The sequence below is a fragment of the Lissotriton vulgaris genome, chromosome 3_1, assembly GCF_964263255.1.
Source record: "Lissotriton vulgaris chromosome 3_1, aLisVul1.2, whole genome shotgun sequence".
Classification (NCBI taxonomy): domain Eukaryota; kingdom Metazoa; phylum Chordata; class Amphibia; order Caudata; family Salamandridae; genus Lissotriton; species Lissotriton vulgaris.
This window is the reverse complement of record NC_141689.1, coordinates 1213525000-1213669178: the sequence shown is the minus strand read 5'-3', so window position 1 is coordinate 1213669178 and position 144179 is coordinate 1213525000. Positions and strand designations below refer to the sequence as shown.

General features: G+C 44.1%; 1 protein-coding gene across 1 annotated transcript; it reads right to left on the bottom strand.

Moving 5' to 3' along the window:
- Positions 1-42528: 42528 nt before the first annotated feature.
- Positions 42529-43434, bottom strand: LOC147727665 (uncharacterized). The gene has a single exon (XM_086963670.1). It carries the CDS (start codon positions 43432-43434, stop codon positions 42529-42531), a length of 906 nt encoding a protein of 301 aa, XP_086819796.1.
- Positions 43435-144179: the final 100745 nt, after the last annotated feature.

Genomic DNA, 144179 nt, shown 5'->3' with positions numbered 1-144179 from the left:
TGTTTCATCACTCGATGTAAAATACAGAGTATCATATTTGAATCCATTGTCACAGCAATACAAGTATCTAAAAACCCACTCAGTGATTCATAGATGTATGCACACATCTAATCACTTACCTGTAGATTCACTCGTACATGCTGTCAATGAACAATAGAACACTATTAAAAATACTTATACACCGATATCAACATTACACAGCAGCACACATCTTATTCACATATGAAGTCATCCTACTCACTTAGGCAAACAATGGATCATACTTACATATTTACTTAGCTACACCCTTATACAAACACCACTTCATCTATTCCTTTAGATAGTAAGTCATTCTTAGTGAATTATAAAATCATTATTACAAGTATATAGTTATCCTTACAGTCACTCACACAATCATTAAGTCTTATGGATATTTATTTATATACAACAACTGACACATACACTGCCTTTTATTTTTCTAGTTTGTTGGACATGTACTATTGAGAAATATATATGCTCAACAACAGACCCTTAAAGAGATTCACTCACCCAAACTGTTACAACACGTATTTTTTACTTCATATATCTACTGAATCAACTTTTCACACATCTTTGGACAGTCACACCCCCCCAACAAACCACACACACTTTCAGTCTTACATACAAATACTCAGTTATCTAATCAATAACTAATATAGACTTTCACATAGCTAGTAAGCAACTGGAGAACCAGTTTACACAAGAACTGACAAAGTGATACAGATATTCGCACAGTTTAGTCCCTATCCACTATATTTATTGAGACACCATATTGAGACACCATAAATTGGTCAAGTAAACAGTCAATTGCACTGCTACTAAATCCTCCATTAATAATATTTATTTATATATATCCACTCATTCTTCAATGCAAATTGCTATATATATAATGCATATTTAAATAAAGAAGCAAACCAAATTCACTGGATGATGTCATCAGTGATGTCATCAGTGATGTCATTTGAGATGTCATCAGTGATGTCACTGACCATGTCATGAATGATCTAATATGTGACATCATCAGCAGTGCATTACGGGTGCGCGAAATATAGTTAGTCCAACTAACTATATAGGAGCAATTTCAATGGTTTTGTATGATTAAATGTCCAGCAAACTATAACACCCCTAAAACTTTTTTTGAGTGAATTTCAAAGGTTTTTTTAAAGCTAATTCCTAACTATATAAGGCCTGAAACCTTTGGTTTTTTCAGTGAATATATATCTATATATATATATATATATATATATATATATATATATATATATATATATATATATATATATATATATATATATATATATATATATATATATATATATATATATATATATATATATATATACATATATATATATATTCAATGAAAAAACCATTGGTTTTAGGCCATATATAGTTAGGGATTTGCATTTACAAAACCTTATTTTACTCGCATAAAACCATTGAAATTCGATATATAGTTATAAGCGCTAACTATATATCGCGCACCCGCAATCCACTGCTGATGATGTCACATATTACATCATTCATGACATGGTTAGTGACATCACTGATGACATCTCAAATGACATCATCCAGTAACTGTATGTTTCTGTAAAGTTAAAATATCTCTTACATATTGAAGAATGAGTGGATATATAAGTGTCTGGATGAAAGATTTAGTAGGTGCATGACTGACTATATGAGTGAGTGATTAAATGTGTCTCACTGAGTAACTATATGGGTTATTGATTGGTTGCCCAAGTATTTGTATGGGATACTGAGTGAGTGTGTGTGGGTAGCTGGGAGGTGTGTGACTCTGTGCATAGATGTGTGAGCAGTTGATTCACTAGATGTATGGTTTCAAAAGTGCATGTGGAAACAGCTGTATGGGCGGTTGACTGTGTGCATGAGTGTATTGGTGAGTGAATGGATATCTCAGTGCTACATGTCAAAGTAAGTACATATGTAAAACACAGTACATGTGAGAGTTGACATATATAAATAACTGTGCATAAGAGCCAGTGAATGTGTGAGTGGCTGTATGGATCATTGTGAACTTGTATCAGGGATTGTATAAGAGAGTAAATATGTGTTAGTATATGTTTGAATAAGTAAAGTTTGTATAACTGTATATTTGAGGAAATGGAGGTGTGATTGATTCTTTGCATGACTGACTAGGTGTGTGAGTAACTCCATGGATGAGTGACAGTCTGTGAGTGTCTGTTTACACTGATTGTATCTAAGGTTATATTAGAGTCTGAAGAGGTTCATCGTATTATCACATGAATGATATCATCAGTGATGTTATCAGTCATGTCAAATGAGATGTTTTCAGTGATGTCATCAGTGATGTCATTTGAGATGTCATCAGTGATGTCATCAGTGATGTCACTAACCATGTCATGAATGATGTAATATGTGACATCATCAGCAGTGGATTGCGGGTGCGCGATATATAGTTAGCGCTTATAACTATATATGGAATTTCAATGGTTTTATGCGAGTAAAATAAGGTTTTGTAAATGCAAATCCCTAACTATATATGGCCTAAAACCAATGGTTTTTTCATTGAATTTTCAAGGTTTTGTAAATGCAAATTCCTAACTATATATCCACTATAACCTATGGTTTTTTCTGTGAATTTCATTGGTTTTTTAATAGCAAATATGAAAAGCTTAAAAATGTCAAGTACGTGATAAATAAAAACATTTTCGTATTTATGCACGCTGATGTGCTTTGAACGCTGCACCCCCCGACCCCCTCCCCTCTTTTGTCTTAGTAGTACTCTCTCTTTGCAGATACTGAAGGGTAGTTAACGCAGGCCTTTACCCCCGTTGTAATCCGTCGTGGCTGCTTGTCTCTCCATTTGATTGATTGTTGTCCAAGCATTTACTGTTTTAGAATTGGTTCTCTTTGGATCATTCTCTATTTACAAACAAGCACAAAGTCGCAATACTCTGTTTAGTCTTTGCAGATAGTGAAAAATCGTGTAAAAAAAATAAAAGTAATCGAGCAAAATCAGTAGGCCACTAATTGGATCTCTTTTTGATCTCGCTAAAATAGAAATATTAGGAACAACCCTTCATGAGAAATACGAAAATAGTGAGATGAACTGAGCTCCACACCATGAGGGCTGCAAGACAGCTCGGCTCCATCACCCATCCCGCACAAAATAACGACAAACCCTATGCAAATATTAAAAATATAGACAACACACCAGCAAAGAAACAGGGTAAAACATTTTATTAAAAAACTATTTACATAACGTTGGTTTATAAGATGATGTCAGTAGTGGACTGATGTGTGAATAGATCGAAAGCAGCACAAGGCTCCAAGATCCGGATGGCAAGCTCCTGGATGTTGGGTGCCATAGTTTAGAGTTCAGAATTTGAGCCTTTTTCAATGTCTGTGCTTTGTTGAATCAAATTTGCGGCTTGACACAAAGCTGACTCAAGCGTTGCTACTGATGCTATGCAGACCAAAACTGGTTTTCAGTTTGTACATTTTTCTAGATTTTTAATCCAAGTTTGGTTGACTTTGTAGAACGATGGCTTCAAATTTTCAACATACGGTGTGGTGGCGCTGACTGGGAGGGGGCGCTTCGCTCCTGCCCCCTCCCCAAGTAAGATTTTCATACGTGAAAGTACGTTAATGGTTTTGGTCCCTGAGATGCTTCGATGTCACTGCCATTCTCAAATAGCATAAGTTCTGGATGTTGGGTGCCATAGTTAAGAGTTCTGAGCAGCGCTTGTAACACTGTCTGAAGCTTATTTCCACCTACTGCAGCTTCACTATTCTCAAAGTAAGTGAGTGTCATTTGTGGACCTGACAGCATTAGAAAACAATGTGATATGTTACCTTCCTAAACAGCTTGACGGAGGCCCCTGAGGGGCGGTGTGATGGCCATGGACTCGGAGAAGACGCTTGGCTCCGACACCCTCCCCAAGTCTTATAGCACTGGTGTAGCCTGAGATCGCCCCCGACATAGGCGGCCGGCTCCCGGGATCCGGCGGAACTTTTTGCCTTTTGATGACTCTTCAATTCTGAACCTTGTCCCATCTAGCTGAGTTGCGCCTACTCTTGCGGCTACAGCGTCTTGCCCACCATCCAGCTGAATTACGCCCACTCTTGCGGTGCAGCGATAGGCGGCTGCCACAGGACTCTCAAAATGGCGTCCGGCTCTTCGGTTTTGGGCCTGGTCCACTAAAATGGCCCTGGGACACCTTTGAACTCGGACGCTTCCCTGATAGGGCTTGGGTCCCATTCTCGAAAAGCCTCTCCTCAGCCGTGAAGATTCTACAAAAGTCTTGGGGGCCTCCGACTCCCGCAGGCTTCTGGTGGGGAGCGGCTGCCATGATTGCTCGTGGAATGGCCACGACGGAGCTACGAGATGGTAGTGGTCTCATGCTGACGCCAGCTTTAGTCTGAAACATCCAGAAACACTGTAGACTACCAATTCGATCAGTTTCGGTAGCGCCCCAACATGACCCGGAAGAGAAGAACTTGCCCTCCCCTCTTTGACTGATGGTTCTTGTTGCCTGTCCCCTCTGTTGTCATTTAACAGAACTTTTTGGACTGCTGAAAGGAGTTGTGTTCCGAACGCTGGTTGGTGGAGACATTTTGACTATATTCTTGACCTACGTTGTCGCGTAATGCGTTATATGACACGCCGCGTTACCGCACCCGGAAGTGATCCGAGGCGCGGCGCGCAGCGCGTAACGTCAGCATAACAGGACATGTGACTTGTTAATAAAACTTTTCATTGATTCATTTTACTTTTGTTAATTTAATGATGAAAAGCTTGGTCATATGACCTAAAAATTACGCTTTTTATTGTTTTCGAACAATATTTTTTTTTCAAACATATGTTATAATATTCCAGGCTAATGTACTTTCCCGGAAAATTTACAACTATCTTGTAAGTAAAATATATTCCTTTTTCGAGAAAAAGGGCGTTTCTTCCTTCCATGACGGAGCCGTTGAGTAAAAGAGATTCGGCCTGCTATCTTAGTCGCCGATACGCCTGATTATCAGATTCTTATCGATCACTTTATATTGCAGACATGAAAAACACAACTGCCCTTAAGCATTTATCTTTACTGCGTTCCTACATATTATACCTTTTATCCATCATGTAATTGGACTGCTTTATTTCACTTGCCTTTACTGATTCGAAAACAGTGACTAAAAGTAAAAACTTTACCAATGTAAATACTACTACCGTGTTTTGTTTTAAAAACCTTTATTGTGAAAATGTCAGTATACAAATACGGGCCTATAACCACGTGGGCCGGCCACGGAGCAAACTGTATTCGTATATGATGAGGAGACATTTACACTGTAGAGGAACGTAACGAGCGGGCCATTAGGTTGCAAGAACAAAGGTGTCTAACAGTTGCGGAATCGGTGGACGTACATTTTGTAATTAAAATACGACACGGCCACTTACAATAACATTTTCTATATGGCTGAGATACCCGCCACCCCCTCTCAACACAATCCCCAAAAGGAAGGGAAACCGGAAACTGTTCTTAAAGTTTTTGGATGTGGGATGGAGTGACCATCCCGGCCGTATTTATTAAAACAAAAAATTTAAAACATTAAACGTTTCATGTTATGTACAATTTCATTATCACATTACGATGTTTGGCTAACCTTAACATAATCTCTAATACAGAGGTTCTCCTAGCCGAACTAGCATCCTACAAAACATTCTCTAAGAACACTGAAATTGTACATCCTAACGTTTAAGGGCCAACGGCAAGGTCATAACCGGTGTCAAGATCCCTAACCAGACTTACCCCTCCCACTTAGGAGGGGCGATGGCACAGGGGCTTACCACAAGTGCAACTACTAACAATTTCCCTTGACTTGACGGGGGCACTTAAGACTCGACGCCATTTAAAGGTCGTTCGAACACTTGTGTGTGGTATCTAGAAGGTATCGTTGACCTCTCCCCACCCCACACAACTTACCGCATCTGCCGTCGCAGATGACACTAGCCCCGGGAAATTCCCCAGGAGGGGGCTGTAACCCCTCCTACAAAGGAAGGGGCCTTGACCGCCTTTCCTTTACTTCCGGCGACCCGCCCTTAGACGGGACCGCCTCCCCACTGAGGGGCCAATGGCCACCTCTCCCGAGCGCTCCCATCCGTGTTGGGTGACGCCCACTCATAGGGATCTACCAATTAGTGCTCACCGATCATGACCTTACCGCCTACCAAAAATAAATACGACAGTTCTTCAACCTATGAAAACATTGGTCGCTACGACCGAAGGAACATGCTAAAAAAAAAAAAAAAAAATGCAACCTCACATCAAATCACTTTAATCGTAACAACCTAAACGATATTCACCCTCTTTATTAACCACAAACTGATACTGTTATAGCCTGTAAACGAAACGGAAAAAACAAACTTATCAATTCACTTTATTGCACAACAACTTTGCTGTCCTCAGGGGCTGGTGGGTGGGTCAAAATTGGCTCTTCGTTCCGTCCCGAGCTCACGTGTAGCGAGGAGGTGCAGCTTCGGAGCACAAGAACAAGAGGACGTCTTCTGGTCTTGCGCCTTCTTTTATCCATCTTCAGGGCGGGCGAAAACCCGCCCCTGCCCGCCCCGGGGGCGTGGCTGGCTGCGTCGGTGTCTAGGCCAGCCCACTCTAGGGCGGGAAAAGGCGCGCCCCGGCTACGCCGCTTCGGGCATACCAGCCGAGACGCGCCTCCCGCCCAAAAATGGCTTCCCGGGGGGATCGAGGCACTCATCCATACGTTCGGGGGGACCGAGTGGTCGCCCCTTTCCATATGGCTGAGATACCCGCCACCCCCTCTCAACACAATCCCCAAAAGGAAGGGAAACCGGAAACTGTTCTTAAAGTTTTTGGATGTGGGATGGAGTGACCATCCCGGCCGTATTTATTAAAACAAAAAATTTAAAACATTAAACGTTTCATGTTATGTACAATTTCATTATCACATTACGATGTTTGGCTAACCTTAACATAATCTCTAATACAGAGGTTCTCCTAGCCGAACTAGCATCCTACAAAACATTCTCTAAGAACACTGAAATTGTACATCCTAACGTTTAAGGGCCAACGGCAAGGTCATAACCGGTGTCAAGATCCCTAACCAGACTTACCCCTCCCACTTAGGAGGGGCGATGGCACAGGGGCTTACCACAAGTGCAACTACTAACAATTTCCCTTGACTTGACGGGGGCACTTAAGACTCGACGCCATTTAAAGGTCGTTCGAACACTTGTGTGTGGTATCTAGAAGGTATCGTTGACCTCTCCCCACCCCACACAACTTACCGCATCTGCCGTCGCAGATGACACTAGCCCCGGGAAATTCCCCAGGAGGGGGCTGTAACCCCTCCTACAAAGGAAGGGGCCTTGACCGCCTTTCCTTTACTTCCGGCGACCCGCCCTTAGACGGGACCGCCTCCCCACTGAGGGGCCAATGGCCACCTCTCCCGAGCGCTCCCATCCGTGTTGGGTGACGCCCACTCATAGGGATCTACCAATTAGTGCTCACCGATCATGACCTTACCGCCACAGGTCCGGATAGTTGACCGGCTATCCGGACCCCCCACAAAACTCCTACCTATAGGTCATGCTTTAAAGATTTTAACCAGGCTAGGAAGTCTCCTATGAGTAACTCGTTCCCCGCCCTCGACAGATGCACACCATCCCCCAGATACATACTATCATCATTAATACAATTATGCGAGATTGAATGCAATGTCTTGGACCGGAACAACCTACTTACTTTGTTATTCAACTTTTTAACAGAATGATTCAAAGCAGGGATCGAGATAGCCCCCCGCCACACTTTTCGTGGAATCATATGAGACCACGCAATTAGGCACCCCGGAACTCTCCTCGCTAACCAACTTACAGTGGAAAGCATAGCCTCCAGGAGCAGTCGTCTACCGGTGGTGACCAAATCATTGCCCCCCAAATGTACTATGACTATGGACGGCGGTGACCTCATCCGCCCTAACAGGCCCTCAAAAAATTCCTGAAACTGGTCAATACAGAGACCGCCCCTTCCGTAGAAGGACACTCTGTACCCGTATTCCCCAGCTATGTGAATCATGTCACCTGCTTTGAATACGTCTGCGGCCCGTCTCACGTATGAGTGGCCCACGACCCACACCTCCTTCTTCACAGCCGGTGACGTGCGACCGCTGGCCTGGTGTTGGGTCGACTGCTCAGTTTGCCCTGCCGCGTAAGCTTGCACAACTGAAAATAAACAAAAGACAAGAGGCGTGAGTACATGAATACAGCTTCACAACATGTGCAATCGCACGTACCTCTTATAACAATTGGAGGACCAACGCCCCACACGTTTCACTTGTTCTACATTAAGACCCCTGGCTGTAGCTTCAGTGGCAGCCCCTATACGAAAGGAGTGGGTCCCAAATTCGCCCGGGTCCAAGCCCGCTGCGGCAATGGCCATTGCAAGCACCCGTTGAAACTGAAACCTCGTCAGCGGGGTGGCGTCTGCATGCCTCAACAATGTCCCCCCCCATGCTGCCACTCTCTGTGCTAGGTAATCCTCTAAGCACTGTACCGGACACATGGATGACTCGGGGTTCCTGCGAATGATCGTACAGTCCCCTCTCCCATCTTGGTCAGTCTTAGACCGGGGAAAGGAGACAATCATCGCGTCCCCCCTGATCTGAACATGCTCCCTGCACAAGCCCCCCGTCACATCCTGTTTGTTCCTTGCAACCAGCTCACTAACTCTCATAGCCCCGTGAAACGCCAGCGTAAATGCAGTCCGGAACAAACAGGTCTCAAAAGGGGACGAGCATGTATTCGGGAGTGTGGCCAGTAACAGGGACAACCTGTCTAGACCTATCGGTCGCCTCACGTCTACTCTGCGACCCTCTAGGCGTTGCCACCCACGCAGCGCTTTCTGTACTGTGAAAGACGCTGTTGGGTCCAGGATGCCATGGGCCCTGGCAACAAAGGAAATGGCGGCACGATGCCTTTGGGCCGTAGCCACCGATTTCCCAGCCCTGTGTAAAGACATAAGAAAGAGTACTACCCACTCTTCCTGACCCCAAAGACCCCCTCTCTCTGCCCCCAAAAAGGCTAAATAGGCCTGGAACGCCCCTTCATATGCCTTCCTTGTCCTGGGTGCTAGACTCTCTCCCACGAGGTGACGAAGTTCGGGGCACCGAGAGACCAGAGAGCTTCGGGGAAGGGTGCCGGCTCCGGGTCCGCTGAAGGAAGGAAACCCGAGAAAGCCTGCATGTGAAAACGAGACAGTGCATCAGCAGCCTGATTCATCACCCCTGGGACATGTTTTGCTCTGAAAACCACGTTCAGTTGCATACATAGTAAGACAATTTCTTTGAGCAGCCTCAAAATCAATTTACAATGGGCTGACTGACTGTTGATGCACTCTACTACGGTCATATTGTCGGACCAAAAGACTACAGAATGATCCCTGAAACCTTCTGGCCAGGTTCTCAGGGCAACGAGAATGGGAAATAATTCAAGGAAAGCGATATTACTCGTTAGCCCCTTCTCGTGCCACCATAGGGGCCATCTTTGAGCAGACCAGCTCGTGCCGAAGATGGCGCCAAACCCTATGCTTCCTGCTGAATCCGTCCATAGCCCAAGCTCTTCCGAGGACACGGCTGGCTTGTTCCAGACGACTCGGCCATTGAAGTCCGCCAGGAATGCTAACCATATCCGCATGTCCTGGCGGACCTCAGCCGATAACCTCGTGCGATGATGACCCTCCTTCAGGCCGATCATCGCTTGGGCAATGGAGCGGGAAAAAAAGGGGGAGCCATTGGGATTACTCTCAAGGCAAAATTCAACTTCCCCACTAATTGTTGCAACTGATGCAGTGTAACCTTGGGTGTGTTCAAACATACTCGGAGGGCTGACCCGAATTGTAACACTTTGCTAGCCGGTAAACGGAAACACCCCTCCCTTGAGTCCAACTCGATCCCCAAAAACTCGAGGCAAGTCGTGGGACCCATAGTTTTACCCGGTGCCAACGGCACACCAAAATGACCCATCAACCCACAGAATTCGTTTAAGGCCTGGGCACATTCGGGATTTCCGGCGGGGCCAAGGAACAAAAAGTCGTCAAGGTAGTGCATCACATTTCGAAAACCCGTCTTTTTAGTAAACACCCATTGCAGGAAAGTACTGAATTGCTCAAAATATGCACATGATATAGAGCATCCCATTGGCATACACTTATCCATGTAAAATGATCCCTGGAACCCGAATCCCAAAAGACGCTGGTCGTCTGGGTGTACCGGGAGCAACCGGAACGCTGACTCGATATCGGATTTCGCCATCAACGTCCCGGGCCCCAGGCGATTCAAGATGGCCACTGCCTCATCAAACGATGCGTATCGCACCGAACAAACTTCAGGATCAATTGCGTCGTTCACCGAAAGGCCGTGTGGCGCAGACAGATTATGGATCAGACGAAACTCACCTGGGTCCTTCTTGGGGACCACCCCTAACGGAGAACAAACAAAATCCGGTACCGGGGGTACACTAAACGGGCCAGCGACCCGTCCCCGGCTAACCTCTTTCTGAATTTTTTCCTGCACCACAGATGAATGTTGTAAAACAGAAAGCTGATTCTTGCAAATCCCTACACCCTGAAAGTCCCCTACCGGGATGCGGAAACCATGTGTAAAACCGTTCCGCAGCACCCCGGCAGACGCACGATCGGGGTAATCACTGAGCCAGGGGATCATTGCCAAGGTATCAATCGGGGTCGGTAGAGGCGCCCCTCGGACTAAATTAGACCTGTTTGGCGCCTCCCTTGCCCCCATTCTCACCCGTTCTGGCTCTGCACGCTGACTCAGGATGGGATGACCCACACGTACTACATTCGTGTTTAAATTTACAGGACCCCGGAGGCCTGGTACATTTCCCTTTGTTGAAGTTATAACAGAAACCCTTTCTCCCGTTATTACCTGCGGGCCTCGACTGGTCGTCGGTGCTCGTACTTGGTCGAAAGGGCGACCCCACATTTTGGCGGGAGTAGTCAACAACATTACTCCCGACCAATGGCATTCGTAACATTCCCGATTCTTTCATTTTATCCCACGTTAAAGAATCGTAACAATCCCAGGTCAAACTCTTGTTATGTTCTTTTTCCTTCCTGAACAGATTATCATAACAAAACCAATGGTTACCTTGATACGCCGTCGAGTAACCCATAATTCGTGATTGGTAAACGGGAAACTCAGGAAGCAACTCAGGCCTACGTTCCCCCAAAATCGACGTAAAAATACCCCAGGCATTGCCCCAGTTCCCAATGTTCTCATTTACCTTAAAGGCGGCCATTTTTGCGCGCCAAACACTCGGATGCATTAGGTCCTTCTGACTTTTTACATGCTCCACATCGTAATGATCAACAAGCAAGGAAAAAATATTCACGTATTCCCCTGCCCAGATCTTTTCCTTTATGGCTAAAGGCACATGCTGTCCCAATCTCTCTCTACGAGAGGGTGCTGACTCGTCCCGTGCAATCGGCAATGGCCGCTTACCTGAACCGGACGCAGCTTCTGCCGCTTGCGGCTTGTCTATCCCTGCCAACGGTGCGGCCACTCTAGCTGCCACCTTCTTCTCGCGAAGTTTTTTGATCAGCGCCTGTGCCTCAGCAGCCGTGGCGCCATCACTGCTATCCCCCAACCATGCCGCTAGCTGTGCTGCCAGCTCGGGGGGCATGTCTTCCTTAGGTGTCGGGGTGACGACAACGGGGATTGGATTCCCCTCGATCGGTACTGGGGTCGGCGCCTCGAGCGGGGCAGAGGGAGCCGGGGCGTCCCCCCCAGCTGGAACCCTTTTCGATCTCTTAGGTCTCCCTCCAGCCGGTGGTTGGCCCGATCCCTCCTCCCCATCTCGCTCCGCCAGCCGCTTCTTTATGTCGGACATATCCTTAAAAAGGGCCCGAACCATCTGCTCGGTCGTCATTCTCTTTGGGCCTTTCTTGGGCATCTCTCCGACGAAGTCTCTGAAAGACAAAGAAAAAGATCAAAACGCTCAAAATTGGCTCTTCGTTCCGTCCCGAGCTCACGTGTAGCGAGGAGGTGCAGCTTCGGAGCACAAGAACAAGAGGACGTCTTCTGGTCTTGCGCCTTCTTTTATCCGTCTTCAGGGCGGGCGAAAACCCGCCCCTGCCCGCCCCGGGGGCGTGGCTGGCTGCGTCGGTGTCTAGGCCAGCCCACTCTAGGGCGGGAAAAGGCGCGCCCCGGCTACGCCGCTTCGGGCATACCAGCCGAGACGCGCCTCCCGCCCAAAAATGGCTTCCCGGGGGGATCGAGGCACTCACCCATACGTTCGGGGGGACCGAGTGGTCGCCCCTTTCCAGATATACATTTGCGGGCAAGGAGTTACGAGTCCCATTTATACCGGCGCCATTTTGGGCGAGGCCGGGCAGGTCCAAGATATAGTCAAAATGTCTCCACCAACCATCGGCCAGACCAGAACCCCTTTCGTCCCTTTATGCTACAAGATGGTGTCTTCCATTCAGAAAATATTGTTGGCAGCATTTTGAAAGGAAACAGAAACAGCCATTGTCCTAGTGAGTTTCACATTGTTACATTTAGGAAGAATGTTGAAGAGTAGTATGTGGAAAATCTGAAGCCATTTTTCTACAAACTCTCAATCAGACTTGGATGGAAAAAAAAATCCTGAAGAATGTACAAACTGAAAACCAATTTTTGTCTGTATAGCATCAACAGTAACGCTTGAGTCAGCTTTGTGTCAAGCCGCCATTTTCATTCAATCAATAGCGTCCCCCTGCACACATTCAGGGACCTGGTCGTGTCTTCAGATGAAACGGATTGTAGGAAAAGAAGCAGAAAGGAAAAGGCAAAAAGTTCCGCCGGACCTCGGGAGCCGGCCGCCTATGTCATGTGCCACCTTTGGCCACACCAGGGCAATAGTGAAGCTGCAGCAGGTGCAAATAAGCTTCAGACAGTCTTACAAGCACTGCTCAGAAATCTCAACTGAGGCACTCAACATCCAGGACTTGCCATTCGGATCTTGGCGCCTTGTGCTGGTTCCGACCTATTCACACATCAGTCCACTACTGACATCACCTCATAAGCCAACGGGGCACCCCACGCCGACTTTCGGCGCAGCATTGTAGGATGGCCACACCAGTGCGGCCACTTGCTGGACACCACCTCGGTGCCATCCGGATCTCGGCGCGTTCGAGTCACTGTGCCGGAAGAGTGACCGGAACTCAGCTGAACACGCTGTCTTTCGGCGCAGCATTGTAGGATGGCCACACCAGTACGGCAATTTGCTGGACACCACCTCGGTGCCATCCGGATCTCGGCGCGTTCGAGTCACTGTACCGCAAGAGTGACCGCAACTCAGCTGGACACGCCATCTTTCGGCGCAGCATTGTAGGATGGCCACACCAGTGCGGCAATTTGCTGGACACCACCTCGGTGCCATCCGGATCTCGGCGCGTTCGAGTCACTGTACCGCAACAGTGACCGCAACTCAGCTGGACACGCCGTCTTTCGGCGCAGCATTGTAGGATGGCCACACCAGTGCGGCAATTTGCTGGACACCACCTCGGTGCCATCCGGATCTCGGCGCGTTGTGCTGCCTTCGGCCTATTCGCACATCGGTCCGCTACTGATGCCGCCTCACGTGCCAACGGATTTTCTACGCTTTTTGTAGCCCTATGCCGCATAACAGGTCATGTGACTTGTTTATAAAACTTTTCATTGGTTCATTTTACTTTTGGTTTCCTAAAGATGGAAGGCTTGGTCATATGACCTAAAAATAACACTTTTCATTGGTTTAGAACATTTTTTTTCCCAAACGATGAAAGCCCCACCTTGTTTCTGGATCATTCAGACTGAAGCTGGCGTCAGCATGAGAGCACCACCATCTCGTGGCTCCGTCGTGGTCATTCCGCGAGCAATCATGGCAGCCGCTCCCCACCGGAAGCCTGCGGGAGTCGGGGGCCCCCAAGACTTTTGTAGAATCTTCACGGCTGAGGGGACGCTTTTCGAGAATGGAGCCCAAGCCCTAGCAGGCAAGCGTCCGAGTTCCAAGGTGTCCCAGGGCCATTTCAGTGGACCAGGCCCAAAACCGAGGAGCCGTCCGCCATTTTAAGAGCCATGTGGCAGCCGCCTATCGCTGCACTGCAAGAGTGGGAGCAACTCAACAACATGGTGAGCGAGACACTGTAGCCGCAAGAGCGGGCGCAACTCAGCTAGATGGCCGCCACCTGGGGAGGCCCGTTCACGCCGCCTCCCCCACCCCCGGGCCGCCGCACGCCAATTTTCGGAGCAGCATTATAGGATACCAAAACCAGTGCGGCAGTTTACTGGACATCACCTGGGTGCCTGTCGTACATGTTGTGTCAGCCATGTGACACTGGACACAGTCCCATCAATATCTCAACGCGTTCTGCTGCCTTGGGACTATTCGCACAACAGACCGCTACTGACGAGGCCTCCCCCCGCACCACCCGGGACGCCCCACGCTGTTTTTCTGTGCTGCATTGTAGGATCCCAAAACCAGTGCGGCACCCAGGCGACATCACCTGGGTGCCGTCCAGAACTCTGCACGTTGTGCTGCCTTGGGACTATTCGCACAAAAGACAGCTTCTAACCATTGTTGCTTTTTGTGTTGAAAAATGTTTAAATGTTTTTAGTTTTTGTTCCGTTCGTTATAGTTAATAGTTAATAAAGTTTTATAATCTTACTTTGTTGGAGTGTTATCTATTTTTTTAAAAACGGGTGAATGGGGCCTTGAATCGGGTTATTGTCATGTGTGGGCTTTGGAAGTGTGCTGCTGCAGGATCGGACATTTCAAACTCAAATGCACGTTCTTTTTCTTACCTTTCCGAAGCATGGAGCGCAATAGCAGGCAGAGAAAGGGTGATGCACGTGTTGAACACTACCTGACCTGGCAAGTTGCTGGCAGTGCCTCCCCGCCCGCTCCTAAAAGAGGGCACACACACACCGCCGCCCCGAGTACTTCACAAATCTTTAAAAGACCATGCGCTTGTTCATGAGGCTTAAATGGTTTATCACCTCTTCTAGAACCCCTGCATCGACCCTCTGACGTTTCCTGGAAAAATTACCATGTAACACAATACCAAGCCCTGTCAGCTGAAACCCCCAAGGAATCGTGGGGCATATTATCAAGGGGGTTTATCTCCGCTTTTTTGGCTTTAAAAGCCATGAAAGCGGAGATAAAATTATCTCCCTATTACCAAGCTGTCGCTAACACCAGTTAGTGACAGCTAAAAGGAGATAGCGACCATCTTGGGCCCCGCTTTGCATGTCAGTGATACTTATCACTAATGACATGCAAAGTGGCGTACCAAGATGTTAGCGACTGGAAACAGTCCCTAACATCGCTATCTTCTATTACCAACTTTTGGAGATATTCGCGCTAAGCGCTAATATCTCCAAAATCTAACACCTGCCCTGAGCAGTTCTTAGCCATGTTATCCAATGGGAGGTGGATAACATGGCTAAGAGCATTTGCTCGATAATACATGAATATCGCTGACTTTTCTGCGATAATAGCAAGGTTTATCTGCGATACAAATCGCCGATGTGCGGCGATAATTTTTGTCTCTAAACAAGTTAGAGACAAAAATTATCGCTAGTTGTTCGTAATATGCCCCCGGGTTTTTGCTTGCAGAAATCGGGAGGCGGGAGACTAGCACTGAAATCAGTAGTCACACGCCTGAATCAGGAGGGTTGGCATGTCTGAATTCTCTACAGCTGGGGCCATAAACTACATCCGCAGGGGTAGGTGATAGCCTGGGACCAGCCTGGCATCTAAAATGGCTGCCGTGCACGACAAAATTGTGGCATTGGAAAAAAGGCAAGATGGCGCAGCCGCTGGAAGAGATGTATCAACATATATGAGCCTCCTCAGCCACCCTCAGGAAACATAGGGGATTAGGATACGTCTCCCGCACCCCCTTATACCTAGTAATTTAATTAACGAAGCACAAAATGGCGAATTCCCGTTTCGCTACCAGTTTGCGGCCCAGTTCGCGGCCCGTGAAGCGCTTCTACCGTGAAAAATCATTTTTTTTTTCTTTTCCCCACGGGACCCTTTAATAACCCCAACAACATTCCTAGGGGGTCAAGAGGGGGATACCTTGCCCCCTTTCATTAAATTCCCCCTTAGTTTTTCACCTCTTCTTCTCTCTCGATCCTACCGAGAGACAAGATGGCGGCCGCTCCGGACTGTCACGCAGCAAAATAAAAAAAAGCTCACGCACAGCCGCTGGAAGAGATGTATCAACATATATCAGCCTCCTCAGCCACCCTCAGGAAACATAGGGGATTAGGATACGTCTCCCGCACCCCCTTATACCTAGTAATTTAATTAACGAAGCACAAAATGGCGAATTCCCGTTTCGCTACCAGTTTGCGGCCCAGTTCGCGGCCCGTGAAGCGCTTCTACCGTGAAAAATCATTTTTTTTTCCTTTTCCCCACGGGACCCTTTAATAACCCCAACAACATTCCTAGGGGGTCAGGAGGGGGATACCTTGCCCCCTTTCATTAAATTCCCCTTTCGTTTTTCACCTCTTCTTCTCTCTCGATCCTACCGAGAGACAAGATGGCGGCCGCTCCGGACTGTTTAGAATGTTGACAGACACCGGAGAGCCAATCAGCTTTCTGCGCGCAAAGTTCCGATAAGCGAAAAGTAAGCGGACCGGATCGCTGCCCGGAGCGCTGTTACAGATATATATCTTGATTTAAACGTTAATTTCTCAAAATCCACTGAAGCACATATATTGAGACCTAGCAAAGGCACATCGGGCTACCAGTCCCTACAATTTTGCCAAGTTTCGTGCAAATCCATTCAGCCGTTCGAGCTAAAAATGAGGCCAAAGGCCCTATGGAAAAATGAATGGGAAAAACACGTTTTGGGACCCCCCTTTTTTCTCGGCCCCCCCTTGACGAAACCCCACCAACTTTTCAGGGGCTGCTCAGAAACAAAATGTGCCATTTTCCTGAAAATTTCAGCCGATTCCGTCCACAAACGCCAAAGTTATTAGACATAGAATTTTCAAAAATCCCATAGGGAATTAATCCTAACTATATATACCTACTGGCGATAGCCAGTAGGTAATATATATATATATATATATATATATATATATATATATATATATATATATATATATATATATATTCACTGAAAAAACCATTGGTTATAGACCATATATAGTTAGGGATTAGCCTTTTCAAAACCTTATTTCACTCACACAAAACCATTGAAATTTCATATATAGTTAGTTCCACTAACTATATATCGCGCACCCGCAATCCACTGCTGATGATGTCACATATTACATGGTTAGTGACATCACTGATGACATCACTGATGACATCTCAAATGACATCACTGATGACATCACTGATGACAACATCCAGTGACTGTATGTTTCTGTAAAGTTAAAATATGTCTTACATATTGAAGAATGAGTGGATGTATAAGTGTCTGGATGAAGGATTTAGTAGGTGCATGACTGACTGTATGAGTGAGTGATTAAATGTGTCTCACTGAGTGCATGGGTTAGTGACTAAACTGTTTTAATTTGTGCATCATTATATCTGTTGTTCTACAAACTGCTGCATATGTTGATCAGTAGCTATATGAGTAACTGTATGGGTTATTCATTGGTTGTCCAAGTATTTGTATGGGAAACTGAGTGTGTGTGTATGGGTGGCTGGGAGGTGTGTGACTCTGTACATAGATGTGTGAGTAGGTAATTCACTATATGTATGGGTTCAAAAGTGCATGTGGAAACAGCTGTATGGGCGGTTGACTGTGCATGAGTGTATTAGTGAGTGAATGGATATCTCAGTGCTACATGTCAAAGTAAGTACATATGTAAAACACAGTACATGTGAGAGTTGACATATATAAATAACTGTGTATAAGAACCAGTGAATGTGTGAGTGGCTGTATGGATCATTGTGAACATGTATCAGGGATTGTATAAGAGAGTAAAGTAAATATGTGTTAGTATATGTTTGAATAAGTAAGGTGTGTATAACTGTATAGTTGAGAAAATGGAGGTGTGATTGATTTTTTGCATAACTGACTAGGTGTGTGAGTAACTCCATGGATGAGTGACAGTCTGTGACTGTCTGTTTACACTGATTGTATCTAAGGTTATATTAGAGTCTGAAGAGGTTCATGGTATTATCACATGAATGATATCATCAGTGATGTGATCAGTCATGTCAAATGAGATGTTATCAGTGATTTTATCAGTGATGTCATTTGAGATGTCATCAGTGATGTCATTTGAGATGTCATCAGTGATGTCATTTGAGATGTCATCAGTGATGTAAATGTAAATGTAGAGTATTTATATAGCGCACTTCTACCCGGAGGCCTTGTAGCGCTGTATTCATACCGCTGTGGAACCCATCCTGGTTTTCCTGTGAAATGTCTACTCCTGGGCACCCCCAAGGAGAAGCCAGGCATCCACAGCGCTGCTGGGGCCGTTGTGGAGATTAAGCAAGCTATTGCCCAGAGTCACAGAGTGGGACCCATGATTAGACTAGGCACCGAGGCGAGAATTATCAGGTCCGGGGAAATTGAGTCCAAGAGCCGCCGAGGCGGGAATTGAACCCTGGTCCCGGGCCTGACCTCTGCATCAGGGTCTGCCGCTCTAACCATTGAGCCACACTTCTCCACCATATATAGTTAGGGATTAGCCTTTTCAAAACCTTATTTTACTCACACAAACCCATTGAAATTTCATATATAGTTAGTTCCACTAACTATATATCGCGCACCCGCAATCCACTGCTGATGATGTCACATATTACATCATTCATGACATGGTTAGTGACATCACTGATGACATCACTGATGTCATCAGTGATGTCACTAACCATGTCATGAATGATGTAATATGTGACATCATCAGCAGTGGATTGCGGGTGCGCGATATATAGTTAGTGGAACTAACTATATATGAAATTTCAATGGTTTTGTGTGAGTAAAATAAGATTTTGAAAAGGCTAATCCCTAACTATATATGGTCTATAACCAATGGTTTTTTCAGTGAATTTTCAAGGTTTTGTAAATGCAAATTCCTAACTATATATGGCCTATAACCTATGGTTTTTTCAGTGAATTTCATTGTTTTTTTAATAGCAAATATCAAAAGCTGTAAAATGTCAAGTACGTGATAGGTAAAAACTTTTTCGTGTTTATGCACGCTGATGTGCTTTGAACGCTGCCCCCCTCCCCTCTTTTCTCTTAGTAGTACTCTCTCTTTGCAGATAGTGAAGAGTAGTTAACGCAGGCCTTTACCCCCGTTGTAATCCGTCGTGCCTGCTTGTCTCTCCATTTGATTGATTGTTATCCAAGCATTTACTGTTTTACAATTGATTCTCTTTGGTTCATTCTCTATTTACAAACAAGCACAAAGTCGCAATACTCTGTTTAGTCTTTGCAGATAGTGAAAAATCGTGAAAAATCGTGTAAAAAAATAAAAGTAATAGAGCAAAATCAGTAGGCCACTAATTGGATCTCTTTTTGACCTCGCTAAAATAGAAATATTAGGAACAACCCTTCATGAGAAATACGAAAATAGTGAGATGAACTGAGCTCCACACCATGAGGGCTGCAAGACAGCTCGGCTCCGTCACCCACCCCGCCCAAAATAACGACAAACCCTATGCAAATATTAAAAATATAGACAACACACCAGCAAAGTAACAGGGTAAAACATTTTATTAAATAACTATTTACATTACGTTGGTTTATGAGATGATGTCAGTAGTGGACCGATGTGTGAATAGGTCGGAAGCAGCACAAGGCGCCAAGATCCGGATGGCAAGTCCTGGATGTTGGGTGCCATAGTTCAGAGTTCTGAGCAGCGCTTGTAACACTGTCTGAAGCTTATTTCCACCTACTGCAGCTTCACTATTCTCAAAGTAAGTGAGGGTCGTTTGTGGACCTGACTGCATTTGAAAACAATGTTATATGGTACCTCCCTAAACCGCTTGACGGAGGCCCCCGAGGGGCGGTGTGATGGCACGGACTCGGAGAAGACGCTTGGCTCCGACCCCCTCCCCAAGTCTTATAGCACTGGTTTAGCCTGAGATTGCCCCCGACATAGGCGGCCGGCTCCCGGGGTCCGGCGGAACTTTTTGCCTTTTGATGACTCTTCTATTCTGGACTTTGTCCCACAATCCGTTTGACCTGAAGACACGCTGTAGTGGGGCGCCCCTTTACCGTTTTAGTTGCCATTCCGCCCGCTTTTGCTACACTGTGCCTCTTCCGCCATTCAGCTGTTTACCGCCCGCTCTTGCGACTACAGCATGTCGCTCACCATGTAGTTGAGTTGCGCCCACTCTTGCGGTGCAGCGATAGGCGACTGCCACAGAATAGCGGCCGGCTCTTCAGATTTGGGCGTGGTCCACTAAAATGGCCCTGGGACACCTTGGAACTCGGACGCTTGCCTGATAGGGCTTGGGTCCCATTCTCGAAAGCGTCCCCTCAGCCGTGAAGATTCTACAAAAGTCTTGGGGGCCCCCGACTCCCGCAGGCTTCTGGTGGGGAGCGGCTGCCATGTCTGCTCATAGAATGGCCACGACGGAGCTACGAGATGGTAGTGCTCTCATGCTGACGCCAGCTTTAGTCTGAAACATCCAGAAACACTGTAGACTACCAATTCGATCAGTTCCGGTAGCGCCCCAACATGACCCGGTAGAGAAGAACTTGCCCTCCCCTCTTTGACTGATGGTTCTTGTTGCCTGTCCCCTCTGTTGTCATTTAACAGAACTTTTTGGACTGCTGAAAGGGGTTGTGTTCCAAACGCTGGTTGGTGGAGACATTTTGACTATATTCTTGACCTACGTTGTCGCGTAATGCGTTATATGACACGCCGCGTTAGTGCACCCGGAAGTGATCCGGGGCGCGGCGCGCAGCGCGTAACGTAAGCATAACAGGTCATGTGACTTGTTAATAAAACTTTTTATTGGTTCATTTTACTTTTGTTATTTTAATAATGAAAAGCTTGGTCATATGACCTAAAAAATACGCTTTTTATTGATTTCGAACTTTTTTTTAAAAAACATATATGTTATAATATTCCAGGCTAATGTACTTTCCCGGAAAATTTACAACTGTCCTGCAAGTAAAATATATTCCTTTTTCGAGAAAAAGGGCGTTTCTTCGTTCCATGACGGAGCCGTTGAGTAAAAGAGACTCGGCCTGCTGTCTTAGTCGCCGATACGCCTGATTATCAGATTCTTATCGATCACTTTATGTTGCAGGAGTGGAAAACACAACTGCCCTTGACCATTTATCTTTACTGCGTTCCTACACATTATACCTTTTATCCGTCATGTAATTGGACTGCTTTATTTCACTTGCCTTTTACTGATTCGAAAACAGTGACTAAAAGTAAAAACTTTACCAATGTAAATACTACTACCATGTTTTGTTTTAAAAACCTTTATTGTGAAAATGTCAGTATACAAATACGGGCCTATAACCACGTGGGCCGGCCACGGAGCAAACTGAAATCGTATATGATGAGGAGACATTTACATTATAGAGGAACGTAACGAGCGAGCCATTAGGTTGCAAGAACTAAGGTGTCTAACAGTTGCGGAATCGGTGGACGTACATTTTGTAATTAAAATACGACAGGGCCACTTACAAAAAAGTTATCTAGATATACATTTGCATCCAAGTACCATGGGTGACGTTAATTCGAACTTTCAATAGTACAGTAATAAATAACACATCAGAACTTAATATCAATAGGGATGTTGAAATATTCAATCAATTCTCGTCCCCGCCCGCCATGAGCATCAAAACTGCATTCATATCTCGTGATATCAAGGTTGTTCAACCAGTACACAACAAGGAGTTACGAGTCCCATTTATACCGGTGCCATTTTGGGCGAGGCCGGGCAGGTCCAAGATATAGTCAAAATGTCTCCACCAACCATCGGCCAGACCAGAACCCCTTTCGGCCCTTTATGCTATAAGATGGTGTCTTCCATTCAGAAAATATTGTTGGCAGCATTTTGAAAGGAAAGATAAACAGCCGTTCTCCTACTGAGTCTCACATTGTTACATTTAGGAAGAATGTTGAAGAGTAATATGTGGAAAATCTGAAGCCATTTTTCTACAAACTCTCAATCAGCCTTGGATGGAAAAAAAAATCCTGAAGAATGTACAAACTGAAAACCAATTTTTGTCTGTATAGCATCAACAGCAACGCTTGAGTCAGCTTTGTGTCAAGCCGCCATTTTCATTCAATCAATAGCGTCCCCCTGCACACATTCAGGGACCTGGTCGTGTCTTCAGGTGAAACGGATTGTGGGACAAGAAGCAGAAAGGAAAAGGAAAAAAGTTCCGCCGGACCTCGGGAGCCGGCCGCCTATGTCATGGGCGATCTTTGGCCACACCAGGGCAATAGTGAAGCTGCAGCAGGTGCAAATAAGCTTCAGACAGTCTTACAAGCACTGCTTTTCTAAAAATGTTTTGATTTTTTTGTATTTTTGCACATTTTTATATATTTTTTTTGTTTTTGATGGAGGGGAAACAACAAAAAACAGGCATTGAAAAAGGCTCAACAGTGCAGGGCGCCTTGTGCTGGTTCCGACCTATTCACACATCGGTCCACTACTGACATCACCTCATAAGCCAACGGGACACCCCATGCCGACTTTCGGCGCAGCATTGTAGGATGGCCACACCAGTGCAGCAACTTGCTGGACACCACCTCGGTGCCATCCGGATCTCGGCGCGTTCGAGTCACTGTACCGCAAGAGTGACCGGAACTCAGCTGGACACGCCGTCTTTCGCCGCAGCATTGTAGGATAGCCACACCAGTGCAGCAACTTGCTGGACACTAACTCGGTGCCATCCGGATCTCGGCGCGTTGTGCTGCCTTCGGCCTTTTTGCACATCGGTCCGCTACTGACGCCGCCTCACGTGCCAACGGATTTTCTACGCTTTTTGTAGCCCTATGCCGCATAACAGGTCATGTGACTTGTTTATAAAACTTTTCATTGGTTCATTTTACTTTTGGTTTCCTAAAGATGGAAGGCTTGGTCATATGACCTAAAAATAACACTTTTCATTGGTTTAGAACATTTTTTTTTCCCAAACGATGAAAGCCCCACCTTGTTTCTGGATGATTCAGACTGAAGCTGGCGTCAGCATGAGAGCACCACCATCTCGTGGCTCCGTCGTGGTCATTCCACGAGCAATCGTGGCAGCCGCTCCCCACCGGAAGCCTGCAGGAGTCGAGGGCCCCCAAGACTTTTGTAGAATCTTCACGGCTGAGGGGACGCTTTCGAGAATGTAGCCCAAGCCCTAGCAGGCAAGCGTCCGAGTTCCAAGGTGTCCCAGGGCCATTTTAGTGGACCAGGCCCAAAACCGAAGAGCCGTCCGCCATTTTAAGAGTCCTGTGGCAGCCGCCTATCGCTGCACTGCAAGAGTGGGAGCAACTCAACTACATGGTGAGCGAGACGCTGTAGCCGCAAGAGCGGGCGCAACTCAGCTGGATGGCCGCCACCTGGGGAGGCCCGTTCACGCCGCCTCCCCCACGCCCCCCCCCCGGGCCGCCCCACGCCAATTTTCGGAGCAGCATTGTAGGATACCAAAACCAGTGCGGCAGTTTACTGGACATCACCTGGGTGCCATCCACATCTCAGCGCGTTCTGCTGCCTTGGGACTATTCGCACAACAGACCGCTACTGACGAGGCCTCCCCCCGCACCACCCGGGACACCCCACGCTGTTTTTCTGAGCTGCATTGTAGGATCCCAAAAACCAGTGCGGCACCCAGGTGACATCACCTGGGTGCCGTCCAGAACTCAGCACGTTGTGCTGCCTTGGGACTATTCGCACAAAAGACAGCTTCTGACCATTGTTGCTTTTTTTTGTCAAAAATGTTTAAATGTTTTTACAGTTTTTGTTCCGTTTGTTATATTTAAAAGTTAATAAAGTTTTATAATCCTACTTTGTTGGAGTGCTATATATTTTTAAAAAATCGGGTGAATGGGGCCTTGAATCGGGTTATTGTCATGTGTGGGCTTTGCAAGTGTACTGCTACAGGATCGGACATTTCAAACTCAAATGCACGTTCTTTTTCTTACCTTTCCGAAGCATGGAGCGCAATAGCAGGCAGAGAAAGGGTGATGCAAGTGTTGACCTGCCTGGCCTGGCAAGTTGCTGGCAGTGCCCCCCCCCCGCCCGCTCCTGAAAGAGGACACACACACACCGCCGCCCCGAGTACTTCACAGATCTTTAAAAGACCATGTGCTTGTTCATGAGGCTTAAATGGTTTATCACCCCTTCTAGAACCCCTGCATCGACCCTCTGACGTTTCCTGGAAGAATTACCACGTAACACAATACCAAGCCTTGTCAGCTGAAACCCCCGAGGAATCGTGGGGCATATTATCAAGGGGGTTTATCTCCGCTTTTTTGGCTTTAAAAGCCAAGAAAGCGGAGATAAAATTATCTCCCTATTACCAAGCTGTCGCTAACACCAGTTAGTGACAGCTAAAAGGAGATAGCGACCATCTTGGGCCCCGCTTTGCATGTCAGTGATATTTATCACTAATGACATGCAAAGTGGGCGTGCCAAGATGTTAGCGACTGGAAACAGTCCCTAACATCGCTATCTCCTATTACCAACTTTTGGAGATATTCGCGCTAAGCGCGAATATCTCCAAAAGCTAACACCTGCCCTGAGCAGTTCTTAGCCATGTTATCCAATGGGAGGTGGATAACATGGCTAAGAGCATTTGCTCGATAATGCATGAATATCGCTGACTTTTCAGCGATATTCATGCATTGCGGCCGTTTTTTATCGCATTTGCGATAAACCTTGCTAACAGCAAGGTTTATCTGCGATAAAAATCGCCGATGTGCGGCGATAATTTTTGTCTCTAAACAAGTTAGAGACAAAAATTATTGCTAGTTGTTGGTAATATGCCCCCGGGTTTTTGGTTGCAGAAATCGGGAGGCGGGAGACTAGCACTGAAATCAGTAGTCTCACGCCTGAATCGGGAGGGTTGGCATGTCTGTATTCTCTACAGCTGGGGCCATAAACTACATCCGCAGGGCTAGGTGATAGCCTGGGACCGGCCTGGCATCTAAAATGGCTGCCGTGCACAACAAAATTGTGGCATTGGAAAAAAGGCAAGATGGCGCAGACAATGTTTATCAATAAGGATTCATTTATAACAAAATATTTTATCGCACTGACAAATTGGCGGTCAACACTTCCTGATTTCCATCGAATCGAACGTTAACAGACGTCACGCAGCAAAAAAAAAAAAGCTCACGCACAGCCGCTGGAAGACATGTATCAACATATATGAGCCTCCTCAGCCACCCTCAGAAAACATAAGGGATTAGGATACGTCTCCCGCACCCCCATATACCTAGTAATTTAATTAAAACGAAGCACAAAATGGCGAATTCCCGTTTCGCTACCAGTTTGCGGCCCAGTTCGCGGCCCGGGAAGCGCTTCTACCGTGAAAAATAATTTTTTTTTTATTTTCCCCACGGGACCCTTTAATAACCCCAACAACATTCCTAGGGGGTCAAGAGGGGTATACCTTGCCCCCTTTCATTAAATTCCCCCTTCGTTTTTCACCTCTTCTTCTCTCTCGATCCTACCGAGAGATAAGATGGCGGCCGCTCCGGACTGTTTAGAATGTTGACAGACACCGGGGAGCCAATCAGCTTCGCATCGCAAAGTTCCGTTTCGCGAAAAGTAAGCGGACCGGAGCGCAGCCCGGAGCGCTGTTACAGATATATATCTTGTTTTGAACGTTAATTTCTCAAAATCCACTGGAGCACATATATTGAGACCTAGCAAAGGCACATCGGGCTAACAGTCCCTACAATTTTGCCAAGTTTCGTGCAAATCCATTCAGCCGTTCGAGCTAAAAGTGAGGCCAAAGGCCCTATGGAAATTAACATTGGAAAAACGTGTTTTGGGACCCCCCTTTTTTCTCGGCCCCCCCTTGACGAAACCCCCCCCAAATTTTCAGGGGCTGCTCAGAAACAAAATGTGCCATTTTCCTGAAAATTTCAGCCGATTCCGTCCACAAACGCCAAAGTTATTAGACATAGAATTTTCTAAAGTCCCATAGGAAAAAAATCCTAACTATATATACCTACTGGCGACACGCCAGTAGGTAATATATATATATATATATATATATATATATATATATATATATATTTTAATAAAGTACTTCTACAAAAAATATGACTTCACCACACATGCATTTGCGTTGTAATGAATGCGTAATAAAGTCATATGAGTTGTAAAAGTTTGAGGAATTATGCTTGCGGAGTAATGATATTTTTTGAGTAAAAAATGTGGAGTGATGGTATGCGGGATGAAAGAATGCGGGTTATCATCATATATAATCGGCAGGGTAAAACACCTTCATTCCGCAAATTTTATTCCGCATACCTTTAATCCTCATACCATTATAACGCAAGTACCTTTAGTCCGCATAATATTACAACACATGCCATTACATCATATATGCTTTTACCACGCATGCTTTTACAACGAAATTCATTGTAAAAGCATGAATGGTAAAAGCATATGTTTTTAATATTTAAGTGTAAGTCAAGTCAAGTCAAAAATACTTTATTCGATTAATTAAAATCATAAAAGTATACTACATAGACACATATAAGTGCATATATAAAACAATACGGAAACATGTACAGAAATATAACGTTGGGGATGACATTTCATTCATATTTCAATGACACGGTTCAGTGATGTAGTGTACATTTTAAAAAAAGTGTTTAAAAAGCAATAGAAAACATTAAATGAGCAATTAGCAATAACGGGGGGAAAAGCGGGGGCGGATGTTACATTTAGATTTTCCTATTTACTTTTTACTTGTGCTTTTTGAGGTAAATCTAACGCCTCGATACATTCTCACAATATATTCTATAAATAAATAATTCATTGGCAATTTCAAGAAATATTAAAAGCTATATGGTGCAAAATATTTATACAAATCTACAAACATAGGCTATATAATACTTCACCTATATTTACGTGATTCAGTCAATATTTGAGGGATTTATTGATCTGAGACGTTTGGCTCTCATAGCTGCCACCAAAAAACTTGCGACCCCATACATTACAATAGGAGTATCCATAGTTTGCAAAAACAGTAAAGCAGGTTTTACTTGCATGAATCCCCTATTTCTCAGCAGCGGTAATATATATTTTTTTCTCCCTTCCGCAAAAAAGGGACAAAAGAACATAAAATGGGTCAGGTCTTGATCGGAGAAGGAGTCACATTCACATGGGATGTTATCCCTTGGTTTATTCCATTTCTGGTATTCCCCCAGAAGAAGGTGCATCTGGTTGAAACGGAATTTGGTGAGGAGCCACCGGTGATACGGCCTATTCACTACCCTTAAATATGGCTGAATGGACATAGTAGATACAACAATATAATGAGCCCTCACAGTAATTTTCTCTAATTCTAGTGCTTCTCGCCGCGTATTCTTGCACTCTAAAAATTGTGTTTTGATCCAGTTAATATCTTCCTTGCACAGCCTCTCGGGGTTACTATACAGGTTAACTCGACCCAGGTGGGTAGCAGCAGACTTAATATAGCTCAGCCATTTAATATCATTAACTCTGTCTCTACCCATGCAGTCAGTGATAATTTGACGGTTTAGCTTCAAATTTGGATTCACCCACATTTTCACCCAAAGCAGTAATGGGGCAAGGTTAAGGGTATCTTCGATGTACCCTTGCCCCAATTCTGTTAAGACAGAAAAAATGGGTGTGGACTGTGGTAAGCCCAATAATGACCGCATAGCCCTATTCTCCTCCTTCTGTATCAGGGCCAGATCCCTGAAACCCCAGATCCCAGCCCCGTATCTTGCCAGGGCCAATGTTTTGGCTTTGTACAGCTTAAGGATGGCTTCCGTTGGTTTACCCCCCAATCTTTTAGCGAAACTCTGTATCGCTCCAAACGACCGCCTGATCGCCATTGCTTTATTGACCACCTGTGGAGTCCAAGTGCCCGTGTCGTCAAAAATGACTCCTAGGTATGTAAATGTTTTAACCTTGGTTAAAGTCACTCCGTTACATCGCAGGGTTTTGGTGTTGTTCTTTCCTTTCCCTATGGACATAACGTGTGATTTTTCCATATTTACAACCAGGTCTAGTTTTTTCATGAAAGCTCCGAATGAATCAAGGAGCTGCTGTAGACCATTAGGGGTTCTGGCGATGAGGACCGTGTCGTCGGCGTACATCAGTACTGGCAACGGTGATCCTCCCATCATGGGTAGGTCTGGGGTAGCAGTTTTTAAAACGGAGTACAAGGAATTAATATACAGTGAAAATAACATGGGTGCCAAAATGCACCCCTGTCTCACCCCTCTAACTGACCTAAATCCCTTAGTGCACTTGCCACCTGTAGTCATCCGAATCGATGCCGTCAGGTCGCGGTGCAAAAAAGCTAAGAAATTTATCAGGGCAGGGTCTAAACCCAACTCAGATAAAATTGTCCACAGTTTCGATCTGTTTACTAGGTCGAACGCTGTGGACAGGTCCATAAAAGCAAGATGGATTGACCCGCTGGCGGCCTCAGTATATTTAGACACAGTCATGTACAAGTTAAGACACTGCTCTTCAGTGCCCCTCCCTGTTCTAAATCCATATTGCGTATCACAAAGAATTGCATTTTCCTGTTCCCATAAATTGATTTTGTTTAAAATAACTTTGCCAAGAATCTTAAATGAGGAATCGAGTAACGATATGGGTCTATAACATCTGGGGTCACCCCTTTGCCCCTTTTTAAAAATTGGTATAATAACCGAGTGTGACCAAGTGGTGGGAGTATCGGACATATTCATGCATGCTAAATTAAAAACATTCGCGAGTATTATTGCCCATATGTGGGGGTGTGCTTTATACATATCTGCGGGTACCCCATCTGGGCCTGGGGCTTTCCCGCCGGCAGTATTTTCAATCGCATTTAATACTTCTTTTACCGAGACCCTTAGCGGCATATCTGTAGGTACAGAATCTATAGGACTAAAAGGAGTAGTAAGGGACTTGCTTCCATAGATGTTTTCAAAGTGATCTAGCCATTGTTTCTCGGTAATGTTAGCCTCTAGTATCTCGTTCTCCTTACCGCTAAACAAAGGAGAGTTCACTATTTTCCAGAATTTTGCACTGTCCCTTAGCGTGAGGTTGTCGTAAAGTGCTTCCCAGGCCTTATGTTTTAATTCTTTTTTACGAGCCTCAATCGTACTCTTATAATCTTTCCTCAGTTTGGCTACTTCAATTATATTACGAGGCTCTCGTTTAAGGGCTTCTAGGAGATTTTTATGTGCCTTAGAGCAGCCCGCATTGAACCATCCCTGTGCCTTACGTGGTTTATCAGATGATTTGATTGTGAGTGCCTCGGCTACACTTTTGCATATGGTACCAAAAGCATTAATAACATTTCCTCCCGTTGACAACGGGTCCCTACATATGTTAAATTCCACACGTAATTCGTCACACAGTTTAGTAAAAAACTCATCAATGTTAATCTTAGACCATTTAACCCGCCTACCTTGGTCATGGGCCCTGATTACTGTAGGGTATGTTGACTGTAGGTTGTAGTTTACTACAGTAGGGTTTATGTTAAATACTTCCATAACAACCGGGTTATGGTCACTAAATGCTGTTATAATGGCATTATAGGAAATGACATTCATGAGGATGCTAGGTGACATAAAGATATAGTCAATGATAGTGTTACTACCTCTCGCACTATATGTTGGCACTCTGTCTTTCGGGTTCGCAAAAGCGGGTTCAGACATATCCATCTCAATCAACAATTCCTCTAAAGCGCCCCCCTTAGCAGAATGTTCAAAGTGCGGGTGAGTCAAATAGTCATCATCATAGAAATTTCCACTATAGCAGTTAGACTGACAAAGATGTATATTAAAATCACCAAAAACGATATAATAAACCAAAGTAGTTTGACTCTTCTTATAATTGTTTAAAAAATAAGTCAACATTAGGACATTTTCATCTCCTTGAGACCCTTCTGTTGAATTATAAAAATTGACATATAGGAGTTTTTCCCCCGTACTCAACGAGACCTCTAAAATTAGACAGTTAGGGGAGTTAATGTCAATAGTTTTCATCGTACCCATATGTTTTACTGAGGTTAAAAGTACAAGACCACCCTTGCTTCTGCCTCTAATAGACTTTTGTGCAGCTTTAAAGTGGGATACATATCCTTCAACCCAGAAGTTACATTCAGTATCCCATGTTTCTTGGAGTGCAATCACTTCATGTTGTTTAATGATGTCAAGCCATTCTTTGTCTTCTCTTTTAGATTGTAGGCCAGAGATATTCCAAGTCATAAACTTCATAGTTTTTTCCGCCCCTTTAAACCCTGGATGATCCTGTTGCCCCATCCTGGAGGACAGTCAGATGTTTGTATCCAGGTTAGTTAGAGCATCAAAGCGGTTGCTTAACTCCAAGCCTGGTGTCAGAGCTGCTTGATGATTACTGGCTCGGGAAAGATGTGAGCTTAAGGGTACAGTGGCCCAGCTAGCTAGATGCACTTTTTGCCTTGGGATATTTTTCCTATGAACTGGATCCCAGGTGGTTTGTTGTGTTGGGCGAGGGTAAAAAAAGCCCAGTGGGACTGCACGTATTTGCCCTTGGTTAATGTCTGTTGCATCCCAAAAAAGTCTTGAGCAGACGTGAGGGTTCCTAAAGTTAATGATGACACAATCGTCTGGGAAACGTTTGGCAGTTGGGCCCAGCCAGGTAACTCTTCTCGCCAAGCTAACATGTGCAGAGACATCACTATTGCCTGTGCAGTTTTTATTGCACCAACTCTTAACGTTTTCCATTAGAGTTGATTGGGTTTCTGATTCTCCCGGGGAAAGTTTTGGGACATTCACCAGGACCGCCACGAAAGGGGTTGCCTCAGGGGGTAGATTCACCATAGGTTTGGGATACAATCCATACCCTGTTCTTTTGTCAGAAGTGTTGTCTGGGCCTCCATCAATTCCCTCACAAGTAATAGAGTCCGTGTTGTTCTGTCTGCTTGGATTCAGAGTATTTCCAACAGCTATGGGTTTAATTACAGTGCTCATAGATGGAATGGGCGGCAGGTGTACTGTTTTGAGCAATGTATTTCCAGTATTGGTTACCTCCATAGGTTGGCTGGTATGCCCTGAGGGGTGCAGTGGGTCCTTTACTAGATGCTCTGCCACTTTTTCAAGTAGCATAGAGTTCATCCTCTCACATCGGGTTATAATACCTGCAACACAGTCCTTCAGGGTTTCCACTATATCACTTGAGATCTTGATGAGTGTGGATTCTAAAGTATCAGTTAACACTCTTTCTATCATTTCCTTAATAGAGCCTTCAAGTTTAGTTGGGGCTTGCCGTGATTTAATAGTGGCCCTATATTGCATGGGTAAGGTTTTATAGGATCTCACTCTTTTCCTAGTTTTGCATAGCTTGGCGTCCCTCGTTGGTGTTTGGGCGCACACAGGGTGGTCAGGTACCCCTATGGAGTGCTCCTGGTGCACTCGTGATTGAGCATTGGGTGGATTGTCACAGGCATTATTGATAACAATGTTAGGTTCTATGGGAATCCTTAACTCTTTATGGCCGGTAGGCGCCCCCTCCAAACCAAGTTCCCGTTCAGTCTCAGCAATTTCCTTGTTGAGTTTCCCAACAGCGGATGTGAGGTATGTCAGAATGCTTTCAGGGGCATTAGTTTTACGTGCAACTTTAACTTTGCTGTCTCCCCCTGCGAGCGATGTCTGGAGTTTTCTCTTACCCATGTTTGGAGTGTAGATGTTAGAGGACCGGCCTGTCCTGTCCTCTGTCGTCCCCTGACGGCCACAGACGGCCCGCCCTCTGCCCGGGCTCCGCCCGGCGCTGCCCGCGCGCGTCCCGCGACGCGGAGGAAGCCTCCCTCTCAAATACCGGCAAAACCGGATGTCGCCGCTAGGCCCCCTGGGAGCTGTAGTCTCAAGCCGCTAGCCGCGTGATGGAGCAAAGCGGCGAGACAGCAGCGTTGTTGACCCAGGAGCCTCCGTTTGCCAGAAGTGGTAGGTATCGTGCGTTTTCTCCTTGGCAATGTCACCACGTAGTAGGACTCTCCCCCGCTCCGCCGAGGAAGCCTCCCTCTCAAATACCGGCAAAACCGGATGTCGCCGCTAGGCCCCCTGGGAGCTGTAGTCTCAAGCCGCTAGCCGCGTGATGGAGCAAAGCGGCGCGGCGAGACAGCAGCGTTGTTGACCCAGGAGCCTCCGTTTGCCAGAAGTGGTAGGTATCGTGCGTTTTCTCCTTGGCAATGTCACCACGTAGTAGGACTCTCCCCCGCTCCGCCGAGGAAGCCTCCCTCTCAAATACCGGCAAAACCGGATGTCGCCGCTAGGCCCCCTGGGAGCTGTAGTCTCAAGCCGCTAGCCGCGTGATGGAGCAAAGCGGCGCGGTGAGACAGCAGCGTTGTTGACCCAGGAGCCTCCGTTTGCCAGAAGTGGTAGGTATCGTGCGTTTTCTCCTTGGCAATGTCACCACGTAGTAGGACTCTCCCCCGCTCCGCCGAGGAAGCCTCCCTCTCAAATACCGGCAAAACCGGATGTCGCCGCTAGGCCCCCTGGGAGCTGTAGTCTCAAGCCGCTAGCCGCGTGATGGAGCAAAGCGGCGCGGCGAGACAGCAGCGTTGTTGACCCAGGAGCCTCCGTTTGCCAGAAGTGGTAGGTATCGTGCGTTTTCTCCTTGGCAATGTCACCACGTAGTAGGACTCTCCCCCGCTCCGCCGAGGAAGCCTCCCTCTCAAATACCGGCAAAACCGGATGTCGCCGCTAGGCCCCCTGGGAGCTGTAGTCTCAAGCCGCTAGCCGCGTGATGGAGCAAAGCGGCGCGGTGAGACAGCAGCGTTGTTGACCCAGGAGCCTCCGTTTGCCAGAAGTGGTAGGTATCGTGCGTTTTCTCCTTGGCAATGTCACCACGTAGTAGGACTCTCCCCCGCTCCGCCGAGGAAGCCTCCCTCTCAAATACCGGCAAAACCGGATGTCGCCGCTAGGCCCCCTGGGAGCTGTAGTCTCAAGCCGCTAGCCGCGTGATGGAGCAAAGCGGCGCGGCGAGACAGCAGCGTTGTTGACCCAGGAGCCTCCGTTTGCCAGAAGTGGTAGGTATCGTGCGTTTTCTCCTTGGCAATGTCACCACGTAGTAGGACTCTCCCCCCTGTAAGTGTAAGGTAAGTATATAGTTTTAGTTTGGGGGTGTTGGGGTATATGTTTTAGGGCTAGGTTTGGGTTTTGGGGTACAGGGGTATTTTTTAGGGTTCAGGGATAGGTTTCGGTTTTGGGGTACAGTGGTATTTTTAGGGTTGAGGGGTAGGTTTATGTTTTGGGGTACAGGGGTAATTTTAGGATTCTGGGCTAGGTTTGGGTTTTGGGGTACAGGGGTATTTTTAAGGGTTCAGGGCTAGGTTTGGCTTTTGGGGTACAGGGTTATTTTTAGGGTGCCGGGCTAGGTTTGGGTTTTGGGGTACAGGGGTAATTTTAGGGTTTAGGGGTAGGTTTGGGTTTTGGGGTACAGGGGTAATTTTAGGGTTCAGGGCTAGGTTTGGGTTTTGGGGTACAGGGGTAATTTTAGGGTTCAGGGCTAGGTTTGGATTTTGGGGTACAGGGGTATTTTTAGGGTTCCGGGGTAGGTTTGGGTTTTGGGGTACAGGGGTCATTTTAGGGTTCAGGGCTAGGTTTAAGTTTTGGGGTACAGGGGTAATTTTAGGGTTCAGGGCTAGGTTTGGATTTTGGGGTACAGGGGTATTTTTAGGGTTACAGGGGTAGGTTTGGGTATTGGGATACAGGGATATTAATAGGGAACAGGGCTAGGTTTGGGTTTTTGGGTATAGGGGTATTTTTAGGGTCAGGATAGGTTAGTGTTTAAGGGTGCTGGGGTATTAAAAGGGACTAGGGTGGGATTCGTTTTTAGGGTGTAAAGGGTAAATATTAATTTAGAAAAAATTAAATATATATGAATATATATACATGTATTCATATGTAATATTAATATAGATACAATACAATGTAAAAGAAATAGTGTTTCATTTTAATAAAAAGTATATATATATATATATATATATATATATATATATATATATATATATATATATATATATATATATATATATATATATATATATATATATTAATAAAGTACTTTTACAAAGAATATGACTTCACCAAACATGCATTTGCGTGTAATAAAGTCATATGCGTTGTAAAAGTTTGCGGAATTATGGCTTGCGGAGTAATGGTACTTTCTGAGTAAAAATGCGGGGTGATGGTATGCGGGATGAAAGAATGTGGAATATCATCATATATTCCTTGTACATTAGATTGGAGAGCCGTAGAATGAAATACTCTACAGTGTAGTGGCGCAGAGTGGAGTGACGTACAGTGGAATACCATAGAGTAGAGTGCTATACAGTGGAGTGCTGTACAGTGGAATAGCATTCAGTAGAGTGGCGTACAGTGGAGTGGCATAGAGTGGAGTGGCATTAAAGGGAATAGCATACATTGGAGTGGCATACAGAGGAATGGCGGAAAGCAGGGGAGCATAGAGTGGAGCAACATAAAGTGGGGTGGTGTAGAGTGGAGTTGCTCACAGTGGAATAGTATAAAGTGGAGTGGGTACAGTGCAATGGCACAGAGTGGAGTTGCATAGAGTGAAATAGCAGATGGATCATCAGTGATGTCATCAGTGATGTCATTTGAGATGTCATCAGTGATGTCACTGACCATGTCATGAATCATCTAATATGTGACATCATCAGCAGTGCATTGCGGGTGCGCGAAATATAGTTAGTCCAACTAACTATATAGGAGCAATTTCAATAGTTTTGTATGAGTGAAATGTCCAGCAAACTATAACACCCCTAAAACTTTTTTTGAGTGAATTTCAAAGGTTTTTTTAAAGCTAATTCCTAACTATATAAGGCCTGAAACCTATGTTTTTTTCAGTGATTATATATATATAAGTACTTTTACAAAGTATATGACTTCACCACACATGCATTTGTGTTGTAATGGCATGCGTAATAAAGTCATATGCGTTGTAAAAGCTTGAGGAATTATGGCTTGCGGAGTAATGGTATTTTCGGAGTAAAAAATGTGGAGTGATGGTATGCGGGATGAAAGAATGCGGGTTATCATCATATATTCGGCAGGGTAAAACACCTTCATTCCGCAAATTTTATTCCGCATACCTTTACTCCTCATACCATTATAACGCAAGTACCTTTAGTCCGCATAATATTACAACGCATGCCATTACATCTTATATGCTTTTACCACGCATGCTTTTACAACGAAATTCATTGTAAAAGCATGAATGGTAAAAGCATATGTTTTTAATATTTAAGTGTAAGGTAAGTATATAGTTTTAGTTTGGGGGTGTTGGGGTATATGTTTTAGGGCTAGGTTTGGGTTTTGGGGTACAGGGGTATTTTTAGGGTTCAGGGCTAGGTTTCGGTTTTGGGGTACAGTGGTATTTTTAGGGTTGAGGGGTAGGTTTATGTTTTGGGGTACAGGGGTAATTTTAGGATTCTGGGCTAGGTTTGGGTTTTGGGGTACAGGGGTATTTTTAAGGGTTCAGGGCTAGGTTTGGCTTTTGGGGTACAGGGTTATTTTAAGGGTTCCGGGCCAGGTTTGGATTTTGGGGTACAGGGGTATTTTTAGGGTTTAGGGGTAGGTTTGGGTTTTGGGGTACAGGGGTAATTTTAGGGTTCAGGGCTAGGTTTGGGTTTTGGGGTACAGGGGTAATTTTAGGGTTCAGGGCTAGGTTTGGATTTTGGGGTACAGGGGTATTTTTAGGGTTCCGGGGTAGGTTTGGGTTTTGGGGTACAGGGGTCATTTTAGGGTTCAGGGCTAGGTTTAAGTTTTGGGGTACAGGGGTAATTTTAGGGTTCAGGGCTAGGTTTGGATTTTGGGGTACAGGGGTATTTTTAGGGTTACAGGGGTAGGTTTGGGTTTTGGGATACAGGGATATTAATAGGGAACAGGGCTAGGTTTGGATTTTTGGGTATAGGGGTATTTTTAGGGTCAGGATAGGTTAGTGTTTAAGGGTGCTGGGGTATTAAAAGGGACTAGGGTGGGATTAGTTTTTAGGGTGTAAAGGGTAATTATTAATTTAGAAAAAATTAAATATATATGAATATATATATATGTATTCATATGTAATATTAATATAGATACAATACAATGTAAAAGAAATAGTGTTTCATTTTAATAAAAAGTATATATATATATATATATATATTAATAAAGTACTTTTACAAAGAATATGACTTCACAAAACATGCATTTGCGTTGTAATCGCATGCGTAATAAAGTCATATGCGTTGCAAAAGTTTGAGGAATTATGGCTTGCGGAGTAATGGTACTTTTGGAGTAAAAATGCGGGGTGATGGTATGCGGGATGAAAGAATGTGGAATATCATCATATATTCCTTGTACATTAGATTGGAGAGCCGTAGAATGAAATACTCTACAGTGTAGTGGCGCAGAGTGGAGTGACGTACTGTGGAATACCATAGAGTAGAGTGCTATACAGTGGAGTGCTGTACAGTGGAATAGCATTCAGTAGAGTGGCGTACAGTGGAGTGGCATAGAGTGGAGTGGCATTAAAGGGAATAGCATACATTGGAGTGGCATACAGAGGAATGGCGGAAAGCAGGGGAGCATAGAGTGGAGTAAGCATGGGCGGAAAATCCGTTCCGCTCGCGGATTTTGCGGATTTTCGGGAAATTCGCAATCCACGAGATTTGCGAATCTCCCGCAAAATCCGCAAATCCGCGAGCAGCGGATTTTGCTCGCACTGCTCGCACTGTTCGCGTGAGTTCGCGCCCCGCGAATAAGTGCAAAATTGCAGAAATACGATCTTAGCAAAACTGAAAGTAACTACTTACCAGGTTCAAAAGTTCAGGCTCATCATTAGTAGCCATTTCCTGTAGTGCTTCCTGAGGGGCCCCTCCAGAGTTCAGTTGCCAGTTGAAACTATTATGTGACCCTGCTCTGAACCTCAGAATAGTTACACATATGCCACAAAGGTCCTGAATTACAGCTAAGGGAGACAAGCAGGAGCCAGGCTGGAAGTTAAAATCCATTAATCAGCCCCTAATTCATTATTGTCAGTTGGGGCAGGGCAGGTGTTGTAACTAATTTTGCAACAATGCAAGCACTTAGCAAGTGCAAAAGATCACTAATCAGGGCGCACTAAGGAAGCAGGTGCCAGCTAAAAAAATATTCTGTGACACATTAATCAGCCCCAAATTAATTCAGGTCACTTGAGGCAGGGAAGGTGTGCTTTGCCGAAAATAATGTACACTGGACAACCAGAGGGTGTGGTGATGAAACAGAGGGTGGCATGGGTGGGCCAGAGGGTGGCATGAGTAGTCAGAGAGTGGCAGTGATGAAGAAGAGTGTCCCAAACAGGCTGGACACGTAGAAACAACAAGTTCGCAAAACTTGCGACCCGACAGGTAAGTTCGCAAATTGCGAAATTGTAAAAACCCTCGCGAACTGGCAGAAACACGGGCGAACACAAAAAAAAAAAATCCGCAAATTCGCGGGAATTCGCGGATTTTGCGGATTGCGAATCCGCAAATCCGCAGAATTCGCGAACGCGAGATCCGCAAAATTCGCCCATGCTTAGAGTGGAGCAACATAAAGTGGGGTGGTGTAGAGTGGAGTTGCTCACAGTGGAATAGTATAAAGTGGAGTGGGTACAGTGCAATGGCACGGAGTGGAGTTGCATAGAGTGAAATAGCAGATGGATCATCAGTGATGTCATCACTGATGTCATTTGAGATGTCATCAGTGATGTCACTGACCATGTCATGAATCATCTAATATGTGACATCATCAGCAGTGCATTGCGGGTGCGCGAAATATAGTTAGTCCAACTAACTATATAGGAGCAATTTCAATGGTTTTGTATGAGTGAAATGTCCAGCAAACTATAACACCCCTAAAACTTTTTTTGAGTGAATTTCAAAGGTTTTTTTAAAGCTAATTCCTAACTATATAAGGCCTGAAACCTATGTTTTTTTCAGTGATTATATATATATAAGTACTTTTACAAAGTATATGACTTCACCACACATGCATTTGTGTTGTAATGGCATGCGTAATAAAGTCATATGCGTTGTAAAAGCTTGAGGAATTATGGCTTGCGGAGTAAAGGTATTTTCGGAGTAAAAAATGTGGAGTGATGGTATGCGGGGTGAAAGAATGCGGGTTATCATCATATATTCGGCAGGGTAAAACACCTTCATTCCGCAAATTTTATTCCGCATACCTTTACTCCTCATACCATTATAACGCAAGTACCTTTAGTCCACATAATATTACAACGCATGCCATTACATCTTATATGCTTTTACCAGGCATGCTTTTACAACGAAATTCGTTGTAAAAGCATGAATGGTAAAAGCATATGTTTTTAATATTTAAGTGTAAGGTAAGTATATGGTTTTAGTTTGGGGGTGTTGGGGTATATGTTTTAGGGCTAGGTTTGGGTTTTGGGGTACAGGGGTATTTTTAGGGTTCAGGGCTAGGTTTGGGTTTTGGGGTACAGTGGTATTTTTAGGTTTGAGGGGTAGGTTTACGTTTTGGGGTACAGGGGTAATTTTAGGGTTCAGGGCTAGGTTTGGGTTTTAGGGTACAGGGGTATTTTTAGGGTTCAAGGCTAGGTTTGGGTTTTGGGGTACAGGGGTATTTTTAGGGTTCCGGGCTAGGTTTGGGTTTTGGGGTACAGGGGTATTTTTAGGGTTCAGGGGTAGGTTTGGGTTTTGAGGTACAGGGGTAATTGTAGGGTTCAGGGCTAGGTTTGGGTTTTGGGGTACAGGGGTAATTTTAGGGTTCAGGGCTAGGTTTGGATTTTGGGGTACAGGTGTATTTTTAGGGTTCAGGGGTAGGTTTGGGTTTTGGGGTACAGGGGTAATTTTAGGGTTCAGGGCTAGGTTTGGATTTTGGGGTACAGGGGTATTTTTAGGGTTACAAAGGGTAGGTTTGGGTATTGGGGTACAGGGTATTAATAGGGAACAGGGCTAGGTTTGGGTTTTGGGGTATAGGGTTTTTTTAGGGTCAGGATGGGATAGTGTTTAAGGGTGCTGGGGTATTAAAAGGGACTAGGGTGGGATTCGTTTTTAGGGTGTAAAGGGTAATTATTAATTTTAAAAACTTTAATATATATGAATATATATATGTATTTATATGTAATATTAATATAGATATAATGCAATGTAAAATAAATAGTTTTTCATTTTAATAAAAAGTATATATATATATATATATATATATATATATATATATATATATATATATATATATATATTTTTTTTTTTAAACACACTCCTGGTCATAAATTCATCCGTGAAAGAACCAGAGTCGGAGCCCAAATATAGTACGATGCTGTCAATTTATTCAGCAGAGAAAACCCAACGCGTTTCGAGATCAGCCGATCTCTTGCTCACGGGTAGAGCTTGTCAGTACTAACATTCATTTAAAGCAACACACTATTTTTTTCAATTGTATCACGTGATCATAGACATAAAGAAAGTGAGCAAATTAAGGCTATGTCTGCAAAATGGAAACAGTGTTTTGCGTAAACAATTCTGTCATTTCCAAAACGAGAATTAGATTGGAAACATTCGGGAGCCACCATGCATTACAATACTGATATAAACTTGCAAAAGTATTGAAGCATTGTAACTGATCATAAGGAACTAAAATCCATATTGTTTAAGTCCCAAATTTGAGCGTGCCCATAGTAGCCAGGCATCAGGTTATGGCACTGTGTTAGAATTCACATCAGTGTCCGAAAAAAATGTTCATGAGCTGTGCTGCCCCAGTGGGCGAAAATTCAATCAGTTTACTCAGTAGGGTGACCTCTAATCTTGCCCAAGTGGGCAATTTGTTAATCCATGTCCCTGTAAAGGAAAGAAAAGACATAGCTGTATGTAACAATATTTGCAATGTGGATCAGTGCATTTTTAAAACATTAAAATTTCTGAATTTAGTTACAAAAGAAGCAGCAGCATATTTTGCATCAAATTAGAACTGTGTATCATGTTTGGAGATGAATGGCTAACTCTTCACCCAGATTGTGTCCAGTAGGTTGCAGAGTGTTATACCTTATAATGTATTTGGATTCAAGTTTCCTTAAATCCAGCCACCTATTGCCTCCCCTCTCATTGCTCTCAATGCTGTCCAGAACACAAAATTTCATTACATTTGGATTTCTGTTATGTACATCAGCAAAATGCCTAGCTACAGGGTACTGTTGGTTCTCATTCCTGATCGCTCTCTGGTGTTCTAAAATCCTGAGTTTTGCCTGTTTTGTTGTGCATCCAATATAAAATTTGTTGCATGGGCACTCAAGGGCATACACAACATATTCAGTTGGTGTTTGGTAATCTTGTGAGCACTTTTATCTTTGCACAACTGTATCGATTTACGATTGTTGCTGTATTTACAGGCTTTACACCTGCGACAAGGGAAAAAACCTTGAATGGGATTGGTTTTTTTACTCTCCTTTATCACAGTATTACTCAATGAGTCCTTAAGTGACTTGGCCTTCCTGAATGTCAGCGAAGGAATTTCATGGATTGACTCTTTCAGATCATTATCAAGCCTCAGTGTGTCCCAATATTTAGTTAGACATTTACATAACTGCCAGGATTGACTGTTATAGGTAGTGATGAAGCGTACCTTTTCATCAGCCTTGTGTTGTTTTGGGACTAACAATTCATTCCTGTCCATTGCATTAACCTTAGTCAGGGCCTGCTGTATAATTTTATTACTGTATCCTCTCTCACAGAATCGTTGTACCATGGTTTGGCTCTCTTTGGCGAAGCCCTCTGCTGAGCTACAGTTTCTTTTGGCCCTGATTAGTTCGCCCATAGGGATACTACGTATAAGGCTGGGTGGGTGACTACTCCCTGCGTGAAGCAGGCTATTTCCCGCTGTGGATTTGCGGAATAGAGTACTTTTTAAATTCCCATCCTCAACCTCCAGCTTGATATCCAAGAATTCCAATTCCTGTTTGCTGATTACACTAGTGAATTTTAGATTCAGAGAGTTGTTGTTTAGAATGGTTTCAAATTCGTGTATCTGGTCAAGAGTGCCATTCCACACACAGAAGATATCATCAATATACCTTCTCCAGAGGATGACGTGGGCACTGTAGTGGGAGATCTTGTTCACCACTAGTTCCTCCCACCAGCCTAGATATAAACAAGCTAGGCTGGGGGCAAAACAAGTACCCATCGCCACCCCCTGGATTTGTTTGAACAGTAGTTGGTTGAAAATAAAGTAGTTATTGGTCATGCATTCCCATATCATGTCAAGCAGCATGTTCGTATGTGACAAGAAAGAAACCGATCTGTTTCTGAGGTAGAATTTGCATGCTTCCACCCCTAATTCCTGCGGAATGCTGGTGTATAGGCTGGCAACATCAAAACTTACCAGCCAGTACTCAGGACTCCACTCAATGTCTTTGATAATGCTTAAAAAATCAGATGAGTCCCTGACATATGAGGGCAGACTTGTTACAAAGGGCTGTAAGAAGTGGTCTATATATCTGCTGGTTTTTTCATACAGACTACCAACAGATGAGACGATAGGTCTACCTGGAGGTGTCTGCAGATTCTTATGCAACTTGGGGAGCAAATACAATGCAGGTGTTTTTAGGATACTTCACATAGAGGTAATTAAACTCTTCATCCTCAAGTATACCCCTAGCTTTCCAATCCTGTAATTTGTCCCCATAAGCACCCTTGGATATATTGTAATCCTCTATGTTAGCTTTCATGTAATTATGTTCATCAGATAGTTGCATTAGACCTTCGTTTAGGTACATGTCAATAGGCCAGACCACCACATTCCCGCCTTTGTCGCTATTCTTAATAACCACATCAACCCAGTTCTCCATTTCTTTTAAGGCAAGAAACTGTTTTTTGTTAAGGTTCCAGTTCATTTTAGGCTTCATTCTATCCATACGTCTCATTTCCTGTATCACTCCCTGTTCAAAGCTCTCTATAAAGCTGTTAGCAATTTGTGGAACAAATACTGATTTTGGTTTGAAACCACTACTGCTACTCATACAGATTGATTCCTCAGTGTCCACTAGGTTGAACACAGCATCATCATGCACATAATCGCAACCTGCTAACAATTGTACAGATTGCAGAAGTTCCGCGTCATTTACACTTAGTGCACTGGGATTCTGAGTCATTGCATCTTTCCTGATTCGAGGTTTATTTGCAAACCACTTTTTCAGCTTGAGTTTGCGTGTGAAACAAAAAAGATCAATGCGAGCATTGGTGAAATTAAAGTTAGAAGTGGGACAGAAAGAAAGCCCTCTGGAAAGTACTTCAATTTGTACAGGTGTTAAAGTACGAGTAGAAAGGTTTACCACTGTTTTGGAGTTCATTTTTTCGCCGCTTTGCCTCTGGTTACCACTCCTACTGGGCTTGAAACCGCTTCGGAGGATTTGTTGCCTCTTCCGCGTCCTCCTCTGCCGCCTCTTCCACTCCCTTTTGATGGGGTGCCTGTCTGGCGTTCCTTGGTCATCAGGGCTACTTCTTTTAAAATTAAATCTTTTACTGGAATCGCTTCCAACGGTTCCGAGATGTCACTTTCGATTGATTCATTGTCCTCATCCAGAGTTATCGATTCGCCCGAAGTTGTTGCGCTTTGGTTCGGCACCTTGGACTTCTTTCCGGGTGTGGTGTGACTTTTTGTTGTTCCTTGTTTTTTGGCGGCTTCTCTGATTACATCATACCGCTTGGCAAAGGTTAGGATTTGGCCCTTGCTGTAATCCACTTCATCGCGGTGAAATTTCCGCTGCTTTTTTTCTTTGATTTCCTCCTCAATTTTATCAAGGCGTTTGTTCATCTTATCCATCTCCATGGTAAATTCACTTTCCGTGTATTTCTCTTTCAGTTTCGTGATCAGTTCCTCATTTTCTGTGTTAAGTTTGGCACATTCTTTTTCAGCGTTCTTTATGAGCATTTTCAACATATTACCTGAACAGGCGTGGTTATTTTCCATCCACTCGCCGATCAGCTCGGGGTTGGGATTTTGAAATGTGGGTATGATAAAAATCCTTAATCCACGCGGTATCCTGTTACATTCCAGATACTTGGTTAGGGCAGCCGCCTCCCACCAGCATGATTGCTCTCGTTTGAGGTTCTTCCAGAGAGCATCCCAAAGTGATTTCAATTCGTTCACTTGTTTACCCGGTGGTCTTGTGTCATCTCCCACACTCGATTCCGTAGAGGTGAAAAGCTTTGCTGCTGCTTCAGCCCTCTTGCTATTCCTCGATTCCGCCATACTGATTGACACAACAAACCGGCCGGTATGTTGTTGTTTGCACCATATATTCCGTTTGCACTGCTACTGGCTGCCATTGTTACCCAATCCTGGGCGGGAAATCGCTGTACTTTCAAAGTTCAAAATTCTCAACCCGTTCCGATCTGATACCAGGTTATTGGATAATGTCAGTTGTTAGCGAGCTTACGTAAAGGTTCCAAGTTCGCTTTCTTTTTCCAATGCGATTCCTCAATCCAGTGTAGCCACGAATCAGGCGGGCAAAAGCAATTATTCAACTATAAACACACACGAGTTTGGCGTGCTTAAGCCGCTTAAACGGCAGGCTCACGACGGGGTTCGCCAACCGCTTACTCTTAAACACACTCCTGGTCATAAATTCATCCGTGAAAGAACCAGAGTCGGAGCCCAAATATAGTACGATGCTGTCAATTTATTCAGCAGAGAAAACCCAACGCGTTTCGAGATCAGCCGATCTCTTGCTCACGGGTAGAGCTTGTCAGTACTAACATTCATTTAAAGCAACACACTATTTTTTTCAATTGTATCACGTGATCATAGACATAAAGAAAGTGAGCAAATTAAGGCTATGTCTGCAAAATGGAAACAGTGTTTTGTGTAAACAATTCTGTCATTTCCGAAACGGGAATTAGATTGGAAACATTCGGGAGCCACCATGCATTACAATACTGATATAAACTTGCAAAAGTATTGAAACATTGTAACTGACCATAAGGAACTAAAATCCATATTGTTTAAGTCCCAAATTTGAGCGTGCCCATAGTTGCCAGGCATCAGGTTATGGCACTGTGTTAGAATTCACATCAGTGTCCGAAATTTTTTTTCAAGAGGTCACCCTAATGAGTAAACTGATTGAATTTTCGCCCACTGGGGCAGCACAGCTCATGAACATTTTTTTCGGACACTGATGTGAATTCTAACACAGTGCCATAACCTGATGCCTGGCTACTATGGGCACGCTCAAATTTGGGACTTAAACAATATGGATTTTAGTTCCTTATGATCAGTTACAATGTTTCAATACTTTTGCAAGTTTATATCAGTATTGTAATGCATGGTGGCTCCCGAATGTTTCCAATCTAATTCCCGTTTTGGAAATGACAGAATTGTTTACACAAAACACTGTTTCCATTTTGCAGACATAGCCTTAATTTGCTCACTTTCTTTATGTCTATGATCATGTGATACAATTGAAAAAAATAGTGTGTTGCTTTAAATGAATGTTAGTACTGACAAGCTCTACCCGTGAGCAAGAGATCGGCTGATCTCGAAACGCGTTGGGTTTTCTCTGCTGAATAAATTGACAGCATCGTACTATATTTGGGCTCCGACTCTGGTTCTTTCACGGATGAATTTATGACCAGGAGTGTGTTTAAGAGTAAGGGGTTGGCGAACCCCGTCGTGAGCCTGCCGTTTAAGCGGCTTAAGCACGCCAAACTCGTGTGTGTTTATATATATATATATATATATATATATATATATATATATATATATATATATTTATATATATATATATATATATTCACTGAAAAAACCATAGGTTTCACACCAGTTATAGTTAGGAATTACCATTTAAAAAACCTAATAAATTCACAGAAAAAACCATAGGTTTCACACCAGTTATAGTTAGCTGGAAATTCTACTGACATAAAACCATTGAAATTACCACATTATAGTTAGTAGGACTCACTAAAACTTGCGCGTGTAATGCACTGCTGATGACATCACATATTACATCACTCATGACATATATTCATATATTCCTCGTACAGTAGATTGGAGAGCCGTAGAATGAAATACTCTACAGTGTAGTGGCGCAGAGTAGAGTGCCGTACAGTGGAATACCATAGAGTAGAGTGCTATACAGTGGAGTGCTGTACAGTGGAATAGCATTCAGTAGAGTGGCGTACAGTGAAGTGGCATAGAGTGGAGTGGCATTAAAGGGAATAGCATACATTGGAGTGGCATACAGAGGAGTGGCGGAAAGTAGGGGAGCATAGAGTGGAGCAACATAAAGTGGGGTGGTGTAGAGTGGAGTTGTTCACAGTGGAATAGTATAAAATGGAGTGGGGTACAGTGCAATGGCACAGAGTGCAGTTGCATAGAGTGAAATAGCAGAGAGTGGAATGGCATAGAGTGCAGTGACGTAAAGTGGAGTGGTGTACAGTGGAATACTATAAAGTGAAGTGGCATATAGTGGCATAAAGTAGTGTGCATACAGTGAAATACCAGAAAGTGAACTGGTGTAAAGTGGAGTGGCATAGAGTGAAGTGGCATTGAGGGGAGTGGCATACAGTTGAAAAGCCTATAGAGGAGTGGCATATACAGGAGGGCCGTATAGTGGAGTAGTGAGTGGTGGAGTAGAGTGGAGTGGTTTAGAGTGGAGTGATGTGGAGTGTATTGGCATAGGTATACCAGAGAGTGGAGTGCTGTAGAGTGGCATGTCGTAGAGTAGAGTGGAGTGGTGTAAATTTGAGTGCCATAGAAGTCGAGTAGCTTATTATACAGTAGAGTGCAGTGCCATAAAGTATAATACTGTAGTGTGGAGTGGCATACAGTTGAATAGCGCAGAGTGGAGTGGCATAGAGTATATTGGCATAGAGTGGTTTAGCAAACAGTGGAGTGGCATAGAGTAAAGTGGCGTAGAGTGGTGTACAGTGGAGTAGCGTACAGCATAGTGGTGTACAGTCGAGTGGCAGAGAGAGGAGTTGAAATGCGTGGAATAGCTTAGAGCGGAATGGCATAAAGTGGAATTGCTTACAGTGGAATAGTGTAGTGGCATAGAGTGGAGTGATGTAGAGTGGAGTGATGTAGAGTGTAGTGGTGTAGAGCTGAATAGCGTACAGTGGAGTGGAGTGGTGTGCAGGGGAAGAGTGTAGCCTGAAGTTGAGTACAGTGGAGTAGCACAGAATGGAGTGGCATTGAGTGGAATAGCATAGAGTGGAGAGGCGTAGAGTGGAGTGGTAAACAGTAGAGTAGCCTAGAGTGGAGTCGATTATAGCTGAGTGGCATAGTCTGCAGTGGCGTAGAGGGGAATAGCACACAAGGGAGTGGCATTGCATGGAACCGGGTGTTGTATAGTGGAGTGGAGTGGGGTGGAGTGGCGTGTCCTAGACTGGGGTGTGGTACAGTGTCTTAGAGTGGAAGATCATTGAGTAGAGTAGTTAAGAGTGAACTGGGATGTCGTAGACCAGAGTGAAATACAGCAGAGTGGCATACCGAAGAGAGGAGTAGTGTGTGGTAGAGTGTAGCATTGTGTCATAAAGTGTATTGGTGTGTCCTAGAGTGGAGTGTTGTATAAAGGAGTGGTGTTTGTTAGACTAGACTGCCATGTTGTAGAGAGGAGTGGTGTGGCGTTGAGTGCCATAGAAAGGAGTGGACGGTCATAGGTAGGGCTGAGTGGCATGTTTATATTGGAGTGGCTTGTCACGTATCCCTGACAGAATATTGAGGAGCAAAATATCGACCTGCCAAAATATTGAGGAAAACATATAGAATGCCAGAATATCGAATTCCTACCTACAAACAGGTAAGTACAAAAATATTGAATCCAAAATATTGTTGTAAATATTATAGTTTGTTAAAATATCAAATTTTTTAAATGTCTTAAAAGTAATGTAAAATTAATGAGATAATAAATATAATTAACTAAAACATACTTAAAAATACTTCAATTGCCTTAAAATTAATAAATAATTAATGTAAGTTTTAATACATATATATAATAACTTAATAAAAAAATATTCAATATTTTTAGTGTAGGATAGCAGAGGGTAAAATGTACTATTCCCTCTCCAGTGAGTGCAACAGTAGGGAAAGCGTTGGATAGCGGGAGGGTAAACATTACTATTCCCACTCCAGTGAGTGCAACAGTAGGGAAAGCATTGGATAGCGTAAGAGTAAATATTACTATTCCCACTCCAGTAAGTGCAACAGTAGGGAAAGCGTTGGATAGCGGGAGGGTCAAAATTACTATTCCCACTCCAGTGAGTGCAACAGTATGGAAAGCGTTGGATAGCGGAAGAGTGAACAGTACTATTCCCACTCCAGTGAGTGCAACAGCCGGGAAAGCGTTGGATAGCAGGAGGGTAAAAGTCACTATTCCCACTCCAGTGAGTGCAACAGTAGGGAACGCATTGGATAGTCGGAGTGTAAAAATTACTATTCCCACTCCAGTGAGTGCAACAGTAGGGAAAGTGTTGGATAGCGTAGGTGTAAAAATTAGTATTCCTACTCCAGTGGGTGCAACAGTAGGGAAAGTGTTGGACAGCGTAGGGGTAAACATTACTATTCCCGCTCCAGAGAGTGCAACAGTAGGGAAAGTGTTGGATAGCGTAGGGGTAAAAATTGTTACTCCCTCTCCAGAGAGTTCAACAGTAGGGAAAGTATTGGATAGCGTAGGGGTAAAATTTACTATTCCCCCTCCAGTGAGTGACACCGGTAGATACAGTAATGATGTAATATTTAAATAAAAATAAATTAATTATCAATACCAATAAAAAATTCATCAGAACTAATTACAAATTACAAAATATGTAATCAATAATTAATTATTATAAATACCAATGAATATTATTTATTAAAAATGAATTACCTATTAATAACTCATTATGGGGCGGGCGCAGCTTCCACTTCTACAACTCTAAGCTCTGGAACTCTCTTCCTTTCGAGCTTAGAAAGGCCCACACTCTCATCACCTTTAGGAAGGGCCTGAAGACCTGGCTATTCCAGAACTAGCTGCCAGTGCATCTGTGTATGTGCAGAATACCTGCAACAGCATTACTGCTTTGAATCATTTTATACATACAGTTCACCTTCTATATATATACAAGACCATACTGAAGTTCTGCTGAGATCGAATTAGCTGTAGCCACTTTAACCAGGAAGAGGTGGCAGCCATCCTAGGACCCGAGTCCTAAAAAAGTAAAAAAAGACATAAAGGGGCAGGGTAGTTATAGGGACCATGCCTGGGGCAAAGATGTTTGTTAAAAGATTTTGTTGAGTAGGATTCACAAATATGCAGCAAAACGTAAAAAACAAAAACGGGGGGACAAGGCATTTATTTTTTGGGGGGAGGGGCACATGTGGCTTCCCTCCCCAGGCCGATTTCAGCCCCAGAAACGCCATTTCCAGGGCATGATGTCTCTCATAGTGAGAGACGGACGTCCCAAGGGTCCTTTCTGAGCCAATTGTCACCCCGGAGTGTCCATCCCCTGCGGCCCAAAGTCTGTTTTAGGGAAGGGGGAATACTGCTCCCCTCGCCAGTTTGTATTCGGCCCCATGTGCCCCACCCCCCTTGGCTCACTGTATTTTTAAAGAGGAGGGGGTTGTGCTACCCCGCTTCCTGACCCATTAATGGCCCTGGGGACCCCATACACCTAGGCCAAGTCACTAGCTATGTCAAATACGTTTCCTGCCTGGACTAGAGCTGGCAGGGAAACCTGTGTTTGCTCCCGCTTGGCAGAATCATTTTAAAAACTCCCACTAAACGGGGGCAAACACAAAGTCTGCTCGCAGCTAGCAGGAGCTTTAAAAGTGCTCCTGCTATCAGAAAGCAGACTTTTGATCTTTTGGGTCTAGGAAACAGATCAAAATATTGCCTAGGACAGAGGGAGCAGCATAAGTAGCTGCACCTTGTTTGCAGGAGCATGCCAGCTCCTGCTGCACACTTGGTGCCGCAAAGGTCTTGGGGCTTCCCCGCGGCACTCAATATGTATATGGTGGGTGCCCTGGCTAGGCACCAGGGCACCCACCTTTAAGAAAAGTGGATCCCAGTAGAAGGGGTCTCTGGGTCAAATAATGACTTGGGGAGGGGGCACATGGCCCCATCTCATTTATTTTAAGTATTGGCCCTGGGGAAACGGGGTCCTCATGGTCTAAAGGCCTAATAGGACAACAGGATGGGCTCCCCAGGGCCTGATAAGGCTCAGGAGGGGGGCAGTGGCCCGCTACTCTTTATAATAAATAGTGGCCCTGGGAGAATGCAGTCCTATGGCCTAAAAAGTAAGTATAGGCTGAAAATCCGTTCCGCTTGTTAAATTTGTGAATTTTTGGCAATTTTGTGGTCCGCGAATCACGCAAATTTGGCAAAAAATTAGCAATTCGCAAGCTGGCAGTTTTATTTGCTTGGTCGTGCTTCAAAAATACAATCTCGCGCACGCAGCGTTGATTTACCGTGATTCTGAGTTCGCCAAGTTGTTTTTCCTCCCGGTTTGCGTGCGCTGCGCCATTTTGGATCTGGCTGCGTGATCACGCGAGACTTTTCGACTATGAGTACGTCATAGCGGCCCGCCATCTTGCACTGTGAGAGTTTGAGAACGCGACTACATCATAAGGGCGCACGATCACGCATCGCAGGAGTAAACAATTGCGAACACGTAGATGCGACGCGCAGGTGACTTCCGGCGGGAGATTTGAACAGTTCGCTTTCCCGAACTTGCAAAAATTACAATTCTGCACAAGAAACCTACCGCAGGCAGCATAAACCTTCTGAAAATGATGATTTGGATCAGAATAACTCCTCAGATTGACATTTGGCTACACTTTTTTGTGCAAGGAGTCCATTGTTGGGGGAGTGTGGGAGGAAGGAAGTGCCCCAGAGTCTCTAACTTCCTGTTCCTGTCGAGCAGGCTCCTCCCAGTGCTTTGTCCATGTCCTGGTCACTTTTCATTTGGCTCTGAAGCTGGAAGGATTACTTTTTGTGGCTGCTGCTGGATATTTGTATTTGAGGACTTTTTGTTTGGATCACGTTTGGATTACTTTTGGATTTCAGATTTTACAAGTAAGGTGGTGTTGTTTGTTTGGGATTGCAGTTGCTGCCACTACAATTTTTTAACTTTTCACAACTTTAAAAAAAATATATTGTGGGTAGGCACAGTATCCAGTAGGCCTAGGGTTTGTCATGGGTGCATGATACAACTGTTTCTGTGAGTTTTGTTGAACTTAAATATCATTTATGGCATGGAATTGAATAGCTCAGTGTTATATGTGGATTTTTTTTTTTGCGTGTAAAGCTACACTAGCCAGTAGGCCCAGGGGTACTCAGTGGTGCATGGATCAAGGTTTTCTGTGGGGTCTTTTGAATTTAAACATCATTTAGGGCATGGATGGCTTTGGATTGTGGTGATTTTTGTGTGTTTTATTATTTTTTGGGGTGGTGTTGGGGCCTGGCCATGTGGGTGAGGGCTATTTTGAGGCCTGGTCCAGGCAGGGCCTGGCCATGTGGTTGGGGGTAAAGGGGCCATTTTGAAGCCAGGCAGTGTGCTTTGTGCCATAGGCCTGCGCCCCGTCTGCCCTGCTTTCATCCATTATGCCCAGGGGTAGTCAGTGATGCATGGACCAAGGCTTTCTGTGGAGTCTCTTGAATTGAAACATCATTTAGGGCTTGGATGGCATTGGATTATGTTGATATTTGTTTGTTTTTCGATTTTTGGGGATGGTGTTGGGGCCAGGCCATGTGGGTGGGGGCCATTTTGAAGCCTGGACCAGGCAGGGCCTGGCCATGTGGTTGGGGGGCAAGGGGCCATTTTGAAGCCAGGCAGTGTGCTTTGTGCCATAGGCCTGCACCCAGTCTGCGCTGCTTTTATCCATTATGCCCAGGGGTACTCAGTGGTGCATGGACCAAGGCTTTCTGTGGGGTCTCATTAATTTAAACATCATTTAGGGCATGGATGGCATTGGATTGTGGTGATTTTTGTGTGTTTTTTGATTTTTTGGGTGGTGTTGGGGCCAAGCCATGTGGGTGGGGACAATTTTGAGGCCTGGTCCAGGCAGGGCCTGGCCATGTGGTAGGGGTTCAAGGGGCCATTTTGAAGCCAGGCAGTGTGCTTTGTGCCATAGGCCTGCACCCAGTCTGCCCTGCTTTCATCCATTATGCCCAGGGGTACTCAGTGGTGCATGGACCGAGGCTTTATGTGGGGTCTCTTGAATTTAAACATCAGTTAGGGTATTGATGGCATTGGGTTGTGGTGTTTTTTGTGTGTTTTTCGATTTTTTGGGATGGTGTTGGGGCCTGGCCATGTGGGTGGGGGCCATTTTGAGGCCTGGTCCAGGCAGGGCCTGGCCATGTGGTTGGGGGTCAAGGATACATTTTGAAGCCAGGCAGTGTGCTTTGTGCCATAGGCCTGCACCAAGTATGCCCTGCTTTCATCCATTATGCCCAGGGGTACTCAGTGGTGCTTGAAACAACTCTCTCTGAGTGGTCTCTCTTCTATTAATGTAAAGCATCCATTTTTGATTAGAAATAATTGCAATTTTTATTTTTGGTCTTTCTGTTTTTGGGTGTGTTGTAATAATAATAATAAATGCCTAGTTGCAAATATTAATTGAAGCACAACATATGCAACATTTATTTAACTGATGTTCCTCTGGCTTCCTGTGCTTTTAGGTGCACAAAGAGAACCAAGAATCATCCTCATCGTTCATCATCAGTGCCAGGAAGAAGTCCTGCTGCGATGTGTGCAGCACAACGTGAGGTCACGTGTGGCCACAGACAACTCTGCAACTCGTGCAACTAGGGCCTGCTGTTCTGACATCTGAAGAAGATGGGCCCAAAGAAAGCTGGCCATAGCTCCTCTACCAAGAAAGTTGCCAGTGCCATTGCCAGTAAGAAGGAGCAGAAGAAGCAACTGGCGCCTCTTACCAAGGAGACTGGAGGTCCCATAGACACTTTTTTTGGGAGAAAAAAAACTACGCCTGCAGCAGCGGTGTCCGCCGGGGATCAAGCAGGGAGCAGCACCTCAGCTTCATTGGTCTCAGTGCCACCACGACAAGTTAGGCCCAAGGCCATGAGTGCCTCAGAGGCAGCCAGTTTAATTGCTCAATCACCATCGACCAGTGATGTTGGCATTGACTCATCGCAAGAAAGTAGCATGCGATCAACGCAGGGTGTAACTCATTTGACGAGGAGAGGCGCAAGGAGAGGCGCAAGGAGTGGCGCAAGTAGAGGTGCAAGGATTGGCGCACAGATTGGCACAAATAGAGGCACAAGGAGTGGCACAAGGAGTGGCACAAGGAGTGGCACAAGTAGAGGTGCAAGTAGAGGAGCAAGTAGAGGCGCATGGAGAGGCGTAAGTAGAGGCGCATGGAGAGGCACAACTGCCCACAATGCTTGTTCCTCCAGAAGTAGGGGCACATCAGGAAATCGATTAAAGCAGAGGTATCATCCGAGCAAGCCACTCCTCCTGATGATCCATTGTCTTCCAGATCCCCAGCAAGAAAAAGGTCAAGGAGGGCTAGTACAAGTTCTCCTTCAAGCCCCCTTCATTCTGATGATTTACCAATGCAGTCGGAGAGGGAGGCACTCCATGAGCCGACAAAGGTAGCTAAGCCTAAAAGGAAGGTTCCTGCAAGACTTTCACTTATGGGTGATGACGACGAACAAGAAGTAGAAGTGGTGTATTCTGCTGCTGATGAACAGTCTGACGAGGACGACCCAGTCATCACAGTCGTCATTCCAGCCCCAGCAGGCATTCAGCTGACAGACATTTTTACTCTATCCCGAATTGCTTCTGAGCGGGTTGTGGGTGGCGTTGCACTGGTACCACCACCAACACAGGTAACTACTACACCAACAGACCTACAGCTTCCATATTTTCTCATCAGAAGGGACGTTAGAGACCTCCATCCAGCTCGACCTCCATTACCTCAAGTAGTGGTGCTGTAAGTGCACAACAGAGTCAAATTCAGCCACGCCCATCCCCCACTTCATCTGGCATTGAAAGTAGCACCTCCACCACCAGCAGAAATCTCCAGTCCCCAGTTTGGGACTGTTTTAGTATTAGCAAAAAGGCGGAAAACCTAGTTGTTTGTTCGATTTGTAAAACTGTAGTTAGTCGGGGTAAGCTTGGTACAAACTATGGTACCGGAGGCCAGAGAGGTCATCTCCAAAAACACCACACTATCCATTGGGAGGCGCACCTAAGGAACAACCGGGAAGCCAAAAGTACAACAAATCCAAATGTATCCACTGATATGGCATCTGATGATGACGAGGGGCTGATCGTGCAGGGGGGAGGTGAAGAAGCGACAGACATTTTTTCTGGTACACACAGTAACCCTGGCAGCAGCACTGCAGTGGTAGCGCCCACACCCTCTACCCCAGCAACATCTATGAGGCACAGTAAGAGTCTGATAGAGACACCAATGCGAAAAAGTACATCAATGAGCCTAACTGGGTTGAATAGGTCTGGATCATCATAATCACATATGAAAACGGTCCAGACCACCATTAAAAGCATGTTTTGGTTGGATGCGCCATTTGAACGCAACCACCCAATGGCACGTCTTTATAATGCATTGCTGGCTCAAATGTTAGCGCTGGACCTTCTCCCTTTTTCTTTTGTGGAAGGGGTGCGTTTTCTAGAATTTGTGGCAACAGTCTGCCCTAAATAGAAGGTTCCTAGCCTGTCCTATTTTGCAAGAGTTGCGGTTCCAGCACTACATCAAGATGTGCTGGCGGTGATTGGGGCAGCTTTCCAGAAGAGTGCTGTTCACACTATCCACCTGAAAACAGACATGTGGACCAGTTTCCAAGCCCTTGATTACCTGTGCGTCACTGTACACTGGGTCTCTTTTGCAGGGGTTAGAGACAAGTTATATGCAGGTGTTGACAGTGACATAGTTTTTCAAGCTAGTCGGAAACATGCAACAGTAGCCATGTTTGTCATGGAGAAATCTCATACTGCAGTAAACATTTTGGAGGAGTTTAGCAGTAAGGTCTTTGAATGGCTGCATCCAAGAAAGTGCATGATTGGTTATGTTTCCAAGGATAATGGCCGTAATATAGTTAGGGCCATGAATGATGGTGGCTATTTCAGAGTGCTGTGTTTGGCGCACAGTATTAACATTGTTGTTCAAGATGTCTTGAAAAAAGATAACACAGTCAGCAAGTTACTGACCACCTGCCGAAGAATCTGCACACATTTCAGCCATTCTTTTAAGGCCCAGAAGCAGCTGAGAAACATTCAACATGAACGTAGAGTGCCAGTCAGAGGACTCATCCAGGAGGTGGTAACACTTTGGAACTCAACCTTCTACATGCTTGAGCGTCTGTCTGAGCAGTGCATGGTAATCAATGAGTATGTCTTTCAACAGGGTTCTACTATAAAAGACATGAGGCTAGATTTGGAGGAATGGGACCTAGTTTCAGTATTCAGTCTTCAGATTAGCTTTATTCGATTTTGGTTTAAAATCATAAAAACAGCAACAATACATAAATAGATACTTTAACATTTCATTACAAAGTTAATATCAATTATTAAAACAGGATTAAATAAGTATGACGGATCAGCTAATCAATATAAGACATTTCATTATCAAGTAGAACAACTCTAAAAACAAAAAGGGTCATGCATACAGTGCCACAAAATAGCTTAAGGTTCAGGGGAAGAACATCAGGCAAACCTATGTCAGCAGTTTTCTTAATAATTGCATACTACCGTGTCAATTAAGCTAGTACTCATGAGTGGCCTCTTTGTAGTTGGTTCTCAGATAATACAACTTTTAAACAGTGGTTCAAATCTATTAGAGGCTAGAAGGTTAGTGGCGCTAGGTGCACAAGATCCCCTTCCCCAGGAGTTGTATTTCTTTGCCGTTGATCTTAGTAACGGGATGTGTGGGATGCTCGGGTAGAAGTCATGCAAGTCCCAAATGCAAATGGGGCCATCTCCTTCTTTGGGCTGGCAAGATCGTAAGTGGGGGACGATGTTCCTATTCTTAAATTGAATTAACACCAGGTCCTCAGAGATGTCTTTGGGCAGCGTACCTAACCAACCCACCCTCCTGACGCTCAGGATTCCACCATCTAGATCAGGTGGCAAAGGTCTGTTGTTCTGTAGCCAAAAAATAACCTTATTTAGCAGGTCCTGATGTGTTTCGTGTTTTCCCTGGCTAAGTGCAGGAACCCCAGAGAGGACAGTCACATATGGGGCGGCTTCAGGAGGTAAGTTAATACGTGGCATTCTTTCTGGTTCAGCTCTGGCCACTATGTAATTTATTAACGCAGGTTTCAATGCCATTTTAGGGCCTGTTGCGGTAGGTGTATAAAGAGGTAGTAATTGTGTTTGGGCATTCTTACGTGTAATTGACTTAAACTTTTCGGGGGTAATGGGAGGATTAGGGCAAATGGGTATTACCATCTTATTGGTTGGTGGAGAATTCCTTTTAATTATTTTCTCAATGCTTGTCAGCCTTTCCCCCAGGTAATGAATTTTTATTACCAACGATGATATGACAGATAGTAACAGTTGCTCGAGCTGAGCCAGTAAAGTCAGTTGGGAGGACGATACAGGGTCATCTATTTTATCCACAGCCATATCCGCCATTGATGCGATTGGGTTAGAGGGGGATGATGTAGGGCTGTTGCACAATTTTTGGATTTTTGGTCGGTTCTCATTGACATTTTCCCCGTCATGCTTCCTTTTAATATTGAGACCCCGAGGCAGTGCATTGGCTTGAGTTTTGTCTTTATTTAAAGGTAAGGGTAGGTCCCGCGGAGTGCCGTTTGAATTGTCAGAGTTACTGCCCATAATCGGGGGGGGTGATGCATCCGGAACATACTTGGTGCCACACAGGGCATTGAGCTCCTCCCAGATGGACATGTTTTGTATACAATATGCCAAAGAGCGCCAATAAGCAGTACAGTGCAAGTCAGTAAGTAAAGTGCGTCTCTATACCTCCTCCTATGGAAGAGTCAGGTGGGGTGGCCCGTTCCGTCCTCTTCTGGCCTCTGAGGGCCGTAGAGGGCCCGCCCTTTGCCCGGGCTTCGCCCGGCGTCGCCCACGTGCGTCCGCGGGGCGGAGGAATCTGCCGCTGGTTAAGCGCCTCCGGGTGCGGAAATGAAGGAAGTGGGTGGGCGGTGGTTCCTGGTTACCCCAGAGCTTGCTGGGAGCTGTAGTTCCTCCCCTCTATGGCCGTGTGGATGGAGTGTAACGGCGGCGGGAGGAACGAGCAGCGTAAGGAACCCAGCAGCCCGGCAGCGAGTGAAGGTAGGTGTGGGTCTGCCTTGACCCTTTCTTGCCCCTTTGCCAAGTGAGCCGGACTCCCCACTCCTCAAGGGAACTGCTGCTGGTTAAGCGCCTCCGGGCGCGGAAATGCAGGAAGTGGGTGGGCGGTGGTTCCTGGTTACCCCAGAGCTTGCTGGGAGCTGTAGTTCCTCCCCGCTATGGCCGTGTGGATGAAGTGTAACAGCGGCGGGAGGAACGAGCAGCGTAAGGAACCCAGCTGCCCGGCAGCGAGTGAAGGTAGGTGTGGGTCTGCCTTGACCCTTTCTTGCCCCTTTGCCAAGTGAGCCGGAGTCCCCCTAGTTAAAAGCCTGACAGACATGCTTCGTCCTTTTGAGGTCTTCACGCGTGAAGTCAGCAGGGAGGACTGTACTTTGGGCAAAGCTATCCCATTGTTGCGCATGCTAGAGCACCAACTGAAGGCGGTGTCTTCAATGTTCAAAGATGATACTGACAAGCAAGACGCATATCCGTTGGCGGAGAGCTTATTAACCCGCCTAGTTGACAATGAAAGGCTTAAAAAAATACATACAGAAGAACCTTACATTTGTGCCACTATTCTGGATCCACAGTACAAAAAGGCACCGGCCAGCAAAGCGTTCATTCCTTTTACTGAAGCAGATGTTTCAAAGTACAGACATTGGCTAGCTCTGTCTGCCACTCGGTTCAAAAAAGAGTGTCAGGAAATTGAAGGAACCGGCACAAGTACTACTGAATCAGCACGTCAAGGTCCACTTCTGTGGCCGAAGACAGTCACTTTCCCTCAGAGCCGTTACTGACACCAGCAACCATATCATCATCATCACCTGCACCAGGCCCAGCCATAATATTGCCGGAAGCGGATTGGATAACTCATCAAGGGTTTTCTTCTAGGTCCAGTGTTGATGCAAAGCTTAAGGCAACAGATGGTACGCAAAGTGGACAAACCCTGGAGGACCTTGAGTGGATGGTGCAGGCCTATCTGGATGACCCAGCAGGGGTCTTGATTCATCAGAACCCATTGCTGTATTGGTATGGGAAAAGGGGTCAATGGCCACTGATCACCAAGCTGGCTCTAAATTATTTGTCTTACCCACTCGCAAGCGTGTCTTCTGAACGTGTTTTCAGTGCTGCTGGTGCCATTGTAAGTTCAAAAAGGACCCGCCTCTTGGCCAAAAATGTGAAGAGGTTAACAATGATCAAGATGAATCAGCACTTCATACCACCAGAATACAAAATACGTGAATCCACGCAGGAAGAAGAGGACACCGACTTAGGTGACGGTAGTTCTTCTCTGTTAGCTGACCAACTCCCGTCTCAATTCACAGACTTTGAGGACAAGCTCTACTTCCCTGACACCTAGGCCTGAAACTGACTTCCTTTTTTTTTCGTCCTGACTCCTTATTCACTTTACCTCCGTGTGTCTTTCTTTGTTTTGCAACGTTTACCACAACACAACTCTAATCACAACAAATCCATCAGCAGCACTGGCTTCTCCTTATTTCCTTATTGAAGGTGCCGCTGTCTGCAATCCTGAAGTTCACAAGTTCACAACTCAGTCATGCTCATCTATCCTCCTCCTCCAGACTCCCCCTATCCATTTCCCTCAAGGCAGATGGCTGGATTACACAGAATGAAGAAACTGTTGCTTCGTAGACGAGTCCCCTCAAAAGAAGTGGGACTGGAATTACTGACTATATGCTGATTGCTGACAGTTACTTCTGAAATTGACACAAGAGGCTGCCCTGAGGGCCTTCACTTTAAGAAGAAGTTGCAGACAAAAAGTGGAACAGGTAATAAATAATGAGATGGCATGCAGTGGACAGCACTGGCTGTCTGGCTCTGATGAAAGCAATTGCTGTTTGTTTGTTGTGCATGAAATGAATCCTATGTCTTCTGTTATTATTTAATCTTTTACACACTAAATGTAGCTCAAGTCTACTCTGGTTTTTTAACCTTGTTTAATTCAAATTGTACTTCTACTGCAGGGGCCACTACGTTGCAAAATGTCCTTGGACTCACTGTGTGTGTAGACTACTAGACTGCAACTGCATGAACAACATTGAGTTTGCCAATATACCATGATGATGATGAGTCTTGATGATCAAACTTACATAATATCTTTTTTCTTTACAGTCACTCACTGGGATAGATGGATCTTCATCGTTGGTTTACGGAATAACTATGGCCATTTTGTGAGTGCCAAACAGGTAAACCAGTCAACAACAACTACAGCAGAACTACATGTCTGTCTAGTCATGGTATGGAGTGGTCGAGCCAGTGTAGTGTTGTTATGCCAGAGTCCAGACAGCAGTTCATGTAAAATTGCGCCTATGTGGCTTGCTGCATACAATTAGATATGCTTTGTCTGTCTGTGTCACAGAGGTATGCTACATCAGGTTGCTTCACTCAGTGGTGCCTGCCTTTACCATCTGCATGGCCCTGGCCTGCTGTATGTCAATTATTACTATCCTTGAAAAGGAGACTCAGAGTACGCACTTTAGAAATGATGCTTGTATGTAATACTGTCGCCTCTGAAACTGAAAGTGTTATTTTTGCACTACAAACCGAACCTCATATTTTTTTCTCCGTGGTGTTTTAACTTCCTGTTTTTCCATCAACAATTACAGACCGGCTTTTACCCTGTGCAATGGGAAAAACAATTAACTCAGGTTTACTATTAGCGATCCGCAATCCCGCATCCGCCAGGCAGGCAGTGGACAGTGTGTCTGTCTGGTCACCAAGATTGATCGACCGAGCGTCAGATGGAATGGAGGAGTTCCGCGAATAAGAGGAATGGCTGGATGCATGCAACTTCCCAAATTGAAGAGGACAACTACAACATACAGTTACAGTATTGTCTTCACTTCTCCTTATCTTTTAAATAATGTTATTGTTGTGAACTTCTATGAGTGTGACTCTGTGAGTTTGTTTGCTCTCTGCTTCAAATTTATCCCTCCAGCTATTTAATAGGTTTCTTTGCTATTTTTAAAACTAATTTAATGCACTAAAAGTGTTTATTCTCTCTGAGGGTAGATAGGCAAATGAAATTGCGTAATCACTGCAGCCCTGTGCTGTAAAATTGCTTCTTCATAGTTAGTAAGTTGTAGTAAGTAATACTTTTCAGTAAGCTAACCATCCATTTAGCAAACAACTTCATGCATGCAGTAGTGCACTTCCTTTATGTCCCTTAAAAGATTTATGGATATCTTCATATCCAAAGATTTGTTTTTCTTCATTTGTTGATTGTCCATGCTGGTTTTTTTTCCTCTCTCCACAAAACCTTCCCAAAAACCCCCATTCCCATCCAATTTTCAAACCCTAACCCTCTTCCCCCGGGCTGTGTGGTTTTTATTGAGGTGTAACTAAATGACAACAATAATTCCACACACTTGCTGGGGAGGATAAGGTCAAAGCAACAGAAAATCTATTTCAAGGCTGGTGAAGGAATCCGAGGATATATTCTTATTCTGCTTGACACACACCCATGAGTAACTATTTGCAAATCAAATCAGAATTTCATGTGTGCATCAAGTGGATTGATCATCAACAAGATCCTCCTCCTACACATGACAAATCGGATACTTATGCTGTTGTGTCCTTCACCTTCAGTACTATTTCTTGCAGTAGCCACATACTCCACGCACATATTACTTAAATTTCGAATACTTTAGCATTGCTTAGGCTACAATTTATGGCACTGTTCTTGTGAACTGTACTATCTATCGTACTGTTCTAATGCTACGCTCAGGCCACTCAATGTTTCATTTCCTTATTTTTCATATGCTGCTACTGCCAGTGTGTACCCCTACTACTACCACCACAACAATTCCATAGCCAACCTTAATCGCCATTTGCCATGCAGCCAGCAAAGTGCCTAGCCCTATTCTCAAACACGAATCACAAGTAAGATAAGCATTTTGGGGGAAGTAGAGTAATAGAGTAGGAGGAGAGGAGAGACTGACTGTAGTACTAGTAAAGTAGTAGGACAATTGAATTCACTAACTCTGTCAGTGGCACTTTTGTGGAAATTTGGGCAATTAGACAATTTGAATCAACCAGCCAGTTAAGTTTCAGCAAAACAAACGTACAGTTAACCCCCCCTGCCTCCCCCACAAAACAGTAAAAAAAGCGTATGCTATGTTTAAGTAGAAATAAATAATTATTGGAGCCCTAACAAAAATAAACTATCCCGACCCACCCCCTCCCTAACCCCAATGAATGTCCATGAAATCAAAGTCCCCAAAGTCCAAAAACCCCAATGCCCAATTCCCACCCCCCCAAAAGTCTAAAAAAGGGGCAAGGTACAGTCTCTCTTCTACTTGCGCCGGCGGTGTCCTGTGGCCAGGTGGTGACAATGCTCTCTGCGGAGGTCCTTGAGCAGGGTTTTCACCCTCCCAACCTCCTGCTCAAGGTTGGACTCTCTGAGGGTCAAGCGGTGCAGACGAGCCTTGAACCTGCTGTGGGGGGCAGCTGATTTTTTTGCAGCTTGGCGGTGGCGGGTGGCTGCGGGACCACAGCTCCATACCGCTGAAGGCTTGCGCTGACTGGATGACCTAGGGTGGGCGGAGGAGGAAGCAGCTGTCATGGATGTTGATGTTGATTGCGACTGCGTGTCCTCCTCCTCCTGGGCCACCAGCCGCCGATATTCTGCGACAATTGCCTCCAGCTTCCATTGCCGGGCCCTTCTAGCCAACTCCTTCCTTTTTAGTTTGGAAGGAGCATCTATATGAAAAAAGAAAACCATACTGTAACCAATGCTCTTTAAGATTAACAAAAAATAATTCAGCAGAAAGTTGTGTCAAAGTAGCACTAGCAACTTGCAAGCACAGTACATAACATTTGTGGCCTGTTCCTATCTAACCTCCCACTTCATCAGCCTCTGCTCTAACATTAGTGGGAGTTTCAGGAATTCTACTAGCACTATATGGACTCACTACATTAGACTCAGACAGTACACCAGTCTTCTCCTTCTTCTCTCTTGTTTAGCGAAATTGGTACGTAAACTTGTGGAAGCCGGCATAATGCCAGTGCAGTCAACTTGCAACCAAGAAAACCAAACTCAAGCCATGATGACACAGACTTGCGTTACTGTACCAGTCCAGTACATGCAGGCGGTGAAGCTCTTACTTTTCTATAACGGGTGGCACTGGCCATACTCTCTTAAGAGGGCTACTGCTTAATTAATTTATGTTTCACCCTGCACTGTCCCTGACTACTACAAAAGGAAAATGAAGAATATAAATAATATGATCATCTATCCCTTCACAGGATATTTGCTTACATATGGGATGACTTTAGGTGCTTTGTTTTTATTGATTGAGTGAACACCGATAGACCACACATCAATGACAGAGTTGTAATAAAATTATTAACAGAAGTAGTGAATGGTCCCCGTAATCGCCGGCTATATGCTGTGCTTACAAACTACTGTTACTAGTCATGGTAGTATTCTGAAAAATTACAACTTCTTTTCCTTGGCTTTGCTACTCCGGCACGGACGTGCGGTGTTACATGCTCTTCAAAGTAATACTTCACCAGTGACCGTCTACTCTTTCTACATACACCTATGCTATCTATGAGGAAGATAGTACCATGATCCAGGCATCCATCCATTCAAAGTAAATGTCAATCATTCTCCTTAATGTCTCAACTAGACAAACCTTACTTTTTCTCACGGGAAAATGACCTTTTTATTTTATTTTGGAAACGGCCAGCCATGCATCCGTGCTTGACTTGCATTTGAATTTGAACCAAAGGATATATTGCGCACACATACAGTTTCTGTTTCACCCACCTAGGCAGTCCTCTTTCCTTTCTCCTTCCATCCATCCTTGCTTCAGCCTTCAACTGGCCATGCATCATATTCCCAGCCACCTCGGGCAGCATTCAAAAACACGTATCATTCTTTGCCAGTTATTACTTTTAACTCGCTCGTCCTTTCTTACACCCTTCTTTCCCTTTTCGTTAATCTCATCCATCAAGTTCATCTCTGATCTGACTTGGCTTCTTGATATAACTTTCACAGCTGAGTTGGAGTCAAATTTAGAGGAGGCCATTGGTTACTCGTCAACTCCAGCCGCTAATGCTATTGCTAATGAGAAGTCAAGGGTGAATGTCTTCTACCTGGTTGACAAAAACTTAGTTCTTAATTTGTAAGTCTTCATAATAGTAAATTGTACTTGTACTGTACAACATATACACCGCTGCAGAGAGCCCACTCTTCAGTCTACGATCTCAATAGGTAGGTAATATGATAGCTTACCACTGCCCGCCACTACTATGGCCTCCCCCACAGCAGTTCCTGTTGGCTCAGGCTGTGGCACCACATCCACCCCTGGAGTGCCCACCTCCGCGCAGGCCCCGGCACTGGTGTTCAGCTGTGCCGATGGTGTTAAGCCTAGAAAATAAATTTTATATTTTTCGATGCCATATACACCACTCCCTATTTTGTCTAGGAATGAAAACATGTTACTATTACTACATAAACAAATTTAATAATTTGTGACTCTCTAGTCTAAACTACAAATTTCCCTTTCTTCATGGAAGGGTGTTTTTTATTTATGCTTAGCCATAACATGTGATGCTACACTTTTTGGCACAACTGATAAATGCTTGCTTTTTAACACGCACCATTTTTCTCATAACAGACAAAAGCTTCCCTTCTACGAACAAGAGCAAGATCATCATCATATAATGGTGGGCCGGAGTCGTCAACGATTCATCCACACCAAGACTTTAAGTTCCAACCAGGTGAGGGCTCTCCCACAATTAATGTGTGAAATCAGCCACTTTTCAGTTGTTCACCGCTTGTTACATGACATTGATTTTAATAAATGTTTTTATATAATGCACAACGGAAATGTAATATGCAGAGTACACACAGAGCTAGTTGTTTTACTTTTAATCAAGCTTTAAAACTTACATAGACTCTGTGGTTTGGTCATGAGGGAGTGAGCGGAAGGGTTTGCAGTTTGCAAGCATGAATCCGTGGCTCTGAGAGGTCGGGACTCTGACTCCGTAGTCTTATGTTCTGGGTTGTATAATAATTGGGGATCATCAATGCGTTCAGGAGCTAAATAATCACTCTGACACACTAGCTAGTCGGTAAGGAGATTGGGGGTTCAACGTCTGTTATGACTGAGGTATGTGGAAAGTCTAACTGCGCATATTATAATTTATTACCAATGCCCTATTCCTTGTCCATAGTTCTGTTTGTCCTGAATAGTCCCTGCAACAGTATTAGTATGAATTGTCCTCATATCCAATCAAAAAGTAAACTAGTAGCTTATTCTTGGTGGCCACTGACATTTTATTGTTGGGAATTCTCAAAGCATAAACATGTTGAAGACTTCAATAGACATTATGGACAACCCAGAGGAGTGCATAGAGCTATTGCTGAATAGAATAGGAGTTTTGTTTAACACCTTTTGCCAACTGTGCAAGCTTAGCTAGCTACACAGACAGGCTAATAATAATCTAGTAGTACCACATAGAGTCATAGTAGAGTCTGGATAAGAATTTAGAAACAGTCTACAGGGGGAGCGTGGTCTGGCCACGCAGGAAGATGGCCGCCTGAGGGTAGAGCTCGGCTGTGGGATGGACCCCTGATGGGTTTTCCTCACATACCTGGTGCAGCCGGATCCTCCTTTCGTGTTCCACTGTCACCGGAGACCATGTAGTTTGCTCCGGTAGTTTTTTGGCAAAATGCGACAGTGTTCCCTGGTTTCCGGCATGACGGTGAGATAACCGCCTCACCCTGCTCCGCTCTTCGGAGCTTGCCTGTCGACGTAACCGCGCCTCCTCACAGCGCAAGGCCGCGCCTTCCACTAATCCAGCCTCTCAACACTGTAGGCCGCGCCTCCTCACACAAAGAGGCCGCGCTTTCTCTACCACTGCGCGCATTATCGGCTAACGGCGCCTCCTCCTGCTTACATAGAGAGAGGCTTTTTATTTTTATTTTTCAACGATATTGCCAGGATCTTTTTCAAGAATTAATGGTAGAGTGACATTAACTGCCTTCATGACGCATGAAGGTCTTTACACAGGAGCCTCACATTCTTTACTTCTGCTCCTTGTTTCTTCGAACTGTGCCTTGCTACCATAATTATATTTGTCGTGCATGATGTTTTGTGCAGGATGGACAATTTTATTGTATCCATAATTTCTCCCTCGCATATGATACCTCAGACTGTCTCCTCATGGTGTCTGCTCAGCACAATTAGTTTTGGAAGTGTGTTTTTATTCTCTTCAGGAACAGTATTTCCTGTACTATTTACATATGCACTTCTTTCACCATAATTGATTTTATTCTGCAGTTTTAATACATGATCCTATGTGGAATATGCTTGATCTCTTTATTGATTCCATGTGATGCCTCCTCATTTCTAAGAGCGCACTTCCTTAGCTTCTTTATGTCTCCATGCTTTCCATGCATTCTCCTCTGGTATTGTAACACCGTTTTCATGTGCACACTGGAACTTTGCAGCTGTTCTCATTTTGACACTAGCGGGCTGCTTCTTGTCCTAATTTACAGTTTGCTGTTCCTTTTGTCATGATGTCATGGTGTTCTTTTGGCGCGCAACGCTCTCTATCAATGTATTGAGACTGTTTCTGTGACTAGGCCACTTATTCCTTCGATAGCAGTAAAGTGCTTTTTCATTGTGTCAAATTGCAAGGTTATATAGGACATTTATTTATTTCATATGTTGTGCTATTCTTAACCTGAAATTTGCTTTCCTTTGCTTTTTTTGTCATTTAATGCGACATTGTTTTCACCATTGCTTCATATCGAAATATTCCATCAATTCGCTTTTGTAGAGCACCTGTGCAACTGTGTGCCACAATGTCTAATAACAGGAATGGTAGTAGAACACCTAAACAACCACTTTTTACTGAAGTGGTAAAACAATCTACTAATTTGCCAGCGAAAGGTACCATGTCTTCATCACCACCTCCGCCCAAAGCTTTGTCACCTCAAAGTGACAAGACATTATCCCATACTATGCAACAAATTTTGCAGGAGCTTTCTGGGGTCAATCGCCGGTTGGAGGGGTTTGGATTCACCATCATATCCCTGGCTGCAGAAACGAAATCAATTAGAGCAGATCTTACCACTTTTCATACAAGGATTGACAATCTTGATTCTAAAATACTGGACATGGAGAGCCGACTGGATTCAGTTCATAGTTTGGATCAAGACCTTCTTTTCCTGCATAGCAAACTCATTGATTTGGAAGATTGCAGCCGTAGAGACAATTTCCGTTTTTTTGGATTTCCAGAAAACGTAGAAAAACAAGACATGAATTTATTTCTTTGCGACAATCTTCCACTTCTGACTGGTATCTTCTTTGCTCCTCCTCTTGAGATACAACGCGCTCACAGACTTGGTCCTCCACGTACAGATGCCTCTGAGCGGCCAAGACCAATTATTGCTTGTTTTCTTCAACATGAACAAACCCGACAAATTTTGTCTGTGACCCGCTCACGAGGCTCCTTTTTTTTTCAAAGACATACTATTCATGTAGCTGCAGAATTTTCAAAAGAGACCAACGAATGACAGAAGGCATTTCTCTCCACTCAGCCGCAATTGCGTCAACTGGACATCAAATATGGACTGTTTGAACCTGCACGTTTTCGTATTACCAGGAATGGAGAATCCAAGGAATTCTACGATCATGCACTTCTGCAACAATTTTTGGATGACATGGAAACTCAATCTCCTCATTGTGATCAGCCTCAACCGTCTACTTCTCCATCTCCAAATCTGCCAATGCCGCACACGAGCACCTTTAGTGAATCCAGGCAACGTGGTAGAGATTTCAATCATCTGACTCGTTCTCAAGATGATAGGGTTTCTGCTCTGCACTCCATTTCCATGCTTACTAATCTAGATCTCCTCTTAAAAAGCTCTCAGATGCTGACTGAATACTCTTTTCTTGTTCACCTGTATACTTCTGTGATTTCTTGATGTGTCTTTTAACTAGCACTGTAGATGCTGACTGATACAATCTGTACTGTTCAATTGTCCATCTTGATGCCTAGTTGTATTATATAATGTAGTTACCTCTGCTTCCTATTTCATATTGCAGAATTTGTTCTCATGCTATTGTGTTATTTCGCGTGAGCATTGTTTTCTCTTTTTGAAGCGCATATCTCTCTACTATTGTGCTGCTTATTCCATGTTCAGGTTATTGTACTTACCATCTTGCATATCTTTTTCCTCATTGTTGATCCCCTCCTTTTGGGGATCTTCGTATTATTTACTTTTGCACTGTATATCTATTATTCTTAGTTATTCAAGAATTATAGTTACTGTTGCTATTTAATTGTATTTTATGTGTTACAAGGTAAGCTTTGCTGTCTCCTTTATCTCTATGTTCCAAGGTCTCCTTCTATTGTTTTCCTTCCCCTTTTACTCTCTATCTCTCTTCTTGCTTTATATATTCCATTCTGCAATTTGTTCTCTCTTCTTTTATTTTGTCGTTTATGCCTCTCTACCTTTTGTTTTCATTTTTCCTCTATAATGTCTTACTGCTTCCTTCCTTTCCAATAACTTTTGCCCTTACTTATTGTGACATTTTCTTATTCTTTTATCATCAGTTGTGTCATATTGAAGCTTTGAGATTTCTTCCTCATGGATTTATATTATACTGTTATATGTTATAGTTCATTGTGGGTCTGATAATGTTGTATTGATTTCTTTACATTTTGGCATTTCTCATATTTCTCATGTATTCCATATTATCCTTCAGTTATTCGATCCGTATCTTTCTCTCTTCAGATGGGGTCCTGTCCCACGACGCTGCCCTAGTGTGCCCAGGCCCGTGGTTAACAGTCTCGGTTCCTTATCTACCCTTTTATTTTATTTCCTCTCCAGTTTTTGTATTTTCCCTATTCTATTTGTCTCTTCTATTTTTATTTTTACTTTTTTCTATACAGAATATTTACTTTGCTTTTCTAAAACTCTGCTTTTCTAAATTTCTCCCAACCTTTTATTTTTTCTTTTTCCTCCCCATTTTTCTTTTTTTTTCTTTTTTCTTCTATCAGTTTCTTAGACTTTTACACACTTTGTCCTTTTTTCTACCCAGAGTAACACCTTTTTTCCATTTTTCCTTGTGCTCTGTTTTCCTCTCTTCTCTATTTTATTCTTGAATTCTTCTATCATGTCTCCTGCTCATCCTTTATCTGTAGTTTCCTGGAATGTTCATGGTCTCACCCACTATATTAAAAGAAAGAAAGTTCTCTCATATTTACATTCTAAACATGTGGACATTGCTTTACTGCAGGAAACACATTTGGATGATATTGAATCCAATAAACTCAGTAGAGACTGGGTTGGAAAGGTTATTCATAGTAGTGTCTCCAAGCCTGATTCCACCAAACCCCAACCCTGTTCGCAAATGTGGTGTAGCCATCCTTATCCGGAAGTCACTTCCCTTCACAATTTCAAAGACATGGTCTGATCCAGAGGGTTGATATGTTTTTGTTAAATTCAAAATTGGAAACTCTTTCATTTGTCTCGGGTCCATATACTCCCCAATTGGTGCTAGAAAACAATTTTTTCTTAGATTGAATCGTCTTCTTGCAGAAATTAATGCTTCTCAATTCTTCATTAGAGGGGACTGGAATTTGGTTCAAGATCCCATTCACGACAAGACAGGTCGCTTTGATAATGTTAACGCTTCTGATAGAGCCATCTTGCAAGATATTCTCACCGACAATGGCCTAGTTGATCATTGGAGGCTTAGTCATCCACAACATAAAGAATCCACATTCTTTTCCTCCGTACATGGCACATTTTCTCGTCTAGATTATTTCCTCCTTTCCCAACAGGCAGTTCAGTTGGTTAAGGACTCGAGAATCTTAGAAGCAGCCATATCTGATAACTCTCCTGTTCTTCTGTCTCTCGATTTAGGACTCTCTAGACCAGGTCGCAAACCATGGAGAATGAGTATACACAAATACAAGACACCTGCAGGCAAACTTCTTTTACAATCACACCTTCAGGATTATCTCACTATTAACGAGACCTCAATCTCCTCTAAGAGAACTGTCTGGGCAGCTGCTAAAGCGACCATCAGAGGTCAATTACTGCGTGATGCTGCTCTTATCAACAAAACGAATGCTGCCAAACAAAAAGAACTTGAGCAAGACATTCAACACTTTTCCCATTTGTACATTTCAAATCCTACCCTACAGAATCGTAAGTTATTGGAACAGGCACAAATGTCTCTTAATAGTCTTTTTACATCTAAGTCTGAATATGCTTTACAAAAATGAAAGGGAGACATTACGAACAGGGGGAAGAAGCTGGTCGACTACTGGCTGCCCAACTGCGTCAGAGGGAGGCTGCTATGGCGATTCCAGCTATCAAGTCTAGTAATGGCGATATACTTACTAGGCCCCAAGAAATAGTTGACGAATTTGCTTCTTTCTATCGATCTCTTTACTCCCCGAGTGATTACATAGATAAAACCAAAATGTCCAACTTTTTAGATCAGGTTACTTTGCCATGGCTTTCAGATGATGGTAGAGCTTTACTTGATGGTATTATAACAAAAGATGAGATTTATTTGGCTATAACTGCCTTACCGTATCATAAAGCCCCTGGGGCGGATGGTTTCCCTCCCGAATTTTATAGATGGACTGGTCAGAATATGATCGATACTTTGCATGCCGCGTTTCTAGAAGCTGATGAGAAACCATCTCTAGGATCTCTTTCTAACAAAGCAATTATAGCTGTCTTCCAAAACCCGGCAAAGACCCCTTGCTGTGTGGCAATTATCGGCCTATATCTCTCTTGAACTCTAATATTAAAATACTAGCTAGTATTCTTGCATCTCGCCTTCGTAAAGTTTTACCTTCCCTAATCCATAATTCTCAAGTGGGTTTTGTTCCGGGTCGTTCATCTCGGAACCATCTCTTCACATTATCCCATGCCTTGTGGTCTGCTAAACACTTGTCAAAAGATGCTTTGCTTCTTTCCCTTGATGCTGAAAAAGCATTTGACCGCATTGAATGGGAATATCTGTTTACAGTTATGTAACGATTTGGATTGGGTGATCAATTTATTGAGAAAGTACGTTTGCTATATGATAGTCCATTAGCTCAAGTTAACTGTGGTGGTTTTTTATCTACCCCCTTTCCTATTCGAAGAGGCCCTCGTCAAGGTTGCCCATTGTCCCCTCTTCTCTTTCTTTTGGCAATGGAACCTCTGGCTGTGACAATACGACAATCCAATGAAGTTGTAGGAGTTCCTCTTCCAATTGGCCATTCCAAAATTTACTTGTATGACGATGATATTCTTCTCACTCTTACTGAACTTCCCCGTTCTCTTCCCGCCCTTCTTCAAATTATCAATGATTTCTCCTCTTTTTCAGGTTATAAAATAAACTGGGATAAGAGTGAAGCGTTACCCATGTCAATTGGTACTACGAATCTCCTGATTCCCTTTTCATTGGCAACAGTCCCATCTTAAGTACTTAGGAATCTTAAGCAATAGAGGCTTGGATAATATGGACACCGATAATTTGACTCCTTTATTTACACAAATGCAAAGGGACTTCGATAAATAGAAAGCTATGGGCCTTTCTCTTTGGGGAAGAGTTCAAGCAGTTAAGATGGTCACTTTGCCACAATTTCTTTATGTTTTAGGTATGCTCCCACTTCATATTCCTCTGGCCACTCTTCGCTCCATTCACTCCAAAATAAAACTCTTTATTTGGGGTACGGCTAAACCGTGCCTTGCTATTGCCAAATTGAAAGCTCACCAATTATATGGGGGCCTGGGTATTCCCTCCATTGAGCACTATTCACTTGCCCTTCATGTTTCTCAACTCTCATCTTTTCTACCCAAATCTAAAGATATTCCTCAATGGGTACCAATTGAACGTCATCTTTTGGCTCAAGATTCAGGATTATCTCTTTTAAATGGCACAGGAACTAGTTCTGATGATCCTACCAACCCTATTTTGTCTGCAATGCATAAATCTTGGCAAAGATGTCATCGTATACTAAAATCGAACTCGCGAATTCACATTAAAGACTTTGCGAGGAATTTAATCTTCCACCTTTACAGTCCTCTAAGTATATCCAACTTCAGCAGTGTCTTACAAAACACTTAGGTTCTCCGCCTGGATTGCTTCAAGTATCCCCCATTTTGTCTTATTTACAGTTGTGGGAGAATTTTAAAGGAATTAATTCTGGTCTTTATAAAACGTTTTTACATCCTCTCTTCTCACAACCCCTTTCATATACTCTTCAGATGAAGTGGCAATCTCGTTTATCACTTATATTTTCCAATACTCAATGGGATCTAATTTTAGAGGGGTTACATAAAGGAGTTCGGGAAGCTTGTCTTAAATTCTGTATCTTTCAAATTCTTCATGAATGGCATTGGTCTCCTGTTAAGTTACACCAAGCTAAGTTATTATCGCATACTTCTTGCTAGAGATGTTCTGCTCCTGGTTGTGACATAACACACATCATTTGTGAATGTTCACGTACCAAGATCTTTTGGCTCTTTGTGGGGAAGACATTAAATTCTACAATGTCATTAACATTACCTCTCACACCTGCTACCATTATTCTCCATGATTTTCGAGGTTTCCCAAAACTCTCTAAGCCACAAACTCATCTTTTCCATACTGCTTTGGCCGCAGCCAAGATTTGTATTTTACGTCACTGGAAATCTCCATCAGCCCCTTCTCAGGAGGAATGGTTGGTGGCCATGATGCAAACAGCTTTACACGAATGCACAATTTATAATCTCCAAGACCAGGCTTCCATTTTTCTTCAAACCTGGACTCCATTTTTGGAAACTGCGGTAGATGTAAATTGTAAATTGTGCATTGATACTTGTATAGCGCACTACTCACTGCAAGGGTCTCAAGGCGCTTGTACGAATACCGCTGTGGAACCCATCCTGGCTTTCAATGTGAGGCGTCCACTCCTGGGTACCCCCAAGGTGGAGGCCAGGCATCCTTAGCGTTGTGGGGGCCGTTGTGGAGATTAAGCAAGCTATTGCCCAGAGTTGCAGAGTGAGACTCCATGATTGGAATAGGCACCGAGGCGAGAATTATCAGGTCCATGGAATTTTGAGCCCAAGACCCGCCGAGGCGGGGAATTGAACCCTGGTCCCAGGCTAGACCTCTGAATCAGGGTCTGCAGCTCTAACCATTGAGCCACACTTCTCCATGACTCTTCATCTACTCCTTCCTCTTCTACTCATGTTTCATCTACTTAACTTTTACCTTCAGTGACTCTCTCTATATTACTCTACTCTAGTTATTCTTTTCTTCCCCTCTTTGTCCACTTCTGCTCCTTTTCCCATTGTTAATCTAGTACCCCCCATTACTTTAGATATTGCTTTCTTTTTTCAGCTATTTTTTTTAATTTCAAAAGTTTTTATTGGTTGATTCAGCAAAAACATATAAAAAGTAATCCAGTAGCGTAATTAGAGTCATAATTTCACGGTTCAAAATTACTGTACGCTACAATACATCATAGTAAATGTCAATACAAAAGTACATGGCTGGTATCTTGTCTAGAACAGCAGAGCACGTATCTTATACTCAATAACAATTTAGTAACAGAATTGTATTTCAACAGCATTTTACTCATTCAGTAAAGAAAATGTTCTATGATAATTAATAGTACACTGAAGGGAGTCGGCGAACATATGTTGATGGGTCGTGGACGGTGTGTGAACCATTCTAAGGTGTCTTATGTGACGTGAAGTAGTTATCAAGAGTCGACCATAGTTGGGAGGGCGCCACGGTGTCTGATGGAGTGCAATATTGTATGCGCCACGTAAGCTGATTATCCAATTCAGCCGCCCTGCATAGTTGGCCTTGCTGGTATCTTTCCAGTTGCTAAGGACTGTCTTAACCGCCGCCGAGAGGAGGAGGTCAAGTAATGCCTTATCATCTGCATCAAGGGATGGGTCCTGGGTGAATCCGAAAACTAGGTAAAGAAGCTCTTTTGCTGGTGAAATGTGGAATAGTTTTGAGATCAATTCGAATATCTTCTCCCAAATTGTGCTACGCAGTCGCATTCTAGGATAATGTGTGATAAGTCACCCTCCGCACGTTTGCAATTCCAGCAAAAGGCGTCTGGGGTGATGTTGTGTGCAAATAATTGCGCCGGGTCCAGAATGCCTTATGTAGGAGCCAGTATTTTGTCTGAGACAGTGTAGGGCTGATTTTGTGTCTCGTGAAAGATACCCATGTGTTGGTCCAATCTAATTCTGTGATTGGTCTGGATGAAAGGTTATTCCAGAATTGTGTGATTGGGGCAGTAAGGCCAGATTGTTGGGGACGGCTGAGTCTATAGAGAAAGGAAACCTGGTGTCCTAGTCTGTTTAATCTGGAAAGGTATGTTGGGAGGGAGGGTGGTGTCGGGGAGAGTTTGGTTTTGGACAATGCTGTTTTTACGTTTAGGAAGTTATAAAATTCAATTGGTTCAAGATCGTATTGATTTGAAAGTCACTGAAAGGAATAGGGTATGCCCCCGCAAACAGCTGGTATGGGAACAGTATGCCTTTTTTAATCCATGTCTCGTTGTGCATGGGTTTACCCTTGTACATAATGTTACGGTTGTCCCATAGGGATTCCCATCGTGAGCCCCGAATGCTGTTTTCTAGGATTCTATCAAACTGCAGGAGAGCAGATTTGGTGTTATGAAATATTGATTTAGAGTGGGTTAGCTTGTTTAGGTTAGATGAGAGAGCCGCGCTAGGGGTGATACCGTCTAGAATTTCCTCCTCAATTGCTAGCCACACTGGAGTATAGTCAGGGGAAGGTGCGAGCCAGTGGGCTCCTTGTTTGGCTGGGAATGCGGCTTCATACCTTTTAAAGTCTGGCAAATTGACCCCACCTGCGGATTTGTCTAAGCAAAGCTTTTTAATGCTGATTCTTGCTCTTTTCCCTTTCCATAGGAAACTAGATATAGCCATGTCTAATTTGTGATAGAAGTCAGATGTGAGGGTTAGGGGGAGCATAGATATGAGGTAATTAACTAGAGGTGAGATCATCATCTAGTTGATCATTGGAGGCTTAGTCATCCACAACATAAAGAATCCACTTTCTTTTCCTCCGTACATGGCACATTTTCTCGTCTAGATTATTTCCTCCTTTCCAACAGGCAGTTCAGTTGGTTAAGGACTCGAGAATCTTAGAAGCAGCCATAACTGATCACTCTCCTGTTCTTCTGTCTCTCGATTTAGGACTCTCTAGACCAGGTCGCAAACCATGGAGAATGAGTATACACAAATACAAGACACCTGCAGGCAAACTTCTTTTACAATCACACCTTCAGGATTATCTCACTATTAACGAGACCTCAATCTCTTAGGAACTGCGACGGCATTGCCATCGATCTGCGACGCAGGAAGGGATTAGAATGGTAGATGTAACAGTGAACAATAACTAACAATATTCGATAGCTGTATGTAGTAAGCAGTATATAGTCGGTTTCGAGACACTGATAGTGTGGATGATCATGAAACTTAACTATGCGTTAAAATTTATAAACGTATTAATTAAGAGTATTAAGTAAAAGGTAGCTAAACATGACCGTTTAGTCGCACATACTGTATACATTTTGCATGTGTAAAGCAAGCGTAATCAAAAAACAAGCTGACATGAGGGGACTTTCAATAGGTACAGACATAATCTCTAAAAAACCTTGAATCCCCTGTAAGTTAACGGTGTTAAAGGCTATGGAGCAGAACATTTGTCTCTATTTCGGTTTAAAGAACACAGAGCGAGTTATATTCTATAACACTTGAGAAGGAAATCAGTGGATGTGTCAGGTGATCTCGGGTATGTACACTGAGCGGTCTTACCTGACGGAGTCAACCAGACCAAATCAACACATCAACAATGACTGAAGCGGAAGAGGCAGCAGGATGGTCGACTGCCTAAGGGTGAATATAATTTTGACTTACTATTTACTGGAAAAGATACTGAACAATGGTAACACTAGATGCATCAAGTTAGGGGCTTGAGAATGCTATGTTAGAGTTACCCATGACCAGAACTCGAGTTTATATTTTCTTGTGAGTTGGTCTTCCGTTTGTTTGATGAGCTATTGGACAAGTCCATGTTCTCCGTTGGAGAGTCTCCAATGAATTGCGCTAGTGCGTTAGGGTCTGTGAAGAATTTCGGTTTGCCCTGTATGGTGATTCTGAATTTCGCCGGTCCAGCAAAGGAGTACTGAATACCTTTGGATCTAAGTTTTTCTCTCAGGGCCAGGAAGCCCTTCCGGATTTTGAGTGTGTCTTTCGAGTAGTCCTGGGTGAAAGTTATATTATGACCTTCCCAAGTGATTTTGTGATTGCGTCTTGAGAATTGAAGTATAGCTTCCGTATGCTGGTACCTCAGTGGTTTGCAAATCAGTGGACGCAGGCCTCTGTAACTGTGAGGGATGTAGCTGGGAACCCTATGGGCTCTGTCGAGTTCAAACTCGTGGTGGAAGGGAATCCCTGTTATCTTCGGAATCCAAGCTTCTAGAAAGTCTACACCGGAATTTGCGTCTTTCTCTGCATTTTCTGGGATTCCAAAAATGCGCACGTTGCCCCTTCTATTTCTGTCCTCCAACTCCGCGAATTGGCGTCTGAGCTGGTCTGTTGATCCCTGGAGTTGCTGTATGGAGTAGGATGCAGTATTGGTTTTATCTTCCAAGGCACTAATTCTCTGTTCCGCTTCATCTATGCTTTTGTGTACAGAGCTCATGTCAGCTCGAATTGCAGTAAGTTCCAGCTGCATAGTCAGTGTTGGATTTGGTTGACTTTGCTAGGTCGTGTACCTCTGCCAGTTTTTTCAGGATTACCTCTAGAGTACTACTGACGTCCGCCCTCGATTTAATAGGAGAGTCCGACAATGAGGGTTCCGGTTTCACCTTTTTGTTGTTGTTCTTCTCATCGCTGTCCGCCATTTTGAAGGAGGTTCGTGTGTGGTTGGCGCTATTGCGACGGCCTTCCAGTTTGCGAGAAAGGACAGGATGACCTGAAGGATGTCAAAGCGCTGGTCGAGTTAGGTTATCGAACAGAGACCCTAAGGTTGTGACTTTAGAGCTCAGAGATCTGGCAGGTAGCGTCGGTGTGCTCCAGATAAGGTCCGGATCTCTTGCGCTGGACCTTTGGCTTTCAATTGGAGCGTGTAGAGAGCTAGCACTACTCAAAATGACATATTTCTGAATGGTGGGTAATGTTCATACGTCATGCTCTGCTTGTGGCTGTATCTCTATTTGTGACTGCACCCCCAAGTGTTATTGTGGCATTAGGAGTGGTAGGTTAGGCTACAGCACCTTGGGTCTGCAGGGCTGATTGAACAAACCTCCCATTTGCTCAAAGTTCACAGATCACTGTTTCTGCTTATCTTTCCTGTTTTCGCGCCGAAAAAAATGCGAAAGTTTAACACAGTCGCCATCTTGGGGTCAGGCGCCAGTGAAGGTAGGCTCCCTCAATATTCAGCTAGATCGCCGCTGGAAGTGCGCTCTCTCCGTCAGGGGTTCCCTTCAGGAAGGTGTGGGGCAGAGACACTATGCCGTTGAAGCGCTCCGCTGGATATTTGCGGTGATAGCAGCGCATTTGTAGTGCCTTACGAACGAGGCAGCTAGCGGGTGGCCATCTTAGGGACAGGCAGGCAGTCGGGCACACGGAGTCACCGGTAATCAAGAACCACGCCGGTTAAATTAATTGTTTCGCTTCGGCGAGTCAGGCATCAATTGGCGCATCTTCCAAGGCTCACCTCCCCTCGGTGTGCGGCTCTCAGATCTGCCGCTTCCAGCCAAGTGACGTGCAGCTTGTCACCGCTCCGCTCCGGGGCTCATTTCCAGTCGCGTGTCAGCAAGTCAGCAAAAAGGTGCATCCCGCGGGTGTTAGGCGCCCAACTTCGCACCGATTGTGCCTCAGTAGGTCCGAAGCCCGACTCTTCTGTTCATTCGGCTGCAGAGATGTTTTATCGCCCCTGAGAACAAAAAGATCGCTCTCCTGCGCGGCTGAGAACAGGCTAGGCGGCCATCACCAACGCCGTCCAAGCCACGCCCCCGTTTCTCTATTTTTCTTGTTTTCTTTTCTTCATATTTTTTGCTTTTGTCTTTTGTCTCTCATTTTTCTCTCCTTTTCATTCGCTCTGCTTTTTACATGCTAAAGATACATCCGCATTTTTTCTATTGTTCTTCTATATTGGGTTATGGTATATATGCTATTAATTATTTCTTTATCCTTTTCTCATATTTGTTCTATTTTGCATTTGATTTATTATAATATGTATTTTTCTCTCTTGCTATGACATTCTACTTCTTTGCTTTTATCTTTGTATTTTATTCAATATTTTAATAAAAAATTTCAACACAAAAAAGAAACAGTCTACAAGAAGATCAAAGTCAATTTAGGAAAAAATAGAATTATGAGGAACGTTTGGATAAAATAGGTGCTGTAAAAGATAGGGAAGTATAATTATTAATAACAGGTAAACTTACTGGGGCCAGCAGAGGAGCCCTCAGCGGACCTATCCTGGCCTTCCTGTTGTTGTTCCTGCTCCGCCGGCGCCGCTACCTCCTCCTGTGTCCTCTTGCCCCTGGGGGAAGCTGATGTACAACATGAAAGACAGACACAAACATGGACAATTGTTTTCAACCAAATCAAACATTTAAAAAAAAACAATAACAAATTATATTGGGGAAATAGACAATAATTGAACTAAATTTATTGACCTATCTGAATAAGCATTGTTGAATTCGCAGACCGTCTACTTGGAAAGTTATGTAACTCACTAAACCAACTACAAAAAGGTTCTACTAGGACTGGCAGGCAGCACTCCGCAGCACGTGAAGTGACAGACACAGTCCGTCATGATTGCAGACCACTAAAACGTTTCCTACTAAATAATCAGTCATAATATACTCAACTATCAATTCACCACCACCATCTCTTCTTAGTGGCAGAAGTACAAAGGAAGGACTGGACTTGAGACTCTAGTGTCTAGCATTACACAGTTCTGTAAAGTACACTCATACATAATTATCACCCAGGCCAAATGAGCACAAAATTGAAAAGAAGTAAGCACAGTAGCACCGCCAGTGAGCATGCGAGCACCGGCAATCACAGAAGATTTTGAAACATAATTTACCTACAATGTAATCTCTAGTGTCTAGCATTTCGCAGTTCTGTAAAGTACACTCATACATAATCACTCAGGCCAAATGAGCACAAAATTGAAAACAAGCAAGCATAGTAGCACTGCCAGTGAGCAGGTGAGCACCTGCAATCACAGAAGATTTTGAAACATAATTTACCTGCAATGTAATCGGCAGCATTTTTGCTCTTTGGAAAAACAAACATTTGTAATATCATAACACAGAGCACGAGAAAACAAAGTAATGATTAAATAGCTACTACTACTCACCAAGCCCATGGATCTCGATGCCTAGCAGGTCGAGCAGGTCTTGTTCCCAGTCCAGGATGTCGGACCACCAGTGCGTCGCCTGGTTGTAGGTGCGCCGGACCCCAGACTCCCGATACATGGCCCAGCACACCTTCCCCCATAGCTTGCGACGCTCCTGGAGCCCTTACCCAGTACCGGGCCAGCCCCCTGCAGCGATGGTCTTGGGGAGGTGGCGCTGTACAAAGAAAACCAGTGCGGGCACCTCCACCGCGCTGAAGACCTCCCGGGCTGTTACTGCCTCCCCCCTAAAGCGCTCGCATGGGAGCCGGGTACGGGATGCGGAACCCTTCCCCTTTACGTTCTTCCCGGCTCCCTTTGCCATGGTCCTGGACAGGAAAGAAAATAAAAAATTGGAAATAATAGGGAAAAAGTAAATAAAATAAAAGAGTTAAAATACGCAGTTTTTAAAGTAACCAAAAGTTGAAAAAAACACAAAATATGGATGTAGAAAAATAGAGGGATAAATAATGAGTAAAAAAGATCCAAAAAAAGTTCAAAGAAACAAAGGATTGCAAAGATTAAGGGAGGATTGAAAAAGCATCCCCAGAACCATAGCAATGAATGAAAAACAAGATGGCCGCGCCCATTGGGACCGCGTGCGTAACTACGTGCGATATTTCCCCCGCGAGCATGCAAAAATGGATGCGAACACGTAATTGCGGCCCGCACGTAGGAAATGCACAACGCGAGCATGCACCTGGTGCCCGGAAATGATAATATGCAACGCGGACACTGAAAACAAGATGGCCGCGCCCATGTACGATGACATGGGTAACTTTGGGTCGCCACGCTGAAAAAAAAAACGCGAACAAGCAAAGTGCCCCGCAATCACGCACAAATAAAAAAATCCGCAAATTCGCAAATTTAGCCCATACTTACTAAAAAGACTTGGGGAGGGGGTCCGCGCATGCCTCCTCCCCTTTGATAAAACAAAAACTGAGTCCCCAGGTTCTAATAAGGCTTGGGAGGAGGCCACATGGAGCACTCTCCCTTAATAAAAAGGTCCTGGGGAACTTTGGTCCCCAGGGTCTATCAAGGCTTGGCAAGGCGGACTAATGGCCTTATGAGGCTTGCTAAGAGGGACACATAGCCCCCTCCTCTTTATAATATATATGGCCTTGGGGGATGGGGTCCCAAGGACCATAATAGTTTCAGGTAAGGGGGCCACTTGCACTATCAACTTTAAATACACAAAAAGGCCATGGGGAAAGGGGTCCCCAGGGACAGGCCCTGTGGCCATCCCCCGCCCTGTATGGCCAAAGGCTGTGCGTAGAGTTGGGTTGGATGCACTTAGGGGGTTGGACAAAGGGCCTTGCCACAAGCTAGGCCTTAAGACCAACACCCCACCAAACCCAGCCAAAGGCCATGCGCTGCATTGGGTTGTCTGCACCGGGGGTTGGCCGCAAGCCAGATACTGCAGCTAACACCCGCTGTGCATGGTTGAAGTCTGTGCACCCCAAGGTTTGGATTTATGTATGGCAATTAAATATTACTTTACTTTTTTAAAAATGCTAGAGATTCACTGAAAATAGCAATTGTTAAAATAATGTTATAGTTAGGTTAAGTGTTTATTAACAATGTAAAGTTTTAAACTCTAAAAAACACTGAAATTCACCGGTCATAGTTTTCTCAAGTAACTATCACATCTGCCCTAAGGTAACTATAACTCATGCACTCGCCATGCACTGCTAATTACCCTACATATCACATCACTCATGACATCTTCTATGACAATTATTGATAATATCACTGCAGCTGCAAAGTCATCAGTGATGTCACTGGCCATGTCATGAGTGATGTAAAATGTGAGGTCATAAGCATTGCATTGTAGTGGCATACGTTATTGTTAGCGGAGGTAGCTATAACTGCTGAATTTTTATGGTTTTGTATGAGACAAATCTGAGACTTACTATAAGGTCCCTTATAACCTTTGGTCTTTTTCAGTGAATTTCTAAGGTTTTTTAAATGTTATTACCTAACTATAACGTTGCAGTAAACTTTTTTTTTCATTTAATTTTTAAGGTTTTTTCAAATTCCTAACTATAACGTCCCTCTATCCATTGGTTTTTTAAGAGAATGTCTTTGTTTTTCTAATGACTAGGTGCATTTGCAGAGTGGTGGAGAAAGGGGATGAGACCTTCAGCCAGCTCTCAGCATCCGACTGTGTGGGACTTACTGCTTGTAAAAGGAGGGTTTCTTGGCTCCTAAGGACCCTCAGCTTCCAAAAGAACTTTCTCCCCCAACAAGAAGTGCACCAGGAGGTGTGTTTGCAGAGTGGTGGAGAAAGGGGCCGGCACTACCCACCAGTTCTCAGCCATCACTCTGTGTGGGACTTACTTCTGGTAAAAGGAGGGCTTATTGGTCCCCATGGATGATCAGCAGCCAAGGGCACTTATTCCCCCAACCAGTAGTGTGTCAGAAGGCGCATTTTCAGAGTGGTGGAGAAAGATGTTGGCCTCCCAACAGCTCTCAGCAATCCCACTGTGTGGAACCTACAGGAGGTAACAGAAGGGGTTGTTTGCCTCAAATGACCCTCTTAAACCAAGGGGACATCATCCCCCAACCAATAGTGCACCAGGAGGCATGTTTGTAGAGTGGCGGAGGAAGGGAGTGCGGTCTCTGCAATTCCACTATGTGGGACTTAATGAAGGTAACAGGAGGGGTTGTGGACCCCCAAGCACCCGCAGCATATAAGGGGACTTTATCTCTCAATCAGTACTGCATCAGGTGGAGCATTTGCAGAGTCCTGGAGTAAGAGAGTGGGACCTTTGATGACCTCTCAGCCATCCAGCTGTGTGGAACCTGCTGGAGGTACTGAGAGAGGTAGTTGGCCCCCAAGGACCCTAACAGCCAAGGGTACTTCATCCCTCAACAAGTTGCATGACAGAAGGCCCCTTTGCAGAGTGGATGAGAAGCGGGGGCCTCCGATGACTTCCCCTGGGTTGTGTTTAAAACATATTTTTTTCATTATGTTTGCAATGGGATCCAGCCTTTTTTAAATATATATTTCTTTAGGTGAGGGGGCAGCACAGCATCACTCCCTAGGCCGATTTTGGCCCCGGTGACCCCATCCTCTGGAGCCCGTCCATTACACTATGGGTGGGTGTTTGGCGTAGCCCCCCTTCCAGGGCCGACCTCGGCACCGAAAACCCCAATCCCCAGGGCCTGGCCTCTTTTACTGGGTACCCCTAGAGCACACAGTGACATGTGTTGGGGACCACATGGGGAGCCTCCTGTGGGAGCCGGCATTGTTCTGACAGACAGGGGGATGCTGAAATGCAGCAACCTGTATGTCAGAGCAATATTTTCATCTGTTTCTCTGCACACATATTTGCATGCAGAGAAATAGATGAAAACTCTGCTTTGTGCAAGCGGCTTGCAGAAAGCAGAGTTATGTTTGCTTTTGCATGGTCTGAGCTGTTAGCTCTCACCAAGCAATTGCAAACAGATACCTCCCGAGGATGGGCTGCTCAGGAGGTAGCAGGAGCTGGCCCTGATGGTGGCAGTCCCCAGGGCCGTATATGGCTCCATGAGAGGGGCCGCATGGGCCCCCTTTATCTTAAATCTTTGCCCAGGGTGGTGGCAATCACAGGGGCCGGGGGTCTGCAATGTACCCCCTACATGATTTTTCAGCCATGGGGAGGTGTTGGTCCTCGAGGCTGCAGGAGGTACATGTGGGCCCCCATATTGATTATTTTTTTTGCACCAGGTAGGTGGCGCATACATACAAGATGGGAACCCTTGTAACATGATCTCACCTTGTTATTTTCCGCAGGAGCGAAGACAGGGGTCCACAAAGCTATATGCCCATCACTCAATCAGCCGTAAGGTCCAACTAAGTCAAACCCACAATTCAACCAATGGGGAAAAGGGGACAGGAGATAAAGAATACGCAAAGATCTTCTTCAAGGAGAGCACTGCACTTCAGCTTGGGATTTGTCTACTTGCTGTTCTCCTCGTGATGGAAACACAACATCATTAGTGTAACCCATTTAGTGACTCTCTTCTCTTTAGTATGCTTAGGGTAATTGTTAAAAGTTCCTGTGGGTTACCCTTTCTCTGGATGTAACAGAGTGGGTACAAGAGTTCTGCTGGTAATGCTTAATAAAATACAATTCTAAATAGAATGTAGTCATTCAGTCTTTCTTAACCTGAAATCACGTTCAAGTGCAGTTATATATACATGGTGTATTCTAACATACCTAGATGTCTGATAACTCTTCTCCATACAGTTATAATTGATGACAGTACTCTGCAAGATATCAATTAACACAACACATTCACTTAAAATTAAAACATAGTCACTCATGCGATAATTCAATAGGATTCCTTTTGTCCCTTGAAACCTATTTTCACATGTACACAAAGCAAGTATAGTTTTCTTTTAAACCAAATACCTTGGACGAATGGTTTGTACCCTATATTACTGTCCACTGTTTCATTGGGCACGGAATATTCCTAAAAAAATTTAAGTTCCAAGGTCTTCAAGAAATACAGTTCATGGGCCCGATTCACAGAATGAACTTAAGACTCAATCCTAAACTTACTACTGTTTTGGTATTCACAGATTGCACTCACTACTTTTGGTATTCACAGAACAAACATACTACTTTTGGCATTCACAGAATGCACTTACTACTTTTGGTATTCACAGAATGAACTTACTCATTTCGGTATTCACAGAAGTTAGGACTCCTAACTTTCGGACTCCTAAATGCCTTCTGTGAATACCGAAAGTCTTAAAATTAGGATTTTTCTCAATTTAGTAGTAGTAAAGTTAGGACTCCTAACTTTAGGACTCCTAAATGCGTTCTGTGAATACCGAAAGTCCTAAAATTACGATTTTTCTCAATTTAGTAGGAGTAAAGTTAGGACTACTAACTTTAGGACTCCTAAATGCCTTCTGTGAACACTGAAAGTCTTAAAATTAGGATTTTTCTCAATTTAGTAGTAGTAAAGTTAGGACTCCGGATACTGCCTTCGTCATTGGTGAGGACCCCAGCCATACCTTCAATTTGAGCGTATGTCGGAGTTGCTTGCCAGCAGGCACGTAACAATGCAACAAGTCTGGTCACTTACATCTGACGGGTCCGGTGCTGAGAAACGGGTGCAAGTCCCATTTATATTCCATAAAATAATGCGCCTAAGTGTTGACACAATAATATCATACTCCACGGTTCAAGTTTATAAAAAGAAAGAGTTTAGTGGCAAAGTGTTCCAACCTGACAGTTTTCCTCACAGCTTGAAAGCCAGCATGCCCCAGCACCTTAAAACAGATAACATAAACATAAACATACAAAGCATGTGTGCATGTTCGTGCTTTTTCACAAAATAAGTGAAAGTTAAGTGGCTGCCCTCTAATGAAAAAACAGACTCACGATTAATACAGTTTTACATAAATGGAAAAATGCTCTTTCTGCTCAGCCTTGGCATTCATTATTTCACCACAACAAAATATGCATGAAAAACAGGGAAGCAAACAGGAGAGAGGTTAGATACTATTTTAAGTACATCTCTTATTGTTCAATGTTAAAAACATGGTTTTGAAGAGTGTCTGTAACATTGTAACAGAAAAATGCCAAATTGCAGAGCACAAAAAAACACAAATAAAGAGGCCAAGTGGCCTGTCATCCACCTGCGGAGGTAACCCTTCATTTTAATTACAGAGAGAGCGGCAGTGCCACATTTTGTCTACTTTGTAAGCAGTGAAATTAAAGCTTCCGACTAATTGCTAGACATAGCCAAGTGGCTCACACTGGCAAATACACCCCTCTGGTGTATTCTAAATTCTCTATTTGATGAGATGATGTAAGGCAAACTGAGAAAGAAAGCTACCACTGAAGATCAAAGTTATCTTATCAAATATATTCAAAAGAAGGCATTCAAACATGTCTATCATGTTTCTAAAGCACTAAATAATCATGGCATAACTAACAAAAGTCTAACAAAAAACGTGCAAATAATATGCACAGTACACACAAACAGACATGTACCCCTGGGAAAACACACATTGTACCCCGAATGAGTATCTCAAATAACAAACGACCACACAGCATCACCAAGTCACAGTCGGCGGCACTGAGAATCCCAGAGAAAAAGGCAAGAAGAACTGATCAGAGATAAAATAAAGTCAATCAAAACAAATTATCATGAAATAAAATATGTATAATCAGATAATACCCGTAAGAGGGAGAGTCATCACTATCAGAGTTCACATCAGCCAATGTGCACATAAAGCTTCTCATCCATTTGAGGCCTCTGGAAGACATGCTACCAAGGATAATATTATACCCTGATATCAGAATTCTAAGCTTCTTCTATATGTCTCCTCCACACAGCCTCCTGGTAATCCTGTCAATTCCAAAAATTGACAGAAGGTCAGGGTTCTGGTTATGCTCCTATGGCCAATGCCTGGCTACAGTGTATTAAAATCACTATTCGTTATCACCCTGAACTGTTCCAGTATTCTCTTCTTTACTGTAAATATAATATTGGACACATACTGGTAGCCATACAGGCACACCAAGATATACACACAGTAGTCACTGCTGCAGGTGATACATTTGTTAATGTTGGATGTCTTACCAGTGGGTAGCTGATATGTTTTCTTTTTTTGCTTCCCTTACAAGGTTTGCATTTTCCACACTTGTAGAAACCTAGAATGTCCATGATGGATTTTGATTTGCTATATGTGACCAGGGGCTGGGGATCCACTTTGTCTCCTGTCACTGAGTCTGATCTCAATTTAATCAAATACCATTGCCTTGTGAGCATAGGCTTAATGTTGTTAGATTAACTGTAGTAATGAGTCTTACATTTTTAGAGTCATTCTGCTACCTCCCCCACTTGGTGGGGAGAAAATATCTGGTGAAATTGCCTGCTTTCTCACCAGCAGTTTTGAGATCATGTGATGGTAACCCCTGGCACTGAACCTGTGGGTCATCCTTTTCTTTTCTGCTTGGCAGGCCTCGCCACTGCTGCAGTTGTGTTTTGCCCTAAGGAATTCTCCAAATGGAAACTCCATTTAAGTGTTTTGGGTTGGTGGCTGCAAGCATGAAGTACACTGTTACCTGCTGTGCTTTTGCGAAAAAACATTGTGTGTACGGCCCATAAATTATACTAACACATACTTCAAGAAAATCCATCTCACTGTCATGTACCTTGTGAGTGAAATATAAATCAAGGTTGTTGTCTGAGATGTGTAATAGAAACTCATGCAATTGATGTTCCCAAATGATAAAAAGATTGTTAATGTAACGGGTCAAGTCAAGTCAAATAAGCTTTATTCGATTTCTTCAGAGGAATCCATAAAAGTAGAATACATATTAAAAAAAAGTTGACATTTACAAGACTAAAAATCATATACACACTAGTTGAGTAGACAGCCATCTTGATTAGAAATGAATTTCTTTCAGCAACAATCGCTATCATTAAAATAATTTATCATAAAATACAAACACTTTTACATCATCAAAAATTCACAATCTAATGGTCTTTCTACAATAAAATACATTCTTTAAAAGCCTTGCCATAGACAACATAATGTACTCATTGAATAAAAACTGAAGGAATAAAAATGCTGGGCTACATTGCCGAAACCGAAGCGACCTTAAAATTGGTAAAACCCAAATCTTTCCCTGTTTCTCATAAAATTTACAACTGGTTAAAAGAAATATGTCCTGTGGCAAAGTATTATTATAAATGTTTATATTTATTTTATTTTTTAAATTATATTTGATATTCTTAATGTAAAATTATAACAAAACTAAATTGAAAAATATTTTTAATTATTTTTTATTCCAATATATTAAAATTGAATTCTATATAATTCCTTTTTAATAGTTTTTTTTGAAACTGTACCATACGCGTACGGTGATCCCACCATACTTTGTACAGCTAATCGTACAAAGTGTGGCGTCATGTGCGGCGCCCCGTACCGGAAAGGCGCGAAAGTTTTTAATTGTTTAAAAACATATATTTATGTATGTAATGTACATACTACAGACATTATCTAGGATAATTATGAAAACAGTTTTTTTAAAGTTTCAATAAAATATTTTAAAGTTTTTTACTTTCCCTGAAGGGCAAAAAAGGGTATTGCTCCAAAAGTAACCTGTAAAATTTGCCAAACAACTCTTTAAAGGGGTGGTCCATCAAAAAAATATGCCTTTGGCACTGCGAATAAGGTGTGACACGTGAAGAACCTGCACCCCAACAACTTTGCACGAGCTACAACATGGTGGTTGCAGGACCTCCCACCTGCTGCTGCACCAAGCACATCAACAGCGGCATTTTCAGCAAGCAGTCCACACCCACATATTGATCCTGATTTTGGTGAACTTAAAATTCTATGCATTTATTTCAATGAACGTTTGTGTTACTGGGAACAGTCTGATAAAACGCAGGAAGCAGGAGCATCGTTGTCCTCGACATTAGTTTTTTTTTCATTCTTTTGTCCTGTTGGATACTTTTTGGGTTCCAGTTAAATTTTTTGGGTTTACAAAAAAACTTGTTGAAAAAACACAAAAAAAATAGAAAACTAAAAACATAAAAAACTGTTCTTTTTAGAACTACCTTCACTGGTCAAAGAAAGAACTATATTTCTATGTTACTGTATAAAGTTTCTCAGAATGAATATATAGTTCATAAATTATTGATTGAATACACTACTAGTGTATAGTGAATGTGAAAGTGCAGAACTATAAGGAAGTGCTACAGCATAAATCTATAAGCTGTTTACCTACAGTATACTGTAGTACCTCTGAAGCACTTGAATGTAACATATGCACATACATATGTTACACGTCTATGCTTCAATTTGCACTGCTGGTGAAACTGCCTGGATGAATTTGTATGTGTTGGGGTGGATTTACAACCCCCTTGTGCCTCTTTCACACAGCTGTTGCGTCACTTTTGTGATGCACTACTGGTGGTGCAAAAGATGTGTCATGGTATGTTGTATTTACTATGTGACGCATCTGGAAGGTGCATCACATTATAAAGCCCTGCGCCACAAGAAGGTGATGTCACAGTACACAATAACTGGCATATCTCTGGGGATGTACCACTTATTGTACATCTGCTGATTAGTGTTTTAATGTAGTAAATGGATTCTTTTAGAACAGTGTATAGATAAACACATAGTGCTGTATGGTCTCTACAATACTGAAACAGAAGTGTGATAGTGTTTACTGAAAGTGTAAGAATACAGATTGGGGGATTGAAGGTATAAAAGACAAGTTTGCCGGTGCATAGAACACTGCATGCATAGTCTATAGGTGTTTGAAGCAGTCCATGCCATAAGGCACACTTTCTACCATGAGTACTTGGGTACTGGCTGAATGATTGCAATTCTGAAAGGAGAGTGTGTGCCTAAATGTATAGCAGCTTTACTTTTACAACAGTGTATAGATAAGCATATACTGCTGTATGGTTCACTACAATACTGAAACAGTAGTGTAAGAGTGTTTGGTGAAAGTGTAACGATACACACTGGGTAATTAAAGATTTAAAAGGCAAGTTTGCTGCTGCATACAACAGTGAATGCATAGTCTATAATGATTTGAAGCATTCCATGCCCTAAGGCCTACTTTGGTGCATGACTACTTGGAAAACGACTGAATACTTACACTTCTATAAAGAGATTGTCTAGCTGAATATGTAGCACCTTCAGTTTTAGAACAATGCATACATCAGAACATACTGATGTATAACTCACAACAATACTAAAATAGCACGTTTGTTCAGCTCTTCTATGGCACTTTTACTAATTTCGAAACAGTCTTCCAAATTGTTTTGTTGATTTTAAATACTGAATTTTTTATGTTGTAGAACCTTGTACAAAAACATAAACACTTCATTTTTTCATTTTTTCTAATACTAAACACGAAACTAGCTTTATCAACTATTTTGCCCTTTTAAAAATATTATACAAATACCATTCTCAACTACTTTATAAGACTATATAAATATAATATAGGCTTATAGCCCGCCGTAGAAGGCTATACCGGCTATTAAAGGCTCTCTCCAGCATTAAAGACCAGAGCCGAAGGCTTTGAGCCGAGCCCACACTCTGTGCATGCGTTGCGTCTGCGTGTTTTGGTGGATTTTGTGTGCATATGCGCCATATCTGCCCCTTTGTCTGGGTGTGTACCCCAATGGTTCGCAATCACTGTGCGCATACGTCTATTTTTAAAAAAAGGCACTGTGCGCCGTCCATCAATCTGACATCCTGTTTGACCATCACAGCTCTGAAACCCTCGTACATATTAGTTGACCAGACGAGACTGGTTACAAGTGATCACTCATTGGAAGTCTGATTCTGGGCCTGCCTCTGTGCACATGATAACTCCGCCCCTGTCTCTCTCTGTTGTTAATTGTTGGTGCACACACTGACACTTGCACATGCGCGCTGCACGGCCGCCCACACTCCCCAGATGTCACCACCTAGTGTTCTTGCTATTCTCAAGTCTTGCTATTACTAAGCCAGGAAGCCAATAAATTAGTCAATAGGAGGTCCTCCAGAGTCGGCATTCTTGTAGCGCACGAAAATGCTACCAATGTTGACCGTGGGCATTGTTTGGTCAGCCACCGCGGTTCCCATATAATACAGGGACTGACGTGAGCACACTCTCTTTTGCCTGCCTGTGCTGCAGTGACAGACAGACTCTTGTCGTTGTCGTCTGTTTTTTTGGAGCGGAGGAGGACTTGTGACACTCGACGTGGTGTCACTACTGCTACCGCCCAGCCACGCCTCCATAGGCCCGGTGGCGGCGGCGTCCATGCCCAGCCCAGCCCCAGGTCCAGCCAAAGCACCAGCCTTTGAAGACAAGACAAGAGACCACAGAAACAAAGGTAGGAAAAGCTGTCACACCATCAGCCTCCGCTCCAGGCCCGGTCCACGCCAGACCCAGCGGCCCAGTCCCTACACTCAGGCAGTCCCATCCTCAACCCAGGCCCAGAAGCCACACATCTTTTGTGTGTGCAGGAATTTCTGTGTCATATTTCTATAGTACGCCACGTGCTATGGCCTTTATTCTTATAAATTGTAAGTGCATGAAAGTATTATTTTCGGCCTCACTTGGCCCTCCCAGCCCTCAATGGTTTTAAATTGTGCGTAATAAAGGACATTTTTCTTTCTGCGTCACGGGGTCCTCCAGGCCTCTTTTTTTTTTTTATAAATTGTGCATGCATGAATTTCTGTGTCACATTTCTTCTGTAGTATGCCACGTGCTTAGCCCTCTATTTTTATTAATTCTGCATGCATTATTGTATTTTTTCCTGCATCGCAAGCCCTCCAAGGCCTCTTTTCTTATTCATCTTTTGTTCATGATCGTAATATTTCCTTCTGTGTTACAGAGTCCTCCCAGGCCTCATTTCTTATAAATTGTGTTTCCATGAATTTCTGTGTTGTATTTGTATGGTACAGCACGTGCTATGGCCTTTATTCTGATAATTTGTAAGTGCATGGTAATATTTTCTGCATCACCTGGCCCTCCCAGCCCTCAATGGTTTTAAATTTTGCGTACATAATGGAAATTATTCTTTCTGCGTCACAGAGTCCTCTAGTCCTCTTTTTTTTATAAATTGTTCATGCATGAATTTCTGTGTTGTATTTCTGTAGTACGCCACATGCTTAGCCCTCTATTCTTATTAATTCTGCGTGCATGATAATATTTTTTTCTGCGTCACGAGCCCTCCCAGGCCTCTATTCTTATTGATCTTGCGTTCATGATCGTAATATTTCCTTCTGTGTTACGTGGCCCTCCCGGGCCTTATGTCTTATACATTGTGCGTGCTATGGCCTTTATTCTTATAAATTGTAAGTGCATGATGGTAATTTTTTCTGCATCATGTGGCCCTCCCAGTCCTCAATGGTTTTAAATTGTGCGTACATAAAGGAAATTTTTCTTTCTGCGTCACATATGTAATGGCACATAATTTGGATGTCTAGAGTAATGATGTTCTATTGGCTGTTGCAATTCTCTCCTATATAGGTGAGAAGTTAGTAAGTTTAAGAAGAGTATGTCATTATGTCTTTCTGCGCACTACATATTTTGCAAATTACTTTAATGTAAGAAAGGTATTTCTGATAAGCTTTTTTTGTTTGACATAGGTTTGTGGTAGATTGTTTAAGTAATTTCTTCTTTAAGAAATGTTACTTTTTCAAAATTAATTTGCAGGAAGCATGACGAATGATAATTCTCCAGCACCTGTATCATCTTCAGTACCTCTTCCATCTTTATCACCTGTACCATCTTCAACCCTGAACCATCTTCAGCACCTCTACCAGCTACAGCACGTTATCCATCCCCAGCACCTAGTCAATATACATCCCTAAAAAAGTTTTGGATGTCTAGAAGAAACCAGTAAGACAAGCTTTGGAAGCAATAGTGTTGAGCTTTAAAATATACAACAGTTCTTTTTGGTCACTTTCAGCGGACCAATGGATAGTTGATAAGGTTATTTTCTGCTACATGTAAATTGTGTATACTATGGCTAATGGCGTATGATATAGATGTTGTTTCCTCTGTAAAAGATAATATGCTTCCATATATTTTTATATAATAGTTTTTCATGATTGCCATTTCTAACTCTTCAGATACCTTTTGACAAAATAGACACTGTTCTTCGCTCGACAAATAATGACTGTCATTGGATACTTTTGGTAAGTGCAACTTTTTTTTACATTTATCAATCTATTTTCAAAGTTCTTGTTGGAAAATGACTGGTTGCAATAGTTTAAATTGCCAAAGAAATATTTCTCAAATATTTTAAATGTAAATTTTTCTAAATAATTTTGTAATGTATCTACAGCACTGAAACCTATGATTGCTTTTCAACCTCAAACCTTTTGTGATTAAATGTTTTTATGTACATTAACATTCAGGTTGGACTTTCTCAACATATACATTACTTATTATGTTTTCAGTTTGAAGAATGCTACCTAACTCAGCAGCCAGTTGCCGAGATTTTTACTAATGTAATATTTCTGGGGAATTATCTACTAAAAATTGCAATGGACCTAATAGAGTCATCAGGTTTGACTTTAACATTTCAATGATAAATAAGGTGTCACACTCTAGTGTTGTCCTGAACATTGGATTATTCTGTATTTTGTTTTTTCACAGAAGGTCTTTTATAGATTAAGGCATATCATTAATTTTTAACAAAGTACAGTAAGATACTATCATTATGGTTGTGAATTTTCAATGATGTTCGTAATATAACCATTTGAATATGTTTGCAACAGTTGTGACTATCTCTATTCCTGGATCTGAAAACACCTAGAATCATGCATGATATAATCAAAAATAAGTTTTGAATTGTTAGCATTGCTGTTATGATGTGCTAATGTACATCTTTTCTTACATTTAGAGTCAGTTGAAAAGTAATGTGGTGTCTGCAACCAACATACTTCATCAGTTTATATACAAAACTTAATGGTAAGTACCCTCAATGACTCTAGACGCTGAAGATCAAAATTAAGTGATATAAGTCCTTGGGCTGTTTTGGTGGCATTAAGTTTCCAGTTCACATTCGTGTGATGCAGGATGAATGTTAGTATGACTCAGATAACTGAGGCATTTGCAAGGATCTTTTCAAACTTGTGTCCGCCATGTTGGATAGCTGGCTATGCACCCTTCCTAGTTATGTACTCATTACCAATTTTCCACTGAGTGTTAACAGGTCACTATGTTTACTATGTAAATACATATAAAGTTTTCATTTAAAAAAGCTATTGACCTTTAAACAATCCAATCTTAAGAACAAGTTACTTTTCACTATCTTCCCATCAGGCCCAATGTTTCGAGTGCCGCAGATGGGTCCACCTTGACTGTATCAAAACTAATGTAAAATCCTGGTTACCTTTTACTGGTTACGGATGTACAAAATGTATGTCTTAAGAAATTAAAGATGTATGTTTTAAATTAAACATGTGATCGCATGCAAAATGTCTAATTAGATTTTTTGCATACTCCTGCCATGTAGTGTTGTGTCCGGATTATCATAACAAGTAATTTTGAGACACGCTTACTTTAGCTGTCACAACTTGCACACTCCTTTTAGAATTGGGCCAGACTTCCTCTAATATTCCTAGTCAATTTTCTTTTTGAAATTGAGCAACTAGTTTCCTAAACTTTCGAAATATATATTTAAATCGTCTTCCTCTTTGAAGGTGAACAAGCAATACCGCTTATCCACACGTTATTGTTCAATGATAGTCTAACAAGTAGTGGTAAATCCACTATCACTAAGGTAGACATCTGACAGCATAATCTATAATATAGTTAGACCACTTTCCCTGAAGGGGAAAATAAGGTTAATGCTCCATTAATAACCTATAAAATTTGCCAAACAACTCTTTGAAAGGGTGATCCATCACAAAAATACTCTTTTGGCACAGCAAATATGGTGCAACACGTCAAAAACGTGTACCCCAACAACTTTGGTCGAGCTGCAACAAGGAGGTTGCAGGACAACCCATCTGTTACTGCACCAAGCACATCTACTGCCACAGCAGCATCTTCAGCAAGCAATCCACACCCACATATTGATCTTGATTTTGGTGAAGTTAAAATTCTATGCATTTATTGCAATGAACTTTTGTGTTATGGGGAACAGTCTACCTACCTGATGAAACGCAGGATGCAGGAGCATCGCTGTCCTCGACATTAGTCATTAGTCATTAGACATTTATCGAGCCTTTTTGTTGTAACAACTACTCCAGCCTAAAGCAGTAAGAAATTTGCACACTTGCTACTTTTCTTGGCTGGAGTTATCAATTATTCTCCTTGTAATTCAAATTCAAAGTGCAGGCCCTTTATTGAGCCTTCTTGGTAACTAATACCCATGAATGACAGTGGGTAATTTGCACACTTGCTGCCTTTCGTGGGTCCTTTCTACCGCCCAGTGTGTGTACTTTGTGCACTTGCTTGCCTCCTTTGATGTGGTAGCCTTTCTCGGCGGTGGTTGCCAAGTATTCTTCTTGTATTTCTAATTCTAATTCAAAATGCAGGCCCTTTATTGAACCTTCTCCTTAACTACTACCCGTGAATCGCAGTGGGTAATTTGCGCAATTGCGTCCTATCTTGGCTGTGGTTGCCAAGTATTCTTCTTGTATTTCAAATTCTAATTCAAAGTACAGGTCCTTTTTTGAGCCTTCTTGGTAACTACTACCCGTGAATGGCAGTGAGTAATTTGCGCACTGCGTCCTTCTTGGCCGTGGTTGCCAAGTATTCTTCTTGTATTTTAAATTCTAATTAAAGTACAAGCCCTTTATTGAGTCTTCTTGGTAACTACTACCCGTGAATGGCACTGGGTAATTTGCACACTTGCGTCCTTTCTTGCGTCCTTTCTACCACACAGTGTGTGTACTTTGTGCACTTGCTTGCCTCCTTAGTAAGGTACCCATTTTTCAGGCTCCCACTGCAGAATCCGACGCCCTGTCTGTATAATGAACAGGAAAACCAAACACCCACTTCCCTTACAAGGCAGTGGGTAGTTTGCGTGTCTGCAGCCTTTCTTATTTTTCACCTTATTTATCTTCCACTCAATCAACACATCATCCACACATACACACACCTACTTGCTGCTTTTTTTGCCTTCAAATGTACACTGCAATCAACAGAGTTCACCACTTGGTACCAGTGGCACAGTGGCACTAAAGACAACATTGAATTCAGTCGCAATTTATTTAAGGCAGAGACAATTGTACTTTGTCCTCAGATTCTGTTAACTGACAAAATAGCATTTATCGATATTTGTATCGAAAGTGCCTTCGATCTCGACTGTGGACAGCAGGGTTCACTACTTGAATTTAGCTTTGGATCTAAATTTGTCTTTAGTATCTGTGCTGAGAACTGCCTTCAATCTATTCCGCAGTCAGTAGAGTTGACAACTAGATACCAAGAGCGCCAGCACTACAGAAAACATTGAATTCACTCTTGATTTATTTAAAACAAAGACAATTGCACTAAATTCAGCCTTCATTGATTTAATACAGAGACAATTACGGACAGCATGCAAGTTAACCTTGATTTATGAAAGGAAGAATCAATTTTGTTAATGGATCCCACAAAACACTTTCATTAATTTCTGGACTAAGTACTGCCTTCAAATGTACACTGCGATCAACAAAGTTTACAACTTGGTACCAGTTCTCATTAGCACTAAAGACAACATTAAATTCAGTCTCGATTTATTTAAGGCACAGTCAATCTGTGTCCTCAGATACTTTTAACTGCGACAAAAAAAGCATTCCTATGCAAGTAGAATTCAATAGAGAAAAGAAATTGGTCAGAATGTGGTCCCCCCTTTACTACTTATTATCGCAGGGTACGTACAATCTTAGCGCCAAAGATACTACTAACTCAGTGCACCATAAATCATCGCAAAGAAGAGTGAACAGTTTTTTGTCAGCAATGAGGCATACTGTCACTTTTAAATAGAATATATACAGAATTCAATCAAAAAAAGACATTACTTCAATTACTGTGCCTCCCCCCGGCCACGTATCACAGGGTACGTACAAGCTCAGCGTCAAAGGTATTACTAACTCAGTCCACTAGAAATTACCGCCAAATGACCATTTTGAATGAGAGGACCTATTTAGAAGAAAATATATCCTAGTTTTTGGAGATATACTTCAACTTACTTCTGTGAATAGACAACCAATATTTATTAGAAAACTTGATTTCAAATACTTTGCTACCAGTGCGTCCTGCTTGAACCACGCATCATCGCAGACTCCACAGAACTTTGTTGCTTCAGGTGCCACTAACTCTCTGCACCACTTATCATTGCTGGCTGCACACACACTAAATTACCAATACTGTACAGCTCTACTCAATGCCACGTGGCCTTGGGCCCTTGCTGACCGCTGCCTCCTGCCTACACTGCAGTCATCAGAGCTCACAATTAATTACACTGTTGATTTATTATTTGCAGACTACAATACCAAACTAAGGGGCCGATTATGATGGCGGACGGACTTGCGTCCGTCCGCCACCCCTGAGTAAGAGGGACCGTCTGCATGGGCAGCAGCGGTCCCTCCATGGCAATTAGGATGTGACCGCCACCCTGCCGGTCACATCCCCCAACTTTAACAAGCAGCACCCACCGCAATGTTAAAAAATGCATGTTTATCTTTGCATGCACGAAGTAGCAGGCACCGCGTGGTGCCTGCCGCTTCGTGCACCCAAAGGCAGGGGGGTACCATAGGTACCCCCCATGTGCAGGCCCCCCGCCCCTTCACCCCTGGGGGCCCGCAACGGGCCCCCAAACAAAAGACCGTATTCCTTTCCACGGCGGAAATGCCGCCGTGGAAAGGCATATTACCTCAGACATCCTAATATGCCTGGCGGTGTCTGATAGACACCGCCAGACATGTTAGAGCTTTACCGCTGTGGTTGGAAGGCGACCACGGTGACCCCCCAGCCATCCTAATCTGGCGGGGGGTCTTTCAAGCCTCCGCAGTGGTTTCTCTGCATCCTCCGAGCCGGTGGACACTTCCGCCGGCCCAGAGGATGCGGAAAAATCGCAATCCTAATCGGCCCCTAAGTATAACATTTATCAAACCCTATAAAATATCCCTTTAGTATGCTTCATTCAAGAACTTCTTTTATTTCATTTATAGATTTAGTTTAATAATAAAATTCTGGCTGCAAATGGTTCGATGTGGTTGCCAATTCTTATTCTAATTATAGGCCCTCAGTAGAGTCCACTAATCTTGTTCTAAAGAAAGATGTTCTCAGTAAAGTGAAATGAGTTATTGCGATATATTAAACAATTTTCACAACTTCTTCACTGTTGTTTGTTGATTACAATTCTACAAGAGTGTCTCAAACCATTATTATTATATAATAATACATGTATTCTTGTAACATCTCATAATTTAATAGAGCTTCTAAAATAATTTCATCATGTATTTCATTTTCCTGGTTATCAATTTCAAAAGTCATATGATCATACTCGATGTCATCTAATGCTTCCACAAAATCAGCATCTAAAGTTTTGTCTAGAAAATCACAGCTGATATCTGCAGCATTAGTTTCTTCCTCTTCATTCTCGCTACTTGTAAAAAGTATGTTCAGCTCTTCTATGACACTGTTACTAATTTCGAAACCATCTTCCAAATTGTTTTGTTGATTTTCCATACTGAATTTCTTATGTGGTAGGTCCTTGTACAAAAACATAAACACTTTGTTTTTTCGTTACTGTAATATCATAATATGTGGTGATTCATATGAAATATATTAAATATTGATCTTGGAATTGAAGCAACAATATTTTGTACTTGAGTGTATATTATTTTGAAAACATTCGAAAAATAAATACAATAAATTCAGTCTCACTATGCATTGTGTCAAGTGCTTTATTTAGGATATACAGAAATATGTTACCCTTGATTGTAATGACATACAAACCAAGACAAGATAGAACACTGCAACTCAAGCACATTACATAATGGTACAAAGCATGTCATTGGAATGTTGAGTATTAGGATAACATACCCAAATGACATATAAAATGATTTTAAAAACTTGTTACTATTTCGATGATGAGGATTAGTAATGTCTTTCCAAGAAGATTTGAATATTTAAAAGGGTAAAGTAAGAAGTGAAGAACAGAGGTAAGAGGTTACATATTAGGATGCAAGAATGGATAAAAAGGGTGGTACAAGGCCTGCATGTACAATTGCCAGTGGAGACGTTTTGAGAGCGGGTACACACAAGGTGTTCTGTAATCTGCAATATATGGTGGCGGTACCACCACACAGAACGGGCAAAAGCATATAAAATGATGGATTGTATGTGCTTGGACTATGATAAGAATACACTGTTGGAGGACCACGGTCAAATGCAGAGTTTAAATACTTAAGACATAGGAAACGAGGTGGCAACAAAGGCCAGGAGGGTCCAAGAGTGGTGGAGGCTGTGTTTCTTAACCCATGTCCTACCTACTGTGTTGCAAGCTTAAAACAGTGACGACAGGAGTGCTTTACTTTGACTCTCCCCATTACGTTGTCAATTACGATGGAGGGAAGGAAAGGAAAGGAGTAAACTACATGTCTACAGATGCACTGCTATGTTCAGGAAACTGGATCAAGCACTGAATGAACAAAGTCAGATACAAAACAAGATACACAAAAGAAGGCTGCACAAAAGATACACAAAGGAAAGCTACACAAATAGGACGGCGAACCTTGAACGCAAACTGGTAAGTCAACAAAAGAACAAGAAGGCTAGGAACACTGCAACGGATGCTACGCTGTGGATCTCATTGAGATGAAAGGTAGAAAGATACTGTAAATGAAGCGGAATTCAAATAAACAAAAAGTAAAAAAGATACATGGATGACAAAGTCACTGGGGTAATACTCTGTTGCCCAACACAAAAAAGATTTTGCAGAAATGATATGTTTGAATGTTTAAGGAGCTGCAAAGGGGGTACACAAACACCATCACCCTAGTGAACACACACTGCCAACCTAGAATTGGCCTGTATAAGTTCCCTTTAGACTTAGGGGGTACACAAAACCACGGGGAGAAGAAATACTATCTGCTCCCCAACAACGGCAATCGAACCCTACTCAACACACACTGCCAACATACATTCATAGATTCAACATAGATAGGAAAAAAAATAGCCTCTATCACTCATTTTTTATAATCCCCTGGGACCCCATCCCCCGGGGCTCAAATATAACATTAGGGACCGTGGGGGAAACCACAATGACCCCACGGTCCCAGCCGGCTTCCCGCGTCTTTCGAAAGCCGGCATTGCTTTGTCAGAGGGAGCAGCTTACATACTGCTCTCTCTGATGAAAAGCAATCTTCTTTCTTACTTCAAAGATAGAGGAGGTTAACTTGCTCTCTCTTTCAAATAGGAAAAAAAAATTGGGGCCTAAATATCCTTGTGGGACCCCCTAAGCAAGCCTAGAGCGTCAGGAAGTTTCTACCCTGCCCCCTTTTCTTATATTTCAACTTTGTTTCACTGTTTTCTTGTAACTCGGTTCTACCGAGGCACAAGATGGCTGCCAACACTTCCTTGTTTGGAGTGCTGACAGATAGTTGAGAGCCAATGAGCATGCAGCTCATGCTCGTAATTGTACAGTTTTCGGTACACTTACCGTACGCGTACGGTACGTCGTCTCTAGATATCACTATGATTTTAGCACAATATGCGAACCAAACTCTACCTTTTTGCCAAATTTGGTGAGATTCCATTCAGCTGTTCAGTCTGTAGCCGTGGGTAAAGGTCCCATGGTAAATTGCATGGGGAAAACACGTTTTGGGACCCCCTTATCTCTCAGCCCCCACTTGATGAATCACCCCCAAACTTTCAGCGAAGGAGCAGAGCAGAGCAGGCCATTTTCTTGGAGAATTTCGCTAAGATTCGTCCACCAGCGCCAAAGTTATCCCAAATAGAATGTTGTAGATTTCCTATGGTAACTAGGTCCTAACTATAACTACCTACTGCCGACCGCCAGTAGGTAATATATATTACCTACTGGCGATAGCCAGTAGGTATATATAATTAGGATTTTTTCTCTATGGAACTTTTGAAAATTCTATGTCTAATAACTTTGGCGTTTGTGGACGGAATCGGCTGAAATTTTCAGGAAAATGGCACATTTTGTTTCTGAGCAGCCCCTGAAAATTTGGGGGGGTTCCGTCAAGGGGGGGCCGAGAAAAAAGGGGGGTCCCAAAACGCGCTTTTCCCATTCATTTTTCCCTAGGGCCTTTGGCCTCACTTTTAGCTCGAACGGCTGAATGGATTTACACGAAACTTGGCAAAAATATAGGGACTGTTAGCCCGATGTGCCTTTGCTGGGTCTCAATATATGTGCTCCAGTGGATTTTGAGAAATTAACGTTTAAAAAAACAGATATATCTGTGACAGCGTCCCAGATAGCGCACCAGATCGCGTACTTTTCGCGTAACGGAGCTTTGCGTAGCGAAGCTGATTGGCTCTCCGGTGTCTGTCAACATTCTAAACAGTCCAGTGCGGCCGCCATCTTGTCTCTCGGTAGGATCGAGAGACAAGAGGAGGAGAAAAACGAAGGGGGAATTTAATGAAAGGGGGCAAGTAGATCCTTCTTGACCCCCTAGGAATGATGTTGGGGTTATTAAAGGGTCCAGCGGGGTAAATAATAAAAATTTGATTTTTCTCGGTAGAAGCGCTTCTCGGTTCGCGAACCGGGTCGCAAACTGGTGGCGAAACGTGAATTCGCCATTTTGTGTTTCGATTTAATTAAATTACTAGGTATAAGGGGGTACGGGAGACGTTTCCTGACCCCTTATGTTTTCTGAGGGTGGCTGAGGAGGCTCATATATGTTGATACATGTCTTCCAGCGGCTGTGCGTGAGCGTTTTTTTTTTTGCTGCGTGACGTCTGTTAACGTTCGATTCGATGGAAATCAGGAACTGTTGACCGCCATTTTGTCACTGCGAGTAAATATTTTGTTAAAAATAATTGTTATAAATTAATCCTTATTGATAAACATTGTCTGCGCCATCTTGCCTTTTTGCAATGCCACACTTTTGTTGAGCACGGCAGCCATTTTAGATGCCTTGACCAGACCCACTCTCTGCACGCCGCCGATCCTCAGCATGGCTCCCCACCCTCGCAAGCTTCTCCCACACGCACTGGTCACCCCCGCTCTCTCTCTCATGCATGGGCCAGAAACCTCCTCCCATCTGCGCTGTTCGTGAGCGTTTTTTTTTTTTTTGCTGTGTGACGTCTGTTAACGTTCGATTAGATGGAAATCAGGAACTGTTGACCGCCATTTTGTCACTGCGATTAAATATTTTGTTAAAAATAATTGTTATAAATTAATCCTTATTGATAAACATTGTCTGCGCCATCTTGCCTTTTTTGCAATGCCACACTTTTGTTAAGCACGGCAGCCATTTTAGATGCCTTGACCAGACCCACTCTCTGCACGCCGCCGATCCTCAGCATGGCTCCCCACCCTCGCAAGCATCTCCCCAACGCACTGGTCACCCCCGCTCTCTCTCTCATGCATGGGCCAGAAACCTCCTCCCATCTGCGCTGTTCTTCTCTGAGAATCACACCTGTGCCCGCCCGACACCTCCCTTTCACCCTATTCACTACCGCACCCTCTGACACTGCTCTTCCTCTGTGTCCGATTGTCCAGGCCGGTCCCATCACTTAGCCCTGCAGGTGTAGTTTATGGCCCCAGCTGTAGGGAATCACCCCTCTTCAAAGGAGTTACAGTAGATCAAGGTCGCCACCTCATGAGATCCGTCACACCACACGAGTTCCTACTATCTGATAACCATCCTGTATTGTGCTTAGGGAGGGGATTCTCACTGTGAGGGTGTGTGGGTCCGAGCCTGAAGCGGAAGATTCCAGGGATGCCTCTTTGTACATCAAAGTTTTTACAATTATGTGTCACATTAAAAATATATAGCACTCCAACAAAGTAGTAGGATTATAACATTGTAATAACTTATAACTATATACAACGCAACAAAAACAGTAAATACATTATTTTTTTACAAAAGAAGCAACAATGGTCAGTAGCTGTGTTTTGTGCGAATAGTCCCAAGGCAGCACAACGTGCTGAGTTCTGGACGGCACCCAGGTGATGTTACCTGGGTGCCGCACTGGTTTTTGGTATCCTACAATGCAGCTCCAAAAAATGGCATGGGGCGTCCCGGGTGGTGCGGGGGGAGGCCTCGTCAGTAGCGGTCTGTTGTGCGAATAGTCCCAAGGCAGCAGAACGCGCTGAGATGTGGATGGCAACCAGGTGATGTCCAGTAAGTTGCCGCACTGGTTTTGGCATCCTACAATGCTGCTCCGAAAAACGGCGTGGGGCGCCCCGGGGAGGGGAGGGAGGCGGCGTGAATGGGCCTCCCCAGGTGGAGACTCGTCTGCTGTACTGGGGCTCCCCTTTACCATTTCAGTTGCCATTCCGCCTGCTTTCTGCTACACTGTGCCTCATACTCCATTCAGCTGTTTGTCGCCCGCTCTTGCGGCTACAGCGTCTCGCTCACCATGTAGTTGAGTTGCGCCCACTCTTGCGGTGCAGTGATAGGCGGCTGCCACAGGACTCTTAAAATGGCGGACGGCTCTTCGGATTTGGGCCTGGTCCACTAAAATGGCCCTGGGACACCTTGGAACTCGGATGTCCCCTGAGCCTTGAAGATTTTACAAAAGTCTTGGGGGCCCCCGACTCCTGCAGGCTTCCGGTGGGGAGCGGCTGCCATGATTGCTCACGGAATGACCACGACGGAGCCACGAGAAGGTGGTGGTCTCATGCTGATGCCAGCTTCAGTCTGAAACATCCAGAAACAAGGTGAGGCTTTCATCGTTTGGGAAAAAAAAATGTTTTAATCCAATGAAAAGTGTTATTTTTAGGTCATATGATCAAGCCTTCTATCATTAGGAAACCAAAAGTAAAATGAACCAATGAGAAGTTTTATAAACAAGTCACATGACCTGTTATGCTTACGTTACGCGCTGCTATAAAAAGCGTAGAAAATCCGTTTGCACGTGAGGCGGCGTCAGTAGCGGACCGATGTGCGAATAGGCCAAAGGCAGCACAATGCGCCAAGATCCGGATGGCACCGAGGTGGTGTTCAGCAAGTTGCCGCACTGGTGTGGCCATCCTACAATGCTGCGCCGAAAGTCGGCGTGGGGCGCCCCGTTGGCCTGTGAGGTCGCGTCAGTCAGTAGGGGCTGTTTGAGGATCTGACTGCATTGGAAAGCAGTGTGATGCTGTGCGTCGCCCCCAAGATGGAGGCTCCTCGGCTGCAGTGGGGCGCCCCTTGGAGTTTCACTCGCTATCCAGCTGAGTTGCGTCCGCACTTGCGGCTACAGTAGGCCGAAGGCAGCACAACGCGCCAAGATCTGGATGGCACCGAGGTGGTGCCTAGCAAGTTGCCGCACTGGTGTGGCCATCTTACAATGCTGCGCCGAAAGTCGGCGTGGGGTGCCCTGTTGGCTTATGAGGTGGTGTCAGTAGTGGACCGATGTGTGAATAGGTCGGAACCAGCACAAGGCGCCAAGATCCGGATGGCAAGTCCTGGATGTTGAGTGCCATAGTTGAGAGTTCTGAGCAGTGTTTGTAACACTGTCTGAAGCTTATTTGCACCTGCTGCAGCTTCACTATTGCCCTGGTGTGGTCAAAGATCACCCATGACATAGGCGGCCAGCTCCCGAGGTCCAGCGGAACTTTTTTCCTTTTCCTTTCTGCATCTTGTCCCACAATCCGTTTGACCTGAAGACATGACCAGGTCCCTGAATGTGTGCAGGGGGACGCTATTGATTGAATCAAAATGGCGGCTTCACACAAAGCTGACTCAAGCGTTGCTGGTGATGCTATACAGACAAAAACTGGTTTTCAGTTTGTACATTCTTCAGGATTTTTCCATCCAAGGCTGGTTGGGAGTTTGTGGAACAATGGCTTTAGATCTTGCCCTCCCCTCTTTTGACTGTTGGTTCTTGTTGCCTATCTCTTCTGTTGTCATTTAACTGAACCTTTTTTGACTGCCGAAAGGGGTTCTGGTCCGACCGCTGGTTGGTGGAGACATTTTGACTATATCCTGGACCTGCCCGGCCTCGCCCAAAATGGCGCTGGTATAAATGGGACTCGTAACTCCTTGTTGTGTACTGGTTGCACAACCTTGATATCACGAGATATGTATGCAGTTTTGAAGCACATGGCGGGCGGGGACGAGAATTGATTGAATATTTCGACATCCCTATTGATATTAAGTTCTGATGTGTTATTGATTACTGTACTATTGTAAGTTGGAATTAACGTCACCCATGGTACTTGCCCGCAAATGTATATCTAGAAAATGTTATTGTAAGTGGCCCTGTCGTATTTTAATTACAAAATGTACGTCCACTGATTCCGCAACTGTTAGACACCTTAGTTCTTGCAACCTAATCGCCCCCTCGTTACGTTCCTCTACAGTGTAAATGTCTCCTCATCATATACGATTCCAGTTTGCTCCGTGGCCGGCCCACGTGGTTATAGGCCCGTATTTGTATACTGACATTTTCACAATAAAGGTTTTTAAAACAAAACATGGTAGTAGTATTTACATTGGTAAAGTTTTTAATTTTAGTCACTGTTTTCGAATCAGTAAAAGGCAAGTGAAATAAAGCAGTCCAATTACATGACGGATAAAAGGTATAATACGCAGGAACGCAGTTAAGATAAATGGTCAAGGGCTGTTGTGTTTTTTACTCCTGCAACATAAAGTGATCGATAAGAATCTGATATTCAGGCGTATCGGCGACTAAGACAGCAGGCCGAGCATCTTTTGCTTAACGGCTCCGTCATGGGACGAAGAAACGTCCTTTTGCTAGAAAAAGGAATATATTTTACTTGCAGGACAGTTGTAAATTTTCCGGGAAAGTACATTAGCCTGGAACATTATAACATTTATGTTTAAGAAAAAATAATGTTCGAAAGCAATAAAAAGCGTAATTTTTAGGTCATATGACCAAGCCTTTCATCATTAGAATAACAAAAGTAAAATGAACCAATGAAAAGTTTTATAAACAAGTCACATGACCTGTTATGCTTACGTTACGCGCCGAGCCCCGTATCGCTTCTGGGAAGCTGTGCTTCGCGCACCGGAGCACTTCCGGGTGCGCTAACGCGGCGTGTCATATAACGCATTACGCGACAACGTAGGTTCAGAATATAGTCAAAATGTCTCCACCAACCAGCGGTCGGAACACAACCCCTTTCAGCAGTCTAAAAAGTTCTGTTAAATGACAAGAGAAGGGACAGGCAACAAGAACCATCAGTCAAAGAGGGGAGGGCAAGTTCTTCCCTACCGGGTCATGTTGGGGCGCTACCGGAACTGATCGAATTGGTAGTCTACAGTGTTTCTGGATGTTTCAGACTGAAGCTGGCGTCAGCATGAGAGCACCACCATCTCGTAGCTCAGTCGTGGCCATTCCACGAGCAATCATGGCAGCCGCTCCGCACCAGAAGCCTGTGGGAGTCGGGGCCTCCAAGACTTTTGTAGAATCTTCAAGGCTCAGGGGACGCTTTCGAGAGTGGGGCCCAAGCCCTAGTAGACAAGCGTCCGAGTTCCAAGGTGTCCCAGGGCCATTTTAGTGGATCACGCCCAAATCTGAAGAGCCGTCCGCCATTTTGAGAGTCCTGTGGCAGCCGCCTATCGCTGCATCGCAAGAGCGGGATCAACTCAACTACATGGTGAGCGAGACGCTGTAGTCGCAAGAGCGGGCGGTAAACAGCTGAATGGCGGAAGAGGCACAATGTAGCAAAAGCGGGCGGAATGGCAACTGAAACGGTAAAGGGGCGCCCCACTACAGCGTGTCTTCAGGTCAAATGGATTGTGGGACAAGGTCCAGAATGGAAGAGTCATCAAAAGGCAAAAAGTTCCGCCGGACCCCGGGAGCCGGCCGCCTATGTCGGGGCAATCTTAGGCCACACCAGGGCAACACGACTTGGGGAGAGGGCAGGAGCCAAGCGCTCCCTCCCAGTCCGCGCCACCACACCGTATGTTGAAAATCTGAAGCCATCGTTCTACAAACTCTCAACCAGCCTTGGATGGAAAAATCTTGCTGAATGTACAAACTGAAAACCAGTTTTTGTCTGCATAGCATCAGCAGCAACGCTTGCTATCAGAGTGCATGAGTTTCATGCTCGATCGATTGAGCTAGCCGGATCAGGCAACAAAAAGTATAAAATAGTTATGTAAATAGTTATTTAATAAAATGTTTTACCCTGTTACTTTGCTGGTGTGTTGTATATATTTATAATATTTGCATAGAGTTTATCGTTATTTTTTGCGGGGTGGGTGGCGGAGCCGAGCTGTCTTGCAGCCCTCATGGTGTGGAGCTCAGTTCATCTCACTATTTTTGTATTTCTCATGAAGGGTTGTTCCTAATGTTTCTATTTTAGCGAGGTCAAAAAGAGATCCCATTAGTGGCTTACTGATTTTCCTCGATTACTTTTGTTTTTTTAGACGATTTTTCACTCTCTGCAAAGACTAAACAGAGTATTGCGACTTTGTGCTTGTTTGTAAATAGAGAATGAACCAAAGAGAATCAATTCTAAAACAGTAAATGCTTGGATAACAATCAATCAAATGGAGAGACAAGCAGGCACGACGGATTACAACGGGGGCAAAGGCCTGCGTTAACTACCCTTCACTATCTGCAAAGAGAGAGTACTACTAAGAGAAAAGAGGGGGGGGGCAGCGTTCAAAGTACATCAGCGTGCATAAACACGAAAAAGTTTTGACCTATCACGTACTTGACATTTGACAGCTTTTGATATTTGCTATTAAAAAACCATTGAAATTCACTGAAAAAACCATAGTTAGGCCATATATAGTTAGGGATTAGCATTTACAAAACCATAATTTACTCGCACAAAACCATAGAAATTCGCATATATAGTTAGATGCAATAACTATATATCGCGCACCCGTAATCCACTGCTGATGATGTCACATATTACATCACTCATGACATGGTCAGTGACATCACTGATGACATCACTGATGACATCTCAAATGACGTCACTGATGACATCACTGATGACATCTTAAATGATATCACTGATGACATCACTGATGACATCTCATTTGACATCACTGATCACATCACTGATGATATCATTTATGTGGTAATACAATGAACATCTTCAGACTCTAATATAACCTTAGATACAATCAGTGTAAACAGACACTCACAGACTGTCACTTATCCATGGAGTTACTCACACACCTAGTCAGTCATGGAAAGAATCAATCACACCTCCATTTCCTCAACTATACAGTTATACACACCTTACTTATTCAAACATATACTAACACATATTTGCTCTCTTATACAATCCCTGATACATGTTCACAATGATCCATACAGCCACTCACACATTCACTGGCTCTTATGCACAGTTATTTATATATGTCAACTCTCACATGTACTGTGTTTTACATATGTACTTACTTTGACATGTAGCACTGAGAAATCCATTCAATCACCAATACACTTATGCAGACAGTCAACCGCCCATACAGCTGTTTCCACATGCACTTTTGAACCCATACATCTAGTGAATCAACTACTCACACATCTATGCACAGAGTCATTCACCTCCCAGCCACCCACACACACACTCAGTCTCCCATACAAATACTGGGGCAAACAATCAATAACCCTTATAGTTACTCATATAGCTACTGATTAACACATGCAGCAGTTTACAAAACAACAGACATAATGATGCACAAATTAAGACAGTTTAGTCACTTACCCATGCACTCAGTGAGACACATTTAATCACTCACTCATACAGTCAGTCATGCACCTACTAAATCCTTCATCCAGACACTTATACATCCACTCATTCTTCAATATGTAAGACATATTTTAACACACAGTCACTGGATGATGTCATCAGTGATGTCATCAGTGATGTCACTGACCATGTCATGAATGATGTAATATGTGACATCATCAGCAGTGGATTGCGGGTGCGCGATATATAGTTATTGCATCTAACTATATATGCGAATTTCTATGGTTTTGTGCGAGTAAATTATGGTTTTGTAAATGCTAATCCCTAACTATATATGGCCTAAAACCTATGTTTTTTTCAGTGAATATATATATATATATATATATATATATATATATATATATATATATATATATATATATATATATGTATATATATATATATATATGTATATATATATATATCGGCAAAATCTTCAAACCTCCACATGCAGCGGCGAAAGAAGAGACAGACCCCACGTTCTCCAGGCAAGATGTTATTTATTCCTTGTGCCTTCCAAAATGTAACGTTTCGACTACCAACGTAGTCTTGTTCACACACCACATTACACAGGATGGAAAATTCTTTTATCTATGCAGTGTAGACCCACCCTTCCGGGCCCCACCTTCCAAAACGTGAGTCACATGGTACTACCAATGCCAGATACAAACAAATTAAAGAAACAGTCCACATTAACGCTATGTTCTTGTAACTTTGTTGCATCAGAAACAGAAACAATAATATATGCTTCCTGTTTTATAAATGTTGATCCAAATTGATTTCTGTAAACGTAAATACACTCAGAAAAATAAATTTGTAAGTGACAAAAGTGCCGCATGAATGCGCAAATGTTCTTTTACGTTTAAAAAAACTGAAACATAATGATCTGCATGAATGCATTATATATCTCACTGTACATCAGAAAAACAATTCTGGATTATTTACTAAACTAAAGCTTGTAAATCAATAGTAAAGAATGCAAATCATAGCTGTACAATGTAATGTGCTGCCCTGGCCAGGAACAACCTTGTGTAGAAACAATTTATGTGTAACACCAAAAAACAGCACCTACGTATAAAAAACACAAATATAAATTTCAGTCCTGAGTATCTAATTTTTAAGAAAATGTTTTTCTTATTTTCTTTAAATTTCATAAATTTGTAAGAACTATTTACAAGACAATTGTGTTTAAAAAAAGTGCTCGAGTAAATGTACAGTGTAAAAGAACCACCAACGAAAAGAATTCCCCAAGTGTTTGTTAAAAAACTGCACTGTTCAGAAAACCAAAAAGACAGCTCTGTTTTAAGAGATAGGACTACAGGATACCTAAAATAGGTGCTAGATTTCAAGATTTCATATATATACAAACTTATACAATTCTTTGTATTTGCTCACGTTTGTATTCAGTTGAACTAATATATACAGAATGTGTGTACTGAGTCAATGTTCCTACAGAAAGTTGTGCATGTCCTCTGTCGCATTCAACCCGTTGGGCTGTTTGCTGTCGAGTTTGATGATGTACTGCGTTTCTAATCGGCGTAATAGTTTATCACGATCACCACTCCGCCTTAAGGGAGCGATAGCATCGATGACATAATAGGTGAGACAAGACAGATCCCTGTCATGCCTGCTGTTAAAGTGGTGCGCCACCGGGTATGCCCCATCGTGATTAACTATGGCACGAAGGTGCTGCAGTATTCTAACATGCACCTGTGCACCAGTACTGCCTACATAACGTAGACCGCAGGTGCAGGTTAGGACATAAACCGCAAACTCCGTACGGCAGTTGTAATTACCATGAATTGGAAATTCGGTTTCAGAAAACGGAGTGCGGTAATGGGTAGTATTTTGTCCAAACTTGCACGCCCGACATGAGGAACATTTGTAGAATCCCTTTCCACCAAACCATTGAGCAATCATAGGTAATTCAGGGCTGGATTGTCCTAGCCTGCTGCGCATGCTGTATGCACGCCTGAATGTGATTGTAGGTCTGTCAGGAGTTAAATCACGTAAAACTCCATCAGTCTTAAGGACTGCCCAGTGTTTGTTGACAATGGATTATATTTTGCGGTGCTGTCTACTGTAAGTAGTTATTAGTCTGCTGGTGTTGGATGTTGCGTCTATGTTGGAGGGTTTAAATGACAATAAAGAATCCCTGGATCTTTCACTGCACTTCTGCAATGTGGTAGCAAGGCAGGATTTGCTATATCCCCTTGCCTCCAATCTTTCAAGCATAGCAGTTGCCCCTTCCTCAAACTTTTCTTGAGTATTGCATATTCGCTTGAGGCGCAACAATTCGCCAAGAGGGATGCTCATGATGACGTGTTTGGGGTGGCCGCTGCTGGCATGTAGAATACTGTTGCCAGCAGTGGCCTTCCTGTGTAGGGCAGTGATGATCTTGTTGTCTACGACATTAATGGAAACATCAAGAAACTCAGCCGTAGTGTTGCTAATACTGGAGGTGAAGAACAAGTTAAATTGGTACTGATTGAGCGCATTTACAAAATTCTGAGCACTCATGATATCCCCCTCCCATACACAAAAAATGTCATCAATAAAACGCATCCAATACTTGACGCATTCAAATCCAGAAACGCCTGGTAACTCCCGCTCCTCCCACAGCCCAACGTGTAAACACGCGTAGCTGGGGGAGAAGCAGGAACCCATGGCAACACCACATATTTGTTTCCATATATCTTTTCCAAACAAAAAATAGTTGTTGTTTAAACACCATTGTACCAAATTGCAGATCATTTTGTTGTGGCTATAATATACACAAGACTTACGTCCCAAGAAATGTCTTATTCCTTCTATTCCTTTCTGATGTTCAATACAGGTGTATAAAGATTCAATGTCCAAAGTTATAATACACCAATTCCTTTGCCATTGGATGGTTTCCAGTTTTGACAAAAAGTCGCCTGTGTCCTTTATATAACTCGGTAACGCTTGGACATGCTCTTGTAAATAGAAGTCTATGTATCGTGAAACATTTTCGCCCATACTTTTAATTGCGGAGATGATGGGCCTCCCAGGTGTTGGATTTTGCCGCTTATGTACTTTTGGGATTAGATACATATGCGGAATAACTGGATGTTCAATCAGTAAAAATGCACATTCTGTGGAAGTAATCAAGTTTTCTCTTTTGTAAGCTAGCAGCAGTTTCTTGATACTCTCCTTCGCGTGCTTGTACTGAACGCCATTGCTGCGTGTGTAACAATTTGCATTGTCCAATTGACGTTTGGCTTCCGCAATGTATTGTTCTTTTTGCCACAAAACAATATTCCCTCCTTTGTCCGAGGGACTCACTATAATTTCTTGATTCTTAGACAATTTGGTCATTAAGTTGTTATATTCCTTGGTTTGCAAACTGGACATGTCTTTTTTGGAGTGAATTTGTTTATTGAGTCGTTTTAAGTCCTCAATAATGCAGTCGTGATAAATGTCCACCGCATCTTTTGGCATAACGGGGACAAATTTACTTTTAGGTTTAAAGGGACTTTCACAAGCACCTTTTTGGGGAACATCAATCTCACGTAGTTCCCTTTGGGTATCGGAAACTTCCACATTTGTGTCGAGTGGTGGAGTCGCTCTGTTGAGGCTGCATAACGTGATAAGAGTTCTTGCATCATTGGCTGGTACCAGGGAAGGACTAGTATCCTCGTCTCCCCTTTGGTTGAACAAATTGTGGTGGCACTAGGCTTTGACTTGATTGCATAAAATTTTTGAAGTTTTAACTTTCTGATATATAGATAGACATCAGCCCTGGTGCTGGTATAGTTAAAAGAGCTCTCAGGACAAAAATTCAGACCTAACTTGAGGATTTGTTCTTCCGCTGAAGTTAGCGTCACATCCGATAAGTTGATAATTGTACTGGCGTCAATCATTGCTTGTTGATTTTCTTTTTGAACCATTTCTTTTTTGGCGGCTGCGACTCTTTTGGCACGCTTTCTTCTCGCTCTCCGCTTTGCGTTTTTCCTTTTCCTGCATTGCGTGACCGTGTCCGAGGGCCTTGCGCTTGCAGTTGAGCCTCGACCAAAAAATCAATTTCTTCGCCTAGGTCGAGGATAGCATGTGAAGAGTTGTCCTCTGCTATACTTGACAGATATATATATACACACTGAACTTAAAAAAAAAGTAGTGCCCTGAAAGTAGCGCCAGCAGCAACGCTGACGCCACGACATAGCACTGGCTGCAACGTACGTGATGACGAGGAGGAGCGGCGGTGAAGTGAGGAGCTCGGGGAGGAGCAGCGGCTCAGGTAAGGCTCTGGGACACGGGACGGGAGGGAGCCGGTGCGGGAGGTTGGCCCGGAACAACTGCGGTAAGGCTCAGGGTCTGAGGGCAGCATTTCAGGCTTGCGTGCACTCCCGCCCCGGCCCCCGCCCACCATGACATTGTCCGGGACAAAGACAATGTCGTGGCGGGCGGGGGCCGGGGCGGGAGTGCACGCAAGCCTGAAATGCTGCCCCCAGCCCCCTTCTGCCCCGGGCAACGCTGGGGCGGGCTGCTAGTTACATAATACATTGCTCATGACATGGTCAGTTAATCACTGATGACATCTCAAATGAAATGACATCACTGTTGAATTCACTGATGACATATCAAATGAAATCACTGATAAATCATCCGGTGATAGTAACTATTTTCTCAAATAAATTGGATGTTAAACACATATACTAAGGTAAGTGGCAGTGGGAGTGTTAGTATGGGTGACTAAGTGGTTGTGCAAATGTTGTATTGAAGAATGAGTGGGTATGTGACAGACTGTATGCATGAGTGAGTGGGTCTGTAAGTGTTTGTGTGGGTGAGTGAGCGGGTGAGTCTTTGGGTGTATTAGTACTGAGGGCTATGTGACTATCTCTATGGGTGAGCGAGTGGGTGTGTAAGTGGCTGTAGGGTTGAATGAGAAGGGTGTTATAGTTTGGAAATAGAATTAAAAAAACCTTAGTAATTTACTGAAAAAACCAAAGGGTAGAGGGACGTTTTAGTTAGGCTCAAATTGTACACCCACAAGGCCACAGAAATGTTGCAGTTATAGTTACCTGAGCTAACTATAACTCACACCCCAGCAATGCACTGCTTATGACCTCACATATTACACCATATGGCTTCACTGAAGCTCTGGGACGAATTCAAGGTTATGGGTATTGGCTCATTTCGTTCTGGGTACAGCATTGCCACCTGGGCGGATTTCAAGTACAATAGTCAGGGTCACACCGCTTTCACAAGACCTTGTAAATAAATTTGTGACTGTGGGGCAACTTTCATGTACTGATAACCAGTGTGTCAACAATATGTTAGAAATCATTGAACAACATTTATTGAGGACGCCCTGCTAGCATTGGGGGCTTATAAAACTGGAGGAACTTTTGCTGTTTGTCATGAAGGAGCCTCATTCGCCCACCCTCACTGAGATGAAGGCAGTATTATCCTAACACAATTATCAAAGGTAGCGTGTGACAAGGAAAGCAAGATGGAGGTGGTGTATTACTACACGCTGCTTCCAAAGTTGTAGGTGCCACAGAACGTAGGCAGGTTTGCATATGTTATTATACAACCGTATTTGTACAGTACAAATATAAATGTTGACTGCTACTAAGAAACAATGGACTATGATTGAAACTGTGTCACAGTCAGTGATTATTGCTTCATTTTCCAAAAGCGCACTCCCAAGGGACAATATGACTGGTGTCTTTAACCCCTTGGCCACGGCGGTAATTCCGCAGCGGTGCTGGGGGAAAGGGTGGGCCGAGCGGCGCCGACATGCTCGTGATGGAACCACTCCGTCACGAGCCACCGGCGCGCTGTGCTTGTGACGGAGATGTTCCGTCAATGCCACGCCCGCTCAGTAAAACTGCTGCGCAGGTGCAGAATCACTGCAGCGTGGGCGGGGCGGCCGCGCCGTGACGGAACCACTCCGTCACCAGCACAGCACGTCCGTGGCTCGTGACGGAGGGGTTCTGTCACGAGCACGCAAAGGGTTAAAGCCACGTGGTTATTCCAAGTGAAGAGACTCACCTGTGATCTTTTGTCTGTGAGGGATCCCGTTGAGGGGGAGAGGCCTATACTCGTTACCTAATCAGTAGTCCAGATCAAGTCCTAGATACTTGTCTACCAAATTTGCCTCTCATCCTCCAGGAATAAAGCAAATACCTAGAAAAGTCAAACACTAGCCCTTCTGAGCTGTGACTATTAAAGATTCTGATTGTATAACTCATTTGTTTTGCAGCTAAGATGTGGCAGACTGGGGTTTTTATAACGACAGAGTATTTGGGGTAAGAAAATAAGAAATGCGTTAACGTTTCAGCATTAGTCATACATACAGGACCGAATGGTCAAATATTACAATTCATCCATCTGCTAGGGAACACATTTAGGTGTAGGATTCCATATAAAAATTCCCCCAAAAAAGGATTTGGCCTGGGGAAGTTGAATTATAGTTAAAAAACCTCACAATTCATTTTATCTTTAAAATACAGAAATCTACTAGTTAGTGCCCCGACAGATGTGCCACAACTATTTTTCATTTATATGGTCCTAGTCACTTTTTTTTAACACATTTTAGAGACTTTTTCCCAATACCCCTGGAATGTTTTTAAAAATGTATTTATTTATTTATTTTAGTCCTCATTTCACCATGGCTACTGCATTCTGGACTGTTTACGTGTGCCCTCGATCCATCCATGGTCCATGCAGATTTAGACTCCAGGCCATGCTGGCACTAGTTTTATGAAGAGTGAGCAGGGTCAACCTCCACAAAGCCCATGGTATGATGTATTCATTGGACCATATATCCGAATTGGTAACCAAACCAACAAACTTTAAAATAAAATCCTTTTCTGACCACGTCAAAACACATGGGAGGGGTATCATTGGAAATTTAAATGGTACCCCTCCTAGTTGATCCCTGCTTGGGGATTACCCCAGGAGGGTGATCCCCAAGCAGGGATCCACCCACTAGCCACCAAGGAGGGGGAGCAGCCCCTTGGGCCAGGGTCTTTGCTCCCCCATTACTAATATGCATATTCAGACTTTCTGCCCCCAGTGGGGGGAAGATGGGGGTAGTACCCCCTATCTGCCCTACCAGGGAGTTGCAGATAACACCCTAGATGCTAGAGATTCTTGTTTTTATAGATCAGGGGAGGGTGCTGCCCAGAATGGGAATGCCAATGCCCCCACACTCCCCCCAAAAACTGACAAAATCTTTCTGCCTCCCCCAGAGGCAGATGGGGGCAATAGCCCCTGACCTGCCCCCCAGGGGCAAAAAGCCCACTAGGCACAATGGATCAGGGTTTTCTTATAAGTATGGTGGCAGCCAAAAATGGGCATGCCAATGCGCCCACCCTTAAACATTTGCCACAGTCTTTCTGCCCTCCCGGTTAGGCAGATAGGGAAAATAGCTCTTTATCTGCCCCTCGGGGGAGAAAGACCACTAGGCACCAGGGATTAATTTTTTTCAAAGTTCAGGGGTGGGTGTTACCCGGAATGGGCATGCCAATATCCCCCCCCAAAAAAAGTGGCCACAGTCTTTCAGCCTTCCCCGGAAGGTAGATGGGGTAATAGCACATGATCTGCCCCCAGCGGGGCAGAAAGCCCACTAGGCACCAGGAATGATTTAATATTTTTTATATATAGGGGTTGGGGCTGCCCAGAATGGGCATGGCAATGCCCCCACCCTAAAAACAAAATGCCACAATCTTTCTTCCTCCACCCAGGAGGCAAATGGGACAATAGCCCCTTATCTGCTCACCCGTGGGGGCACAAAGCTCACTAGGCACCAGGGATTATTTTTATTATGCGCAGAGGTGGGGCTTTATACCCCCCAAAAGATTTGCAACATTGTTTCTGCCTCCCCCGGGAGGCAGATGGGGCAATAGCCGTTTAACTACCCCCCTGGGGCATTAATCCCACCAGGCACCAGGGATTATGCTGGGTTTTTTATAAGTAGGAGTGGGGACTGCCCAGAATTGGCATGCCAATGCCCCAACCCCCCCAAAAAATGACCACAGTCTTTCTGTCCCTCTTGAGGGCATATCGAGGCAATAGCCCCCAATCTGCCCCCCCCCCCCAGGGTGTCAGAAAGCCCATTAGGCATCAACCTTTTTTTTGCAATGGGCCTAGCTGTGGATTTTGGGCCCTAGCACAGCTGGCAGCTAGGAAAACCTAGTAACCCTGTACATTGTTTAAACCTAGACACCCAGGGAAATCCAAGATGGTGTGATTTGTGTGACGCTTACCAGGTTCTGTTACCCAGAATCCCTTGCAAACCTCAAACTTTCTAAAACAAATAAACACATTCTCCTCACATTTCTGTGATGGAGAGTTGTAGAATCTGCAGTGAGCCAAAAACCTAAACCCACCCACCCAGCATTCTCCCAAGTCTCCCGATAAAAATGGTACCTCACTTGTGTGGGTAGGTTGGGTACCTGTGACAGGAAATGGCCAATAAACGTTCTGTGGAGACTTCAAAATTATCGATCACAAAAAGACATGGTTTTGCAAGGTAGTCACCTGCATTTTTGGTTCTGGACTCAGGGGCATTTAGGAAACCTACAAAACCCAGACATTTCTGAAAACGAGCCACCCTGAGGAGTCTAGGAAGGTGCGGCTTGTGTGGATCTTCCAACGTTTTCTTACCCGGAATGCCCTGCAAGCCTCAAATTTGGCAGAAAAAATAATCACATTTTCCTTACATTTCTGCCTGGGATCACTACGGGGGCAGAAATGTCATACCACCCAGCGTTCCCCTTGGTCTCCCGGTGAAAATGATACCCTACTTGTGTGGGTGTCTAATGCAGAGTCAACCTAAAAATGCATATAAGCAAATATAGCGCTTCAAGCTCGCTGTACTATCCCCTAACTCCCTATGTTTTTTGCCTTCCCCAGTCGCAAGCCCTTTGCTCACCCACACAACTGAGGTATATTTTGTGCCAGCACAGTAATCCCAGCCAGAAATGTGAGGAAAATGTGAATTTCTAGCTAAAATTAAGGCTTGCAGGGGATTCTGGGTTAGAAAACATTGGGGTATCTATGCAAGCCACACCTCCCTGGACTCCCCAGGTGTCTAGTTTTTAGAAATGTTTGGGTTTGATAGGTTTCCTTAGATGGCGACCGAGCCTGGTACCTAACATGCAGGTGCCCCCTTGCAAAGCCAGGTCATTTTGTGATAGATAGGGAGCATCTGCGTTTTTGGGCCTGGGGTTTGCGGCTATCTAGTGAAACCTACAAAACCTACACATCTCTAAAAACTAGATAGTCGGGGGAGTCCAGGGAGGTGTGGCCTGAGTAGATTTCCTACGTTTTCTTACCAATAATCCCCTGCAAACCTCACATTTAGCTGAAAAAAACACATTTTCTCACATTCTGTGTGGGAAAGTTGTGGGATCAGTGGGCTGGCAAAAATTTCTTACCACCCAGCGTTCCCCCAGGTCTCCTGATAAAAATTGTACCTCATTTGTGTCCGTGGGCCAAGTACCTTTGGCAGGGAAGGGCCAAAATGTATTGTGGAGACATCAAAATTATCTATTACAAATCGACCTGGTTTTACAAAGGGGGAACCTGATTTTTTTGTCCCTGGCTCGGCAGCCATGTAAGGAAACCTACCATACCCCCACATTTATGAAAACTAGACACCTGGGGGAGTCAAGGGAGGTGTGACTTGCGTGGATCCCCCAACGTTTTCCTACCCAGAATCCCATGCAATCCTCAAAATTAGCTAAAAAAATCACATAATTTCACATTTATGTATGGGAAAGTTGTGGAATCACTGGGATGACACCAATTTCCTACCACCCACCATTCCGCCAGGACTCCCAATAAAAATGGTACCCCACTCGTGTGGGCGGACCAAATATTACCTGCGACAGGCAATGGCCCAAAACATATCGTGAACAACTCAAAATTATCTATCACAAAACAACCTTCATTTTTTAATCACAGGCTAGGCTGCTATCTAGAGAAACCTACCAAACCCAGACACTTCTGAAAACTAGACAACCAGGGAGTTTAGGGAGATGTGGCTTGTGTGGATCCCCCAATTTTTTTTTACCCAGAATCCCCTGCAAACCCAAAATTTAGCTAAACAAATCATATTTTCCTCACATTTCTGTCTGCGATCACCACACCAGCACACATTATCTACCACCCAGCGTTCCCCTCAGTCCCCTGAGTGAAATGATACCTCACTTGTGTGGGTGGGCCAAGGGCCTGCAACTGGGACATGCTAAAAACATAGTGATTGAGGGGATAGCAAAGAAAACTCTAAGCTATTTAAAAAAAAAATTAGGTGATTCTGCATTGGATACTGACACAAGTGAGGTATCATTTTTTTTTTTAGACCAAGGGGAACGCTGTGTGGTAGGCCATTTGTGCTGGCACAGTGATCCGACACAGAAATGTAAGGGAAATTTGATTTTTTAGCAAAATTTGGGGTTAGGGATTCTGGTTAGAAAGCCACTGGGGATCCATGCAAGCCACATATCCCTAGACTCCCCTGGGTGTCTAGTTTTCAGAAATGTGTGGGTATGGTAGGTTTCCCAAGGTGGTGCCGATCCCTAAAATGGACCAGGGGAGGAGGGACGCATACCCCCTCCCTCCAACAAATGCATTAGGCCCCAAGAGATGGGGTCCGTTGGGGCTGAACACAGCCTGGGATTGGGGCTTCGTGTCCCTTTCCCAAATTAAAACATTTGGATCGGTGGTGGGGCCCCTTGGTCCAAAATGGGCCTGGGGAGAGGTGCTATGAATGTTCCCCTCCTCCCCAAAAATAAGAAACAGTGTCCTCCCTATTGCACCCCAGGGTTTTTTAAATGTTACCCAGATTCATGGATCCTCCATGAATTTATTTGCAGAATGCTTTTGGCCCAAGGCCGGGTCCCTCTGGGACCCCACCACCAACAAGCATGAGGGATGAGGGTATCCCTACCCTGAACCCTTATGTTCTTAAAAGTTTTAAAACTCCAGCACAGTAACTGTTCCGATTACCAACATTGTGTGGTGAACTTCTAACCTCTGTGCTCACTTAGCTGTTCCATGAACTATTACTACTATTACTATGGTAACAGACAGGCTCAGGGTGGGGGCCTCATGCCCCCTAGACCTTTTTTTTTAAGTAGTGGCCTTGGGAGATGGTGTCCTAGGACCTATCAAGGCTCGGGGGACCATGTGACCACCCTTCCCCTTTAATTGAAAAAAACAACCCTGGGGTATGGGGTCCTCATGGGTTAGTAAGGCTCTAGGAGGGGGGCCACATGGTTTCCTTCTCTTTATTTTAAGAAGTGGCCCTGGAGGATGGGGTCCCAGGGCCTAACAAGGCTCAGGAATAGGACTGCATTGCCCCCTCCCCTTTAACTGAAAAAAAACTACCCTGGGGAAAGGGTCCCTAGGGCCTAATAAGGCTTGAGGAGAGGGCCACACAGACCCCATACCCTTTATTTTGATGAGAGGCCCTGAAGGATAAAGTCCCCGGGTCCTAACAAGGTCCGGTGAGGTCCCTTTAATTGAAAAATACGGCCATGGGATATAAGGTTTGGGGAGGAGGGCTGTATCCCCTGTAGTTAAAAAAAGGCAATTGGAGATGAAGTGCCCAGGACTTAAAAAGACTAAGGTAGGGGGCCATGTGGCCTCCATCCCCTTTAATATAAAAAATGCACTGAGAGTGGGCTCCCCAGGGCTTAAAGAGACTCTGGAAAGAGGTGCCTTTGAAAGTTTTGGCCCCGGGGGTGGGTTCCAAGGGGCCTACAAAGACTTGGGGGGGGGGGGGCAATGTAACACCACTCCCTTTTAAAGAAAAAAAGGTTCTGGGGTGGGGTACTCTCCCATTCCACCTTTATGTCATGACTGAGGAGAGCGGGCCTTGTGGAAACAGCCCTAGCTTGGCTGACCTCCTTCTTGAAATATATATAATTACAAGTCTTTTCTTCTGACACGAGGTCTGACACTCGTACCCTGACCTCAGGTGTACACCAAGGCTCTGGGCTGAGCCCTATGAGTTTAATTTTTACGTGAGCCCCTTGCGGATGTGGTGGAGATTTGTGGTCTGACACTGTTTTTCTATGCTGATAACACTCAAATCATTTTCTGTTTGTCGACCCCGAAAGGGGCATAACCCTGAGTCTCTCTACCTTGGTCTCAGACGGATTGCCTCCAGGATGGAATGCAACTCACTCAAACATAACGGCGGGCGATAAAACCGAGGTTATGGTTTTAGGCAGAAACACACAGCTTTGGGGATCCTTCCAACTTTAGCCCCCAAAGTTACTAATGTTGCATCCACCTGTTTTGCTGTAATGAAGTGGGTACAGAGAACATTAATTCATGCCCTGATACTCTCAAGAATGGACTACCTCAATGTTCTCTATTTGGGAGATGACGATGACTGCATTTGCCGCCTACAGGTCATGCAGAATTCAGCTGCAAGACTTCTTGCCCAGCTTCCGAGACATGCCCCGGCCCCACCTATTCTCCATGAGCTGGATTGGCTAGCAACTGGAAAGAGAGTGCAATTCAAAACTCTTTGCTTTATACTTAAATGTAGGGCTGGACATGGTCCTAGATATGTACTTGGTCTCCCTCTACCAACCATTCCAGAAACTGAGATCAGTAAATCAGGAACTCTGCTGTGTGCTTAGAATCCGCTGGGCTTCTACTGAGGGATGCTCATTTGCAAACGTAGGACCTAATTTTTGCAATTACTTACTGCAATTCTTAAGACACAGCACCACCCTGCTGGTATTATGCAAACATCAAAATGCCTGGTTATTCTAATTTCTGCTCGATTCCAGCAGCATCTCTGCCTATGTCTAGCACTGTGAAACCCGTTGGCTTGAGATGCGCTCTATAAATGGAATTAACATAACATTAACAGGAGGATGGGGAACAATTTAAAGGTATGTTAGACCTGAGTAACAAAACAAAACAGAAATGGCACCTTTATTTGGAGTACATTTACAATTACCATGAAACACACATATCATTCTTAAACTTCTCCTAAGTATCTGTGACAGTTAAAAATCTCATTAGTAGTTTGTGAATTCATAGCACTCATTTGCTAATAATTTATCCGTATGTAAAAAACAAGTAGTACATTTGTGCCAAAGTAAATGTAGACAACTATGCATTTGCATTTTCGATTTTATTTTGGTTGTTCCATAGGTCAAACATTCTTCCTCATTTAGAAACCAGATCCCCAAAAGCACCAACATTTTGGGCTTTCCCTCCATTATCTTGTATATATATGTCTATGTCTACCTCCGACAGGAATACATTTAGAAAAATTAATTTTAAATTGGAGGCTGACGGGGGTGGTGGGGGGGCGTGGCTTGGCCGGCTGCAAGATGGCCGCACTCTGAGTGGGTTCTGCCTGCCAAGCTTCATAATCTGTTAACATTCTGCGGACAACAGCTATCATACTCCAAAATAGCAGCTGTTTCTTGATCAGCATACCTTGCAGAGTCCTTTGATCTATGTTCCGTCTCTTGGCGTTGATGGGTGCCTGAGTTTCACCGCCCGACGACACATCCTGCTCTCTGCACTGCGGCCGGCCTTGGTACGCTCTCCTCCCGCTCTCTCCTGTGCGAGGCTCTTGGTGTGCTCCACCTCCAGCTGGACGTCCGCGGACTCCCTCCGTGAAGCCGGGAAAGTGGTGCGGCTGTAGCAACTGTCCCTGGCGGGGTTGGGGGTAAACTCGCTATACTGCCCAGCCCGGGCTGCTGCGGCCTGGGTGCCACCTTTCCATGCGGCCTTGCTGGGCTGCACGGTGGCCGAGGGCGCCCGGGCTCGGGGAGGTGAGCGGTTTACCCCCGCGGTTCCCCGCTAGTGTGGCGCTTGTTCCGGTGTGCACCTACCAGTCTCTCACCTGATGTGGAGCGAGGGGGGTTCCCCCTCCCCCGTGCCTGTGCACATGAAGTCCGTGATGGAAGTGCCCCGGACTCCTCCGCTACTTTGGGCCGGTGCGCTGCTGGCGGCCTGTGGGTGCTGGCATTTGGCCCCAACTGAAGTCAGGCCGCTATTTTCCCGGAGTCCCCGTCCCGTGGTGTTTTGGCCTGGGGGAGCCTCGGGCGTGCTTTGGAGGCACCCTCGGAGTCAGCTTGCAGTGCCCTGCTCCGCCTGCCCCTGTTGGATCCTGCTGCTGGAGTTTGCACTCTGATGGTCCCTGGGACGAAGCCGGCTGGGAGACTTGGCTGCTGTACTGGTGTGGCCCGCTCCTTCATGTTGGTTATTCCTGGCGCTGTCTGGGAGTTAGGGCTGCGGCTGTGTGTGTCAACACAGCCCCAGAACATATGCTTCAACCACTACCCCCTTGCTTTCGCAGTTACTCATGGGAGCAATGGCCTGTGCCAACCTCATACTTGGTGCCCACGGGGAGGTCAATTGTGACTCATAGGCGCTATCCCACTCTGCATCCTGCACTCATGAGGATCTGCTCTTCACTGCTGCTGCTGGCGCCTGCGGCTGGGGCCCCTTGCTAGGGGGCCCTCCTGTTTCATTGTGGTCCATGACATGTGCGGTGGCCTCCCTTTGCTCCTTCAGGGGGGCGATCTCCTCCAACTGGGTGCCCTTTGTTTTTGTCGCTGTGCACAATTGACTGCGGCCTCACGGTTTCTCCTGGCACCAAACCTGCTTTCCCGGGGTGCTCTGTTGCTCCCCCATTTCCTGGGCCTGCTGTGAAATTTCTCTGCCATGAGAAGGTCCGATCCTAAACAGCCCAAAATCACATTTGAGCAACGTTGGTCGACTCGCCAGGAAGGCACCAGCTCGGACAGTGGTGACTCCGCTGCCACCATGGACCCACCCCATCTCGCAATGACGACCTAAAAGCAACCATGTTAGATGTCAAATGGACGGTCACAGGAATAGCGACCCAGCTTGACCAGCTGTCTGCCTGACGGGACTCCGTGAAGGCTTGTGTTGACTCCCATGACAATTACCTTCCATATATTGAGTCCAGGGTCTCAGACGCCGAGGACGCAGCCACTCAGGATCACCAGAAGCTATTACAGATGGACAAAATCCGTGCTCTGATTCATAAGAAAAATGAGGACTTAGAGGCGCGCTCCTGCTGGCGTAACCTCTGCATAATTGGTGTCCCAGAATCTACCGCAAGGAAGACTATGTGGAGCAACTGGTCAAGGAACTCTTTAGTGATGTACTCTCCACAGTCTTCATTGTCGAACGAGCACACCGCTCCCTTGGTCAACGCACCTGCCACGGATAACCTCCTCACCCTATCATCACAAAAATATACAATTTCCGAGATCGGGTTGCTATTCTTCGAGTGGTGTGGGACATGGGCAAAATAAACCATCAAGTCAATTCGCTCTCGTTCTTCCCGGACTATACTCTCAATGTACAGGCTGCCAGGCACAAATTCATTCCTGCAAAGCGAAATTTGAAAAACACAAGATTTCTTACTGTTTGGCGTACCCAGCAAAATTGAGAGATCGACAGGGCGCTAAGACACTGGTATTCCCTGATCCCAGAGAGGCACTTGCCTTTGCAAAGAAACTTGACAAATCGTCAAACTCCTCACCATCCGGCTCTCAGCCAGCCAAAGCTGATTGCCTTTGTGACAATTATTGACTGGTTGTAATGCCTGGGGTTATTAATTACTGAATGTTGTCTGAAGTTCTGGTTGCTTGGCCACCCTGCTTAACTGCAGGGTTGTCCACCAAGCCTTGCCATGCCCTACTTAGATAATTCCTTATCTTAAATTGGTTTCCTCTCCTCCAAGTTGTGGGTTCCTGGGGTGGGAAGAGGTGGGAAGAGGTGGTTCCTTAACCTGATTGGGAGTTGGAGTGGGTGTGGGCGTGGTTGGTTTTTCGGGGTCTTTTTTGGGGGCGGGTAGTGTTGTTGGGTTCAGGGTCCTCTTGCTGCTGCTGTTTGTTCTGTCGGGTTGGGGTAGCTGGGTGGAGGGCACGACACTGACATGCTTTTGGGATTGGTTTTTGAGCCGCATTCAAGGGTGGGTATGCTGGGTGGAGGTTTCTGGGGTATTACTTTTTGATTACTCTTTGTTGGTTCACTGAGGTCATCACCACACTGTGTTTCTTGTTCCCTTCTGCAGCAATTTCATGTATGACATTTTGCCCTGTCCAAACTGTACTGCTCCTTCCTCCTCCCTCTTGTGTGGGTTGCCCACCGGGTCTCTGCACATGGGGGGTTTCCTCTAACGCTCGGCCTGCCGAAGCGTCCTGCTCCCAATTTTCCATACCATCCGCTGGGGGCGGTTATCCTGCCTACTTACCTGTGGGAGCTCCCACGCTGCTGCATGCCATGTGGGAGTTCCTGTGGTCTTTCCAACTTGCACTGCGCCACATTCCAATAGGGTGTAATACAATATGACTGATACCGTTTGTTGGACCTGGAATATACGAGGTCTCAATGATCACCGAAACGCCAGGCTCATTCACTCTCACTTGCAGCGACACAGAGTAGACATATGCCTCTTACAGGAGATGCAACTCTTGCCTGGGTCTTCCTCCAGACTCCAGTCGCGCCATTGGGGAGAATCACACTTCTCGTTTTATTCCTCATACGCAAGGGGGTTGTCCATTCAGATACGTAGGGGTCTCCCCTGGCAAACGACCCAGGCATTTACGGATCCCGATGGTAGATATGTCATTCTGCATGGCTCCATCCTGTCCAAGCCATGATGATGGCTGCGGTATACGGCCCTAATTCGGATGATACCGGCTTCTTCAACCACATATGGCATCTTATTTCTTCCTTTGGCCCGGTGGCGGTTCTCTGGGAGGGAGATTTTAATGTTATACTTTCAACGGCATTGGACCGCTCTGGTCCTTACCCTTCCCATCCACTCGGTACCGCATCACTTCAGTCCATGCTCACTGACAACTCGCTTTCTGATGCCTGGCGTCATTTGTGGCCAGATGCCCGTGAGGGCACTTGCGTAACCGGGGCTCAGGGCAGCTGGTCACGCATTGATCTTTGACAAACCTCCCAAGACGTCCTCATTTGGCTCACCACTGCAACCATGAGGCGCATACCATTTCGGATCATGCACTGGTTCAAATTAGCCTTTGTCTCCCTACCTCCCCACAGCAGGCATTCATGTGGCGGCTCCCTCCGAACTCTCTCTGCGACACAGTCTTTTGCGACGAAATCCAAACAGCAATCATCAATTGTTTTGATCTTAATGTGAGCTCCATAGAATCTCCATCCATTCTTTGGGAAGGCTTCAAAACTGTAATACGAGGCGAGTACATTTCTAAACAGGCCATCATCCTCCATTCTATTCGTACCACTCTGGCAAAGATGGAAACTGAAATTAGGGCTCTAGATTCTGCCCTGGCTGCACGCCCCAGGCCTGAGAACCTCGCGCTTTTACGGCAAAAGCACACTGAATTTTCTGAAGAGGCTGAGAGCGAACTTGCCTTTTTGGCCATAGAGGCCCGAGCTTGTCGCTTCAGGGAAGGGCGATCGGCCTGGAAAGACCTTAGCCAACCTCTTACGTCTTCCACGTGCTACGTCGTATATTACGGCTCTCAGAGATGGGGGCCTCGCTAGAACCACCTCTCCTGAAGAAATTAAGACCTGTTTCATGGATTTCTATTCACAGCTACATACTGCTGGCCCTCCTCCCTCTCCCAAGGCCTTCGAACAATACTTCGAGACTATTACGTTGGTATGGCGGGAAGATTATCATCGGAAATTCTTAGATGAGCCCTTTAATAGTGTTGAGATACTCGCTGCCATCAGCAGTTTAACGGGTAACAAGGCTCCTGGTCTGGATGGCATTCCTGTCTCATTTTATAAAACGTATGCATCACTTCTAGAACCACATATGGCTGCTATGTACAACGATTCCTTTGATAATGGCCTCTTTCCTCAGTCCCTCCGTGAGGCAATGATAACGCTGTTACTTTAGCTTGATAAGCCCTCTTGTACGTGAGATAATACACTTTGGTGGACTGTCAGGCATTCAGGTGAACTGAAGAAAGTCTGTGTTATTCCCCCTTACGGATGCCACCAGACAATTTACGCCAGACTTTCCCTTTTTATGGACACTGGCCCCACCCGGTACCTGGGTATCTGGCTGAGTAGGGACCTGGATGACCTCTGGAGATCTAACTTCGGGCATGCGGTGAACTGGCTGGAATCCAAAATTCTGAATTGGAGTCGGCTTCCATTGTCTCTAGCCGGCCGCGTCCCCATTGCCAAGAATGCACATCCCTATCCTCCTTACTGCTCATTTCTTTCGCAAACAACTTTCCCATATCATCTCTTTAGTTTGGCAGGTAAACAACATAGAGTCGCGTATGACATCCTCACTCTACCTATGTCCGCAGGGGGTATGGGCGCTTCTATTTTCAAGCTTTACACCTTATGCGCTCAGGCCAGCTTTCTTATTTTCTGTATTCACCCCTCCCCCTATCAACCACACGTGGCAGTGGAGACTGATATTGCATCCCTCTGGCCGCTGACCACGGCCCTATTTGCCCCGGAGTGTCGTCCGTGGGTATAGGTGGACACGGTTAAGACATTGCAGTGGGCCTGGTCCGGTCTGCGCCGAATTTCCAATCTCCTGATGTTGTCGACAAATGCTATGCCGATTGTGCGTCATCCTGCTTTTCCCCTTCTCCAGCCTTCTGGCATGTCCAAACATGCATCATGTCTGGGCCTTTCGACATTGGCGGATTTATATCCAGGCAACACATTCCATTCTCTCCCCGCCTCTTCTGGTCCGCTGGACACACTCTTGTTTCATCAGTTACGCGCTATATGCCAGGAAATACATCCTGTGTTCCCCCAGCCTCCGCCTACGATGCCAGCCCTCGATTTCATATACACATCCCCTACTCCACACAAAATAGTCACTGAATTATACGCCCTCACGTTGTTGTCCGCTTCCATCTCCACTTATAGGGTGCGCGTGGCATGGTGCGTGTACCTGGGCATGGACATCGCCCAGGCTGACTGGCTCTACTGCTGCAATCAGATGAAGAAACTGTTGCCTAACTACCGGCTTCGTCTTATTCATTTCAAGTATTTACATAGGCTATACCGCACTCCTGTCCAGTTTCACAAACTAGGACTCATACCTAGCGATGGTTGCATGCCCTGCGCTGCCCCTGCTGTGGATTTTGCTGATCTAGCATGGCTATGCCCTAAGGTGTCAGAATTTCGGCAGGCATTATGCGCTGCTATCTCCGAGATTACCTCTATGACGGTGCAGCCCGACCCTCCGCTGTGTCTGCTAGGCTTTGCGAACTTCTGCCTGGATGCTTCCCGCCGCTTGCTTGCAATGTTGCTTGTATTGGCTAGGCGTAGGGTGGCTGAGTGCTGGGGTGGCAGACCGGCGCCTAAATTCGCTCATTGGCTTGAGGACGTCTCGAGATGCCAGACCTTGCTATCGGAATTCTGGGACTTACCACTGCGAGGTGTCCTCCAATAGACATGTGGGGACCTTTTGTGACTTACCTCCATTCCCGAAGTCCCTCGAGCCGTGCTGCCTCTCCCGCGCTACCGGTGCGCACCTCACCCCACATGATAATTTACTCAGAATTCACAGTGTTTTGGGATGTGATCTGATGCAAACTGTATTCTGACTGTTTTGAACTTGTCAATAAAGGTTTTGAAAATAAAAAAATAAAAAAATAAAAATTGGAGGCTGGTTGCAACTGTTTGTGAATAATGACAAATGATTTGAGTATTCATCTGCATTTTAAGGTGTTCCCACAAAGAAGCACCCGCAATCTCCTCCTTTGAGTAGAATTACTGGCATGTATATAAACATCCAACAAGAGGGGGGGACTATGGGTTTTTAGAGAGGTCCAGCATACATGCCATGGTTAAACTTCAAAAAAATTGGGTATGCAGTTCCTGTTGTGGGAAGGATAAGGAGGCAGGACCAGTGACTGGCAAGGTCCCTGACTACAAAATGGTAGTGTTAATAGGAAAGGGAGGGACTGGGAAGGCCTTCCTTTCGGAATGAGGGCCCTCACACACCCAGCCTGCTGGGTGTCATGCTTCATCATCGGGCATCATCGGGCATGCTCCTCGTCGGTCCCAATTCTTTTGATGTATATAAACATGACACACAGGCAAAATTTTACAGTGCAAATAGAAATATGCTGAATGCCACAAATAACCTTTCTGATGTTAATACAGCTATTTCTAAACCTAAGTTAGACTTAATATACAAACAGTTGTTTATCTGACTCATTATGATGGAATATAAGGCCCCCTGGTGTTTTCTTAACTTAGGTTTGCTGTGGGTGGTAGTTTAGAAGATGCACATATAGTGTTAGCCTTGGGCAGTGTTAAGAGATAGCTCTTCATTTAGGGTTGCATGTTGTTGTGTTGAAGAACAAAGGAGCAGCAAAGTAGAGGAAATAATGAATAATACTTTTGGGATAATATCTAATGTGCAGCTTACTTTATTTAGATATTCATGGGTGTGATATGCAATGAGTCAATGGATATATGCCTTTGCTTGCAAACCTACCCTACTGCTGAAGACCGGTAGCTTTGTGCAGTTTTCACCATTCCGATCTGAAGACAGTTAATGGTAATTATGCCAATTAAAATGCTATTGTGAGCAAATTTGGGTGTAGATGCACATAGTCACGGAATGTGTATAGTATTGAAAAATATTTTTAATTGAAGAGGGTTTATCTGGTGTAGGGCTTTAACCACACCCATACCCCTGCAGTTGAATGCAAATGGCATGACCTTCAACATTCTCCTTTCAGGCCTTTGCAAATATTGGATTTACTGATGTCATTTCCAAAGTAATTGATAGATACATAACAAGAACATTTGAAGCAATCACAATGCTTGATGAAAATGCACAAATGGTTTCTACTACAAACTGATGAAATTGTTTTTCTTACTTGATACAGTACGCTGTGCAGTTACCACCTAACAATAACTACAGACTTGAGTGCACGCATAATGTCAATGTGAATTTGTCACACAATGCACGAGAAATGACAGGGAGCCACATAAATGAGCATTTGGGTTTGAATACTTTCCTTCTGTTAACTATCTTCTCATAAGGCATGATAGAAACATAATAACTCATGAAATTATTATTCTGGAAGTAAAAGTGTAAACATTAGCTTTATTTTCACCACTAGCAGAACTAAGAATAGATGACACAGCAACAGCTTTTTTTCAAGAGTCCTCTCTCTTGTTTCATCTCATCCAACATTTCAAAACCACAGGGTAGTGTGTACAATACATAAGAATTCTACGGGGCGATGAAAGACGTCATGTAGAGCGAGGAGCACAAGTGGAACAGGCTCAAGGGGAAGAACAGGAAAGACTATAACAAAAACCGACATTGGTTGGCGCATATTGAGTGATCAGTGGCAATTTCAGCTTTTTTTAGCTCTCCTTTTATTCATGTGCTGCTCTTTATATTTATTTTTATTGGCTCAGAATTATTTTGTGTGTGAGTTTTTCTGGCATGATTGTGGAAGTTTCTATAGGCAGACAATACTGTGTGACAGTGTTGAGCTGCAAATCGAGCAGCTTTGCCATCAATCATCGTACACTTATGCTGAAGCTCTGGCCAACCTTTACAATTCTTTAACCGCCATATTCATGAAAATCGGCATTTGCGATTCTGTAATAGCGAAAAAAAGCGAATCGCTATTCAGAAATCGCAAATCCGAATTCATGAAGAATTGCGATAAAAAAAGCGATTTGCACGCGATCGCAAATTCCGTTAGCGATGACCGATAATCTCAGAATAATCGCTATTTTCGGCTACCCGCGCCTGGACTGCGAGCTCGCAAATAGCGATATCGCTATTTGCGATATCGCTATTTGCGAGATCGCAAACTCGCGAGATCGGGAAAACGGGAAGTCGCATTTCGAGCCCAGTGATGACATCACAACCAGGAAGCTGCCGGTTCCCACCACCATTCTCCACAGTGAGGCTGACAGAGAGGGAGCAATTTGGAGAGCTGCAGCTATTCAGGAGAAAACCACAGCACCACAACCCTGCTACAATGGCTGAGGAACCTGCACCTGGCACCAGCAGCTCGTCTGGGCGCAAAAGAAAATTAAAATTTTCGGAGCAGGAGCTAGAACACCTGATAGAGGGGGTGGTGGCAAACCATGAGAGACTGTTTGGCAAAGATTGAAGGAGGGTCCCTGAACAGGAGAAGCGCAGGATATGGCAGGGGATAGCCTCGACTGTGAACTCCGTGGGAGTGGCGGACAGGTCCCTCGAGGAGTTAAAGAAGCGCTGGTACGACCTTCGAGGCCGTGCCAAGGAGAAGGTGGCGGCGCGCCTTGGGGAGTCCTCGGGCACTGGAGGAGGAGGACCAACTGTCCCACCCAATACTGCCATGGAGGACCAGGTGGAGGACACCCTGGAGAAGGAGGCCTGTGTAGGATTTACACAACTAGACTCATCCCGCACCACCCAAGACACCCAAGGTAAGTGGCATGCGACTGCGACCCTGCCCCCTATGGATGTCCATGACCAAATAGGCTCCCCCAATGTCCCATAGGCATGCCATAGTTGCACATCAAGGAATGTCCTGAAGCATTGTGGGAGATGTAGTCTGGCCACAATGTTGTAGTGCCACAATGCAGCCAGACAGGTCCCAAAGCACACAAAGCCACTGCCATTCAGGGAATGTCACCCAGCATGCATGTAGCAACTGCACGTCTGCCAGATACATGCAACTAATGATCCACCACTTACCCCCACAGGTGGCGATAGCAGCAACAGTGAAAGGCTGCAAATTGATGAGGGGGTCCAGGAGGAGGAGGTGCCACCACCAACCCAGGCACCAGCCCCTGCCGCTGTATCAACACCAGCAGCAAGAACCACCTGCAGTGTCCCCCCTGCGACTGGAGCAGCACCCACAGCCGCTGCCAGGCCAGCCACCATTGTGCCTCCTGCTACCGCTGCTCCACCTAGAGCCGCAGCCAGGGCAGTCACCACTGTGCCCCCTGCATCTTCTACACCAGCCACACCAGCAGTCACACCCCCTGCATCCGGCGCACCTGCAACACCTGCGGTCATACCCCCAGCAGCTGTCGCCTCTACATCCGGGGCTGCGCCAGTTTCCACACAGCGGCCAGCCACACACTCAGGCCAGCAGGGCAGGCGTGGCAGGTCACGCCAGCACTCCACTCCAGCAAGCAGGCGGGCCAATGATCAGGGACTGGCGCGGCTCAGCGTTGAGAGACACATGCTTCGGATTCACCAGCGCCAGGCACAGCAGCAAGGAGCTATACAGCTGCAGCTCCATATGATAGGGCGCAATGTGGCCACAGTTGCAGGCCACATGGACGGCATTAGGGCAGCCATGGCAGGTGTGGGAGAACGATTAGACAACATGACTGCAGCCATGGCAGGTGTGGGTGAGGGAATGGCCCGCATGGCTGCAGCCATGAAGGCCAACACCGCTGCCATGTCGAGACAGCGCAGTGGAGCACGCCGGCGCCACCGCCAACTTATGACCCAGCTGGCCTCTTACAGCAGGGCAAGTTATGTAGCAGCAAATGCTACTTCTCTGAAGGCGCGGCGCTCCCTGACCCAGCAGCACCAACTAATACAGTGCAGCGAGGACATGACTAGGGTGCTGGAGCACCTCACCACAGCCGTCATTGCACTTCACCCTCCAGCAATTCCATCCACTGTGGGGGGTGATGATGCCAGTGAGGGGGCGTCCAGCGTCAGCTCTTACTCTGCCTCACAGGTCCCACCACACAGCCGCAGCACCAGGCCCACGCCATTGCCTGAAGCCCCGGAGGAGGATGCCCCTAAGAGGCGCTATGGTGCAACGCGCAGTAGGCACTCCTGAGAACTTCAGACTATCAATGGCACAGGCTGACGTTAAGCCTGCCATGTAGTGATACACAGCAGTATGCCGTAATACTGTTTGTTGTAGTTATTTGGACTGGAACCTTATTTTTATTTTTGTTAATTGAACAAATACATTTATTTTGCTACACACATTAGCGTTGTGTCATCATTACATTTTGCATGCATTGTTAATTTGTGGGGTGGAAGTGGTTGTACTAGAAACTGTTCACTGTGATGTGGTTGCGACGTCTGTGCCCTTCTGCTGGGTTCTCCCCATGTGCATGGCGCACATGTGCAGGTGGCCGGTTGTCCCCCTCAGATTCACTGCCAGAGATGTCAACAGGTATCCGGCGCTTGGTTGCAATGTTATGTAGTATTGCGCAGACAGCCACAATGCGGCAGCACTTTTCAGGACTGTAATACATGGCCCCACCTGTCTTGTGCAGTATGCGGAACCTGCTCTTGAGCAGGCCAAATGTCCTTTCTATGCAATTCCTTGTCCGTATGTGTGCAATATTGTAGCGCCGTTGCTGGGGTGTAGCAGGGTTGAGGTATGGGGTCAGGAGGTATTCACAGAGGGCGTAGCCACTGTCACCTGAATGAGAGGAGCAGATAGTGATTGCCTGTGCTGCGCTGTTACATCTTAGCAATGTGACATTTCCAACAAAGTGTACTTACCAAGTAGGTGTCCTTCCCCAAACTCTCCACTGACCAGTCGTGTGTGGAGGCCGCTGTGCCGGAAAATGAAGGAGTCATGGGTACTCCCTGGGTACTGTGCGACAATGTCAGTGATGTATGTCTTAGCATTGCAGACCATCTGGATGTTGAGGGAGTGGTAGGACTTTCTATTGCGGAACATATACTCCATGCCAGCTGGTGGGCAGATGGCGACGTGGGTACAGTCTATGCATCCGAGCACATGTGGAAAATGGGCTACATTGTAGAATTGTAGCTTGGTCATGTCCAATTCCTGTTGGCTGGCGGGGAATTTGATGTGACGGTGTAGCTGGGTGAGCATGGCGTCAACAAAAGTGTGGAGGCAGCGTGACATGGTGGGCTGGGATATCCCCCCAGCAGCCGCTACTATCCCCTGGAAACTCCCGGAGGCCAGGAGGTGCAGGCTACACAATACCTGCACATATGTAGGCACAGCATTGGTACGGCTTGTTGGGTGCTGCATCAGGGGGTCAAGGTCCTGTATTAGCTGCATTATCATTTCCCCATTCAGCCTGTATTTAGCATATATCTGCTCTCTGGTTTGGCCCAGCAAGGTGACCCGCTGGCGGAATATCCTGTCCTGGATCCTGCGTCTCCTCCGTGCTAGTCGCTCTAGCCTTCGACGCCTCACCACCATGTACATTCCTGGCATTGTGGGACTCCTAATGCTGCTGATGATGATGGTCCTTATGTGTGATTGGTCAGGCCAGAACCTGTTGGTGATAGGACAACGGTTTTTTTAATGTTTTTTTGCATGGCTTTCATGGTTACCACCTGCTTTGAGTTGTCCTTATTTTGCACGGCGCAAATAGCGATTTTTGGGTTTTTCGCTAATTGCGATTTTTCTTGAATACCGATTGCGATTATATAGCGAATTCGCTATTATTTTCGCAGAATCCGTGGTGTGTCGCTATTTCCGATTCGCTAATGCTCACCTGCCGGGATTCTGCGAATATATTAGCGAATTCGCAAATCTGTGTTTGCGAATTCGCTATTTTGATGTTGAATGCCGATTACGGAAATTGCGCCCGCATTTGCATTTTCGCAGCGATTGCGGGCGCAATTATGCTTGATGAATCAGGCTGCAAGTCCACAGATCTTTTTAGAAGCCTGAGGTTATCAACAAATGTAAATTCCATAGACAGTGTGACCAATGTGACCGCACATTGAGAGTGCGTATTATGAAGTTAAAAATAGGATTTATTATAAGCTCAAAGCCAAAGTAATATAGATCAGATGCAAAAACATAATGTAGATATACAGAACTATTAAAGGAAGATAAACCGATAGACAATATTGTCCTTAGCAACAAAGAACAAATCAGGATTTCCATAATTACAATGCAGAAAGTTAAGAATATAATCAGATGAGCGGATAAATGGTTTTGATCCTTCTCCCCAAACATAGGAATGAGTTCATAATGTGGCTATCTCTACACTAAACTAAGGGTAAAGGAAGCTCTATGAATCCAAAAGCAAAAATAATAGAAGTTCTGGAAACAAAATATCATGTATATCATAAGCCAACACATTCAGAAGACAACAGAGATGTGTGTCTCTTGAAGTTTAAAGGCATGTGATCTGACTACAAAATAAGCTCACTAATAAGAAATTCACAGAAAGACCGAAAAACACACAACCTCACATCATTCAACCTCATTATTTCCATTCTCACGAAGAGTTCCAGTGCCTGGTACAACACTCCCATCTTCCAGTCTTTGTTTCTAAAGCCTCCTTGATTTCCTCCCTTGGACAGATATTGCCAACTGGTAGCACTCCCTTTTTCTTCTCATTATATGTAATTGACCTTGGCAGTTCTTCCTTGCCTCACTCTCTCAAAACACACTGTTCTTTCACTAACTAAGAATGCTTTCGTTCTGCACCTGGAAATGAAAAATATATCGAAAACTTTTTTCATTTCCAATGTTACATGCTTTAACTGTAAGCTTAAGGCCCACAGTCAGGCTAACTCAGCATGTTACTTGCAAAAGCATATAATCGTAGAACACACATATAATCCTGTAAATACATTTATAGATATAAGATTACTGATACATATGTATCTTCTCACATGAACACACTTTTAATCATAAGAACAAGACCTGACAGTATTATAAGTACAACACCGACTCTCTCATAATTCATTCTTTTCTAACCTTTGGAGAATGCACTGCATTAAATACATTTTAGGGCAACTCCAGTATAATCTTAGCCTATAGATAAATTATTGTCGATGGTCTAGCTATTCCTAAAAGAAAATGGGTTACTGCACACATACTGATTAGTTCACTCTTTTACCGCACTTTCTAAACTAGTGCACCATGTATTTTTGAGTATGATTAAATTTTACGAATTCATGAGGCCAAAAGTACACACTTATATGTGGCCTTATCCATATGAAAGGATGGAGCAAAATGACGCTACTCCAACCCCCCTTCTGATGGCGATCAAGCAATCTCAGATAACGATTAGATCCTTATCAGTTGTCAGACTATCAGATTCAACCAATCAAAACCTTGTTTTTTTGATCAATTTCCATCTCTATTCTTCTAATCCCTGTAAGTCAAAGTAATACCTACTCTGGTCTTCCTCCAACTCCACCTCCACCCTCTTTCTCTCTGTTCCTTGTCTCCTTGTTTAACCCACACATACTGAAATCCCTTGATGATCATGAACAGGATCGGTGCACACAGAACGATAATCACAAAGGGTTTCAAAATAGCACCTAAAAGCCCACTTCCCAAGCTATCAAACCACTTGCCTACAGCAAAAAACCCACTTCCAATGGCTAATCAGGCACCTTCTGCTTCCAATTCTTTTAAATCCTTAATCAATACCGATATATTCTTTATATATCTCTTTAAATCCTTACTTTAAACTAGAATGTAAGTGGAGCATTGCTGAACTTTGAGCATCTGACGGACTGTGCCTTCTTTTGCAAGCAGAAGGTCTAACACAAGCCTATTTTGCAAAACCATACACCTTATGGATTCCATCTCTATATTTATAAGCAATAAAGAATTTGTAGTATTGGTGGCTATCTTATCCACAATAGTAGACAACTTTCTAAATTTTATATCATTCAAAACTGTCGCTACAGACAGAATCATGGCACCAAAAATATCTCTCACTCTGCTGCATTAGTACTTCTTTTAGATCTTGATTACTTTTCCCAAGCAGATTCTTCGAAATGTTCAACATGATGAATCGTCAGAACACTATACCTAGATGACAAGTGCCATGCCATCCATGTGACAGTTTAAAATATGCATTCTGTCCACAAATGAAATAAACTCCAGATACCGAGAATTCCTACTGCTAGCTTCAAACACATGCTCACAATCACTCTCTTCTAGGAACAAGGGATCAATATAACTGTGATCAACATGTATACACAACTTTCCCTTATGCTGCAAATGTAAAACCAAAGCAGGCAAATTTCCTTTCTTTGGGTGTTTTTTTCTCCATCACTACAATTATGATCCTTTAAACTTGTATCTTCTTCAGTTTGCAACTTCAATTTCCTCCCTCTATCCTCAACTAAATTCAAAAATGTCTCACCCACTACTGACATCATACAAGTCAAATTATGCCTATAACCATAGGCAGAATCTAATATTTTTTGAGATACAGAACATTTTCCAACAAACTCAGCACCCTGGAAATAAGGATTCTTATTGAGATGTTTGATAACAGGAACTTGTGAAAGAACAACATCATAGTTCGGAAAATAATAATCGAAACAACATCATAGTTTGGAAAATAATAGTTGAAACTAACCTGTGCACAGAATAAACTCAACAAAACACCATAGGAAATACCATATGTCAAGGGAATATGGTGAGGTTATACTATCTGAAGCAGAAGCAGGTAATTGGGTACAAGCATAGCAATCTCTCGCCCACATAATGTCTATGTATTTATATAGCAACCTAAAATAAACATTTGAAGTTTAATCCTCTCTAGATGCATCCATGTGTACCTCCTCAACTCCCCAACATCGCTGATCTCTATCTCTAGGATGTGATGTAGTAGGGGCCATAGTAGATCTCACTTCTAATGTCTTATATGTGACTGGATATAATCCAGTAAGTACAATTATTAGCACAACAACTATAGCTAATAATATGCCTGGTATGATGTCTACGCCTAGTAGCATTATTATTAATATTGTTGTAGTATGTTGCATTATAACTTGCCTTATTAATTTCTCCTTTTTCTTTGTTAAGGAGGGAGATGTTGTAATATGATGCTCAGCATTGTGATTGTAGTTTAGAATGTTAGTATTCAGGACGTTAGTGAGAGAGTTAGGTCAGTTGCTGAAGGGGCTGAGCATAATACAGGCTGCTCCTGGTGGGGTTCGTAATTTGTATACTTAATAATCTAATAAACTTCTTGGAAACATCTTCTACCGGATTCTACTTGATTTGTCCATCATACTACATTTGGTACCAGGAGTGGGGTAAAACTCCACGTTCATTTCAAAGACTTTCAAAAAGGAAAACAAACTAAATGGAACAAAAAGAAGGAAACTTAAAAGATAACAACCTGAACGGAGAAGAAATCCTTTCACTAAGCAGTTCAAGCATATTGGCACCGAGAGCCCCACTAGTGACCAACCATTGGTCGCCCTTTACTTTTATGTGCCAGTTGCTGTTTGGTTTTCTTTCTACCTTTGACTGCTGCTGACCGGTGAGTGTGACACGTTCCTGTTGCAGAGCAGATTACACATCGGTCACCCACACTGAACCAGTTCGGGGAAGGAAAGGCGAATGGATGACCTTTAACGAAGTACAAGTGTGAGCAGTTCTACAAGTGAAATCACTCTGCATTGCAGATCTGTCAGCTACATTGTGTGTCCGCCGCCTTGACTGCTCTTCATTGTTTTCAAAAACTTAATTTCTTGTGTTGCCGGCAGCCTAAGTACACTTCCCACATTGCTGACAAACTACAGCGCACAAGTCTAGTTTCGGACTTAAAGGTATGGTGCAGCCCTAGTTGAACTGCACGGCAGGTGAGCCCATCTTATATGCTGTATTTATCAGAGTGTTTTATTTCCATACTGCTTCACCCTTCGTGGTCCGCCACATAGCGTGTCATTTTATTTCATTTTTATTCAACTTTTAATGCTTTCTATACCTCCCCACTACCTGGCAGTTAAAATGCTTTGCCAAGGTTAAAAACGCGCTCAAGCTTCACAGCGAGCGCACGCACTCAGCGCATGCCACCTCACCTGTTTCCCGTGCCACCGTGTCTTCGTCATCTTTCACTATGACGCGAGTCTGCCCTCAGTGACACTTGGAAGCACGCTTTTGACAGGAACAGTGACATTTGGAAGCACGTAGTTGACGAGAGCCTTCCTGCATCTATCGCGTCGACGTGCAGCCATTTTAATTTGGCACTTCTCATCACATCATCGGCAATCTTCTTTATTCCATCTCCTTACGTCATTTTAACATCCTCATGACAGCGATAGGCACGCTTTATTTTGGATTTGCCTATTTCACTTCAGCTTTTTCTATAGCGATAGGCACGCTTTGTTCTTGTTTTTTAAAATGCATTTCAGCATTTTCATCAAAGAGATAGGCACGCTTTATTTTTCAGCTGTTTATTTCACTACAGTTTTCCAACAGCGATGGGCACGCTTTACTTTATATTTGCCTATCACAGTTCAGTGTTATTTTTTTACAATGATAGGCACATTTTCCACTGTTCTCCGCTGTACCTACATTTTGATTTTGACCCAAGGACCTTGCTGTCCTTCGCTGTGCCTATATTTTGATTTTGCTCAAGGACCTCGCATTGATTTATTGGATCTTTCGCAGGTACTTATTTACCTATTTCCTTTGTGGTTTGAATTTGGATGACTCCTCACATAAAACTCATCTTAATCTGTTTCCTTGGAACTTTTGACATTTTGACAACTGTGCTATCTGCACTATCTAATGGTTATTTTAATCATTTGCACTTCAATAAGGAATGATAGTGACTTAAAAAGCAGATTTTCTTACCCATGATTTAAACGAGTGTTTATTTTTGCTCCTTCAGCTTATGTTTTCAATTATGCAGATGTAATGAGCGTTAACGTCATAATTATTCTTGCATGTTTTTCTTCCTACTTTATTTGAATTATTTTATTTGTCATATTTTAAAAAGAATATGTATTTTATATTAGGGGGCATTTCACTGCTTTTACCCTTCCATGTGGTCATTCTTCAAATTTGTTCATAATTTTCAAAAATGTTTTGAGGAGCATCTTATTATTTTATGTGGTCATTCTCCACATTTGTTCATAGTTTTCCAACATGTTTTGAGGAGGATTTTATTCTATGTGATCATTTTCCACATTTGTTCACTGTTTTCTTTCCAACATGTTTGAGGAAAACCTTAATGTTTCGTGTGGTCTTTCTCCACACCCAAGTGGTCTTTCTCCTCTTCACAGTTTTACTGTTCTACGTGGTCGTTCTCCACACCCAAGTGGTCTTTCTCCACTTCACAGATTTACTGTCCTATGTGGTCATTATCCACATCTATATGGTCTTTCTCCACATCATTTGCTGTTGCATGTGGGCTGTCCCACATTCGTGTGGACATCTCTGTACACATCTGTTCACAGTCTCATGTCGTACACTGTCGTACACTGTGTCATGTGTCTTTTAGCACATTTTTTCTTAAAATCTCAGTATCTTATTTGTTGTTCATTTTTTCTCTTCTTTCTGCACTCTTTACACTATTCATGTCAGCCTGGCCTGTTTTCATGGACTGTGTATCTAGTTGTTTTGTTGTTGTTGAAGTGAGGGAGTGTGTGTAATCTTTTGTGTGAGATAGTTGATGTGAGAGTGTATTGTCTTTTGTGCTTTCTGTCTGCCCTGTTCTATTTTCTCTACTGTCGTTCTATTTTTGTGTTTCACTATTAGTCTCTTGATGCTTTCACTTGTTTCCAATTTTCATTGTACCTTGCCTAGCATGTTCTCTCTTTTCAGTTTATAGGAGGGAGATGTTGTAGTATGTTGCATTATAACTTGCCTTATTAATTTCTCCCTTTTCTTTGTTAAGGAGGGAGATGTTGTAATATGATGCTCAGCATTGTGATTGGAGTTTAGAATGTTAGTATTCAGAACGTTAGTGAGAGAGTTAGGTCAGTTGTGGAAGGGGCTGAGCATGATACAGGCTGCTCCTGGTGGGGTTCGTAATTTATATACTTAATAATCTAATAAACTTCTGGGAAACATCTACCAGATTCTACTTGATTTGTCCATCAGGATGTGATGTAGTAGGGGCCATAGTAGATCTCACTTCTAATGTCTTATATGTGACTGGATATAATCCAGTAAGTACAATTATTAGCACAACAACTATAGCTAATAATATGCCTGGTATGATATGTCTACCCCTAGTAGCATTATTATTAATATTGTTATTGGCTTCCATTTCTACGTTGGAATCTAACGCTAGGTTAAAATATAGCAGCTGCAGAGTCTACCTTTACAAACAGGAAAGCCAATGTCCAATCTATATCCACATATATACAAGGTCTTCATGAGAATTCCTTAGCCCTACTCCATGTTCTTCTAAAGGACAACCTTACACTCCTTCAGCTATACCTCGGGCCTCTGTACTCTTCTTTCTTCCCTACAAATTCTACAATTTTTTGGATAATATACAATTCAATTTGATTCACTATCAGTCGCATAATTCAAATTTTCAGGTCCTCAACTAACACAGGAAACTCACTTGCATCCAGAAAGGGAATTTCAATTACATCCAAAATAAGATGTCTCGATGGACTTAGTTTGTCAATGTAATCAAAGTTCAAAGATGAGGTCACTATGGAGATTAAGTTCCAGTAGTATCAATTACATTTTCACAGTAATCCCAGAATTCCCAGAACTCGTTCTCCCTGTCATTTGCGAGGAAGTATATCCATTCAGGAAATGCATATTTGCGATTCAGCACCTTTACCGTCTTGGATCTTCTTAGTAAACCCTCTTAATCTCCTTCGCCCAGATATGAATCTACTGTTTTTTCTAGGATACTTGGAAGTAAGCATGGGCGGAAAATCCGTTTCGCTCGCGGATTTTGCGGATTGTCGGTAAATTCGCAATCCGCGAGATTCGCGAATCTCCCGCAAAATCCGCAAATCCGCGAGCAGCGGATTTTGCTCGCTCTGCTCGCACTGTTCGCGTGAGTTCGCGGCTTCCCAGTACAACTTCGCGCCCCGCGAATAAGCGCAAAGTTGCAGAAATACGATCTTAGCAAAACTGAAACTACTTACCAGGTTCAAAAGTTCAGGCTCATCATTAGTAGCCATTTCCTGTAGTGCTTCCTGAGGGGCCCCTCCAGAGTTCAGTTGCCAGTTGCAACTATTATGTGACCCTGCTCTGAACCTCAGAATAGTTACACATATGCCACAAAGGTCCTGAATTACAGCTAAGGGAGACAAGCAGGAGCCAGGCTGGAAGTTCAAATCCATTAATCAGCCCCTAATTCATTATTGTCAGTTGGGGCAGGGCAGGTGTTGTAACTAATTTTGCAACAATGAAAGCACTTAGCAAGTGCAAAAGATCACTAATCAGGAAGCACTAAGGAAGCAGGTGCCAGCTAAAAAAATATTCTGTGACACATTAATCAGCCCCAAATTAATTCAGGTCACTTGAGGCAGGGAAGGTGTGCTTGCGTTGCCACAATAATGTACACTGCCTGGACAACCAGAGGGTGCTGTGATGAAACAGAGGGTGGCATGGGTGGCCAGAGGGTGGCATGAGTAGTCAGAGAGTGGCAGTGGTGACAGAGAGTGGCAGTGATGGAGAAGAGTGTCCCAAACAGGCTGGACACGTAGAAACAACAAGTTCGCGAAACTTGCGACCCGACAGGTAAGTTCGCAATTTGCGAAATTGTACAAAACCCTCGCGAACTGGCAGAAACCCGCGCAAACACAAAAAAAAATCCGCAAATTTGCGAGAATTCGCGGATTTTGCGGATTGCGAGTTCGCAAACCTGCAAAATTCGCGAACGCGAGATTCGCAAAATTCGCCCATGCTTACTTGGAAGACCACTTTCTCCCCCTCACTTGCCACCTCAGCCAATGTTCTTCAACTGCCCCTCTAGGTTCCTACCACTTGGCCCTTTGCCAGAGTCTGAATCAGATTCTGCGACAATGGCTGGACTTATTTATGCTTCTCCAGTTCATCATCCAGTACTCTGAGATGCTCCTCAGGCTGATCAAGTGCTATTTCAGTTGCTGATTGATCCCCTACAGATTAATTAACCTGCTCAATGTAGTCCTGTGACCAACTCCGGCTCTTCTGGGAGAGGCTCTGTTATTTCTTCAAGGGGACATGGAACCCTCCGAGTATGGGCAGCATGAATCCAGTCAGGGAGACCTCCACATTTCACAGCAGTTGTAGTCACTATAATGACTTGATCGAGTCCATACCACCGAGGCTCTAAGCACGACTTCCATACGTTCGTCTTCACCAAGACCCAGTCCTCAGGGCTAAGGTCATGGTACTGCTCCTGATGTGGCAGGGCTGTAGCAGCTTCAACTTGGTGAGACACAGAACGCATCACATTAGCGAGTCCCTCACAGTAGTCCATTATCAAGTCATTTGTGATATTAACCAATGGATTGGCAGGTACAGCTGGCAATCTCATTGCCCTTCCCATGAGATTCTCATGGGGAGACAATCATGTTCTACGATCAGGAGTGCTGCACAAACTCATCAACACAAGCGGCAAAGCATCTGGCCATTTCAATGTTGTGGAAGCACACACTTGGGCAAGCCTTGATTTCAATGTTCCATTGAAATTGACTTATTGCACAAAGCATGAAGCCTTAGGAGCACATAACATCTTTGACACTTCACTATTGGAGTGTGGCTCTCTGTCAGATTCCAAAGAAGTCAGAACAAGATCCCTCAACAACTGCTTAGCTACTGTGCGAATTATCACAACTGTGTGTAGGACATGCCTCCACCCACTGCGAAAAGATATTCACAACAACCAACACATAATTCAACCTATTGCACACAAGTACTTCTATGAAATCCAACAGCTCTCTATTAAAAGAACCACCAGACCACCCGATATGACTCAAAGTCACTGCTGTTCTTTTCCTTACATTTCTCACACAACATATCAGTGGCACAATGCATCAGCCATCAGCCTAAACTTTGGGCTAAACCACCATCTACCTGAGCTTTGGGCTAAACCATGTCTGCCGAAACAATCTCATCAGAGAATCTCTCCCTATATGTTTGAGCAGTGGTAATGTCTTGCCATTGGATATACCAAACTGTTTAGCAACACAGTTCTGTCATCCATTGAAACCCAAATTTCATCCTCATCCCTCTCAACACAATCTGAATTAACCCAACTCTGTTGCTCTGACTCTGTCACTTTCTACTGCAGACATTTAACTTCTTCCCAAGTGTCAGCAACTGTAAGCAAAAGGTTGTAATTGGTCTCATCTGTTCCCTCATTGACATACTCTCCATTGAATGCATTCTAGGCACAATATTTAGAAACCTCATCGGCAAACCTACTACAGAGAGTCACATAATCATAACCCTTGCAATGTGCAGAACATTTCTTGACCGCAACTTGAGCAAGTAACTTCAAGGCTTCCAACAATTTCCTCACGTGTTCACCATTTCATAAAAGGGATATTGATGAGGTCAAAAAACACTTCTGAGACCATAACTGTTTGAAATCATGAACCACACCAATGCTATATTGGCTATTGTTAGACCAGGCTTTTTCAGGGGGTTTATCCCCAGGCTGTTTTCTTTTTAGCCTTCTGTTTCTGACCTGCTTTTGTTGGTTTTATGACTCTGGGCTCTTTACCACTGCTGATCAGTGCTAAAGTGCATATTCTCTCCCTGTAAATTGTAGTTACGGATTGGTGTTTCCATGATTGGGTGATTTGATTTACTAGTCAGTCCCTAGTACAGTGCACTGTGTGTGCCACCCACACAAGCAGCCTGTAAATGTAACTCTTGCCTGTCATTGCAGAGACTGTGTGCAGTCTGGTACTGCCATGCCGACCAGGCTAGTGCACCCACTTTCCAGGCCCTACCCTTCCCTTTTCTTACATGTTAGTCACCCCTAATATAGGCCCAAGGTACCCCTGTGGGCAGGGTGCAGTGTATGTGAAAGGAAGGACAGGCCCTAATGTATGTGGCATGTCCTGATAGCGAATTTTACTGACAATTTCATATTTCACTATTGCAAGGCTACCTGTTCCCATGGGACAGAATGAGGTGTTTTCTTATAACATCTTATAAACATATCTACCCCAAGTAACAAAGTAGGAATAGAAAATGTTTAGTATGCCTGAACTCAGCATGTTAAAATGCATCTTTTAGTGAGGGTGATTTTTACATTCTGTGTTTGAAAATATCAGAAAGTAGGTATTTTCTTGCTTAGCCATCCAGTGTGCCTCTACTAGGTTTGTGTATTGCATGTCTGGCTTTTGGATGACAGGGGCTGGGGAGGAGCAGTGGCTCCAGAGAGCCTGAAGAGTGAGGGCTGGGCTGAATAGACCTTGGTTGCATTTAGAGTAGGGGTAGGAGATTTCCTTTCACCTGGATGGACCTGGTCTGCCAAGGACAATGCTGTCTCCGTCTCCTTCCAGGAAGCTGTACCAGAGAGGACAGAACTGGTTTTAACTGAGCACAGTGCTTTCCTGCCTCCAGAGAACAAAGGATTTTGTGATATAAATATTTGGGCCCAGACCCAAGAACTTTAGATAACTTCTGGGAATCAAGAGGAACCTTTGCAAAGGAGAAGAGCCGGAGAAGCTGAGGAAGACTACTGCCCTTGTGTTGTTTGCTGTATGGGGTTGGCATGCAGTGGCTACTTGCTGCCAAGGAAAGGAGAAAAGGACTTTGCTGTTTGCTTTGTCACCAGCTTGAGGAAAATATCTCCAAGGGCTTGAAACTGAACTTGCCTACTGTTCTGAAGTCTCAAGGACACAAAGACTTCACCACCAGCTCCCCTGAATTTCCTTGCTGGGAATGCTAACCTGCAAGGAGGTGCCTGCTGTTGTTTTGGACCCCTAGAGACTGTTTCCACTGGAAGCTGGAAAAGTACTTCAACTTCGAAGAAGGGAGACGCATCTGCACCTGTTTCCTGATGCATCACAAAGAAATCGCCGCAGCGCCTGCCGCGACTTGAGAAATTACTGCATGCCGCATCGAGTGCACAATTCTCCAAATTCTGAGCTCATCACACAGTTCGACGCATGGCCTGTTGTGCGGCTGCAAGAGTTCATGCATCATCACGGATCATCGCGTTGAGGCACCAAGTTTGTCACATCACTGGGGGATGCAGTAAAACGCTTCACCTCCTCTTTGGTAAGGAACCGGCGCATAACCTTTCCTGCGCTGCAGCAAGGAACCAACGCATCACCTTCCGAGAGTGTAAGTAACCAACGCATCACCTTTCCTGCGGCCCATTTTGTTTGTTTACGAGACGCATCCCAGGTACATTGTGAGAAAAGTGTTGCATCTGCAATTTGCAGAGATAAGCCTGTCTGCTCGTGCCAAGGTACCAAGGGGGTGAGCAGAGGTTATTTTAGAAGTGTATTCCCCTCATACTGACTAGAAGCAAGGGTCCCTATTTGGACAAAGGTACCTACTTCTGCCAACTAGAGACCCCCATTTCCAGTAGCTATCTATAAATATAGTCACTCTCAACTGATCTGAGACGCAACATGCGCTGGTAAGAGCAATCAGTTTGGCCACTTGTGCAGAGACTACTCCTTGTAATCAAGTGGATTCCACCACTTCTGAAACAGTATGGACTGCATTAGCAGCTCTCAAATTTCCTTCAAAGCCTCGTATGCATAAACCATCCACAAACATTATGTAATCAGATTCAGGCTGTGGTTCATTTTGAATATCCGGTCTAGACTTGATGCATAGTCCAGTGACATAAAGACAGTCATGCTCCACTTCATCTTCTTCATTTTCAATGTCTGGGAGAGGCAACAGAGCAGCAGGGTTTAATACGGAGCATCTTTTCAACATAATGTTATCTGCTGCCATTATGAGCCATTCATAGCACGTCAGATGGCTATTCGTAAGATGCTGTGTCCTCATCCTGATTATCTAAATCTCAACAGAGTGTGGAAAGTACAGAGTTAAGGGATGACCCATCACTATACTCTTGCACCTTTCAATGCTGACATCTGTCGCTGCCACTGCTTTACGACAACCAGGTAGTGCTGTGGCCACTGGATCTAATGTGGCCAAAATATAGCCAACTGGCCTTTGAGCTCCCCCATGTTTCTGCATTAACACTGAAAGAGCACAACCTTTACGTTCACTGCAAAAGAGCAAAACAGCTTTGTTGTAATCAGGCATTCCTAACACCAGAGCACGAGAGAGAGCTTTCTCTCAATTCCAGAAATGCAACCAAGCAATTATTGTCCCAAGGCACCAGATCTGACACATCTTTGCGCTTAAGCCTC

Excerpts from the sequence above, each read along its gene's own strand:
- LOC147727665 (XM_086963670.1), bottom strand. The coding sequence starts at position 43,434 with ATGGCGGAATCGAGGAATAGCAAGAGGGCTGAAGCAGCAGCAAAGCTT.